The sequence below is a fragment of the Poecilia mexicana genome, unplaced genomic scaffold, assembly GCF_051168715.1.
Source record: "Poecilia mexicana isolate PSO_F unplaced genomic scaffold, ASM5116871v1 scaffold_15, whole genome shotgun sequence".
Taxonomy (NCBI): domain Eukaryota; kingdom Metazoa; phylum Chordata; class Actinopteri; order Cyprinodontiformes; family Poeciliidae; genus Poecilia; species Poecilia mexicana.
In genome coordinates, this window is record NW_028263384.1 from 24,917,857 (window position 1) to 25,058,319 (window position 140,463).

General features: G+C 38.0%; 4 protein-coding genes and 1 long non-coding RNA gene across 12 annotated transcripts; 1 reads left to right on the forward strand and 4 right to left on the reverse strand.

Moving 5' to 3' along the window:
• Nucleotides 1–382: 382 nt before the first annotated feature.
• lyst (lysosomal trafficking regulator) lies at nucleotides 383–73,015 on the reverse strand. 6 transcript variants are annotated; one of them, XM_088013027.1, is made up of 54 exons: nucleotides 72,528–73,015; nucleotides 62,299–62,390; nucleotides 57,510–57,708; nucleotides 53,634–53,724; nucleotides 49,609–51,697; nucleotides 44,822–45,770; nucleotides 43,930–44,091; nucleotides 39,934–40,090; nucleotides 35,744–35,958; nucleotides 35,593–35,659; nucleotides 34,678–34,787; nucleotides 32,840–33,203; nucleotides 32,615–32,771; nucleotides 30,913–31,086; nucleotides 30,121–30,281; nucleotides 29,309–29,499; nucleotides 28,692–28,937; nucleotides 27,685–27,858; nucleotides 26,309–26,458; nucleotides 25,046–25,183; nucleotides 24,766–24,964; nucleotides 23,868–23,996; nucleotides 22,250–22,865; nucleotides 22,003–22,183; nucleotides 21,203–21,372; nucleotides 20,282–20,512; nucleotides 19,988–20,154; nucleotides 18,892–19,044; nucleotides 18,646–18,807; nucleotides 17,493–17,684; nucleotides 17,188–17,399; nucleotides 16,134–16,343; nucleotides 15,873–16,049; nucleotides 15,690–15,766; nucleotides 14,933–15,121; nucleotides 14,040–14,185; nucleotides 13,859–13,955; nucleotides 13,728–13,789; nucleotides 12,838–12,893; nucleotides 12,613–12,765; nucleotides 11,993–12,237; nucleotides 11,787–11,853; nucleotides 11,544–11,700; nucleotides 10,369–10,509; nucleotides 10,061–10,278; nucleotides 8,987–9,217; nucleotides 7,430–7,619; nucleotides 7,217–7,353; nucleotides 6,237–6,335; nucleotides 4,881–5,020; nucleotides 4,703–4,800; nucleotides 4,442–4,598; nucleotides 3,549–3,620; nucleotides 383–3,460 (listed from the first exon to the last, which is right to left on the reverse strand). In XM_088013027.1, the coding sequence occupies exons 1-54, from the start codon at nucleotides 72,606–72,608 to the stop codon at nucleotides 3,322–3,324; spliced, it is 11,637 nt and encodes a 3,878-aa protein (XP_087869153.1). In that variant the 5' UTR covers nucleotides 72,609–73,015; the 3' UTR covers nucleotides 383–3,321. The 6 variants fall into 6 exon arrangements, with proteins under 6 accessions (XP_087869153.1, XP_087869149.1, XP_087869150.1 ...); XM_088013023.1 differs by lacking the exon at nucleotides 18,646–18,807 and having other exon boundaries at nucleotides 35,744–35,955; nucleotides 72,528–73,014; XM_088013024.1 differs by lacking the exon at nucleotides 18,646–18,807 and having other exon boundaries at nucleotides 24,766–24,961; nucleotides 72,528–73,014.
• Nucleotides 73,016–76,550: 3,535 nt separating this feature from the next.
• nid1a (nidogen 1a) lies at nucleotides 76,551–94,392 on the reverse strand. Its single transcript, XM_014997134.2, has 20 exons — nucleotides 94,124–94,392; nucleotides 90,582–90,884; nucleotides 89,796–90,022; nucleotides 89,448–89,716; nucleotides 88,554–88,694; nucleotides 88,226–88,477; nucleotides 87,384–87,584; nucleotides 87,080–87,313; nucleotides 86,841–86,978; nucleotides 85,884–86,012; nucleotides 85,031–85,174; nucleotides 84,343–84,462; nucleotides 83,538–83,762; nucleotides 82,710–82,879; nucleotides 82,203–82,329; nucleotides 81,959–82,130; nucleotides 79,302–79,459; nucleotides 79,098–79,221; nucleotides 78,581–78,693; nucleotides 76,551–77,066 (listed from the first exon to the last, which is right to left on the reverse strand). The coding sequence occupies exons 1-20, from the start codon at nucleotides 94,325–94,327 to the stop codon at nucleotides 76,942–76,944; spliced, it is 3,576 nt and encodes a 1,191-aa protein (XP_014852620.2). The 5' UTR covers nucleotides 94,328–94,392; the 3' UTR covers nucleotides 76,551–76,941.
• A 6,185-nt stretch (nucleotides 94,393–100,577) lies between these two features.
• gpr137ba (G protein-coupled receptor 137Ba) lies at nucleotides 100,578–109,599 on the forward strand. 2 transcript variants are annotated; one of them, XR_015765394.1, is made up of 7 exons: nucleotides 100,578–101,282; nucleotides 105,059–105,108; nucleotides 105,196–105,418; nucleotides 106,186–106,332; nucleotides 107,084–107,212; nucleotides 108,238–108,354; nucleotides 108,438–109,599. XR_015765394.1 is itself a non-coding variant. In XM_014997133.2 (7 exons), the coding sequence occupies exons 1-7, from the start codon at nucleotides 100,920–100,922 to the stop codon at nucleotides 108,550–108,552; spliced, it is 1,149 nt and encodes a 382-aa protein (XP_014852619.1). In that variant the 5' UTR covers nucleotides 100,584–100,919; the 3' UTR covers nucleotides 108,553–109,599. The 2 variants fall into 2 exon arrangements, 1 of the variants encoding a protein (XP_014852619.1); XM_014997133.2 differs by having other exon boundaries at nucleotides 100,584–101,282; nucleotides 108,233–108,354.
• LOC106923822 (uncharacterized) lies at nucleotides 103,081–106,276 on the reverse strand. The gene is made up of 2 exons (XR_001419513.2): nucleotides 106,146–106,276; nucleotides 103,081–103,539 (listed from the first exon to the last, which is right to left on the reverse strand). It is a non-coding gene; the product is annotated as an uncharacterized LOC106923822 (long non-coding RNA).
• Nucleotides 109,600–109,966: 367 nt separating the features above from the next.
• Nucleotides 109,967–139,733, reverse strand: egln1a (egl-9 family hypoxia-inducible factor 1a). Of its 2 annotated transcripts, XM_014997130.2 has the most exons (5): nucleotides 138,715–139,726; nucleotides 118,406–118,525; nucleotides 113,464–113,600; nucleotides 113,317–113,384; nucleotides 109,967–113,238 (listed from the first exon to the last, which is right to left on the reverse strand). In XM_014997130.2, the coding sequence occupies exons 1-5, from the start codon at nucleotides 139,399–139,401 to the stop codon at nucleotides 113,183–113,185; spliced, it is 1,068 nt and encodes a 355-aa protein (XP_014852616.1). In that variant the 5' UTR covers nucleotides 139,402–139,726; the 3' UTR covers nucleotides 109,967–113,182. The 2 variants fall into 2 exon arrangements, with proteins under 2 accessions (XP_014852616.1, XP_014852617.1); XM_014997131.2 differs by lacking the exon at nucleotides 118,406–118,525 and having other exon boundaries at nucleotides 138,715–139,733.
• Nucleotides 139,734–140,463: the final 730 nt, after the last annotated feature.

The following is a 140,463-nucleotide window of genomic DNA, read 5'->3' on the forward strand; positions in this document are numbered from 1 at the left end:
AATATTGCCCTGTATTTAATCATCATATTTTCACATTTATTGATGCTCTCATGAAACCAACAGTAGGCAGGAAATGGTATACATAATTTTAGATTGTTGCTATGATAAATCTGAATTCTTTGAAGAAAATCTTCACAATAACAGCACAATAAACGCCTAGAAACCCAAATGTAAATACAAAATCGTGCTAAATCTGAATTTTGCATAATACACCAAACACTACAAGTACTAAATTAAAGGTTGGATTTGTTCTACTTGTTTTTTTTTTTTTGTTCAAAGCAGAATTTATTTAGAGTTTTTAAAGGCAGTATCAATAAATCAGTTAATTTTCTCGTTCTTGTTCTTCATGCATAGAAATGGACACAATAAAAACAAGGTGTCGTCATACGTCTTCAGATATTTATATATATATATATATTTATATATTTATAATATTTATCACTTGGTTTGTCCATTCAGACACGCACATATGTACACCAAAAAAAGAAGAAAAACAACACAGCCATGATGCCAATCTGCACAAAAAAACACAATACAAACTAAGACATTGATCTTAAATTATGCATAGCTTAAGTTATTAACAGGAAAAATAAAACTTTCTTTTGTCACACGCAGCCTTATTTGACTTCCTCTCACGTAACAACACAAATTAGAAACTGAAAAACAAAACACTTTGATGCAAAGGAGAAGACAGAGGATTTGTAGATAAGCGTTCGAGACGGTAAACAAGCAAAACAACGTGACACTTTCCCCAAGAGTCACTCAGGTAAAGTAAGACGAAGGAATGATGATTAATGAAGAAGACTTCCCTTTCTCTAAGACAAATCAACCTGTGAGGCATTTTTCCTTCATGCTGCATTCAACACAGAGGCAGGAGTTGTTTTTCAGGAGCTCTAAAAATAATAAAATAAAATAAGACATTTCTTGTGAGTGAGATATTGCTTCCAGGTATTTATTTATGTGCAGCATTGAATCACAGCCCCTGCTCACATTGAGACCACAGATTATTCTTGCTACTCTGGCAAACAAACAAACAAAAAGTGCTTCTGACAAATATTCGGCTTAAAGACAGCCAACATGTAAGTGCAGCGAGTCTGGTGGGAATGTAGAGCGAAGACGTGTGGATCTTCTGGTGGGTTCAAAGGTCAAAAGGCCTGTCATTTTGACCTTTGATTGATCAGTGTAGTGTTTACAAAGTCTGAGAAAAACCTCAACATCATCTTCCATCTGAAACTCCCATTGTTAACGCTAAAAAGGGCCTAACAAGGACCAATTATTGTTACCAAGGTTACGGTTTAAAAACATTACTGCAATGACTTTAAGTCGTACTGTATTTTAAAGCCATCTGAAAAAGATGGCAGAGTAAAGCCACACAGAGCTGCCCCTCCCCTGCCTGTTGCTGCACACTGCCGGTCAGCTGACTGAAAGGATCAGAGAGAGAAACTGGAGATGTTACAGAAAACACAAAGAGTCGTGGAGTGAAAGCAGAGGATCCTCCTGCGCCTGTTATATCTACAGTAACTCATTTCAGGAGAATACACAGGAGCTGATAGCCTGACTAACTCCGAAACATCGAACTAAATTTGGCAGGTGGTTTATCCTGCATTTTTACCAAAACAGTAACCTTATACAGACTTTATTCTTAGTTATTTTTTTCTGGCTAAGATGCCAATTTCCTGCTTTAAGATCTCATCTGCTAATAAAAAATTCAATTAATTTGGATTTTAAGGAAGACGAAGTATAAAAGAAAAGAAGAAAAGAAGAAAAGGTTTTAGTTAGAGGTCACAGTTATAAAGCATGATTACTAGATTTATGTATTAATTCATTATATTTTTATTCAGCTACTGAATGTTTCTTTAGAGTTTGTAAACTGAAAATAGTGAGATCACTCAGATTGGATGCATTTAATAAATAAAGCAAAAAATGATTAAAGCTGATTCTAATCTCTGGTTGACTGATCGGTGTATCTCTAGTAATGTGCAATATTTTACTTTTAGCAGCAGCAGCTTCTCTGTTTTAAATAAAATTCAAATAAATCATGTTATTTTTGTTCTACTTTCTTGTAAAACCCTTAAAATCTCGATATTTCTCTTCCAGGTCATCATCATGCCGGCCCGGGTCTAGAATCAGATCAGATTCTGGTTCTCCTCCGTAAGCATTTAATGCTCTCTGAGTTTCAGAGCAAAGGACTGAAAGTACACTGCAAAAACACAAAATCCTACCAAGTGTTTTTCATCTGGTTTCTAGAGCAAATATATTATTTTTATCTCATTTCAAGCATAGTAATTTTTCAACGTTTCAGCAAATGCCTTCTAGTTCTACTGGCAGATTATTTTACCTATAACATGGAAAAAGATATTTGAGGTAGAAATCAAACAAAAATGCTGTTGTGTTTTTGCAGTGTGGCTTTTTTTAACAGTTAAATCCAGCAAAAAAAAACAAAAAACAAAAAAAAATATGGCATATGAGCTTCAGTTTTAAATAAATACATAAATATGAGGTTTACTAAACGCAAAAAGACATGTGCAGCCCAGGTAGGCGTTAAGACGGCGAGCTCATGACTGGAAATGTCATCTCTGCATTCAGAAAGTTAAGGTCAGCATCATCCTGGCATGCAGAAGTAGCACAGAACAACAGGCAGCACAAGGTGCAATTCATGGCATCCCGTCTCCCCTGCGGTTCCTCCTCTGAGCTGGGCCGCAGAACGAGGCGGGCCAGGCCGTGACACCGCTGTTCAGACCAGAGCGGGGCCGACAGCCGCCTCACGCAGAGCGGGACGCCTCCCGGTGTCAGGCACAAAGAGAGGAAACCGCGGCGTCAGCACGACACGCTCCAGCTCTGGCAGGAATCTGTCAGCAGCGAGGCGAGAGACACGGAGGGGTGGCTGGGGGGGGTCTTCACACGTTTTGGTTCCGGCTTTGCTCAGACAATAGCAGCGTACCCAGGAACAGATACAACAGAACAAAAAAAATACAATAAAATGGAAAACAGTTTAAAAAAAAAAAAAAAGGAAAAGAGGAGGAAAAAGTGTCTGTTGCAGCTGAAGATTCGTCCACTCCTCCAGTATTTCACTTTATAAATATAAATCTATTTACACATAACGCTCGCTTCATCTTGTTCTCTTAATGCTGGGTGTGGTAGCGTTTGCTCAGCTGGGGATGGAGTTATTTAAAAGTCAGGGCGGGTTCGGAGAGGCGGACGCCATGCTGACGCGTCCTTTCCTCCCCGTCAGTGCAGACAGGAGCAGAGGGAGGAGGATGAGGAGGAGCAGCAGGAAGGCGATCTCGCTGGGAAGTGGACAGCGGTAAACATCAGACTCGCTCAGCCAGCCGCGTAGCTGCTCAGGAAGGAGTAGAACATGGGCAGCTTCATGCGCTGCTGGTCCCGTCGGCACCACGCCATCACCGTCCCCTCGCTGTTGGCCGTGTAGAGGTGGTGGCCGTCGCACGAGTACGTCAGGCTGCGGTCGCCAGGAGAGACGAGACGCGCATCAGCAACGCATTTATGAAGGAAACAGGAGGTGGAAGATCGCCGTGGTGCTTAATTACCTGATGATGGGTTTGCTTGACTTGGGGAAGGTGATTTCTCTGACTGGTTTCAAATCCCAAGTGCTCCACAACCTGGACGGAAGAAAATTCAATTAAATTTATTTAAATAGCGCCAATTCACAACAGGTGTCACCTTGGGGCACTTTACATAAAAAATACTAAAAAATTATTTCAATTCAATTGTACATCCATCTGATTTTACTCACCTTTTTTCCTAATACAGAAATTATGAATGACTTGGGAAATATTTAAAAAATAGCATTTATTTCAATCCTCCCTTCTCTGAGTTGTCAGATGGAGGCTATGAGAATTTTTGTTTATTTACGAGAATATTAGCGGAAAAAAGATGGAATCCCTGCCAGCATGCGTAGGTGGGCCCCATATGGGGGAAAGGTGGGCAGACATATTTACCAGAAGAACGTCTTAAAATTACAAGAAAAAAGTTGATTTAATGAGAAAAAAGGAGTTCTTATATAGTTACTACTTCATTCTCCAAATATTATGACTTTATTCTGGTAATATTATGACTGCATTCTCATATTATTTTATCATATGACTTTATTCTGATATTAATCCAACTGCATTCTTGTAACATTAAGACTTAAAAAAAAAGATCTCAGCATGATCCTTATATATTGTCACAGAGTTGACCTGAATTCAAAGTCCAAATAAACAGAAGGTGCTAAAAACCCTCGTGAATCAAGATGGCTGCCTTTGATGTGCTGACATCACCCCGAAATAATCCAGATTTTCCAAAAAATTAAAACATCAAAAGACAAAAATTAACTTAATTAACAAATACTCCAAATTAAAAACTGAGTTGGTGGATTAATCCTCTGCATTTATAAATGTTATTTTTTACAGATTTTCGCCACATGGATCTGCTTCATTACCTGACGACGCCGTTCTCCAGACCGCCAGCAATGACGTTGACGGAAACGCCCTCCGGCTGGTTGGAGAACGCCACGGAGCAGATGGTCTCCCTGCAGTGGACGTGACCAATCAGGTCTCCGTTCACCGTCCACAAGCGGAGGTCGCTTCCTCCACCCTCTGCAAGCCAAATAAAATAAAATAAAATAAAAATGAAGAGAACCAGTGATTCCAGACTCATCTGTGAAGCAACACACCGACGTCGCTGAACAATCGGGTCTCACCAGAGTTACAGACTGTAGCGATGTCACCCGTGGTTTCGCTCGCAGAGACGGCCGTCACTGGACTTTTGTGACCTGTGAGGCTTTGAACGTAACAGAGTCTGGAATAAAAAAATAAAAAGAAAGAGTTCAGAGACTAAACAAACTTGAGGCTTGCTTTTACTTTTAAAACCACTCTGACCTGTTGAGGTCCCAGAGGATGCAGGTGCCGTCGTTGCTGACACTAATGAGGATGCTGTAGGGTTTGCACACAAACAGGCTGGTGACTTCTCCTGTGTGTCCGTACAGGTGAACCTGAGACTCCACCTCCATCTCTGACGGCTGTAAAATAAAAATAAAGTGCAACTTATCCGCTAATTAACTGTTTTTTTTGTTTGTTTGTTTTTTTGCAGATAAATATTTAATTCAGTTATTTAAAGTTTCATATTTATGTTTCTATGCAAATTTAAAATTTCTTGTGCAAGTTTGTTTAGTTCTGCGTCTCAGTGCTGCCCTCTTTGGGTCAAACAGTGCCACTACAGTTGAATTCTATAGCTATTTGTTTAAAACGGTACCATTGTCGCCAACTTGTAGATATATTTAGTGACATTTCAGACACTGATGTCAAAGAAAGCAACAATTCTATCGCTTTCTCTGGTTTATGAGAAACTTTGGTGACAAAAATGGAAAACACTGAAAGGAGTAATGCCATTACAGCAAGCAGTGAGTTCCTTAAAAGTTACGTTTAAGCTAGTTTTGTTGTTTCAAGGGTAACAAGATATTTGCTCTAGAAACTAAACCAGAAATACCTTTTAGCTTCCTCTGATTATATCATATTCCTGGAGTTGTTTTCTTTCCACCGGTATCTGTAGCTTTTATTTTGAGCAACCTGGTTTTAAGCCAATTTTCCATCATTATTTTCAACACAGTCCTTTTTTAAGCTAGCTGTAGCGTCGCACTTTGAGCTGACATCACGGCAAATAAACGGTCATTTACATGCAGTACCTCGCGGGCCATTAGGGGGCGCCCACGGACGAGATCCACAGTTTGAGAAAGACTGGGTTTTATTTTTTTCGACACTAGGTGATTGGCTCCGCCCAGTTTGCTGGTATTTTTAAAAACTTGTCAGGGGTGGAGTTAGCTACTCTTTAACACGATAACAGATCATGCAGCGTCTGTAACTCAGCTCAGTATCAGATTTTTTTATTTGTATTTTTTACTTCTTCCCTGAAAAATGACTCCATTAATCAAAATTCAACAAGGCTCTGCAAGCGATCTAGTGCTGAAAAGCCCTTCAGACACACAGAAACAGGAAACCTCCACATAGTATCGGGCGCTGATGCAAGTCTGAAGGCCTCTCTGATGAGTGAACTGCAGGACCCCTAATCCCACTTAGAAACTCGCTGAAATGTGTTTCAAGGGCAGCAGTGATGTGACTAATGAAGCCGAGCATTTGAGCACAGAGAGGCCGTCTAAAGAGAAAGGAGGGGATGGGGGACGCGATGGGCGTTCGTGCGGAGGAGGAAGGTTAGTGGGGGACATCGCCATGGAAACCTACTGTGGTGCTGGTGAAGCGGTTGCTGTAGGCGGTGATGACTCCGCACTTGCTGCCCGTAAATAGCTGGCAGCCATCGGGAACCCAGGCGCAGCTGGTCACCTGGAGGAGACAGGAAGTGAGAAACCTCCATGTTTGTCGGCTCGTCAGCGGTGTGAAAAAAAATAATAATAAACAATCAAACACAACTGATTTTGATGAGTAGGTTTAAAACCCAGTGATAAATGTTACATTTACCATTAATAATGATTATTATTAATGGTTATCATCTACTAGGAATTCACTTAATCTCACCAGTTTATATAAACCAAACCATTTAATTATTTTTAGTTTTTATTATAGTAACATAACTATTTAATTATTTTATCAAAGTAAGTTGAATCCATTGGAAAACCTAATATAACAATAAAAAAGGATAAAGTATCCATATATTATTTATATATATTTTTTAAATTAATAATAAATAAATAATCTTTGCATGCTATACTTAAAAAAAAACCCATTATATTTCATGTTACATATTTCTATTTGCCATTATTTTCTATATTTTAGTTTTCACTTAGACTTTTAAATGTTTTTGTAATTTTTGATGTCAAAAACCCAGATTTTGTTGATCAGAACGGATTTCTAAAAACAACAAGAGTGAAACATCCATATATTACGTATTATTTCTATATAGTTTTTAATGATAACTAAAGTCTTAGTCTTATCTTTTGGATGACATACTTGTAGTTTTTAAAGAAAATACTATATATTTCATGTTACATTCCTATTTGACATCATTTACTTTAAAGCGTTTTGTCAAAAAAAGTTTGATTTTGTTGAAAATAATTGATGTGTAAAACCAATAAAAACACTCTTCCTATGCATTATATTGGTTTACTATCTAATAAGAAACGGAAGATCTTTGTTATAAAATGTCATTTATAATATAATGTATGAAATGTAATCTGTAATCCTGATTATTCTGAGTTTTTGTGTACCTGGTGGAGCTGTGAACACTGAATGAAGTTGATGGGCGGCTCGCTCTGCTTGCTCTTCAGCCTCAGGATGTTGTCGGCGTAGCCCCAGCTCAAGATGGCCGACCACTGGATGTCTGTGCTGTGCATGCTGCGCACACCTGAGGAGCAGAGAGAGCGAGGCGTCAGGCGGATGCTGCGGTTCGAGTCCTGACGTGCGCCGCGACTCTTCCTCACCCTGCTCCTTGCTGTAGATCATCATGAGGCAGAAGCTGCGGGACAGACCGCAGATGGCGCGGGTCGGTAGGGCCAGCAGGGATCCGAACCGCTCTCCGTGCGGCTGACTGAAACACACCACCGGGTCCGGAGCAGACGGCGAGCCGACGTACTCGCCCCACTTCAGACCTTTGATCCAGGGCAGCGGGCTCTGAGGAAGATGAGGAGGAGGAATGCTTCACACCAACTGACTATGAGCGGGCGATAACGCTTAATTAATTTTTTTTCTTGTTTTCTCTTCTGAAAACAGAAAATACAAATCACAAAAGAATTAAGAAATAAAAATTGTACAAGGGTGCACTAGGGTCATTTTAGAAAGAAAAAAATAGTGCAAGAAGATATTGGCACTAGAAATTTCCCCCAAAAAATCTCAAAAATGTTGAGATCAATCTCAGAAATCTTTTTAGGAAAAACTTGGAAATTTCTGAAAGGTTGATAATTTGCTAGAAAAAAACTCAGAACTTTTTTAGTTTCACCTCAGAAAGTGCTTCAAAAGTCGACTTTAGTGTACAAAATTTTCGATTTTTGACGTTCAGAGAAGTTCCGAAATTTGAAAATTGTAGACATTTGAAATTCAAAAATTTTCATTTTTTCAAAAGAAATTTTCTGAAATTAAATCTAAAAATTTCTGAGTTTGTGTCTAATAAATTTAGGATTTTTCAAGATCAGAAATTTCCTTGCTTCTTCTAGAAATTATTCTCAATTTTTAAAATTTATTTGCTCAAATTTACTGCTTTTTTTTTTAATCTGCATTGGCCTTAATACGCCGTCGTACGATCGACCCTTCTGTGGACAACGGAGTATTAGAAACAGGCTGTGAATTTTTATTGGATTCTGAGAATATAGTCAATATTTTTATTTTTATACAAAATGTTCACTGTAAATCACACTACTTTTATCTCTATATTGAAATCTATCATAAATCATAGAATATGTATGTTGTTCTGCACATTAGATGCGACTCATTGTGATTTAATGTTATTTAACCTGTAAAAATTTGCTCTTTGGATAAATCTGGCATATTTATATGATGTATTCATTTTGATTAATACGCATTGTCCCCTTTATGGAATTAATAATTCATAATATCAGCAGAAAAAAGTCACAATTTTACTCAAACGTATTAAAATTAAGAGAAAAAATTAATTTGCTTTCAAACTCTGTAAGACCAATAAAAAGGTATTATTTCACAACATGGTTTCAAATATGTGTATCAATGCATATTAACGTATATTTGAACTATTAAAATGGGCGGTTTTAAGTGTTTTTAAAGAGGACTAAAGTATTCGCAGGCAGCTGTGGTCCCTTCCCTCCACAAACACGACTTAAACTGATCAATACTTAACAGATTACATTAAGATGGACTCACTTTACTATGTAAGTGACGACCGAAATCAATCGGTTCAACTGGATCAGTGGTATCTGAGTAAATCCAAATGTACGCCACACTTTTCAGATTCCATTTGCGATGAATGACTTTCCATCTGCTCTTCAGTTTTGCATTTATGGGAACTTTACCGGGCAGACGATCTCCTTCGCGTGTTCCCGCGTCTCCCTGAAGGCGAGCTGAACCAGGAGCCCCATGGCTGCTGGGAGCTCTCCCTCCATCATAAGCTTCGGGGCGGTTCTGCTGATGTGAGTGGCGCTGAAGAGCTGCCTGGGCGTCTGGCCGTACGTCTTGATCATCGTCTCCAATGCCCGTCGCTGAACCGGGTCTTCCACAGCCGACACGTCCATGCCAAAATAAGTCTGGAGGAACAACGCACATATTGGCAACATGATAAATCGATTCTCAAGCAGAACACACTGCAAAAACTCTAAATATTACCAAGTGTTTTTAGACACAACTAACTTACAAGTAACTTTTCAGCAAGATATAGGACAGGGGTGTCAAACTAATTTTCAATTTGAGCCGTATCAAAAATCTGAATGTTCTTAAAGGGCCGGTTGTGCCACAATGTATTGATAAAACCAATTAAACTGCTAAAGTATCAATAAATAGCTGTTCCTCCAGGATTTTATGATTGTCTTAGTGGTTTTTGCAATCAAAATGACAGATTTTGTGGCGCCAATTTAGAAATGTTGATATTTGCGTTAATGTATGACGTTAAATGTAACTTTTTATCACTCACCTTATCAATCACAGACTATAACTTGACATCAAGTAAGGCAAAATTGGTCCAAAACTCAATGTTTTGGACCAATTTCGAGAAAATTTGCAGTAAAATCAGAAAAAAAAGTGAAGACTTGTTAATTTTGTGTGAATTCTGCAGATTTGTGAAAATCTGGAAGGACTTTTTGATGCAGTTCGGAGTCTAGAGGGCCACATAAAAAGCTATGGTGGGCCAGATTTGGCCCCCGGGCCTTGAGTTTGACACCTGTGATATAGGAGCTTGAGTTAAGTAAACAATTCATTTATATTGAAAAATACTAGTCAAACTAGTATTTTTTAAATTACTGACTTAAATAAACTCCCATATCTTGCTGAAAAGTAACTTGTATGTTAGTTTTGTCTTATTTCAAGTGTCTAAAATCTCTGCTCCAGAAATCAGACTAACAATCGTAGGATTTTGTGGTGTGTTTGTTCCTTACAGCGGGGTGGAAGACGTTGATGGCGTGCACCGCCGCTTTGCCCTTCTGCTTGAGCCCGAACACCAGGTCGATCCACTGGCACAGCGTCTGGGAGACGTGCTCTGACTCCAGGGCCTGCCGGTGGATCAGGATGAACAGGCGCGGGTCGTTGCGAGCCCACGGAGGTAAATTCACGTGATTCACCCTCTCGCCATTCTGACGAACCCCAAAATCAAAACCTGCGCCGTCATAAGCAATGTGTCTAGTTAACGACATAAATGACAACTTTTGTGGTAATAAAGTGGCAAAAAAGTAAGGAAAATAATCACCTTCCCTGTTGACCAGGAACTCCGGGAGGTAGAAAAACTCTGGGATGAGCTCCTTCACGTCAGTCATGGACTCGTAGGAGGACAGACGCCACGTTGTGTTCATGGAGTGAAACGTCCGGTCCGGGATATCAAAGCTCTGATCTGATTGAGGTCAAAGAAAATGAAATTTAACATTCAAGCTGCTGCTTGAACACACCTCCTTTCATGACCTTAAACACCCGGCTTGCTGAATACATTTACAATCGCATGAAAGGAAGATCAGAAGAGAGAGAGGGAGAGAGAGATGATTTAAAAAACTAAAACTGAAAAAGTGTCCATCATCAGAGAGAAGCACAAAAATAAAATCTTCTTTTTCAGAGGAAGGAAAGTATTCTGCAATCATGCCTTCACGTTAATACTTGAACCGCCTCAGATTTTTATCGTCCAGTTTCCTTCTATTGATTTCTACGAGATCCACATTTTAACTTGGTGATTCTAATTATTTTTGCTAAAGTTCTCCAGATCTTTCTCTTATTTTGGTTCTGGACTTCAGCTAGGCCGTTTATAAATTTCAAATGCGATGTTTTCACAAATCATTTGTTCACTTATTTAAGTTATTCATTTTTCTTTGTCTGTAAATATGTATATATTGTTATAACACACATTCTTAGCTGACTTTGTTTATTTATTAGACAAGATACTGAAATCAACTCATAAATGGGATTTTTCTTTTTTTTCAAAGTACAGAGCTAGATTTTATTTTTCAGAGCTATAATGACTTATAGCAAATCTTAGATTTTTTATTTTATTAAAATATTGTGTTGATTTTGTTGTGCAGATAAAAAACCTTTTTTATAAAGAAAAAAAACTGAACTAAAGAACCCAAGTGAGCCAATCTGCTCACTTGGGTTACTTCAGTAAAGTCTTAATTAGCGTCATTTTTTTTATTTCTATATTTCTTGCTGCCACAAATTTGTATTTTTTTGATAAATTGCTCGGGATAAATGTCATATTTCAGGTGGAAAAATAAATTGGTTTCGATGGTTTCACATTTTTACATCACAACCAGCCTGACAGTTTTTAAAATCCACTGTAAACATATATATTTTTTTTATTAATCATGAACTATAAAACCAAAATGCTGAACTCTGTTTTGTGTCTCTTTAAAGTTCAGAAAAGTTTAGAGCCAAACTGACCCTGGTAGGCGAGGAACATCTTGGTGAACGGCGGCATTCGGACCAGGAAGTGCAGAACCGTGCCGCTGTTGGAGTAGTGTGAGCCGTAGTGGTAAGGCTGGACGGGAGGCATGGGGTCGTCCTCACGAATCCCCTTTTTGTACTCTTCCTCCAGGTACTGCGCAGGAAACACAAACACATAGACGCGCTTTCTCACAAAAACATCCAGCAAACCCTGAAGAAAAGAAAACGTCAAAGCCTTACCCTGTAGTTATCAACGTAGCGATCCTCTTTTTCTTTCGACTGAACTGCAATGGGTTTGTTTAAATTCCTGCAAATCAAAAATGTGAGCAGAGAACAAATGAGCTGAAAGTCTTTAAATCAACAAGAATTTAACTAAATGCACAACACCCACACAAACATACAAGATAATGGTTTTCCATTAGCCATTATGCAAGACGTAAGCCGACCTGTAGATGTTTGCGTCCTGCAGGTCGATGGTTTCGCTGACATAGTCGCTGAGGATGAAGGGGAACACCGGGTACTGCATGAGGTCGTTGAACGAGCGGCCCGCGTGTTTGTTGAGGTGCGTCAGGTACTCGAAGTTTGTGATCTGACCGGAGCTCCACAGCTGGGTGAGCGCCAAGATGTTCCCGTGCTCCAGCAGGTTGGGAAGGTCAGAGGTCAGGATGTTGTGGTAGACGTCATCCCGAAACTAAACCCAGGAAGTACAAACAGTTTTTAAGACAAAAAGAGAAACTTGCTCTTGTTTATAAAGCTTATTTAATTTAGGCAAATTTCTTACTACTTGTATTGTTGGTGTGTTTGTAATTTTTTTGTTTTGTTTTGTTTTATCAAAGCAGGTCTCTTTTGTAAATGAGATTCTGGATTTTAAAGATTAAACCTCTATAAACACAGGTGAAATTAGTATTCATTCATTTATATTTATTAATTAAGGCGAAAAGTGAACACAGCCTTGTTTGTTTTGAATTATGCAGGAAAAATTTAAAATTCTTCTGGTATTTGAAAAGTAAATGTTCTCGACTAAATCCCTTTGAGTTTTATTTCATTTGAAAAATTTCTGCATCACCTTGGTGTTGTCAAAGGCTAACAGCAACGTCCTGCCGTTGGTCAGAAATATCTCCACCGCGTTGTCTCTCAGCTGCCACCATCGCTTGTGCACCTCTTTGATTTCCTCGTACGTCCAAGAGAAAGACGGAGCCTCCGTCTCGCCCTGAAGGATCTGTTCAAACAAGAAACACGTTTAGATATGAGCGAGTCAGCTGAGCATCGATCCACTAACTCAGCCGTTTACCTGGCTGTCATGAGCATCAGCGGCGTTGTCCTCCACAAAGTACATCCCAGACTTCCCTGTGAGGAAGAGAAGAGTTGGATTCAAAGAAAGCTTACTCTTTGTGTCGGTGCCTGCACTGCAAAACCACCAAGTCTTAATGTCTACTTTCCATTGCAGACATCTTAGAACACTTGAGATAAGACAAAACCAACTTATAGATAACTTTTCACACATGATTTTAATTTAATTTCTTATTTAAACATTTAAGGCCTAAGTTTCAAATCTCTGCCTGGATATTTTTGCTTACTTTAATTGTACGCTGTTCTTTAAAAGTCCTGTGAATAAGTATATTTGCTCATTTATCCATAACAACTGGAACTGTCAATATCTAGAAAGTTATTTTCACAATTTACCATCTATGAAAAGAGCGCCACTCAGATTAATTTCACTGCCTGCTATGGCGGGGGTGAAATTACCGTAATAACCCGGTATCGCCTGGAAAGCGCAACGTCTCGCCTTTCAGAAACTGTTGTAATTTTTCAGATAGGACAAAGTGTCGAGGAATTACAGTGCTGCAAACTTGGCTGAATCATCACTGATCCGTTCAGTCTGGAAGGGTTAATGGAGACAGAAATCTCAAAATTGTGTTTTTTCGACAAAGATTTGTGCACATTTGTAATGGAAATGCAAATACTTAACATAAGACATCTTTGCCATTTAATAAGTGAATAATCTGCCAGTGGATCAATACTTTTTCATTAATATCAATGAATTATTGACTCTAAGCAAGCTCCTATTTGTTTTGTTTTATTTCACATGTACTAAGATATTTGCATTGGAAGCTGAACCAAAAATACTTGATAGGATTTTTTGCAGTGTGCAGCTGCTGTTAGCGACGGTCAGCGTTTTACCCAGCAGCAACTCTCCCGCCGTCTCTCTGGACGGGGCGACGCTGGTGCATCGTCTGGTGAACCTGAGAACAGAAATACATTTCTTTAACACCTGAGAGCAACGTAGCATTTAGGAAATCAGTGAGCTTTACCTGATGGACTCGCTAGTGGCTTTGTCCTTAACAGTGGAGGAGAAGAAGGAGTGAGTTTTGTCCTCAAACAGGAAGGACAGAGGAGGCTTCACTGTTTCTGAACACAGGACAGAGATCAAATGTTTAAAAAAAATGATGCAGCAAAAGCTTTGGAAGAGGAACTTAATCAGAGTTTATTCACCCTCAGGTTTCCGTCTGTCTTTGAGCAGGTATTTGTTTGGTATGGTGAGGTAGCACCGCTGCAGCCGCCGCCGTTCCCGGTTCGGCCCTTCAGTGGGGTCCAGCTGCCACGACGTCGGGTAAGACGTCTGGTCGTACCAAACGGCGCTGAAACGCAAAGTAAACCCAGATTTTACTTCTTAGAAAGTCTGGGATACCACTGCAGTTTCTGCACATCTTTCATTTTCAAACTGCAGATTTTTTCAGAGTTAAATGCTCAGCCGTTCAAATACAAATGTTTTAATTCATTTGGTCAAATTTTTTTGCAGTATTTATTGATGTGCCATAAGATTTGAAAGTAGGATTGAGTATGATTAATCGATAACTAATTTAGGAATCGATTAAGACTTAAGAAAAAGCTAATTGTTGAAAGAACAACACATTCAGAACTGCAGCTAAGCCAAAATTATTTGACATTTAAGATAAAAAAATCCTTTGTAAACCTGTTCTACCTAATACCTCTCAGGTGGCATAGTTTTTGTTTCAAATTATGTAAAATAAAACCTCCTATTAAGAACGTTTTGCTATACAGAAGAGTACCTGGAGAGAAAACACCATTGCAAAGAAAGAACCCAGAAAAACAGAAAACAGTTCAGTTTAATTATCTTAAAATAAAACAATATATCTTGAACTAGATTGCATGTTCAGTGTGAAAATTACTTAAGCAATCAATTTTTTCATAGTCACATTTTTATGTCATGAAAAATTTTTCTTCAATACATAATTTGTTTTTTTCTGTACTTCAGACTTTATAAGACAGCTAAAAATAATTTTAAAAAATGATACGACCATAAAATCAGCTCGGTTTTTGTAACCGATATTTCTGAAGCGAATGAAGCTGTTTAGTTCACCCACCGGTCGTGTGTGAGCTGCTGCACCAGCTCCTGCCAGTGGCGACTGGCGCTCAGTTCGGTCTTGTACAAACCCCTGATGTGCTGGATGACTTTCTTCCTCTCCATGCCTTGCCTCAGAGACACGTTTTGGGTAATATCAGCCGCAATCTTGGAAATATCCTTGGATTTCCCATCAAGCCTCTGAATTAGGCTGAGCAGGAATGAGAGAGAATTAAAAATAATCATCCACCAACATTTTTTTCTGTTTAAAGCTGCAAGGCGTGACATTTATAAAAATGTATTTTCCACTATGTAGTGACAGTATAGTAGGAGAGATGATCTGTGCTAATTAGAAATCAATCAGAGCTCAGAGGAGGGTCTTAGCGCTGTCAATCAAGTCCTTGTGTCTGCCGCTCCTTTACTCTCTGGTATGATACAACTATCAGCAGAGCTAAGGCTAGTTAGCATGGAAACTGATAATGGTGGATAAACGGTTGTCCTGTAATGTTGAGTTGTTTTTCCTCCACTAGCACATTTAGTAGCAAGTTCATGAGAATGATTGACAGCGCTAATACCTTCTTCCTTGTTCTGATTGGTTGTTTTTGACCAGGAGCAGTGTATTTCTTCAGACGGCAGTAGCAGGACAAGGAGGTGGTGAAGGAGATCGATCTTTTCACAGATTATTTGTGTCATATTATACAATCACAACATGGCGACAGTTTTAACAAATGTGTAAAAAAAAAATTGTGTGTATATATATAAAAAGATTCCCAACTTACTTTTTCTGCGTGTTTGCCATTTTCTTTTCCCATGCAGCTTTGCTCGTCTTCTCTTCTGCTTCAAACTTCATCTTGTCCTGCATCAATAAAGCAGAATCTCTTTAATATTTCTGATTTATAACGGTGAAATAGTGACAGTGATTTCCATCCTCCAGTCTTCTCCTTCACAATGACAGCTTTTACCTCCTTTATGGCCTTGAGCAGGTCATGTTTGTGCGGCGCGTTGAGTGGGATGCAGCGATAGCCACAAAGCTTCAGAGAGGTCATGAAGACACCCACAGCGCTTTGCTCCTCCTTCGTCAGCTCGTCTTTGTGATCGTGCAGCATCTCGAACAGGTACAGGCTCAGTTTCGGCCCGTGCTGAGGGAAACAGAGTTCCAGGGTAAAACCCAACGTGAACAGCTCAGAGGAATAATCCAGGAGAAGCGAGGGTTTCTTATTCACCTCTAGTCCTGGGCTCAGGCTCTCCTTCAGGATATCTATATGCTTGTGATCAAACACAAACTCAAGTGCCTCCTTTCTGTCCTGCAGTGGAAGCGAAGGGCTGAGCGTGTGCACCAGGAGGCGACCTATCTGCACCCTGAAAGTATCCTTGCAGGACCAGAGGATCCGCCGCCACTGATGATTTGGGGCTCCGCCACGGCCCGTGCTGCCCTGCATCCGCACGACAAAAACAATTAGTAGACAGAAAATACACAAGATCTCTGACACACAGAAAAAAAAAGGCTCAGTGGTGGAGAAAGTGCTGGAAAACCATACTTAAAGGTGACTTATTAGATTTATTTGAGCAGGCTAGGATAGGTCTGTAGGCTACACAAAACATTCATTACTTTTGCACACAAAATCGCACGTAGACAATCAGATTTTAGTCTGCTAAGTCGCAGGTAAAAATGGCTGCAAACATTATGCAACCGTACATCTTTGAAAAGCAGAAGTAGAGCCTCCTGCACAACCAACAAGAATCCAGCAAGTGTTTTCTGAATGGCAAGTCAAGTCAACAACTAAACACCTGTGCTTTCCAGCAGCCATTGTACAGCAAAAACAGTAGTAAATCTAGCTGACCAAAGGTGCTGGAGCTTCGCTTGGGTTGCTAATTGCGACTTAATAATCGGGATGTTTTTGAAATGGCCCATTTTCCACACACTGAAAAACATTAACATATTGGCAAAAAATGGACAGGTGTTTTTTTAGCACTTGGCTTGTTTTTAGAAGCAGCAGAAACCCAAGAAATAATAGTTCCTCTTTAAGTAAAAGTATAAATAGACTTATAACATGGAAAAAATGTCTTGTTACAACATTAAATAATTATTTTTACTTAAAACAAGCTCCTCTTTCTTTCTGAAAAGTTACTTGTAAGTTAATTTTGTCTAATTTCAAGTGTACTAATGTAATGCATTAGAAACTAGACAAAAAATACTAGGTAAGATTTTGTGTTTTTGCAGTCTAACTAAAGCACAGATGCTTTAGTGAAAAATGTAACGAAGTACAGTTTTTATACCAGGCTTATTTTGATCCCGTCCGTCATGAGCTTCAGGATGTCCTTCTGAAAACTCTTCTTGCTAGCATGTGGAAGGATAAAGGGAGTTGGAGAGTGCGGGACGGAGCACGACCCGCTTTCGTCGTGCGCTTGATCCCCCGGATCCGGCGTGAAGACATGGTGGTCCGGAGAGTCAGGGATGTTCAGCAGGTCGAATAAATCCTCACTCACGTCTGAAACGAGGGAAACATTCGAACAGAAGCCAGGATTAGCTGACAGACGGAGACAATTAGAGGGCAAAACTCCAAGGATCAGATGAAGTTTACCGTAGTAGATCAGTCTGTTGACAGCCAGAACCACAAGCCTTTGCAGCCGTTGGACAAACTCAGTCTCGCTGGCACGGATCGGGTTTTCCTGGCTCATCCTCCTCTGCATCATCTGGTGGAGCTCATCGCTGGCGACAGAGCGCATCCGCATCAGGAGAGAGTCCGTCTGGGCCAGAGAGAACCGGCGCCGGCCTGCAGGGGGCAACGCCAGCAATGAGCTCAGTTTGAATACAACAATCCCTAAAGAAAGAGTCTCACTGAAGTATTCAGACACATTGGGTTTGTTCACATTTGGTCTCATTACAACCTAAAACTTCAATTTATGTTTTATTTTGTTAAATGTGAAAAATAAAAAGTTAAATAAAGCAATGCAAAATAGTGAAGTGGAAGAAAAAGTACACATTAAATTTTTCTTACAAATAAAAAGGTGGTTAAATCAGGGAGGTTTATAACGGATATAAAAACGGATATAACACCTTTTGTTACAGATATAATAAGACGACATTGTGGAAAGTCCAAAGAGCCAAATATTGCAGACCAACGATTTGCGACATGAAATCCCAATTTAATAAAATTGATGTTTGTGGTTGCAACAGGAGAAAATGAAAAAAAGAAAACAACAACAAAAAAAAAAAACATGTTTGAGGGTGTGAATACTTTTGTGAAGCGCTGAATAAGTTTCCAGAGAAGGATCTTTCAAAGAGAGGATGATTATACTGCAAAGACACAAAATACTACCAATTATTTTTTATTTGGTTTCTAATGCAAATGTCTTAGTATACTTGAAATAAGATAAATAAAAAGAAATATGAGCTTTTTTAAGTCAATAATTCCTTGACATTGGTGAAAAAGTACTAATTATGAGTAAAATAATCTGACATTTCTCCATATTAGAAGTTACAATTTGCGGAAAGTTCCATGTAAGTTTTTTTGATATTTGCACAAGAAACTAAACCAAAAATTCAGTGTTTTTGCAGTGATATCTATTGAAATGCTTGACACTGACTCATGTAAGCATTCGACTTGAAAGCACCAGCAGCAGCTGAGGATGCTGGGCAACGTTAAACCCTAAAGCGAGGGAAAGGATCCGAGTTCACGGCAAACACGGGAGAGATGCTGGACTGTCTCCACTGTGGGTCAGAGTCCCAGCTACCTGCATCACAGTGGAGCATGTACGACGGCGTGCCAGTGGGGGAGGGGAGAAGGGAGTCCTGGGACAGGAAGCTGAAGGGGGAGGGCATTGGGATTTGGCCATAGGAGCAGTAGTGCTGTCTGGGGATGCGGGGGATAATGAAGTCTTTCATGGCAACGGAACCTTAAGAGCAGGACGACATGAGGATCAACAAAACGGCAGACGGAAAAAACCTTTAAAAACACGCATCAAGTCTGCAGCGTTCACCTGCTATGCTCTTACGCTTCTGATAGATGGCGTGATGCGGAGAGGTCGGCGTGTTAACAGCACTGCTCAGCTTCGAAGGCTCCTGGTTGGCCGTCGTCTTTATGAACTCGATGGCCGACTGGAGGACTCTGAACTGCAAGGCCACAGCCATTTCTGAAGACACAGATTGAACATGCTTATTTTAAAAGGGCTATCCCATGAGGTTTTAAAAAACACCTTCATTTTAGGACTTCAGAGTTCAAACGGTTATCAAAATATACAAAATCGACAAACATAACCCTGGAAAAACTGCATGAAAATGGAGATTACAGTTAAGTACAAGTAACTACATTCAGTTGTAACATGAGTCTGAAACAATCAGATTAGTCGATTATTGAAATAATAATCAAACAATTTACTACTCAAGTACAGAGACTAAAAATAAAGAAAGAACAACTCAGGCCAGTAACTAACCCAAAACTGTACAAAAATAAATACATTTAGCAGTTAAGAGACAAAAAAAATCTATTTGTAAATATGTTTTACCCAAAACTCAAGTGGCATAGTTTTAAATTCTGTACAAAAATAAATGACTAAATCTTCTACTAGTCATCTTTTTCGGCTCATTAATCTTCTTTTTCATATTGGTGTTAAGTTGAGTAGGAAAGGCTGAACTTTGCACATTTTGATGTTTTTGCTATAAATGATTAAGTGTACACTAAATAATTGCTGTTTAGCAGCAAAATGTTTGTTTTCAAAATTAAATAAAAGGAACTAATGTATTTCTAATATTTTCTACTAAAAAATCAGCAAAATGTCCCAATTTATTCATCTGATTAATGTATTAATTGTCAAAATAATAAAAAATTTCAATAGTTTCAAAAGTTCAAAATCTTATTTTAAAGGTAAAATCGACAGGGAACAGATATTCCCAGACAGTCAATTTATCAGCAGCAAAATTAGATCTCTTTTCTACTTTTTCACTCGGAGGTTATTTTAGTTTCTTTCTGCAGCAGAACCAGGCCGCTCGGCTCCGTCCTCCACATCAGATCGCAGCAGATGAGAAGCCCGGCTTGCTGTCTGGGTGTGAGCTGAATGCTAGAAACGCATCCCTCACCCTGGGTGCGTCTCATCTTGCTGGTTTGCATGAAACCCAGCAGGGTAATGAGGTCTTCGATGATGCGGAAGTACTGGGACCCCGAGGAGCTGCAGGAGTGGATAGTCACAGCGACTAGCATCTGCTGGATGTCACACACCAGGAGCTTGTAATCATTCAGGGGGATACTGCAGAATGGCGAGGTAGAAAGTGGAAACAAAAAAAGCACACAAAGTCATGCAACGCAGAGCAGCAGAAAGAGGATTAATGATTTAATGCCGTGTTACAACTTCTCGTCTGTTCTGGGTGCCTCACCCATTCTCCATGCCGTTCAGGGTAGAAAGAGTGTTGAAGAGCACGTAGAGCAGCCCGTGGTCAAGCAGGATGTCTGCCAGCTTGGGGCAGGCATTGACGAGCTGCAGCAGCATACAAAGGATGTTGTGCACCAAGGAGTTCTCATAAAGGGAGTTCTCTATAAGACCCAACACGGGGATGATGCAGCGCCTTCTGAAAGGTGAGATATTTTCCATTTCCTCCAGGTCAAGACTGTGGAGAAGGAAACAAGGGAGGAAAATAAGAGGCGGGATTCACAAACATACAGCTCCAGTGAGAGTGATCAAAGTGATGATTCCACAAAAAATACATTTTAAAAGCAAGAACTAGGTGAAAAAAGTTGTTATTGATGTTATAATAAGAGACACACTGAGCCGATATATCCATGTCGTTATTGAAAAATATTCTAGATCAGGTATTAGTGGCCGAAGCATAAGGGCAGATCTATGCTGCTTAGTTCTATATTTATTTTACATTGTATTTAGAATTCCTAATTGCAAGAAAATGCTTTATTTATACAGCACATTTTCAGCAACAATGCAGTTCAAAGTGCTTTACATGAATTAGTAGAAAATACAAACTGAACTGTATTGGTGCAGAGCTGTCAAATAAACTTGTAATTAAGTACATTTATGTTTTCAGTCATTTCAGGACTTTTTCTCTGTACTGGCCGATACCAAACCTCAGATAACAGTATCAGTATCGGAAGTGAAAAAAGTCGATCGGTGCATCCATGGTAATAATCAGCACAACCATCTTCTGTAGAAAACGGTCCTGATTGAGGTATTTGATAGTAAAAAGAAATGTGTTTGGAGGAGCAAAGGTGACACTTTTAAACTTGAACGAATGCTCCTATCAAGCAGGGTGGTGGTAGTGTCATGCTTAGGGGTTATGTTGACTCACTCTTCCTCTAGGCCCATGGGTCGCCCAAACAGCATCTCCAGGAAGCACTCCAGCAGCCCCTGGCTGCCCTGGTGGATGTACAGCTGGTTGGCCAGCAGCGAGAAGCCGTGGTTCTTCAGGAACTTCTCCTTCTGCTCTTTGAGAGCTCTGCTGAAATAGGCGTCTAGGAGCTGGAAGCAATAAAGAGGAAAAAAATTGTCTTTAAACTACAGCTATCAATGCCAACACCTTATCGCATGGGATTAATCTAAAAAGTTTAGATTAATCTCTCCAGCGGAGGCAGCGCGTTACACGGCCTTGTACTGCGGTCAACAATGTAGAGTCGCAAAGATGAGCGAGGAGAGTCACAAAAACAAGCCATGGACGTTTGGATAATGATGAATTATCCTTCCACTATGGCTGAAAAATAAATCAATAACTATATATTGTGATGCACACATGATCAATATGAATAAATAAAACATCTGATAGAAAAAGCATTATTCATTATATAGAATATTCATTGATTCAGATTGATACTTAGAATTTAAATGTGATGGATTATTATTGGATTATACTCCAGCTACCCCGCCACCCCCATTAAAGGAAATTCATTGAATTCTGATTTACAACCGCACTGCATTCTGGGGGATGTAGGCAGAGGAAAGACTTTAGCCGCTCAATCTCTCATACTAAGCTAAACAAAGTTGGTGGTGGTAGGAGTCTCGGACTCTTTGTAGCGGTAGTAGAAGAAAGATGACTGGTGCATCCCTACTTTAAACCACAATAATCCAAACAACATGACGCAGATTTGGACCCACCTTCATGACGCCTTGCTGGATGAGCGGTGAGGGATGATTGACCAATACAATGAGCGCCTCTGGCTGGATCAGCTTGTCCATGACCTCCTCCAGCATGAGGTCGGGCAGCAGCAGCAGGACCCCCCTCAGGAGATCATAGAGTCCGCAGCAGATCAGCACCAAGCAGTCCTCCGTACTGGACCTGAGAGATAAAACCTGTTATAGTACTGGCTTTATTAAACTGGAGGGTTATTTTTGCTGTATTGACCTGTCATTGGCCTCTGTCTTGCTGTGCGTTCTGTCGGAGCCGGGCGAGTACGTGTAGCTTTCCCAGTCTTCAGGCATCGAAGCCCGGTCGGCTGCACTGGGCCAGCGGGCGACCGCTAGCGAACCATTTGGGAACGGGAAGGCCAGACCAAGACTGGTCAGGTTGCTGTGGCTCCTCTGGAAGGACTGGATGCCCTTCAGACTGTCGGGGCGACGCGGTGCCTCCTCGCTGGCCCAGTCCTCGGACTCCACCCCCCCAACGCTGCCCTCCGCCAGACTGTCGACTTCTGCCGCCTCGTCCCGGTCCTCCTCCACGCTGATGGACGGCGTCTGTGGCGCGCCACCGTCCCCCGCGTCCTTGGAGTCGCAGATCGTCTTGGCGGACTCGCAGCTGCTCAGGAGCTGCTCGTCGCCTCCGACCTTCTTGAGAGTCTCCGTGCTGCCCAGAGCCTGCTGGGAGGCCAGGGAGACGTCGTCGCCTTCGGCCGTGTCGCCCGAGCTGCCGTGGCCGACGCAAGGCGTCACCAGAGGCGAGGAGTACGGAGACGGAGCCGCGCTGGGAGGCCGTAAGGACTGATCATCACCTCCGTGTTCAGGGAAAGGGGCTAGAAGATGGCCTGGGAATGATACCAGTTCACCTGTTCAGGTATGCTGTGTAAGACTTCAGTAAAAAGTTGTCAAATCTTTGCTCATGCTTATTTAAACCTATTATTTCTCATAATAAATTTACCGGACAGTTTACAGGATCTCTAAGACCGTTTGCTGGTCTATTGCACTGTGAATGTAGGTAAGGTTTCTGCTTTCTATGCAATCATACAAAAACGCACCACAAATGGTATCAAATATGGACTTGGTTTTTTCTTCAGTCTGCAGAATTTCCATGTAAATATGGGAGATTTCTGCACCTACACCATCAGTTTAGTCCATAATATATAAGAGAAAAACATCATCAGTGTTTTAATCAGTAAAATATGCTGCTGCAGAGGTTTTATTGTTTTTTTTTAAAGACGTTGCCTGGAGTACAATTTGGTGAACAGTTATTTGTTCTGTGTAAATGTGTCAGTCTGAAGCACTTATGCTAACAAAATCTACAATTTGTATTTTCTTTTTTTTTTTTTACTTTCACTGATGATTGAGCTGATCCCAAAGGCTACGAAGCATAACTTTTTTTTAACTTAAGCTTAAGAAAGCTACAACTCTCATTGGTCTCCCAGCAACTTGCCCATAGGTACAATTTGGAGGTGTGTGCTCTACTATCAAACTCAGATGCAATGTGGCTTTAATTTCCGTCATCCCTTCGGTGAGTTGTATGATGATGAAGTAGGATCAAGCTACAAGAATTTTTGTTTATTTACAAGAATAAACAATATATTGTGAATATATTGTTGTAGAGTTGACCAAGTGAACAGAAGCTGTAAAACACGACCATCAAACAAGATGGCCGCCCCGCTCAGAGTGCTGACATCACTCTGAATGACGGAAATCCAGATTTTCCAAAAATTATATTTTCAAAACTAAAAATTTGATTAATCGGTAGAATCAATGTATTGCCCAGCTGTAGGACAAACTGATCATTTGTACTAAATGCTATAGAGCAGTGAGGTGAGCTGCACATGTACCTTCATGGGGGCCGTCAGCAAAAACAGTCGGGGAGAGAGACACGACGGAGCTGCTGGCAGACCTTCCTCCGCTGTTGGAGCGTCTCAAGTACATAATGGACTGCACCTTTTCTTGGTACAGCTTCCCATCTGAGAAATATCAAAGAGAGCTCAGAGCTTTGAATCACTAAAGCTTTGATTTAAAGGGCCAGTATCACGTATTTTACAGGCATACAGTGCAATTTTACATAATTTCTTTCAATATTCTAGCAGTTATTTACAATTTACAGTCCATTAAAAGAGTGTTTCATAAGATTAAAATGAAGAAAAACATGCTCCCTGCAATGGCTGGAGTGAAATTACCGTAAAAACCCCATATTGGCTGGAAAGCGCAAAGTCTCCTCTTTCAGAAACTGAAAGAAGAGACAATTTCAGACAGCACAAAGTATTGTGGAGTCACAGCACTGCAAAGTTTGCTTGTAAAAATGTGTTGTGGGCGCTCCATTCAGCCAAACAGAGTTAACCAATTTAGCAACATTTCTACCATTATATGAGAAGTAGCTGGTATATGCTCATTGCTGGCAGAGTTGATAGCTGTTGCTAATTGCTGTTGGCTAGTCTGAAGGAGCAGAGTGAGGAAGTCATGTAGGAGTGGTGCTCTGTGAGGCAGAAGCTTGGAAACTGCAGCTCAGAAGAGGACCTGCGTCTAGAAGGTGGGGCTCGGTCCATTCAGGCGTTTTGCACAGCTGAATGGTTGCCATGGAGATTAAAGGATTTCTCAAACATGCATGAAAGAATCAAAGCACCACTCCAGGTATGTTTTTCAGGAGGGAGTAAGATTATAACATGATATAAAGCTCAACAAAGTTAATTTTACTTGAAATTGCCCCTTTAAAGGTGCTGCGTTCAGCTTCCTTACCGATGTGCAGCGAGAAGTAGAAGCTGGATGGAGTGTGACAGACGTAGGTGTTGGTGGGCGGGTGAACGGCCAGCAGGAAGTTGCAGATGAGCTTCAGCAGATCCATGTCTGGAGGAGAGCCTAGCACTTCCTGGATGATTTTGATGAAGGACAAAGACACTTCCTGAGGAATGGACGTTAGATGGTCGTCCCGGTGCTCCTTAACAGAAACACATTCTTAGTAACAGCAAAAGAGAGGAAGTGGAGGCGACATTAGAGCTGTGTTATTTGGCTGGATTACCTGTAACACCTGGCAGGTGAGCAGGAAACGATGTACGACTTCAGCGTTCAGGAACTGGCGGATGTTGTAGACCTGATGCGGATGGTGAACCCTGATGAGGATCTCTAAAGCGGCAAGCAGTGTTTCCCACACACCATACTAACAAATAAAACAAGAATATTAGGTTACTTATAAACACTTTGTGATTTTATAATTAGGCACAATTTATCTGCATTTAACCCCAAAAGTAGGGTTTATGATGAAGGCAAAAATTATTTGCCTTCATCAAATTAAAGCCTCCATCTTTATAAGTCTTGAGTAGAAATATTTGAAATAAATAGTCAAAAAAATATAGGAAATTCACCAGCTTTAAACACTGAATGTTGAATATGAAATATTCAAAATTGTTCTGTGTTGTGCACAAAAGAAAACATTATAAGCAGAGTTGGGTAGTAACAAGTTACATTTACTCACATTCACAAAAACTGATTGATGCAAAAGCAAAGACAGGAGGAAAAATCAATATATTTCCAATTAAATTATTGAAGACCTCATGACTGCGTCTGAGTGGATGACATTTACACACCGAGCAGCCTTGTCAGGATTGATAAAAGTCTGATCTGTGACCAGCCTCTCTGCAGTGGCCGTAAATCTTCAGTCCTTTAGGACTCTGGAAGCTTCAGGTAATAAATGCTACATGCATAAAGTCTTAAACGTTAGCAGAGTTGGGTAGTAAATTAGATTTACCTCAGTAACGTTTTGCAGTAATGTATTTTTAAGAGAGTACTTTTACTTTTACTTGAGTAATTTTCTTATGAAGTGTCACTACTCTTATTTGAATAAAGAAAAGTATTGAACTTTTCCCAAAGAAGATGGATGCATTTTATTCAATGAGATGTTAATATTTGCAGAAAAATGGGTATATAAAAAGTATTACTGGTATTTTAGTTTCAGTGTGGAAATTCAATGCAATTATTGCAACAAGTAGCTAAAACCTGAGTTTGTTATTCGATAAACACAACAGGATGGACTTTTTTTTTTTTTTTTACAAACAAGAAAACATATTACTTGTAGTTTTAGTGTAATATGGCAGGAAAAAATGAAAAATGGTTAAAAACCTGCATTTGTTGTTATATTTATATTCAAAAACACTAGTTGGTTCATTATCACTGTTAGTCATAGTTATTATGAGCCATTGTTGAAGGTCCAAAGAGCCACTCTGGAATATTAATTAATATCAGTTTTAGACTTTAGGACAAAACTCATGTCTATGTGTGTGTTCACCTCAGCCTGAGCCCAAATCTTCCAGTCCAGCAGGATGTCAGAGAGCAGCCTGATATCCTGAACCACAGCCACAGACTCCGGGTCCAATCGAAACTGGCCGTCGTCCCCCAGGATGAGGACCGGTCCACTGCAACAGCCGTCCAGCAGAGTCTACAACGACGGGACAAGTCAGTGTTCAAACTCATCAGGCACACACCGAAACAGATTGATGCAGAAGCAAAGACAGGAAGAAAAAAAATCAATATATTTCCAATTAAATTATTGAAGACCTCATGACTGCGTCTGAATGGATGACATTTACACACCGAGCAGCCTTGTCAGGATTGATAAAAGTCTGATCTGTGACCGGCCTCTCTGCAGTGGCCGTAAATCTTCAGTCCTTGAGGACTCTGGAAGCTTCAGGTAATAAGGGCTACAAGTGTAAGGTATTTTTACTACACCGTACTTTTAACTTTTACTTGAGTAATTTTATTATGAATTATTGCTACTCTTCCTTATAAAAAAGTAAAAGAAACTACAAGATTGTTTTAATAAAAAATTGACCAGATACACACACTTGCAGGTTTTATTAAAGTTTCATAAATTTCACACTGGAAGGAACTGATTTGTAAAAAATTTTTCTTTTCTTGATTTTGCTATTCTGTAATTATGTTTTTGATATATATATATATATATATATATATATATATATATATATATATATATATATATATATATATATATATATATGAGAATAATTTTGGTCTTTAAAATACCAAAATCTCCACATAACTTTATATTTAAGTACGTCTGATTATGTATTATTTACACAATAAATTATTGATTATCTGATCAGTTACTTGAGTAGCATTTTTATCAAATACTTGAGTATTTTTTTTTACTCGAGTTAAAATGTTTCAGTACTTTACTCTCCTCTGCCCACTACTAATTAAACTGTATGATGAGGCTAAAGGGTTGCATCAAAAGATATAAAAGAGATTTCATTTTCAGCTTGAAAACGGTGAGAATAAATCGTATCAGTAGCGCAGCATGTTTCCTTTCAAACTGGAATAATTACGAGAACGTAGCATCGCTAATCAACACACAATAAAGGATGTGAGGATGTATAAACCCTAAAGAGAGATGTGCAATCAGAGGAGCTGCGGATGTCAGTGTCTCATCAAACCAGTCGGAGTCGGTTTCAGCATGGCTCTGTTACACACATAGCCAGAGGGTCAAGTAACAGCAGGGTCACTGACACCGGCTCAGAGAGGAACCGTTCTGTTGCACCGGATCAGATTCACAACCCCCCCCCCCCCCCCAAAAAAAAAAAAAAAAAAAAAAAGAGATGCAGCACAGAGGAACAGGGACAGTAAGGGGTTCAAGGTGTGACTCACTTTCAGCATATGATATCCTACGATGCATTTGGACTTGATGAGGACCTGATGGATCATGGAGTAACCATGGTAACAGTCCATTTCATGGATGCGGTGTTGGTTGTGCTTGCAGAGAGTCAGTAGCACTCGCAGGGCCAGAGCCTGGGTCTTCTCGCAGTCACTCAGCTCCACCGTCTGGACGATGCAAAGCCCAGAGACAAGGGAGAGGAAAGAAAACAGGAAAAAAAAATCCAGGTCACATTAGACTTTGAACAAAAAGTATGCACAAAAATATAACAAGCTAAAACACAGACAATGTTTTCACACTATAACAGAAGCAAACCGGGATGATGGATTCAAATTGTCAGAATAAAATTAATATCCAGTTGCTCTGCAACATAAGTTTAATGCAGAAAACATATTTTAATACATTTCTCTGAAAAATTGCCATCCTAATTCAAATTATTTGCTTATTTTGTTCAATAACCATGCAAAAAGATAAATAGGCAGAACAAATACATAACTGCAGCGGTGTTCAAACTTTTTGAAGAAAAAAAAAATGTTAGGTTAAAATTAAAATACTAAATAATTTCATTGTGAATTATTTTATCTTTACCTTCTCAGCAAAAACTACACATCGAACATGTTTTTTCTTACTTTTTGGGTGAAATGTTTCCTATTTTGTAGGTCTGAAAAATAGTTTTAAGACTATTCTCCAAAGAAATAAATGAAAACTTTTAAAATATAACAAAAGTTACTTTGAAAATCATTTCTGTATTTAGACATATTTACCCTGGGGAGTCCGACAGAAGCAAATGCATTGTTTTTTTTGTTTTTGTTTTTTTACAATAATGTCAATAATCTGTACCATCTGTTGAAAAGCCAAATTTGCTCCATTCTTGAACTGCAAAAGTCCCCAAAAATCCCTTTGGACACCAGCAATGAATGGGTAATAATAAAATTCTTAATTTAAAACACATTAAGTTATTAATTCATGTATTTGCATGTATATAAATTAGATGCTCTACCTGTGCAAAAAGGAAAACAAAGTTCCCCGTCCCTCCGATCTTATGCAGGACGCTCTGTAGGCCGTGGGTTTCAGAGGGAAGCAGAGATCTAAAGGCGTTTCCATCCAGTGAGATGCTCTGCACCTCTTTGGAGCTGAAGGGCCGCTGGGTGACGACCGTCTTGGCCTGACCTTTCAGCCTGATCACAGGCTCGTATATGGTGTAGACTCTTGGACTGCTGGGGGCGTAAACTATCGCCAAGCTCTCCTGTAAAGAAACAGAAAATACCATCACGATTATCTCTTCTGTTTGTGGTAATTCCTGATATTTGATCTGTTTTGTATTAGTTAAGATCCCAACTACAAAGTCAGCTAAGGGAGCATTTACACTTGCCATTACAATCTGCACAGCTATTAACTAATCTATTAAGATTTAATGTTCAGTCTCACTTAAATAGCTGCAGCGTAACTGTAATCATTTTTTCCATGCGGGTGAAAATGACTTCCTGTCGTGTGTTATTACTGATCTCAGAAAATCAAAAGGAAACATTTCACCAGCACTTCTTGAAAAAGATGCTTTTATATCTGGCATGAATAAAAGCATTGAACACACTATGCGTCACCAAATGTTTTACTTACAACCAGTGCTGTTGTGTCAATGTCCTTGTTCTTCATCAGGATCTCTCTGACGTGTTCACACCTGAGGCCTTCCTGAGAGACAAACTTGGAGATTGAGCCACTCGACTTGCCGTATTTGCAGGGCATGATTGACGTGAGGTCCGGTCCACTGGAGTAGAGGAAGAAGGCCTCCTCAGATCCTATCCTCGCCCCTGACACAGGCAAGTACACGACAAAAAGAGTGAGTCTCTATCTCTGTTTTGGGAAATTAGGTGCACCTTATGTTTTTAAGATCTTGCTTATTATTTTTCCCACAAAGAAAGTGCTTCCCAAACTTAATTCAATCAATGCTGGAGAGGTAGAGTTTGCATAAAAACATCAGTTTTTAGGCGAATTCAGTCTCGTTCTTTAACGTAAATCCTGACTCTACCACTAGAGAGCAGCAGTGAGGTCCGACTTTAAAGTGATGAAGTTTAAAGAGTTTATGGATTAGGACATGTAATAATTTATGGGTATATAATTTCATTGAGATATGACGCCTCAATGAATGTCAAATTACAAAAACAAACTTTTATGTATTTTCTTGGGATTGTTTTTGATAGATCAACCCAAAATAGTGTATAATTGTGATGAGGAAAAGGTACATGTCAAAATAAAAACCTTGAATATCAACCTGTGTTTAATTTAATCTCAGTGTTAATCCATCTGTTCCTGAATCAGTGAGGAAAAAAAACACTTGAAGTTTCCAGTGAAGGGCTGAGAGTTGATAACACGGGGTTGATATTCTTAAAGAGCTCAATCCCTGTTAGAGGGAAGGTACTGTAAAGTCCTACCATTAAAGAGAAGCACAGTGCCCATGCTCCAGCGTCCCGCGTCCTTCCCCAGCTCCTCTGACGACACCGTGCAATGGCCCAACATGCAGAAGGTTTTGTTGCTGTCAGATGATAAACTGGACTTGCGAGGGAGAGTGTAGTCCAGAGAAACCTCACATTTCCTTAGTAAACAAATAAAAAAGCAACTTTAATATTTAGGAAGTGACAGAAGTATGGCTACAACTAACAATTAGTTTAGTAATCCATCATTTTAATGATTAATCGGATAAATCCAGCATCACTTAAGTCTATTTTATGTAATATTTCAAATACATAAAAACACACATAGGGAATTAATTAAAATAAACATTTTATTGCTTAAAATGCAACATCAAATAATTTTTTAAGTGTACACCTGTCATTTCTAGCAAAGGATGCATATGGAGTTTTTAAAAAAAAGCGAAAAGCTCCGCCCATTCTCCTTGAATTAACAATACATTGCTTTGGCTGAGCTGTTGATTATTTTTTTGCATTATTTGATTAATAATTTGACAATAAAAGATGCTTAATAGGACATTAAGTAGTTTTGGGTAGAACATATTTAGAGACAAATGTGTTTTTTTTCCCCTTTTAATTCAGAATGTGTATCTTTTTAATACAGTTTTGGTTTAATCAGAGGTCTAACTGTTATTTTTTCAGCTCCAGTTAATGAATCAATTCCTAAAACACTTGGCCAGTATTTCAATAATCACCAGGATTAATCTGATTGATTGTTTAGCCAAAACACTGCATATTTCCGACAGGTTTTCTTACCAGATGCCACAAACCCACACGACAACGTGGCCGTGGACGTTCTTTTTGCCCTCTGGCTGCTGGCTGTACGTGAGGCCGAGGTGCTGCCACTGCCCTCGTCTGAACAATCCCTCGCCTGACTCGGCCTGCGCCAGCAGCCCGGCTTTTATGTCGTCGTTCGGGTCTATGCAAATCCTGAGAGAGCAAAGAATTACAATGCATGGAAGTTTAGATCCTAGCAACAGGACACCTTAGAAATAGTAGCAGCCTGGATGGAGATACCAGTGGAGATATAATAAATCACTACAATAGCAAGAATTTGGATGGAAAAAAGCTCATAAGATTCTTTATAACACATCCTCGGAAATGGCACTAAGATACTTGTTGAGAAAATGCGGAAATGAAAATGTAAAACATTATATTTTTTGGGACGGTTCAATCATTAAAGATTAATGGAAAGAGATAAATAATACCGAACAAAATATTTTCAAGAAACCAACTTATGTTTCTTTGGTGATATACCCCAAAAAGTTTCAAAAACAAACAAACATCTAATATCTATTAAGAGCAAGAAACATAAAAATGGCTGTAGGATGAGAAACAAACCTTATATCACTGCATGAATATAACATTTGACATGTATAAAATGAAATAAATAAAAGCCTGTCTCAAACACAAGACTGAACCATTTAAATGATGGTGGCAACGTTGTGTAGACTATGTGAAATTCAGAAGATTTTATCTTAGTTTTAGAGACCAAATTTAATAAAAATAACCTGATAATGCACTCTGTTATAGAAGATAAAATTGATCATTATTTAATATTATGTTTACTTTTTTATTTCTTTCTTTGTATTTCATAGTACTTACTTTCTTTCCTCTTTCTTTTACATCATTCTACTTTCTATTCCAAACATTGGAATCTTTCTCTTATTGTAATAGTTTTATTTATCATGATGCAAATGTGTATTTTTCTCCCTAAAGGTGACATATTATGCTTCCTTGAACAGGTTGGAATACATTTATTTATATTTATATTTCCTTTATTTAACCAGGTAAACCCCGTTGGGATCCAGATCTCATATTCAAGAGGGTCCTGGGCATCAATGGCCTATACAAAACATATTCGTTAAATTTTTTTCACAAAATCATTCTTGGATAATTAGATTTTAGTCTGGTCAGTTCTGTTTATCTTGAACTCCTTTCATCTGCTTTAGGGCCTCTTGTCACTTTAAATCGAAATTAGCTGCTGCTGGCCACGCCCCTCAAACTCAACATTTACACTCACACATGACAATGGCTGGAAACAGATGTGTAAATGTGCAACTGTACAGCTTCGAAAAGCATTAGTAGAGCCTCCTGCACAAGCAACAAGAGTACAGCAGGTGGTTTCTGGATGATAAGTCAACAATAAAACACTTTGTTTTTCCAGCAGCCATTGTACATCGCATACAAGTAGTAAAACCAGCTGACCAAACGTTCTGGAACTCTGCTTTTGTTGCTAGGTGACCAGCAGAACTCTGCTGGGGTTGCTAGATAACCTACGGCCAAAAAACTGCTGGATGGTTTTCTTTAAGCACTTGGGCTGTTTTAGAGGCAGTAGAGGCCCAAATGCCAGCATTAAAATTGGCATTATGATAAATTGTCTTCTAAAATTTGGGAATCAATAATGATAAAAAGTAGAAATAGCAACTTATTCTGCACATAAAAACTTCATCCTCACCTGAAAGTGAGAGAGCCTTTGGAGAAGTCTGCCCACACTTGAAGCATCAGCGCCTTGGAGCCCATGGAGAGAACATGAACGAGGTTTTCTTCTGCTGACTTTGCTCCAGTCTGAGGTGAAGCATGATGGATCTCAGATGCAGGACGGACGCTTTCTTCTGGAAAATAAAGCAAATCTTAGAAACTGTCCATCTTTCAAGTAGATCAAGCAGTAAAGAATCCCAACCTTTGTCGTCGCTCTTCTCCTCCAGCTCCGTCACCCTCAGCCACATCGAGGCACTGAAACCGGGGGCCATGTGGGGCCAGCAGTTCTGTCCCACGAGAGGTAGGTGGAGAGGGGCCGTGTGCCAGGGGGAAGACCAGAGGTGGCTCGGTCGGTACTCTGGTTCCCCCTCCCTGCGACCAGGAGAAAGTTTCCCCTTCCAGAGCAGGCTGACGGCTTTGCCTCCGGCGGCGCTGCTCTGCCTGGAGCCAGGCGATGAGCCTCCGGGTGTTGAAACCCCGTGGAGTATTGGAAATGTCAGGAAGTGAAGAGGCTCCATGTCCATGTTGGCTTCGACAATTTGTAGAATACCCTTCAGTAATATAGCCTATAAACAAAGAAAATTAAAAAGGTTGGGATGAGAGCACACAAACATCTCAGATTTGACCTTTTATCTTTATTAGCTTCTTTGCTCCAGGCCACTTTAAAACGCAAATTCCAGACTCTTAGGTCTTGCTAAAATAAGCTATTTCACACAGGCGACACCCAGGCATCTCTGAATATTAATATTTTTGTAACTTTAAAGGCTGTTACACTCAAAAAGGATTTGATCTTTTGCTTGTTGTTATTTGTCACCTAGAACCTGTCATTTTATTCAGTAGAATAATATAATAATCAAAAAGCCACCACAGTAATTTTGGACAGAGTACTAAATTGTTGACACTGTTGTTCCCTAGTAAAAAAAAATTTCTTAAAAGGGGTGGTATTATGTATTTTTCAGGCACACAGTGCCTCTTTATAGCACAGTCAAGTAACTATGTTACCTTTAATTGTTATAAAAATGCTGCAGATATGAAAAATTACTTAAAAGATATTTTACACTTTGAAATTGGTCTCGGTCTCTTTAAGAAGCTCCAGCTCTTCTCACATGTCGCCTTCACAACAACGTTTCTCCTCATTGTCATTTGAAACCGTTCTGAGGAGCGCTGGACTGAGAAGTAGTTTGTAAGATGAGCTCAGCAGGCTCATGTGTTCGCTAATTCCTGCTGCTGCTAGTCTAGAGGAGCTCTGACAGTAAGAAACATGGGAGGGGTGCTAAAAAAATAGATTTTACATAATACTCTCCCTTTAATCCATGTTTAAATCATCTCCACACAGTGACATAGTTTTTATGCCTCCTCTGATTGGATGGTCTGTCCCTGAAGCTTAAACATAAAACTTTTTTTTTTTTGTAGCATATGCACCATTGCATCAGATCAATTTCCTAGTCTGTGACCTTGTTTACTAGCAATGGCAAAAAAGTGATTCTGATTTAATTGTTCATTAGCTGTTGTTTTATATTCCTTTTTAAAAAAAAAAAATTAATGATTAAAAGTGTGTTAGTATTAATCTTAAAACATTCTAATTCTTGAAATATGCGAGGGTTGCTTTAAAAATAGGGAAAAAGATTAATCATTCAGATTGATTTTCGGTTTATAAACCTCCATTTGACGTAACGTAATAATGAAAGAAGCACTGAGAATATTCTCTTGTTGGTACAAATAAACGTTTCACTCGAACTGAGGCTAAGAACAGCTCTCTCCTGCAGGCTACCAACCAAACATACTTGTGCTAATGAGCTGCAGCGTCACATCTCTTCTGCACACTTTGGTGTTAACTGTGTGTGATGTGAAGAGGGCTCCAGGGCCTAGTATGTGTTGATGAATTTCAAAGAACCATGAAGTGCGAAGGAAAAGTGACAGGAAGCGCGTCTTACGCAGAAACTCTAGTTTATATTAATAAACTCAAACTCGCAGACTGTGATCACAAGCTGGCCGCACGTAAGCAAACAGTAGAGTGCTGAGTGACGGAGAGGTATTTACTGTAGGTGGGGTTTTCTCCAGGAAGAGGCGGATCAGTAGGGCCAGCTCCTCTGCCGTAATGCGCTGGCTCACCATGGCAACCAGCAGCTCCACCAGTACCGTCTGGCAATCTAAACACCGGCGATAAAGAACAGGAATATATAAACAGTTTCAATTCAATCTGCCAAGACATGAGCACTTAAATCGTGTCGGTTTTATTGTCAAACTTGACTTGCAAAATTATTTACACCTCTAAGTTTTTCACATCACGTCCGGCTGCGACCACAAACTTCTGTATATTTTATTGCTGTTTCATGTTATAAACCAACACAGTGTAGAGCCTTACCATAAAGTGGAAGGACACAGACAGATGGTTCTCACTTTGTTTTAACAAATAAAGATCTGAAAAGTGAGGCAGGAAATACAGCTGTGGAAAAAATGAAGAGCCCCCTGCACTGAACCCCACTGAAAACTTTTAATCAAATATTAGATTGCACTTCATCACAAATATCAAGAACTTTCAAGTATTTTATACAGAAATGAAGTTCTTTCTAAATTGAAGCATTTTCAACAAAAGCACCCGTACAAACACTGAGATGGAGAGTCTGCTAATGTACATCTTTAACTCTTGCCACAGATTGTAAATTTGATTTACAGGAGGTCTAGACTTTGACTAGGTCATTCTGTGGTGATGTGACAAAGTATGAATACTTTTGCAATGGATGGTTATGAAGGAGAAATAACAGACACTGAAGTAAATCTTAAATAAACAATAGAAATTGCAAAATAAGTCCAACTCTGAGAACCTAACGGTACAGATTTAGCCAAGTATCTAAGCAAAATATTAGGCTTGAACTCTGGGGGTCAAGTTAAAACGTCATGTCTGTAAAAATATGAACTTTAAACATGTTTTTCTGGATACAATAAATGACAAACCTTTAAAGGAGAGGTCTGTTTGGCTGAGGATGTTGTGAAAACTACAAAGGATGGTTTTGACTCCTCCCTGTGAGAAACCAAAGTGAAGGGTTACGTCAAACCTGCGAGGCAGCGAACACCAGCACAAAGAGGAAGAGGTATTCAGTCTGACCTGGTCGTAGAGCAAGGCGGCGTTGCGGCGGTTGGCATGCACGGCGCCCAGCAGGCTGTGAAACACGTGACCGAGAACCTCCAGGTCTGGCGAGCCGGAGGCAAGAAGCCGTAACTCCATGGTGCATATCTCCGGGAACAGCAGCACGCCACGCTCCGGCCCATCCTCCGCCGCTGCCGCAAACTCACTCAATCCTGCAGGCTCCACCTTCCCTACTGAGAAAACGTTCAGTCAGCAGGTGAAGATTAAAATAAAAAAATGAAAAAAACACAATCCAACAGATTATTAATTGGCCCTACAGACTAGCTAACACCATGAACACGAATAGCCTCCAGACTCTATCCATTCTCAACCACTGATGTTGGAGGAATCTCATGGAAATGAACTAGCCGGAGGTCTGCATTCAGCCTTGGAGCAGTATGGGTTTCCCCTCATGATTTACAGGATTGCAGCCCTGCAGCCTCTGACACGGCGCCTGGAAGCTGCTCCTTTTATTAATGAAGCTGCTCGTTCCCCTGCGCACTTCTGCACTGTTAGCTCATAAACACATAAATACTGTCTTCTGTATATTTACAGTAAGGTCTGGCAGTTTTCCCTGAAGAATGCATAAAGTAGAGAGTAATGGTTGTGACGTATTGGAATGTAAACAACCCCAATATTTCTCTGTTCGGAGCAGAAAATTTAAGACAGTAAAGCTTTTTTCTAGATATTCCTGATGCATGCTTGCGTGCAAAGTGAAGGTTGGAGACAAACTAGGGCTGCGAAATATGGCTAAAAAATTATCATATCCGATTTTAATAAATGTGTTCTCACTTTCTTTTCTAAAATAAGAAATAAATGAAATAAAATATTTTCAAAATGTGGCTTTTACTTCAGTCATCCCTTCTGTGAGTTGGATGATGTCATGTTAGTGCCAGATTACGGGAATAGAGTCATAATATTAGCAGAATAAAGATGCAATTTTATAGAAAGAATGTTTGAAAATGAGAAAAATAGTCATTTTAATGAGAAAAAAGCTTCGATATAACAGATTTGATGTGACCAGTTCATTTTGTTCATTCTTCAAAGTAAACAGTTGTTTGCACAATTGTTTCAATCTCCTGCTACAGATAATAATTTGAAGTTGACATGTCAAGTATTTCTATAAAATATTAAACTTCTACTAAAGTATAACTTCACAAGACTCTCAACATTTATAATTTTATTTTTTTGCTTTTTTGTGTTGGAGTTCCCATAAAATGTATTATTTTAATATTACAAGATATATTTCTATGGTAATATCACAACTTTTTCTCATATTATTTTGACCCAATTGCTGTGTGAATATTATGACTTTTTTCTCTAAAAATGTAGCAGAGAAAAAAAACCTGAATTCAAAGTCCCAAAAAATAGAAAATGTAAAACGTCACTGCCAAACAAGATGGCCACCCTGGGCGTTCTGACATCACTGAACTATGAAACATAAATACATGACTACATTGGTGGGGGGAAAAAATCCCAATGTTCCAAAAATTTTATTTTCAAAAACGGAGAATTGTTCAATTTAAAACAGAATATTAAAAAAATCACCAAATTGACAGACGAAGTTGTGAAAAACATATTTCTGTCAGCATTCTCCGTCCATTTCCCTGAAGGTCTGACAATGTTTTTTTAAGAACTGTATCATTAAAATTAAATAACATTTACATTCTGATAAAATGCCCAGTAAAGACGACACCATTACTGCTGGAGTAACGGTGACAGACGAGTAAAAATCACATTCCAACACGTCTGTCACCTGCACGCTCTTTAATCAAAACGCCTCATTCTCCGTCCATTTCCATGTGTTTATTCTTTTTACTTTATCTGAGATGCTGGTTATACTGGGTAAGTTATTGGTCCTTTCAAGTGAGGTTGTTTAAAAAAAATGCTGCACAACTAATGCAAGACTTTGCAAAACAAAAGAAGCTAAGAAAAGAAAATATTAAATGGATTCATGTGGCAAACAGAGAATTTGTTGGAACTGCTGCTAAAAAAATGTCTAAAAAAATTAAACAGAAAATGTTTGGAAAATCGAACCCTTAATTTAAGTAAATCTTTTCAAAATGAAGTCGAATCAGCAGCGAAGCTTCTGAGAAAACGAAGTCAAAAACCAAAAATCTCCTAAGTTAGAAACTGTTGTTAAAATTTCAAACTAATTTAAAAAGCTGATAAGAAGTTGTTTTGAGTTGCAGTAAATTTGCTCTACGCTCAACATGTGAAGCAAAAGTACTTTAATAAGTATGAACGTCTCATTAAGAGAAAAAGGCTCCATACAAACTTTTAAGCTTTTGAAGAATCTCAGACGTCAGCCATGGTTTTTCTAGAGAGCGAGCCGCTTTGATCTCACATCCAAATACTCACATCTGTGCAAATAATTTAAGAGTTGTTTTGAAAGCCTGCAGTTGGAACTACAGCACACAAAATAAGCATAAATTAAATTGACCATAATTTTTCCGCTACACTGCTGAATGTGTTTTGTCTGTGCCTCAAGGTTTTTTTTTTCTTTCCGCTTTAAAAACAGTTGAATATTGAATAATCTTATGAAAACAAATTTAGGAAAATGGCTCCAGGTAGATGTATTGATTGATGAGTAGCACAATACAGTATACCAAATATATGTAAGGGAGAGACTTACAATGGCTTTAAGAAACAACAATAGGACAAGTTTGTGGATTTTAAGGTACAAGTGGGCAGTATTAGGGCATTAAAACCTGATTTTCTTTAAACATTGACTGCATGTGGGTTGTTAGAAGGAAGGAGAGGAAAATAAAGCAGTCTTTGAGTGAAGAAATTATGTTATTTTATTTTTTTTAACCAGCAATTTTTACCTTCTCTTCTACTGTTCTTTTATGGTTAAAAAATAAATCTGTTTTTTATTTTTAATGTTTTTGTTTTTTTTGACAGAAGCAGTCATATTTGATTTTGTTTTTTTAATTTTTAATGTTTTTGGCAGAAGCAGTCATGCTTGTTTTTGTTTTTATTTTTCAATTTTTACTGGTTTTGTTTTTTGGCAGAATTCATGTTTTTTTTTTTTTTGTTTCATAATTTGTATTTTTCTAGTTATTCTGATGTCTAAGCTGAAAAGTGAATTCAATACGTTGGAAAGCCCGTCTTTGTAGGTTTAAATGTATATAAACCTACAAAGACAATTGTATAATGTGGTTGCTGTACTGCCATTAAGGTATGTGCCTTATTTAAAAATAAATACAAAACAGAAAACAAATGTAAGAGAAAGACGCCAAGAAATAACATGAAGCAGAAACTCATAAATTTGACAAGAAATAGATTAGAGATGTTAAAACTAATGGACACAATCTTATATATAGTTATATATTAGATATATGTTTTTTTATTTAAAGGAGAAAAAGTTTAAAATTATACTTTGATTGAAAAACATTGTATCTGATTTTAGTTTAGTCTGACTAAAGGTTAAAAAGGGACCATTTTCAAAACCAGATGAAGATTTTACAGAAATAGTAATTTCATTGACAAAACCATTTAAAACCTGATAATTCATTAGTTGGAGCTGATGGGATTTTGTTTCTCATTGTTCAAATTTAAAACGCTCTCTGTTTTAGGTGATGCTATCGTTTTTCCAGGAAGCCAGCCCCTCCATCAGATTGGAACCTCAAGTCACAAGATGCAGCTTATGAGGTCTCGCTGCCAGCCAGTTGTAAAACTTACCACAATGAGTCCTTTCTGAGGGGATTAAAGTAAAAAAAAAAAAACAGTGTAATCAGGCCAATTCGTTAACCTGCATCGGGCTCAGGGCTGCTTTCTGCTTTGTCATCCATATGCAATAACAATATCAACTTCTTGCTAAATATCCTCCGCAGGAGGATGTTGCTTTATCTCCGTCACGCGACAGAACGGGTCGAAAGCAAAAAATAAAGTCCAGAACCATTCAGTTTTGAGTTGATCAGAATTAGAAACGAGATTTTCCCAAGGCAAGTTATCAACAGGGTCAGAGGTTGAGACCAGCACATGACCTCTCAGTCAAGCCAGATAAGTCTGCTGACATTTCTCAGCAACAGAAACCAGACGCAAAGAGCAGATGACGTTTATAGTGATCCGCCAGAAACGGCACAGCTGAAGCAAACGGTTTAGGTTTGCAGTAAGAGAAGAGAGTTGTGTACACAGTTTTAGTGAGCATTTGTGTGTGGACCTACCCTCTTCCTGCTGCTTCATGGTCTCCGGGTTGCTTTCGCTATCAGCGTCGTAGCCCTCCTCCTCCCCCGGGAGCCTGACACTGCAGCTCTGCACCTCATCCACCTCCTCAGACAGATCTCCTGCCGGAGCCGCCCCCTCAGCAAACACCTGGAGCTTCTGGTAAAAAAAAAAAAAAAAAAAAAAGCTTAAATGAAACTAAACCAAGATCCTCCTCCCCAATCCTGCTACCTTAAATGGTGGTAAGATTTAAAATTAATCACCAAATCCTTTGATGATTAAAAAAAACAAATCTCCTTGACCAAAAGTATTTCCAGCATGACAAGTAGTGATCTTTCCACTTATGTGGTGAAAAAAGGCAGGGAAAAAAGTACAAGATTTTAGTCATAAGACAAATATCAGCTGACTTGCACTGCATCTACACAGCCCAGTTCCTTGTTGTGCACAGTTGGTTATCGTATGCACACATCGGAAAACTCCCAACAACAATATGGACAAGGAGGAATTATTCCGACACCAGCAAGAGGTGAGAAACCGTACCTTTAACTGTGACGTGTAGGTAATCATCTCAAAAAATGTGACACTTTCTGTTGCGAAATACTAATTTCAGAGCTTTGCAGCTTGGGTAATCTTTAAGTAAACATCACACTCTGCTGGGTCAACAGAGAAAGTACGAAGCTCTTAGAAAAACAGTAAATCTGGGCAAAAAAAAAAAAAAGGAAGAAACAAAAAGATGGATGAGATATATTCTCATCCAATGCTTTTAATTTACAGAAACAATGCAGTTACAGTGATTTAGAGAAGTATTTATACACCTTATACTTTTGCGCATTTTGCACTTCAAAATCATGAATATTAAATAAATGGATTTTAAATCCAGTGCAAAAAATAACTAAACTTTTCAGAGAGCCACAGCTCAGGTGGAAGAGTCTGCGAACTGGACAACTACTATATTAACAGGTCAAAAACTGCACCAACGTGCTGTACAAAAACAATGTCATAATATAATAAATTGATGGAATTAAAACATAAAAATAAGTAAATAAGATAACAATAAAACATCACAACAGAAACGTTACGATATCAGGCCTCAATTAAATGCCAGCGAATAAAATAAAGTTTTAAGAAGCGATTTAAAATGACGCAGGGTGTGGGCAGATCTAATCCGGGAAGGTAATTTATTCCAGAGAATAGGAGCAGGAATAGAGAAAGCACGATCTCCTTCGAGCTTCGAGTCTGAGGGACTTTCAATGGCAACTGATTACTGGATCTTATGGTTCTGGACACAAAGTAAAGTTTAAAAAGGCTAACCCATTTAAAACGTTATAAGTTGTTAAAAGAAAAGAAAGTCGAATTTGAAGCTTGAAACAAAGAAAAGGTCACATATCTTAATATTTTGGACCTACATCCAAAACACTGTGTGGGAGAAGACTGACGAGACCCTGAACCCATTGTGAAGCATGGTAGTGGCCTCATCATGCTGTGTGGATGTGAGGTTTAGCTTTCAAGCAGCTAAACACCCCTAAATTAATATGAAATAGATCACAGCCCATTAATGTGTTTAAGTGGCCTAGTCAAAATCCAAAGTGAGAAATCTGGAAAACTGATGCTCTTAGTTACTCTGAGGTTTTTAAAGTGCAAAGCTGGTGGAGACACACATCAAAATACATCCAGCTGTAATTATTGTGAATAGTTTGATGTTTAAATTCATTTTCAGATTCGTTATAAATGATAAACTGATAAAAAATAAAATGCTTTTGCACCATTTATTAAAACACAGGAGGTGGGTGAAACTATTTAAATAGGTCATGCTTGCTCTTCATGGACTCTGTAATTACATTTGCCATCTTGTTGAACAGATAGCAGTTGCTTAGCAACATGATGTAAATGCTTTACTTTAGTGACCGACAACACTTTGCTGGAAGACTGCTTTCCTTTCATTTATGCTCAACTTCTTTACTTATAATATTGTTTTAATATTTTACCATAAAGGCGAAGTTATTGTTTGCCAACAAAGCTAAAGTGATCAGGTTTGTTGGTTTGATACCAATAAACCAGGTAATTCAGGAAGGAAACAGCAGAGGGGGAGTTGATAACGTTCATAACTGGGTGATAACATCTTAGTTATCACCTTCATGACATCTTGAAAAACAAGCAGCCATTTGCCAACTTGCTAAACTCAGTGTTATGTGACTGGTGGGAATTTATTTGAAAATAACAGAGAAGAGGAGGAATAACAGACAAGAAAGTAAAAATGAAGCTGAAACATTGCAATCTACACATCCTCTAATCAAAATTAGATATTTTCTTCAATTACTAAAACTCTGTTTCGGTTGTAGAAACATTTAACTTCACTGAAACACCACAAAAATAATGTATTTTGCTAAATCAGCTGACCAATCTTGAACAAGTAGAATGGCAAACTCTTCAACTGAGAGCATATTTAACGTCAAGTACACCCTAAAGACAAATACGTCCTGGATCCATGGCTCTGAATGGAAATATTGGACAAGCATGTTTGCAATCGGCTTCACTTTCCTATGTGTATGTCTGAAAAAGCTGCAGCAAACAATAAAAGTAAAGTAGAACATATTAATTAAAGTTACTACACTACAAAAACATAAAATATTACCAAGTAAGTTTGGTCGAATTTTTGGTGCAAATATCTTACTACACTTGAAATAAGACAAACAAACGTACAAGTAACTTTTCTTGTTTTAAGTCAATACTTACTTAACATTGATAAATAAAGTGCTAGTTTCATTGGCAGATTATTTCACTTACAACAAGAAATTTTCCCCATGTTAAGAGTTAATTTATCTGCCAGTACAACTAGAACTTTTTCATCAAAATTAAGGCGATATTTACTTAAAACAAGCTTCTATGTCTTGCTGAAAAGTTAGTTTTTGATTTGTATGTCTTATTTCAAGTGTACTGAGATATTTGCACTAAAAACTAGACCAAAATTACTCTTGTAAGATTTTCTGTCTTTACAGTGTAGCAGACAGTAAATCAAATTCTGGTTTGGGTTTGTTGCTATCTAGTAGCAAATCTTGTACATTTTGTGTTTTTAATCCATGTCTGGGTCTTAGGACCCAAAGTTTTTCCACACAAATGTTTACTAAACACTCCTTCTTGTGCCACAGGTTATTTTACCTCATCGCATCACAAATGCACACTGGGACACATTTGAAAGCAAAATATTTCAAAATAATAAAATAAAAACAAAAAGTTGTGTTGAAAATTATAGCTTCACTACACAAAAAAAATCTTGCCAAGTATTTTCGGTCTAGGTTCTAGACGCCCCACCTTCTTCAAATCAGACAAAATTAGTGTCAAACGTTTGTGCAGCAAATTTTTTATTTGTTCCGCTAAAGGTCACAAATAAAGGTCAAATAAATAAATAAAGGTGAAAGCTTAAAGGTCATTTTGATTTCATAGAAGTGGGGGGGAGGGTTGAGTGGGGCTGATTGACCTTAACTGAACTTTAAATTTTAAGTAATATCTTCAAAGCCAAAGCAGCACAAACAAAAATGTGTTTAAGTGGCCTAGTCAAAGTCCAAAGTCCAAATGTTTTTGTGCAGCACAGCGAACACAAAAGTGTTTGCTGCACAAACTAGCACAAACGTAGTCAAGATGATTGATGCCAATTTTGTCTTATTTGAAGACGGTGGGGGAACTGGTTGACAAAACTAATTTACAAGTAACTTTTAAGCAAGACAGAAGAGCTTGTTTTGAGACAATAATTCCTTAATATTGATAAAAAGATACTAGTTCAACTAGCAAATTATTGTCACGTGAGAAAATGTAACTTAGTTACCTGTAAGTTAACACACTTGAAGTAAAACAAAACTAAAATATTTGCACTAGAAACTACACCAAAAATTCTTGGAAGGATTTTGTGTTTTTGCTGTGTTGAAGTCAAAATCAAAATTGAGTGCCGATATAAACCCATTAATAAAATATGCATAGATTGCATCTTGCTGTGCAGAACTTACCCTCTCTGGTTTCTCCTCAGGTGTATCAGTACATGAAGTCACCTGAGCCAATGCCACTCGCAGCAGGGAGTCAAACAGCGGTACAGCAAGGTCAGAGTTCACCACTCCTGAGCGAGACAGTTGGTCTCTCACCTCCAACAGGGTCTCCTCCACAGACTGAGGCTGTTGAAGTTAAAATGCAATAGATTAGGGCTTCTCAAAGTGTGAGCAAAATGTTTACAAGTCAGATTTTCACTGAATGTTGTAGTTTTTATGTGGTTAGGGTACAGAGAAAATAATAGAGGTGCAACTGACTAACTATAAATCGATTATTCTGACAATCTTATTTAAAAATGGGCACATTCTGCAGATTTTCACTTAACCACTGGAGCCGTTTTATAAAACATTATAAATACATTGAAAGTTGCTAATAAACTAATAATTCAATACCGTTTTAAATGAAAAAAAATACACATTTTATTTCCTAAAATGCAATAGCAGCATTCTTTTAGTGTACGCTTGATTATTTGTGGCAAATGATGCATCTGGAGCTAAAAAAAAAAAAAAAAAAAAAACATTTTTCACATCAGCATGTGAAAAACAATCAACTCTTTGATTGTTTGTTTTGATTAAGTCATTAATAATTGGATATCAAAAGGTGCTTAATTTGATCCAGGTGAAGCTAAAACTATAATAAAGAAGATTATTGTTTTTTTATCTTAAATGCCAAATGTATACATATTTTTGTACAGTTTTGGCTTAATAATGTCTCTGAGTGTATTGTTCTTTGAATAAATGACCTTTATGGAGTCTGCATACACCACTTAGTGATTAATCAATTACTAAATTAGTTTATGATTATTTCAATAATCAATTAATTAAAGAAAATTAGCCGTAGAGATGATAAACCTACCTGAGAAGAAAGCTCCGGCTCTATCCTCTGCATGGCAGAGTTAGCGCTGTGCAGACAAATCGCCAGCAGGGCTTCAAGAAGACGAATACTTTGAAGCTGCCACTGTTCGTCAAACCTCTTTCCTGGATCTTTGGTCTTCCCCTCAGTCGGACCTAAACTGTGAAAATCTCCTGATTCGTAGGGAAGATCTTCAGATCCCAGTGAAGCAGCAGGAACTGCAGACTCAGGGCTGCCTTTCACTTTGCCCTCTCGCTTCTTCTTTGTTTTTCCATCCTTGCTCTTACATGAGAGTTTCTGGATGACCATGGCCATGAGGCGCAGGCACACATCCAGTCCTCCGAGCCTGAAGAACTGCCTTTGGAACAGAGGGCTGGCCATGTAGATGAAGCGGCACACGGACCAGACGTCTGCGGCTCGCCGTAGCTGTTCTTTAGAGGGCAACGCCACGCTGTCTGGGGACAGATACGGCAGGCGGCCCCCTAGAGGCTCGCTCGCTGTGCTGTCGTAACCTGAAGTGTCCTCAGAGTCGTTGGCAGAGTCCCGGTCAGAATCTGCCTCTTTGCTGACACAGAGGAAGGCCACACAGAGGAACAGGTTGATCACATGCAGGTGGGTCTCCGTTCTGCTCCTCCCTGGTCCATGGTTCTGTCCAGTTCGGCTTTTGTGACGCGGGTACACTTCCTTTAGGCCTTCGTAGAACTTGCTGAGGCTCTGTGGGCCTTCTCCGACCCCTCGTGACCCCAGCTCCTCAGCCAGGCCGAGGATGGCCTCCCTTTCTTTGGTGTCGGCACTCTCCAGCTCGTGAAGAAGCCCGTCACTCTGCTGATGTCCAACTCCTATGATCAGAGTTTCAAACACCTTCAAGGCCAAAGAGCGAGTCTGGTCGAGGTAGACGAGCTCCGTCACCTGGTTGAGCCCGTTACAGCTGATGAAAAGGTCTCGCACCACTCTGAAACACAAAATGTGGAACAACAATGAGTAGAGCTACAACAAAATACCTTGAATTTGAACATAACTTAAAATCTGATAGCCCATTTTATGCTTTCCAGTAGAAAAAGGCAACATCTGGTCAGATCAGACCAAAAGGTAACTTTTTGGCTTAAATGCAAAATATTATGGGGCAGCAACTAACATTTATTTTTATAATCAGTTATTCTGAAGATTAATTGGTTAATCGGACAAAAAGAAATGGGCACATTCTACAGATGTTTCTTATAATCTTATGCCTTTTCTAGAAATAAATTAAAAGTTACTAATAAACAAATAATTTAATTCCTTTTTATATAGGAAAACAAAACATTTTATTACCTAATAAAAGCATTCCTTTATTGAATGCTTGAACATTTATAGCAAAAGATGAGAAGCCGCTAAATAAATATTTCTAACATCAACATGTGAAAAGTCAGAACTTGAATCTGACAGAAAATTCGTGGAGGGAGAAATAGATTAGGGTCATGGTAAGGAGGCCTTGCAAGCTCAGAGCCTTGAAGCTCATCAGAAAAGATAAATTATCATGCAAAACGTTTTTCAGCAATTAAAATGTTTTATGGCTGTGACGCCTGTAAAAACATGATATTTTAATTAAAGTGTAAATAAAAACAAAAACCATTTTTCCTAAAAACTCATGCTCTTTTTACTACATTTTATTATCCATAAACAAACTTCTAGGTTGAATGAAAATGACCTTAAATCTAAATCTACCAAAGGTATGAATAATTTTGGGTCCAACTCTAATTCAGCGGCCATTAAATGTCACAAATAAATAACAGAGCTGGTGAGAAACAGATAAAAATAGATGAAAATTCAAACATGCGTTTTTAATCTTTTGGAAAACAACCAAATCAAAAGGTAGGGAGATAAAATGACCATCTGCATTAGAGACAGTTGCACCCCTGAAGGTCACACTCAGTCAATAAATTTAATTAATTCAGATCAAATCTTGCTATGACTTTTAGCACCAATATGTCCACTGTGATTTATAACGCATTTTCTCCTATAATGTGTTCCTGTCAATCCATATGTGGATTAAACACACAGTGAATAAATAAATATGTCCCTTATAGTCAGTGGTAAATTTATTCTTGCTTCAGCGATCATATCTGTGCTTTTAAATAAATACGTTTAATCGACTCACACTCAACATATGCTTGTACCAGGCACAACTGTCTGTCAGACAGAATATATATATATATTTATAGAAAGTATAAAGTATCACCTGGAGACACAATAAGAAAGGAAATCCAAAATAATCCTTAAAAAGTCACTTTTAGCCTCTTTTTGTGAGTGTGGTAGAAATCTAAATGAAGAATGGAGCGATTTCTCTTCTTATATTGGGAAAACCACATGCAGATTATCTAAAGCATGGCCAGCTGTACTAGACTTGCATAATTCACTAGAAGCACCTTTATATAAATAGACCACAATATACGCAACTCTGCAGCCAACAGCTTTAAATAAGTTCAAACTAAACCACAACTGCTACTGTATTTGATATCCATTATGCTTTTTACTGCTTGTGTTTTATGAGCCATCATAATTATGACTTGGATTTAAATTTATGTTCAACTTAAATACAAATGTGAGAGATGAATAAAACATTACATCTAATACGAAAAATAACCTTATTTGATTTCTAGGATAAGGTTAAATCAAAAAACAATACCTGATATTTCCTGAATTTACACATTAACTCCCTGCCAGTACAAATAATAATGTTTTTTAATTAAAGTAGCGGTGTCCAAAGTGGACCAATTGAATGAGCTGTGTTGGAGCAGAGACTCGTCTGAATCTGGCAGGACATTGACTTTTGAGGACTGGAACTGGACATCTATGAATTAAATAGATTCAATTTCTAAATTAAGCTGTTATTTTTCCCCCCTGAAATTGAAACCCTTTCCTCACCCTTCCTCCAATTTGTCTCATTCTTTATTAGTTTTGCTCTCTGGAACATTTCCTGGTTTCATGAGCAACATGCAATTCCATCAAGACGGCTCATTTTTAACTCCTCGTGTCGTGATATGTACGATTTTATGAAAGGGAGTTGTGTTAAGCCAACGGTCACAGATGTAGAGCACGTATTCAAACAGCATGAAATTCATCGTCTTAATTATCCTCAAACGCTTTAATGTTACCTAATATATGTATAAGGAACTTAATAATCTACCAATTCCGTTTTTATCAAAACAATGTTACCAGATTGGTCCAGCAGATGGAGCTCCTTAAATTACAGAACAAAGATAAAATTTAAAAGTTTTTTTTTTTCTCAAATTGTGGGCTTGTACAAAAGCAATTTCTCAGTAGCTAGATTTTATCTTTTTGTTTCCTAGAACAGGTTAAATACTTTAAATGTGGCATGTCAGTCCAAGCCAGACATCAGATTAATTGATCAACCTTTTATGTCCTAAATTTAAAATGTCGGCTGGATATTTTTGTTTATTTTAACTGTACGCAGTTCTTTAAATGTCCTGTGAATAAATATATTTGCCCATTTATCCATAACAACTGAAACTTTCAATATCTAGCAAGTTATTTTCACAATTTGCCATCTATTAAAAGAGTGCCCCTCAGATTAATTTCACTTCCTGTTTTCTTTGACATGTTTTGATATTTCTGCGGTTCAATAAGGCTGCAAGATTGCGAGAAAGCAAGACTTTCACATGAAAACACCAAATTAGAGCAGAGTTCGCCAAAGTCGCTCCAGTTCAGAACAAGTTGAACTCAATCTAAATGGGTCACAAAAGAAAACACATTATGATTCAATTCCATATGTTTATGTAGATCTTCTTAAATATATATTTTTAAGGTGCTGAAAAAGAAATGTAGTATGTGGATCAACAATACCTGCCTTATAAAAACAGGCAACAATGTTACATAACAGTCAATAGTCTTGCACCTCTTACTAGGAACACCAAAACATGATAAATTATTGATTAGTAACAATTACCATGGGCTTGGAAAGAGGGATCTCATGACCAAGTGGATACAGTCTTCTTCTGAGGTGGCTGGGTAAGTTTTATGTCTCGTGTTCATACAATCCCTGAACTGTTGAAAATTGCAATGCAGCACTAAATTGTAACAACTGAGAAGTAAATGGATTTATGGCATTTATGCAAAAAATCCCAATGTCTTTGGGATTGGTAGCTGCTAAGAGTTGAGTAAAACCAACAAAAACAGAGAAAACTTAAAGGGGACTTCTTATATAAAAATTATAATTTTCCATTTATGTGGAAATAAATACACAGTGACATTTTTTAACAATAAATTCATGTTTTTTGGTGTCTGGAAAATGAGCCATTTCAAAAATCTTCTGACTACTTAGCAACCTGAGCTAAGCTGAGCCCAGCTGCGTTACCTAGCAACCTAAGGGGAGCTCTAGCACGTTTGGCCAGCTGGTTTTACCATTGTATAATGACTGCTGCAAAAGACAAGTGTTTAATTATTGTCTTACTATTCAAAAACCACTTGCTGCATTCTTGTTGGTTGTACAGGAGGCTCCACTTCTGTTTTTCAAGATGTAGGGTTGTATAATTACTCATCTGTTTTTTCACATGTGCGTGGTGAGCAGCAGCAATTTGGATTTAAAGTGACAACAGGCCCCAACAAAACTCAGTCTGAAAGAAGTACTCACTAGACTAAAATGTCATTATCTAAGAATGATTTTGTGCAAAAACATGAACATGTTTTGTATTACCCACAAACCTATCCTAACCTGTTCAAGGAAGCATAATAGGCCATTTTTGGATAAGAAGATTCCAGATTGAATAAAAAAGAGTGGTTGAGGAGCTCACCTTGATTTGAGAAGTGCTGGTAATGTTTGCAGGTAGATGAGTAGGACCTCCACCGGCAGGCACTGTGTGTGGTAGCTGCAGACCTGAGTGCAGATGGTAGAAACCCCCAGTTGCTGAGCATGGTGGACCAACTCCACCCCTCTTTGCAGAACGGGGCTGAAGATGTGTGTGTAGAGTTGCCACTGCACTATCGCATTGCCCCGTAGTGTTAGATGGCACACATGGCCGGCTATCTGCTGGCTCAGCTGCCAGTCCTCACCAAACACTAGCTCCTGGTAAGCCTCCAGAGCATCCCACTTCCAGAGCATGTCCTCAGCCCCTCCTCCGCTAGGCAGGATACCTTGGGAGCGGTAACATAAACTGGTAGAAATATTTGCAGGTTCTCCTTGTTGCAATGTCTCCTCCAGACCTGGAAGTTGGCTGCTGTCCAGAGTACAGATGTTACAAGAGGCCAGTTTAGCTTTCTCTGACGGCTGACCCCCACCAAGCTGGTCTAAAATCAGCCGACTTAGCACACTGAGCACATGGGACTGGTAACTACGGAGACCTGGAGCTTGGAAAGCATGTAAAAGGGGTCCTACAACTGAGCGAGGGTCCATGCAACAGCAGATTCCAACAGCTTGAATCCCAGCTAATACCTGCAGCACAGACGGCCCACTGGGCGAGAGGCGCTGCAGGAGCCGGAGACACTGGTGGGCGCAGGCAGCAAGACAGCAGCATCTCTCAGGGTACCGCACGGTATCCCCCTCAGATTCCTCTGAGCCTTCCACATCCTCCTCAAAGGGGTTGCGTCTTGCTGCTTGCATGAAAGCAGAGACGGGCAAGCCTGACAGGTCTCTGTGGTGATGGAGGAAGTGGGAATACTCGCAGCGACGGTGCCGGCGTCGAGCACAAACCGATTGATGAAGCTGTTCTGACTTGGCTTTCTTAATAGCGCTGATTATTTTGAAGACTCCTGCAATGAGGCCGCGTAGCCGCTCCGACGCCTCTCTGCCTACGTCAGAACTGGCCCTACCGAGTCCCTCCAGCCGCAGAACTGTGGCCTCAAAGAGCTCGAGACCACGGTGCTGGACAAATTCATGGATGAGCTCCAGAGCCTGGCTAAAGAAGAAAGGGTTGGGTGTTGAAGCCTGGAGGCAACTCAGGAGGACTTGTAGTACTCCTTCTAAAAGCTCAGGAAGTAGTAGAGCTCTGTGGCGATAACGGGAAAAAGAAAAATCATCCTGGACTTCCTGTAGGGTCTTTTTTGACCGCGGGGCAAAAGGGTTATTCTGCCTTTCCAAACAGCTTCGGATTTTGAGAGTTGCTCGCAGCAGGTCTGTCAAACTTCGCCTCAGGCTGTCTGGAAGTCTGTCGCTCTGGCTTATATCCACAGACATCAAGTGCAAGATGGTGCGTAGCAGCATCCTCTGAACCAGTGCGATCGGTTCCTCCGTCCAGCCTCCAGCCAGTTCCTCCGCTCCCATCCCTCCTCCTCCCCCCGGACCACAGCAGTCTCCAAACTCAGTCAAGATCTCCGTGAGGGTCGGTACGACGCTGATGGCCAGACCGGGGTTGTGACTGATGCTCATGTCAAACTTACACACCTTCTCTAACAGGGAAAGCAACACATGACAAAGGTCGAAAGGAGAGTTCTCCATGCGGTTGAAGATGGATATTGCGGCCGGGTCGGTCAAGGTTTCGTGGTCTACCATCTGAGAACCGGGGGCTCTGGGGTGGGGATACGGTGCACTCATGGTTTCTGTAGTGTTGGTGGCCGTAGACGTCAACTGCGAGGCCTCAGAGCGATGATGCTGGCAGCTCACCTGGATGGTGGAACCGTGTGGTCTTCGGCTCCTTGAGCCCCCAACGGCTCTGTCTTCAGAGTTGGCTTCTGAATCTGAGGTGGAGACCTGGGACTTGCGAGCATCTTTCACAGAGTATCTCTGTGACGTTCTGCGTGATCTCCGTGACTTCCAGGTGCCACTGCCAATGCGGGACCTCTTCCCAGAGCTCTGCTCATCAGATGCAGCCTTCTGTCCCGTCCTGAGTGGGACGGCCTTCACCTCCCGGCTGAGGAATGCTTCAAGTAGGGATGGCAGGTTGAAATCTGTTCAAACACAAAGACATTCACCAGGTTTTGGCATTTTACATTGAAAGACACTTTCAGTCAAGCATATTTTTGTATTTAAATGTGAAAAAAGGTGAATGTTGAAGAAAGTTATGCTCCACTGCATGTCAAGAGCAGGTTTGGGTTAGTTAGGGTGTCTTCCATGCTCGGTTCGACTGGGGATCAAATTTGCAGCGGTTGTAACATTTTTATTTCATACGGTTTGCTTTCACACTGCACTGTGTCAAAGAAACCAAACCTTTTGATTAACCTGCACTAAGAACCACTGAAGGAAATGACATGAAAGCCTCTAAAAACATGAGACACGTCTTCCTTCTTCACAAAATGTAAACAAAAATGAAGTAGTAAACTAAAATGTAGTAATCCTACAGTTTAGTGGTTGTAGGATTTCTCTTTTGTCTTTCTCCCACTAGTATTAAAGGTATATCAAGGTAGGTCTTGAGTTGGCCGAGTATGGGGCAACTTTTCTGTCCCTCTCCCACCTGATGCTGTGCACTGCTAGTCAGCAGGTTCAAAGAAGGTTTCACAGTCTTATAATAAAGTAAAATTTTGTAGTTGAGAAGTATTTCCAGCTTTAGTAAACATATTTATCATGTACTTGCTAACAACATCATCATTTTCACAATTTAAATGTAATGAAACCAATGACTTGTCGATATTGTATTAAGTTATGACATTTTAGGTGTAGCATTAAAATGAAAAAACTTGAAAATGTAATAAATAATAGTACAATGGAACACATTTCTTGACAATAAAAGAATTTTGTAGATTTTGTGCATTTTGCTTATCCAATAGGTATAACAAGTGGCATGGTCCTCACATTTACTCATGATGTGAAACATTTTAATTTATATGTAGACATGATATCATGAAGTCATGGTAATTTTATTCAGCATCATCACTTCGTGGCAATCTCGCAACAGTTTAATGCCTAGTCAAGACCCAAAGCCTTGTGTGTTAAAAGTTTCAGAAAGCAAAAATTAATTAAACAAAAAAATGTCTAGACTCCATGTTACAGAAGATCAGCAGCCTTCTTCTAAATGCCGGAGTCAATCTCAGGTCATAGGGCTGTGCAAACACAAATGTTCTCCTGCTCTGAGACAGGTTGTGCTGCTCACAGCTGCAATAATTAAAAGTTAGTTAAAAACTAAAATTTTTATCTGGATTCCTACACATTTATTTTTAAGTTTTAGCCTTCTAAAGCTGGAATTTCCATATTTCTTGGTACATTCTTTGCTCATTTCTAGGCTTAAATATATAAAAAGAACTAATTGAATTCATGGCAGATAATCATACTTTATGCAACACACTTTCCATTGTTAATATACGTTTTCTTATTTAAATAGAGGAACATCTATCCACAAAACCTTAAGGTGTGTCAGTATGTATGCTTCTGCAGATCTTCAGTCAGGAATGAATATATCATTGATGATGCAAATCTTTTATACAAAGGAAAAGAATGAAAAACACTAATTGGAGCAACATTTTAAGATACTCTGGTATGAAGAAAAACACCTGAAAATATAAAAAAATTCCATAATTCACTTTCATTTTTTAAGCTACTCCAGACTTGTAAAATACTAAAAGCTTTATAGATTTCTAAACTTTCAAGACTGCCAAAAGGAAACCGAGTGCAGTGCAGTGCAGCATTGAGAAAATAAAAGTTTACTGCCGTCATGTGAAGATGATATCAAAAGTTATAGTTAAAGCCAACAAGGATCAAAACAAATGCTGTAAAGCTGCTGGATGATAAAGTGATGCAACCTCCAAATAAGTTAGGAGGATAAAATAATTGTAACTTGAACACAGGTTACAGATAAGCAACATAAACACATAAGTTGCATTAGGAGAGTGTCGGCATTAACAAAACAACAGAAATTAGTAAGTAAGGTGGTAACGATAGTTGACAACAGACCTGGAGCTTTTTCCTCTTGCACAGGAATCTTCCAGACCAGAGGCAGCAACGACAGCAGCAGAGTTAGCAGCTCTTCCCGACAAGTCAGCTCCTGAGAGTTCAACAGATGACAGTGACTTACTTAGATGGAGGAAGAAAGAAAAAAATCCCTTCAGTCGTCACTTTGGTCCCACTTCATCACCACGCCAAGACACTCCCTCTAAGTCAGACTCTTCTCCTCCCTAATTTTAAATAACTGTTCAGTCTTCATTGTTTTCACTTACATAACTGTAATTTACAAATATTTCTAGCTACAAATTATGCTTTTTATTTTTTTATTTGAGGTATTTCAGTAGAAATGTGACAGGGAGCAATGTAGCAGCTACATGATAGGCTTACTTCGAGGAATTTTGATTCAGACATCTAATCCTTGCAAACTTGCATTCCTCCGTCAAGTGTTAATTAAAAAGAGATCAAACCTGATCATTTGTCAAATGCAAAAGGTTAAATGGGGGGTTAAAACCCTTTGTTCTGAACATAATGTTTCAAATGTCAACAGTTTGTACTCGACTGTGTAATTATGGTACAAAATCTTAACCTAGAAATTAAAGCTCCTCTAATAATAAAAAACAACACAATGATGAAACAATCTTCAGATTTTAGACGTGGCATAAAATTCAAATTAATTTATTTGTATTATTATTTTTTGACCATGAGGAAAAAGATAGAGGAGCTTTATTTCAAAATCTAACTCTTTGGCCTGTCAAATAAGGAATAGAGTATTTTAGGCTGAATGTAGATTGCTTTGATTTGCGAAACATTTGTAAAACTTTCAGTTTTAGCGTTTTGTTTAGCAGTTTAAGATCTCTGGTACAATTTAACACAGATTGTAAGTTTTCTAGGAATCAAGCAAATTTTTAAAAAGTAATTTTTAGTTTAAGTAATTCTGAATGGATGTTTATCAGATACCAACAGTGTTATTATATTATTAAACAAATATGGAACAACTCTTTATATTTACCTCTGCAGGGTTTTGTTCACCATAATTAGCTGCAGTAGCAAGTAGTTTCTTCTCACGACCCAAAGCAAATGGGCAAGAATGTCTGACTGCAGAGGCCATCTGATAATATATCAGTATTTTAATCTCTACCAGGTACGTCATGCTTGTACAGCTTTAACAACACGTGAGAAAAACCAAGTGGTGTGACAGAGAGTGTCCTCAAAATGAAGCTCCAACAGCCGCATCCCTATAGCATAGAATAGTTGAATAAAATAATGGGAAATAGTAAATATTCATCTTTTTTGGCTCTAAAATAGAAAGAACCCTGTGTCTTAAAAAAGTGTTAGAGCATTATCAAAAATGGTGCTGAATGTTATTATGATAAACGACAATATTGCTGTTTTGATACAATTGTCAGGTTATATATTGATAATGGCATAACAATGCAAATCCACCCTGTCAAATTTCAATAAACTTTAATTCTCTAAACACTTAACACTGAAACTGGGACATAGTTTAAATATCTAAAACATCCGAAAGCATAAATAAAATGGATTATGTTGTTTCTGGAAACAAACTCACCCTTAAAAAAACTATTAATCATCAGAATACAAATTATCAAACTTATTTTAAATCATCATGCAGTTAATTTACTGATTATTGTGACAGGCTTACTGATACAGAGAATAAGAATGTATTTTAAAATCTGTTAAATATATATTGTGTATCTTGATACATAAAAAATATTGTGTGATGTTGCACTTTTGACCTTGTTGTCCAGCTCTACTAAAACATCTGGCTCATGACTCTGAATATGATCTCTACAGACAGCAGAGTTACGTTTCCCATTTATTAAAGATACAAAACATTTCATTGACAGAATCCACAGCAAAGCTACAGAGGAGGGTATTCCCAACCCAGTGGGACAAATACAATTCACGAGACATTTTCTACTGAATCACAAGCCTATCTCTTTGATTTGCAATCAGCATTAGCAACACACAAGCTGATTATAAAGTAGCTCTGATTGCCACGTTAGAGCTGATCCCTCGCGGGACGCTGTTGACGCACACAGCCAGAGCTTGTGATGACAATTTCCACATGCATGCCTTCAATTCGCAGACGAAATGCTAAAATAAAATGAGAATTATACACAGTGAAGGTCCAGACATGTGAGGTCATATTTATAATAACTTGCATACCATTCAAGCTTTATTTACATAGAAGTGCTGTTTTTTGTAAAACTGATGAAGAGGACCATATTTCTCTGTCACACTACAACAACAAAAAAAAGACTTACATCCTTGGTTTTGTTTAATCATCGCTTTGCTGTCCTCATGTCACCTCAGTCTGAGTTTCCTGAATGAGCCACAGAAGTCTAAACTCTGCTGGGGTTTAATCTGCATATTCCTTTAGGCCTATTCTACAGCTTTTATAAAATATGGACACTAAACGCTTTGCAAAACCCTCAAATTTTATAGGTGCCATCTGACTAAGCAGCAGGAAGACTTCTGACAAAGTGGGCACCATAACTCCCAGAAGTCACATTATTTCCAACTCCATCAAGGACTCACACAGAGCACGAAGAGACACGACGCTCTGAACGCAATTAAAAACCTAAAAGTTGTGAGTGCAATTGAAAATCTTTCCCAGAACACTCATGGTAGAAGCGTGCAGACAACAACGATCTGAACAGACAAAACAGCGGGCTGTCTGAGCCTGGTGCTGGTTGATGGAGAAACAATACCTCCTTCTGTGAGGCCATTCCTACCATTTCACACAAGCTGCAAAGAAAACATTCCCCCTCTTTCTGCTGCTGAAGATCCACATCATCAACACTAAATATATATATTTAGGCACTGAACCCTGAAGGGTAAACAAAAATATTTCCAACTGATAGGTGGATACTGGAGAAGCATGTGCAAAGAATTTAAAACTTCAGTGAAATTTAAGCACCCTCTGTAGATAAAAAACATTTCCATTAGAGAACTGAAAATGTAGTCAGTTCATAAAACTTTACAGCATCTAATTAGAGCACAACCTTTCTGTTTATCTAACCGTTTTACTGCCGTTTTACTGTTATCAGTACAAATATATATTATATCGATGTAAATGTTATTTATCTTCTGCATCCTTATTGCCAAGTTTGTCCGATTCCCTTGTTGATGAAAAACTATTAAATGAATGAAGAATGTTTAACGGTATTGCAGTAGTAATTTAGAGTTTACCATGCAAAACTAAATCTGCAACTAAAAGCAGCTACAATTGGGATAAATAATACTAAAATTAGGTATGCTATGCTAAATTAGACAAGCTGTGCAGGCTTCCAGTAATTTTTAAATATCAAACACTTTTCTGGTCTCAAATTTCTAGATTTTTTATTTTCTGCAATTTTCTGGGAAAAAAAAATCTACCTGAAATTTTATAAATCGTACAAAACCACAAAGCTGAAATTAGAATCAGATTCACTGATGTGGTAAATTGTTGTTTATTTGGTATTCCTGAATTATATTGAGATTGTTTTATTGCTTCTAAATCTATAAAATCTAAAATTATTATTGTTCTCTTTATTCATTTCCTTTTTGTGCAACCAAACAGGCAGTTTTAATGCTTTTTCTCACATGTTTCCTTTAAATCTCTGACCTCTGACCCTTTTACTTCATCAGACTAAAAACGTGATTTGGACCTACATTAAACTCAATATGCGAAGTGATTAAAACAAAAGACAAAAGCAGATCATTTAAATATAAAAACATTTTTAATACATTTTTGTCTATAGATCATAGAGTAATTAATAAAATTTGGAAATATTCTGTGCTGCACTTTCAAATTTTGTCTCAGCTTTTTTATTACTATGATTTGACTTTACGGGAAAACATATATTAGCTTTTTCCTACCTGATCAATGATGGCGTCCAGAGTGCTGAGCAGCAGGAAGCCCCGCCCCCTGACCAGGTACTCGCCCAGCGCCACCATGTGACTCTCCTCCTCATCTTCATCCCGCACCTCGGCTCTCTGGGCCACCGCGCTGCATAGCTGGTGCACATCCGTCAGAAACTCTCTGGCCAGGGTGTTACTGGCCCCACTCATGTCTGAGCTGCAAGGAAAGACACAAAATGTCAAAAGGCTGCGGCAAAAATCAAATTATTTACAAAATAGAGCTTCCTGAACACAGATCACGTATATGAGGTAATCTTTAGCGCAACAAAGATTTCGGGGTTTTTTTTTAATCTAAGGTTGCAAAAAACCCAGAAATCTGGATTGTGTGATTATCCCTCCTCATGCTTTTCAGAGCAGCCCCAAGCTGCTGCACATGTTTGCAACAAGCACGTGTCTCTTAAGAGGTTCTCTTTTCCACAAACTACTGAAAATCCTTTTAAAGTCAGCAGAACCTTTAACACATGGCACCAGGACGGCATAATAATTAGAAACCACAAAAACCATGAAGGTTGCACTAGCAATGCAGCCGTTTTAAGGCTGTTTTTTTTTTTTTTTTTTGTCTTAAAACAGTCAAATAAAACCCAGAGACCCATCAAAAAGCACAGATCCACACATACAGTCTGCATGGTCTTACCAAATGTTGCAGGAAAAAACGGTTTCCCTCCACACATCTTGTATGCGCTCCAAACTTGACTCAGTTCTGCTAGCTGGATGTGCACACTTCCTCACATGACTGCTGACTGATTTCTCTGTTCTGCTGCACAAATTCCATTAAATCGGAATTTCAAATGGAGGCTTTCCAGATTCGCAGCAGATCAGCGTATCACATGAAAGCATGTGATGTCACATGGCGAAGGGACTGGTCTTGGTAACACTGACAAGCACCCAGTGCCCTGCGGAAGACCTCAGTCGGCAACCGTCATTGATAGACACTGGCGTTTGTATTTTCCACTACAGCTACTGGGAGTGTCTTTAAAAGCCAAGAAAAGGGATAGCAGGCCATAGTATTATAATATAAACCCATTATCTGACTAAAAATGTATAAATTCATTAAAATAATACAATAAACACACAGTATTTTTGACTAGTTTCTAGTGTAAATGTCTTAGTAGTCATGAAATAAAACAAAATTAGCTCACATTAACTTTTCTCTAAGATATAAGAGCTTGTTTTAAGCCAATAATTCTAAGTCTATAGACTTTATTTTTCACTTATAACATCTTTTTTTCTACATTTTTCTTGTCTTTTTCGTGGAAAAAAAAGCATTGATAGAGAAATTACTGTCTTCAACTACTTATAGTCCTTCCTTCTTCCCCCTATAGAAATGTACTCATGTCTCAGTGCTTTTGTGCTTTCTGTCTCTTTCCTTCATGCTCAACCCCCATCTGGTTGCCCCAGAAAGCTGATTATACTAAGCCTGGTTTCCTTCTCCTCTTTTTCTTTTCCTCTTTCTGTGAAGACCCATTCCACTGCTGATCAACCATCATCAACCACTCTGCTCCATTATCCCATTTTTACTAAGTAGCACATATGACGAACTGAATTTGAAGGTATTGTGTTATAACTGGATTTAATTGAACCGTAATTGTATCTGAATATGTGCTTGGATGGAATGGATACAACATGCAGTGCAAATACAACATGAAGAGACTTTCTATCTCTAACTAGATGTTAACAATGTTTCTGCTTTAGGCTATCCAGCTTATGATATCTGAATTAATCGATTATTGTGACGACCAATCGATTAATCGGAGGAAAAAATTGGCACATTCTATAAATATTTTATGTAAACATTTTTATACAATATCAGAAATGCAGTAAAGATGCAAATAAACAAATAATTCAATTAATTATTTGTAATTATCCCAAAATGCAATATAATGTATTCCTTCCTTCTTTTGTAGTAAAGAATAAAATTTAATTTTCCTTTGGAATCAATAAAGTAGTTTTGATTATACAATTTGCACTGTATAATCTTCAGTAATTTATTAGTTTGAATATTTTAGTTTATGTTAAATAGGGCTTCAACTAACGATTATTTTAGTTATTGATTAATCAATTATTCTGACGACTGATTAATCGGTTGAAAAAAAATTGGCACATTCTACAAATATTTCATGTAAACATTCTCTTCACAATATTAGAAAAACCGTAAAGATGCAAATGAACAAATACTTCAATTAACTTTTTTAAACAAAAAAAATAAAATTTTATTTCCAAAAATGCAATATAATGTATTCCTTCCATCATTTGTAGCAAAAAATGCAATTTAATTTCCATTTGGGATTAATAAGGTAGTTTTGAATTTGAATTTTACTCTCCAGCTAAAAAAAAATATTACCAATGTTTGACAAGCTGAGTCATTTCAGCTTGACTATCAATCTAAATAATAATAATTAGGTAGAAAAAGGTGCTTCATTATGTGAAGCTAAAGCTGTCACTAAGGAGTTCTGGGTTGAACAAATGTACTGACAAAGGTTGTTTTTTTTATCTTAAACACAAAGTATATATATATATATATATATATATATATATATATATATATATATATATATATTTTTTTTTTTTTTTTTTTTTTTTTTTGTTTTTTTTTTTTGGTTTTACAAAATTTATGATCTGAGTTTATTGTTCTTTAAGCCTTTTTTTGAGTCCGTATACTTATCGATTAATCGTGATTAATCCAATTAATCGTTTCAGCCCTAGTATTAAATGTTTTTTTGTTTTTTTCACAGCAGAGAGCTTTGGTTGAACAACAATTACAGCCACTATTTCTCTGACTGCTTCTTAGTCCCGTCCTCCCTACCACAAGAAACTGATTAAAGCCAAGTAAACAGAGATAATTGCTTCCACACAGCTGCCGACTTTATGTTTGCAGTTTTTTTTCCCCCCTTCATCCAGTTGTTTTGAGCTTCTTATCTGCAGCCCAGTCATTTCCATCAGAGGCTTCATTCATCGGTTTTTCTTTTTTTGGGAGTCCAGCTTTAGATGTTAGACAAACAGAGGCCTGGTTGGCACAGGGAGGTTTCCTGAGTACAATGCACGGTCGATGGAGACTCCACAGCTACGGTGACGTCAGGGAGACAAACAGGGTTTATCTACAGCATCAGTATATCTGGCTGCAGTGCAAACAATACCAGAGTCTGCAAACACACAATCTACTTTCCATTTGATGCAATGTTGCTGGCAGTGGATGTAACACTTTCAGTGCAGTTTAGGATTGATTTTATAATTTATCTACAGATCAGATTTTTGATTGGAATTAAGCGTGGACTTTGACTAGACCATTTAAGGCATGAAAATTATGATTTTTAGGGTTGTTTTTCTGCTGGAAGGTGAACCTCCAGTTTCAAATCTTTTGCAGCTACTAACAGGTTTTATTCCACATTTGCAATACATTCAGGTTTGATCAGTTCCGCTTTTTGGCCGAATTATGCTGCCACACCTCAGAGTATTGTTTTATAATCCAACTCTGCTTTAAACTACTCCACTCCTGACCTGTCTGCTGTATTTCTTCATCTTTATGATGATGTTAGCTTAATGTTTTTTAACAAACCTCTGTGATGTCTGCACTGTACCAGGTTGTTAACTGGATTTCTTTTAGATTAAAACACACGGCACACTTTTTAGATAGTTGTGAGAAAACAAACACACAATTTTGTCTATTACTTAAAGTTCTAGTCAACAACATTAGAAGTCTTTGAGAAAACCAAATATGAACATTTTAAGCTGTATTGCCCAGCTGATTTATTGACCCTGATTTCCTTAATTTTGGAAGATCTGATGATACTTATCCACCAATATCTGCAAAGGTCTCAGCCATGAAAGAAGGCTGAAGAAGTTTATGATGTGAAAAAAAAAAGATTAGAGGAACTGATTTTTTTTTTGTTTGGCTTAGATGATATAGTAGCTTGGGCAGCAATCTAAACATTACATTCATATTTGATAGTAAAACTAAATAGTTTTATGGGTTTTGTCCAATGTTTTTCAATAAAATAAGATTGGAACATTGAAGGTGTATTGTAATCTTATATCTGTTGTGTAAGTTGTAAAAAAAATTAATTTAAAAATTTGTGTAGGTCAAAATCTGAAAGGGAAGGTCAGTCTTTTTAAAAAGACTGATTGGACTGATGCCTACTATGACTTTGTAAAGTCCTGAAATTCTTTGAAACCCTTGAGTTAAAAACCACAAAGCTGAAAATACAGAAATCAAAACATCCACAATATGAAAATATTTACTTCTAAAATATTTAAGCACCTGTGATTCAAAGTTTTAAAGTCAGTGTTGTTACCTTATATTAGTCTCACTTCAATACTTAAAATGTAAAGGGAAGCGACAGCTTTTAAAGATGAGAAAATATTTTAAAATAGTTTAGGAAAACGTAAAAAGGTAAAGCCGATACCATTTCTGAAAACTACAATGAGACTGATCATAGTTTTCTTCCCAATAAAAAGTGGGGAAGAAATACGAGGAGAAAAAATATTATTAAAGTTGGAACAACAATGCATAACATTTAAAATATTGTGTCCCACCAAATATTGTCCCCAAGCATTTCTTGCGATTGCAATGTTTCACAAACACATTCTGATTCATTATTTCTATCAAAAATTATGATTAAAAGTTTCATGTAACTGTAAAGAACTGCCACAGTTTTAATGGATTTCAAATACACCACCAAGGTCTTACACATGCCAAGTGAGATAAACACAATGATTAATGTAAAACGACGATACGGTGAGGAAATCTTACCAGAATTTCAGAGCATCTTTGGTGCTGTTATTGGGGTGGTGTTGCACGTAGTGGAAGAGACAGAGGAAATTCTCCAGACTCTGAAGGCTGATCTGAGAATCGACACACAAACGAGAAACAAGAGCGACAACGAGATTGGTACTTGCACAAAGACGAAGAGGAACTGAGATGTGTATCAAACAAACATTTCCTTTTCTCAGGAAGCTTAACAATGAGTTAGATAGTTTTAAAGTGACAGCTCAGGTTTGATTTTTCAAAAACCACTGGAAACTAGTGTGCAGTTTTTATTTCTCCTTTATTTCTCAAGCACAACAAATCAATAATACTGAAATAACCCCATATTAGATTAAATCTGAGTGAAGAAGTCAGAACAAGAGAAACTGTGACTTTCTAAATGGTGAGATAAGCCATCTGACCTCGCTTAACAGCATTACTGGTTCCAGGGTAGCATGCTAAACCTTCCTGGCTTACATGCCAGCCCCTAAGCCAGCGTGCCGCTGTCCGTCATCCCACACAGGAGGCTTCTTTACGCTTCTGCTAATCTGACACCACTGATAGGATTCATTCAGACAATGCTGATCCCTGCCTGTCTGGGTCAAGAAGCCTGAGAATCCACACCGCTCCACTATGACTTAAGATGGCAACGACACGACTAGAGATGAAACGATTAATCGGATTAATCGTGAAATGTCTAATTTAGGAATTGATTAATCGTAAACTGGAGCTGACAGACTCAAAAAAAAAAAGGCCAAATGCTGAAATAACAACATATTCAGAAAAATAATTAAGCCAAAATTGTGCAATTTTGCATTTAAAATAAAGAAAAACTTTATAAATATGTTCAAACCAAGTGGCATAGTTGTGGCTTCTATTAAGCCCCTTTTGCTTTCCAAAAATAGAAAAATAGTGAACAGATCTGCCCTTAACGATGTTGAATCAAACAGAAAGCTTTTCACATGTTGTTAAAAGTATTTTTTTGGTTGAAAATGCATCCTTTGATACAAATGACCAAGAGTTCACCATAAAATATTTACTTTCTTATTTTAAAAAGGAATGGAATTGTTTATTTGCATTTTTAAAATATATTTCTATATCTATTTTATAAAAGGAGTTTCAATTTATCCAAGTAATCTATTATCCAATAACTAAAACAATCATTAGTTGCAGGAATAGACACAATAAAGAGTGAAAACGGTTTAAAAAGAAAATTTTTGGTGCAAACCACTAAAAACATCTACTTCAACAGGAACAGGCTGATAAAATAAACCATGACTAATATTTAGATTACCTAAAATGCGATGCTCAAACACAGGTAAGTAAATATAAACATGTAAGCCACAGATCTGTCTCTAGTCAGGATAAAGGTAATTTAAATAAATTCAACACGCACATTTTTAAGTATTAAAGCATGGAGGTTGTAAAGACTCCTGACAATATTTTATCAGGCTGGTTATTATATAAATTATATTTCAAGATGCTACACTCTTAAAAACAGCTTTTACTTGACAGATCTACTCTAGAGATCAACTGATTTAACACGTCTGCATTTTGTGTAGCAGGTTTGCAAATTTTCAGAATATCTTCATCAGAGTGTAAACCTCATTTGTAAAACAGCTGAAGAAATGAACCAAAAACATTTGAATAAATCTACATATGAAGTGTGTAAACTGCATTCGTCCATCCAAAATATATGAAACCCTGTAAATAGGAGAGAAAATTGACTCAAATCTTGCAATATAAAAACAAAAAGAGCAATTCTTTTATCAATCTCTATCCAACTATCCATAAAACTGGATTAAAAAGGAGACAGATGGTGCAAAAATAGTAAATAAATGAGAATGTATCTAACTAGTTTGAGTGTTCCTGGCTTTCAAATTCTGCGTATTTTTCAGAAAGCGGATTAAAAACTCACTTTCACTTGTCATTGGTGCACAAATAGCAGAAGTTGACCCTCCTTCAGTAAGAGGTGCTGCTGCTATATTTGTTTACAGGGTGCAAAATTGTCTCTCGAGCTTAGAAATTAATTTTTAAATACATTTAGATCTGCATTTTAAATGCATTTTATAGCCTCAGCTGCATAATTTCAAAAATATTCACATATATGGGATATTTTGTATTTGTATTTTTATTTCAGTTAAGAGTTAAGAAATGTGCATTATTGTATCACGTTTTTTCAGAGAAAATGTAGATGTGCAGGTTATAAAGTTATTATGGATGGAGATGTTGTGAGCAAGAAGGATATCCAGTAACAGTCAATCTTGCATCAAATCTGAAGAAGCCTCTGACAGAAGTCAGTTTCATAGCTGTTATAACATGCTAACAGCTCAATATGCCTGCAACAGATACATCTCTTGCCGGCATATCGAGCTGTATCTAAAAAACAACATCTAAATAATCCAAATCTAATTTTACTCTGAACATACTAAAGAAAGTGCATTTTGTAGTTTTAAATCCTGCAGGATGAAGGTGCAGAATGGACCACACTCACCGGGGTCAGGGTCAACAGCTGGGACAAAAACCCAACCAAAGCACTGATGGGTTTGGTGAGCAGGTGGGTGGATGGGTGGGTTTGGGTCACAGCACTTCAGGGGGCTGAACAAAACCATACGCAGGAATCAAACAAAAAGGAGGAAAAAGAAAGGAATGGATGAGAGAGTGGAGAGGAAGACAGGGGGAAAACATGAAAGCTGACATGATCACAGTGGTGAAAAACAAATGCAGCAGATGAGAAGCAGATACAAAAGCAGGGGAGAAAAACTGGCAGTAAATCAAAGCTGCAAAGCTGCCACATCTGTCATTAGTTCATATAAACTACGCCCTGAAGCAGCTCTGGACCTGAACTTGTGCTGTTAAATAAATCTAAAAATTTCTGTCTAAATGGATCCGTTTGTCCCTGCGTTATCTGTGTTTTTGCATTCATCAAATGGGAAAGGAAAACCAAATGGTTGGAGATAATTTCCAAGCAACAGGATTGTTTTTTTTCCTCCAGGGCTCTAATCCAATATTGTAATGCATTCTGCACCACTTTGATTTGATAATGGCGACATGGCCGATACCAGTGAACACAGCTTAGGAGGGAAATTGGTTCACAGAGCTCAGTGTTTAACCTTCCCTGTGAACTGATTAACGTCTTTCATCATTTGCCACCAAACATTACGGTTTTCTGGATGGGTGGAGACCGACTGCTACAGATTATTGCCACCATTTGTTTGTTGATGGAAAAGCTAGAGTGGGCCATGTTTGGCCCCCAGGCCCTGAGTTTGACACAAGTGAGCTAAAGGGATTCATGTGTGGAACAAGTGTTGAAATTTAAATAAGAAATAACTAAAATGATTTGATTTACATTTGTAAGCTTGTCTAGATACTTAGCAAGAGCTCTTCTTTGGCGATATGTTTTAGAAAAATATACAGGAAAGAATCAGCTGTTTTGATTTCAACAACGCTTTGTGAATAAGAAAGTGAAAGTGTAAAATGCTTATGCATCCACCTACACTTTTATTCGGTCTACACTCTGTGCTTTTACAATTTGAAAATGGTTTAGTGATCCCAGGCCACCTAACCATGCTAATTCTTAAAATATGAGGCTAAAGACGGCTTATCATTTGATCTCTGATAATAGAAAGACAAAATGGAAATATAATTTGTCACAGTAAAGGTTATTGACAAAAAAAAAGCAAATAAACGCACACAAAATAAAATATAAAAGTGTGTACAAAAACAGAACAAAGAATAAAAATACTGTACAGTACGGGCACAGTTTCAAATTATGTCCTGTCTTCAAATATATGCAAAACTTTCACACAGACGGTATGACATTTATTCGGCTCAATGGCGACTTATTGTAGGAAGTCTACAAAGAAACATTTTGAATGCTGTTCTTTAAACAGCTTATATTCTGACAGAATCAGGAGGTCAAACGGTAGTAAAAAACAAAACCTGGAGATAAGAGATAAGATAAGATATTCCTTTATTAATCCCGCAGTGGGGAAATTTACATTGTTACAGCAGTATAGAGGACAGAGCAGAACCAATATAAAAATCTATATATACAAAAAAAATACAAGTGAATATAGAAATACTGAAACAGGATTGTATGAAATATAAATAAATAAATTTCAGGTTTATTGCTTCTAGTGGAGAGTAGTGAACTGCTGAGAGCAGCGGGTGTTGTGCAGTCTGACGGCGGCCAGAAGGAAAGACCTGCGGTATCTTTTTAGATCAGCAATCGATAAACTCATTCATCTCCATTACTTGCACTTTTTGAAAACAGAAACTCAAAACTGAATGGAAAACAACAAAACTCAATCCCTCCATTTGCATGAAAGAGATGCATGTTTGCAATATGAAACCCCTCGGATCCAGTGGCTGCGCCCAGTGTGGCGATCATGGGAGAACTGGTCATGGGAGTCTCATAGCTGAGTCACCCTCATCGGTACAAACTCTGCAGCTCTCTGGATAATTGGTTAGACTACAACTTGGCAGAGGGAAGAGCCGTGCTGCTGCTTATGTAACATTTTATTTATTTATTTCACTCTCTTCCCGTAAGAAATTCCTATTGATGCAATTTGACATTTGGGTGATGAGCGTCATGAGGAGCGCCTAACGTTCCACATTTCCGCTCAAACTGAGCAAAACGTCTCAAATCCACTCGGCTGAAAATAACACGCAGAGGAAGTGTAAACCAATGTTACTTAAATTATCATCTTGCTCTGGTCACTCCGTTCTGCTCTTAAAATGTTTTTTTTTCTTTTTAAAGCAGCAACGGACTTAATAACGTGTCTGTAGGTGGAAAAAAAGCTGAGGCAGAGGAGCAATGGTTCAGAGGTCTGACTCAGCCTGGAACAAGGGAGATGAATTATTCATCCTTTCAGCCAGTCGAGTGGAACAAGTCAGCGATCGGCGCGAGCTGGACTCAAACTACGGGCCAGAACGATAAAAGCAGATGTGAAAAAGTCCAGGCAGCTTAAGAACTTCAATTTAATCATCATAAATAACATGAGGAAAGTGTGGAAGCTATAAAAATAAATTACAATGATCGGATGCTGAGAGCGGTGTGATAATCACAAGACGTCACAGTCGTCTATTTCCCTAAATGAGCAAACAGGTGAGTCATTGTGAATTCATGTGAATTTAAAAAGGGAAAATCACTGAATTAAAGATTTTATTCACTCAAAGCAGAGATAGAAAGTAGGTTTAGCAAATGATATGCAGGCCTTTTTCTATAGAGCTCTAAAAAAAAACCACAAATATACTTCATTCGTGTGGATTTCCTCTTCTGTAATGATTCACCAGACTTTTACCGCAGTTGTGTTCAGTTGCTTGTTCATAGGTTTTACAGCCTTTAACCCACTCCCACTTAAGTGGTAATTTATAAACAAATAAGTCACCTTGCTGAAGCAGCATCAAAACACCTGGGACACTTCAGTAACTGTACCGCAAACGCCAAAATTGTGATCCTTTGCGTGTTTGTAGCTAAATATCTCAAACGCAGCTTCAGGTGAGGTGAATGACTATAAAACATACAAACATGTTCGTCTAGAATGAAAGAAAATCAGAACTTTAAGTTTCTAGGCCGGATCACAACAACAACAGGAAGCCGGTATCAGCCAGCATCTCCAAAAAACCCAAAACAGGTAACGGTATTCATATTTCTATAATATTTCAGAAAAAAGTCCTCAAAAAGCAAGAACACTTTAAAAAAGCAATTATAATTTTTCCTCCACACTGTGTCCAACTGATGCTGCTTCCCACACATTGTCACTTTTTGCTTTGCAAAGCTTAAGCTGCAATGCTCCTTTCTGCTGAGCTAAATGCTACAAAAATGCAATTCCTATGGTGACATATTGCGACAGCATTCAAAAATGTTTTGTATGCAAATGTGTAAAAACAAGCGTTAAAGAGAGATTAAATCACTCACCCTTCACCTTGTTCAGCAGCACATGTTGGGTTTTTTTTAGCAGTGTTTCCTAATAAACATCATTATACTTTACAAAGTACAGCTTTGAAGAGATACTAGGCAAAATAAAAATACAAAGCACATTGAAAGCTGCACAATGTAAAATAAAGGTGGATCAGTCTTGAAATCTCTACGAGCTACTTTGTATTCAGCCCATTTTGCCATATGCTTCGCTTGAGAAGTTTAATCTTCTTTAGTAAAGCAATCAGGACTTCACCGTAGAAAGACCAGAACATGCTGGCACAGGCGAGTGTGAAAACGTAACGACATGAAATGTGGCTGGGACGTGTAACCAGGGTTTCTCTCATTCAGGAAGTCAAAACATTTCAGCAACTTTACCGACGTGAGATTGCTGTGAAGATGTGCGAGATGCGCCATGCATGAAAGATAATTTGCATCACATCTTTTTATGACTGCCAACCATAAAACAAAACAGGAGCGAAGGCAGAGGAGATGCAGAGCTGTACTTACAAGACCGATCAGCCATGAGAAGCAGAGTTAGCATTGATCCAGGAGTGTGACTGACTTCACTTGACTGAACAGGATGAATCAGACACACACACCCATACGAGGTGCTTAAGCAGGAGTTCATAGTTGGTACACAAAGACAAAAAACAAAAAACAGGGCCTCAAACGCATCACGATGACATTTTGAAACATCCTGTTACCTCATAATGAAACTCAACATCGACCTGCAACAGAAAACCTGCCTCTTATGGTTGGCTCCTGCCCAGCAAGCCATTCTGCTAAATTGACTCAGCTCATCAGGACACGGCGAGAATGGAAACATGACTGACCACACAATGCAGATTTACCTCCCCTGAAGGAAGATTTTAAATAGAAGTAAATACTCTTAATTATTTGAATTTTTATCCGTGCAATGCAAAAAGGGATTTATTTAACTTTAATTTATAAACAAAAGAATGTTTTCACTCCAAAATAGAAGAAGTAAAATCAATCTGTCAAATCATTTCATTATCTTAGAAATTCATCTGCTGACAGTATTGTCATGAGAGTAAAGGTGACCTGGAGGTCAATTTTAACAATCCAACAGCAGCAAACCTGGTCACTGAGCTGTAAAAACACAACAGAAGAAGTTAAACGGACATCAGATCCAACACTTTTGCAAAAATATTTAACTGATTTGAAATTTTTTTTTTTACATTTTGGTACAAACTTTATTGCTTTTTATTGTGATTTGATGCGATTGACAGCACAGCAAAGCTGTGAAGTTTGCAGATATAACTAGGCAGCAGCTTCAGCTCTGGTGTTTTCACACTTCTTTTATATAAGCTTCCTCGTCAACTGCTGCAAAAGAATGAGCTTATTTACCCTCCATATTTCACTGCAAGGTGTGATCACAGATTAAGATGCAAAACAGAAGAGCAGAGTCCTCCTGCTGTCTGTGTTTAGACATTTCCCACAATCACCGTCTTATTTAGCCTGCATGAGTGGACATCTACATCTACATTCACCGGGAGAGCAAAACTGCTCAATTTTCAAGCAGTTTTGCTCAAAAACTTTTTTTTTTTTTGGTGTTGTTTTTGTGCCACCAACTTGAGTGTCCAGTGAAACCGATGTGAACATATGCATCTCTGTAGACAAAAAGCAAAGTGTATGTAAACAACAACTATTTATGACTGATAATTGTTTAAATCCATCAGCGTATTCCTTGGATGAGAAGGAACCAACAATAATCTACAACAAGTCAAAATGCTCCAGGAAGGGACAAAAATTACACAACAAACTGCAGGATTTGAGAAAACCACAAGAAAACATGATGCGCTTCAATTTTCTAGCCTAAACATGTGTAGTTCAGTGTATAAATATGCTTATTTTGCTAACAGCTAACATTTCTACATTTCTTGAGCTGCGATGTGATGGATCCCTTCGCATTTTGCTACCTGCATGCTGTCTGACAAAGAAAAGACACGGACCGCCAAACTTTACCGTGTGCTGTTGTGAAAAAACATAATTTGCTGGTAGCGCAATGGCAGCCATGTGAGCACCACAAACTGTCACCATGTCTTTCCCACATCAGGCTCAGTTGAGAGGGAAAGGTAGCACTCTAGAGAGGACAGCTGTGTTCAACAGACCCTCTCTGTGTGTCTCATACACTTAAATGATCACGCGTATCAAACTGACAGGTGTAGGAGCAACCGCAGTTGTACCAAGGGAGCCATCGTAACAAAAAGTGACAGATTAAGTTAAAAGATTATTAGAAACTTCAGAGCATCCTCGGTGCAAAGCGGGTAAATAAGGATAAAGCTCACCAGTTTCAAGGATAAGACCAAAAAGATCACCGAAACAAAGCAAAAAGTGAAATTTCAGGTCAGTGAACTGTAATGCATCTCATACAATTCAACTGTAAAACAAGCTTTTCTACTAGAGGGAAACAAAGACACAATAATCTATTTGTATAGGTGTGCACACTCTCAAATGAATCCTCTGTTTCTGCACCTTTTGATCCAATTTTAACGGTTAGTCCTCCTGGGCATGGCGGCTCTGATTAGAAATAAAGTGTAGCTGTTCCTCATTTGCATCCTTTGGCTGAAGTCACGGTGTGAGGAGAGCCAAGAGTGCAACAAAACCCACAGCATCTTATTTATCTCCAAGAATCGTGAATAAGAGCAGAAAACATTGGAGAACGGCGAATCAAATCCTGGACATTTCTCCAGAAGTGATGAAAAGGCAAATCGACAAACTGTCTGGTCTAACAGAAAAGCCTTTACCTCCAAAACAAACAGAAAACAAAAAGAAAAAAAACAAATAATATTCTGAAACCAAGTGGGAAAAACGTGTTGTGATCTCAGTATGCCCACTGGCGGTGGTGGCAGCATCATGCTGTGACGTTATTTTTCTTCTGATAAAATCAGGGTTTTAAGCCAAACTGGATCAAATTATCAGTAAATAACAGCCAGTTTGATGCAAAACTTCCAGGCGTGTTTATGACGGATTTTAATTTTTAGCATCACAGTGATTTTAAGCAATAGATTTGGAAAAGATTAAATTTGGAATAGATCAGTCAGCATAAAGAGTTGAAAATGGCAAAAATATCTGGGATCACCTAAAGAGAACCGTGGACGACAGATGTCCTTTTCCAAGCATTTTGCAAGGTAGAATGTTACTAAAACACTGGATGTTTTTTGTTTTTCTGATAAATTGTACCAGCATTTGCATTACATAAACATTTAAACCAGTTATTTCTGGCATAATTTTTATATTAAATAAGATCTGGCATTTTAATTGGGGTCTGGACTGTTGAGAGCCACTATATTTTCTGAATAAGTGCGTGTCTGATGTGTGTAAAGACACGCAGTCTGATCCTAATCTAGGTCTCGTGATCCGACTGCCGTTCTGCTCCAGCGGCACAGGGGAAGGCGAATGGAGCAGCGGTAGTCTGGGAGAGATTTCTGAACAAGCACATCGCAGCCCTTTCAGATAGTAATGCATTCATACTGTAACACAACAAACTGTGGTTTACACCTGCCTCCATCTCTGCTCTGATTCACCACACATCTTGTACGTGCTTCTACTTCAACACTTGTGAGATTATTTCTTTCTCCAAAAGCTGGAATCAGTGGAGGTTAATGGCTCTGAAGCAGGATTAGGACAGATCTGAGGAGTAGTAGTAGTTTGGGTGCAATGTCAGCAATATGAGGTGTAATTTAAAGATATTATGCTGGTGGCATACTGTATAAACATATTAATCAGTAACTTCATGATGAACTTCTTTGGGTTACAACAAGCAGTAAAAAGGCATAAAGTAAAGCAGTGGTTCTTGCAATTAAAACTAGAAAAAAAAAAGTTCTTGAATATTTGATCATCATCTCTTTTTAGAAGAAAAAACAGCATCTTATTAAGCCACCTTACACATTTACACACTGCTGAACACAATCCCTAAGGTTTAGTGACTCCAGGAAGCCAAAAAACAGGAAAGGTAATTGTTTTAGACAATAAGAATGTCTGAACAATGTTTCTTTGCTTTCCTGATTATTGCAACCTTGTTGAACAGCCCAGAAGGTTTGGAAAATGATACCAGTGCAGACAGAATGTGACTAATATAACCCAGTAGTCACATTCTGCATTTTAAGGGTAAGGGTTAGTTCAACATGAAGCTAACTATATTTTATATTTATTAAAATGAAAAAATATATACTTTTATTACATTGTTTTTCACCTCCAGAACCACTGGCTTGCAGTGTAGCACTGACAAGGATCACCACCAACAAAGCTGAGCATGCATCGTATACATACTGCTGCAGAACCTTACCTGCAGATCCGCTCCCTGCAGCCTACAGTCCATATACTTTTCCCACGCATATGACAGATCGGTCTGCTGTAGATGAGCCATGGCTTCCAGGTTCTCCAGGCGCTTCCCCGAGAAAGTCAGGGATTTATAGCAATCCTTTCTTAACCCCCGGGAGGCTGGAAGTGCCCCGGAAAGAGACCCAAAGGTTCTCCTGAGTCTTTCATTGCAGATTCATGATTCACTGCGCCGCTTCGCCGCTTTTAAAGTGGAGCTCCTGGATGCAAATGCATGATGTTGAAGGGTATTAAAGCCAAAGAAATAACAAAATATAAGTCGTCTAAGTCACTTGTTCTTAGAAAACGGCTTGCAGATGAACTAACACTTTATTACAGTGCGCTTTGCCCTGACTTGAACCCGAAAAACGTCGGTCTGACGATCCAGTCGCAGCGTAACATAACCAAAACAAAACGGGCTCAAGCTAGCTAACGAGGTACTTCACAGAACTAGCATCAAGCTAGTGGCAATTCCATACTAAGCAATTTCCGCTGGGGAGTTTCCTTCAAAATAAAAGCTTTTACGGCTCACTGAACTACAAATCAATTGAGAAAAAAAATTATACAACTTTAGTTTTGCTTTGTATTGATTCTTTGGGTAATTCGTAAAACGCATCATATGAATGTGAAACTGTGCCACGAAGTAAGCAATTTCACTTTTAAATTTTTTATCTTTACGGTTTTGTTTTTTATTTAGTTGTTTTTAGAATCATTTTATTTGTTCTAGAGTTGTAAAATTGGGAATGTATCAGCAGCAAAGTGGTACACATAATAAAAAAGTGAAGAAAGAAAACTAAACAGAATAATTAATACAGTATTGCATTTATAGATAGCTCCACTGTTTTATGTGTAATTTTGCTATAAAACAAAATAAGTATTCAATGAAAATATTTTGAATAGGATACTAAAAAGGTTTCTTTAGAGAGTTTTTATAAATATGTTGCATATGGATTTCATTCAAATTTCATACTGTAATAATTTTAGCAATTTTATAACAGTGTTGCAAAACTTAGAGGATCCAGTCTGATTAAAGTTTATGGATTTGTTTAATAAAGCCAACACTAGGAAAATTTTATATACACAATCTAAAGTCTTATTAGACGATATAATAATATTTTTCTCCAATCTAAAAGTGTTTATTTTCTCAGATAAGAAGTGAGCTATTACTAGAAAACGTCTTGCTTGATATTTTATTTTGAAATTCCTTTCCTTCCGTGAGCTTAATATTGTGGCTACCTTAGCCGTAATGGACACACACACACACACGGTACTGAAAACTATAACGAAAATACCAACCGATTTTTATACATCAACCGCAGAAGCAATACATTTATTACTTATAAAACAATTTCCTAAATAAGTCCATACATTTCAGATTTGGAACTCTGTCGCAAACAGTCACATTAGCTATTTTATTGGTTATTGCACCGCTCCGATCTGTGTGTTTTGTCAACTGTCAGAACTGTGTCAAAGAGAAATAAACGCATCCTAAATTGGGTCAAAAAAATAATTATATTATACGGTCTAGCTAAGGCGACACACCCCTTACATTTGCAGAACAAATATGAAGAATGCATCTTTGAACGTACCTTGGTTTGCAGTGACTAAAAAGCAGTTAGACTTCGTCCAGCACTGATCAGGCTCTGGGCGATTTCGCCCTCAACATTGACTGGAAGGCACCTCCGACCTCTGTCTTCGATTGCTAACAACAGAGGCGTCGAGAATCAATATTTAAAGGAAGTCATTCACGAAAGCACATCTACACGTTCATTTAGTAGTCAATTTTTTTTATCAGCATATGAAATGTTAAACAAACAAAGAAAAATACACAAAACGTAATTAAAACAAAACGTAAGATTATTGTTATAAAAACCAAGTGGTGAGAAAAAAGAAATGACTAGAGTAATTTGATACGCATAAACTAAGCTGTTTCGAACAGAAAATCCAGAATAATCCAAAACTATAATTTGTTTAGATTACGTTGCTTAAACAAATGAAGCTAGTTTCCTTGCAGGTAAGTCTGAGGGAGAAACTAATACAATTATAATCCTTTCTCGTGATATGGGTCCGTTCTTGCTTCCGATTGGACGTCACACAAACCGTTTCCCAATCAATGAAAGGCCCAGAGAGCTGTGGTGCGTTCAAAGAACTTCTGTACATTATCCAATCAATCGCGTTGAGATGGCGTTTTCGATGTTTAAAAGAGAGAAGCTGTTCTAAATTTTCTTAGGCAAATCTAAATAATATTTATTAAGGGAAAAGAAAATTTGATACTCTCTGCGATATTTAACATACTATCACACAAAAGATGAAAAAATTACTCATGATTCATGTCTTTTGCCGTTTAAACTGAGCTGTTTGGCAATAACTTGGCAACCCTGACCTATTGTTAAAATTTTAGCTACCAAACATGTTGTGTTGCATTCCAGGTATTTAAAGTATACCGTAGCCAACACAAATGATAAAGTTACTGTTTTTAGTACAGCCTCATTAGATGTGGAAAACCACAGCCTTCCCTTTTGTGGTCAATGAGAGTAATTTCCTGTGTGCTTAAACAGCAGTATATCTGCATACTGGTTACTTGTTTAATATGTGGGCACAGTCATGACAGAAAATTAAGATGCTCCATTAAAAATCCTATTTTATTCATAGAAATAAAGATAAGAGCAGAGAGTTAATCCGTGAAGTGAGGGCAAAACATTCACAGACCATGACACTTCCAACCCCATGGTTCACAGTTAGTCTAATGCTGAGTTTTGTTCTGGTTGTTGTCTACCATCTTTCTGGTGAACTTTAGTCTTGGCCTTCATGTTTCTCTTAGATAGCAAATGTTTTCTCCCTGTGCATCCCCTAGTCAGTTAAACTTGTGGAGAATTTTTCTAATAGTGAATTGTTCTTCTATAACCCTTGCCAGAGTTGATGCACACTTCCTCTTCTTTCTAGAGTTTAGCAAACTTAGCATGTTTTGCATTGGTGGTGGTAAGACAAAATTAGTTACTTCCTTGCATGCCTTTCAAACTAGTTTACATCTAGACTAATGGTTGTGATGCAAAGATCCTTTCTGCAGTTCCAGTGATATTTGGAAATGTTTTTGCCTCCTCCTCACTCATCTTGGGGTCCAGCTAAATATCTGTCATTATCCTGTCTGGTGGCTACGGGTGGCTAGTAGAAAAATGGCTCCCTGTGCCACATCATATTTCTATTCCTGGGAAACAGAAAGTAGACAGATTAAATGTTCCTAGAAACTCTAATAAAATCAGAAATATTTTACGAATCAAAAGGAAAAACTTGCTGGAAGTACCAACAACTGTGCCTTTATTATTGTTGAAAACATTTTATACTTAATGCTATTTTTGTTTCTTCTCTGAAAACAAAAGCAAAGGTTTAATTTTTCTTAAATTTTCAGGGGGAGATATTGCTGTTGCAATACACACATTATACACATTAATAACGGTGAAGCAATATTGGGTTGAATAAACTAATGTTTTGTTGTGTATTTTTTAATATGTCTGTAATCATCTTCTGAGCTGCATAGCTAATTTTATTTTACGTGAATAAAGATGTAAGTTTAGACTTCTTTCTGCTCCTTTTTATTCGTGATTTCTTTTAGTTGTTACATGACCTATTCATATTTGTTATTGAGTGAATGACGTGAAAAATAAAATGAAATAATAGAAGTAAAGTTAAATTACTCTGTTGTGTCATTTGATGATATGGTGAAGTCATTTTCAAAAATAAAGGGCAGCAGATGGTCCCCAATTCACACAAAATAACAGATTAAACATGTGTAGTGATTACAGCCAGGTTGGAAATTGAATACTTATCGGGCCATCCTGCAATTTTATTTACAAAGATTTTTTTTTTTAATTTATCACATATAGTTCTCCAAATCCCCGTAGAACTGCAAAGATGCTTTAGCATTTCAATTCAACCATCTGCCACATGATGGCATCGTTGCTTTGCTTATGGTAAAAACGCAAGAGCCTCAGAGTGGTAGAAAAACATTTATTTATTTATTAGCTGGCCGGTATGTAACGTGATTCTACCAGCTTCACAGAGATGTTTATCCAATCAAGTCAACAATGAGACCATAAAAGCTAATAAGCTTTTAGTCGGACATGACACAGTGTAACACCACTGACACCAGATGCTGCTGCAATAAACTTCACATTAAATTATGGATCCCTTGAGCTTTATTCTCAGTTTATGTGCACTCAGGAAATAATTAAACATGACAGTGTATTTTTATGTACAGGACCTATTATGGATGAGAGTTTAGTGAATAGAAATGTTAAAAAGTTGACTTTTACTCCAATTCTTTCAAAAGATTTCGCAACACCGAGTGGCCCGAACATCTGAAAACGGTCGACTCGCTGAGGATTTCAGTACTCTCTCTCCACGCAGCCCACGCTCGCTCCGCTGTCGGGACACTTGCAGGAGCGGCCCCTCGGCGTCGCTAAACAGAGGTGAGTGCAGCCGCCGTTGTTCACAGAACAGTAGTTTTGACCTGTTGAAGGAGAGCAAACATTTGAGGACACTTATTTAAAGTAAGAAGCCTGAACAGCACAGAGCAGCAGGAAACAGCCTCTTTACATATATGAAACACATCCAAGGGAAACACATAGCAAACTCCAGATGTTGGAGGCCCACTCCCTTCGCTGCACATTCCCTCGGTTTGGTCCAGCCTTTATCTAGAGGGGAGGATGAAATCTGGTGCTTTGCTTTACCATGACTCATTCCTCCAAATAAAAAACATCGAGCTGCAAATTCCTGCTGTTACTTTAAGCTCGTTATGCATGCTAGCAATATTTCCTACCAGTTGCAACGTCTTACAGTTTGTTTTCTAATTGCAACCTCACCTTCGACATTAGCAAAAGTTTTGTGCACATTTGTAATGGAAACACAGATACTGATTAACTCAATTTACTAATTAGGTCACTGATTTTACAAAGAGGCATCAAAGTAATGGGGGTGTAACAGAAATGCAAGTCCAGATCTGATTTTTATTGTCAAATAAATGGAAAAAAATCAAATATTTGTCTTCCACTTCACAATTAGGTTTTACTTTAGCTTTGTTTCCATTGACAATATAGCTGCATAATGTGACATTACGAAAATAAATTTGCTTCATAAAAACTATTGTTTTTCGCTAAATATTTTTTACCACTAGGATGTTTTTTTTGGACTGTATAGAAATTTGTTTACTTCGCAAAACTGCAGTGGAAACATTCATTTCACATCACACAAGTCACATGATCCACCACCAGATGTTGCCACTGATGCAAACCACGAAGAAGATGATAATGACAGGAAGTAGTTGGGAGATGATGGTGCTGCATGTATTTTTATTGTTTTTAATGATTTATCAAATGAACAAACTTATGTGATTTTAATTCCTTTCCTTATTTAATGGAAACACTGCAATTGTGATATTGTGTATTTTTTCAATATAAGTGGAATATTGACAAAATTTTGCACACTTTTGTAATGAAAACACAGCGTCCGTCGTGGTCTATCACATAAGATTAGGAGTGCATCGATTGCAGTTTTCTGGCCATTCACCGATTACCAATATTTTAAAAAGCCTAACCCGCCGATTCTGATTTTGTCCAATACCATTTTTTTTTGTCTGAAAAGTTGCTCATTATAGCAAGAAAATTGCTGAGTTGGTAATAGTGCTAATTATTGTTAACAGTAAACATGCAGACATGATCTGGTGGGCCAGTCTGTCAGTCAAACGTTTCTCATGGGAGACCAGAAGAGGAAAATAGTTGGGTTTTTTTATCTTTGCCGAGGTATATAAGTTCGATTTCACATGTAAAAATCAGCCGATCACCAAGGAAATCAGCACCGATAAATTGGCTGGCTGATAAATCGGTGCACCTACCCATACATAAGAACATGAGTCGCAATGTGACAAAGTGTTAAAAAGATGCAGTTTGCAACATTTTGAATAATATAAAGGCATTCATTTGTCACATCCATTGGAGAAACGTTGCACTTTTTAAACCGGTTTACTACCTGGAAGACACTGGGCATAGGCCGTGGTGATCCCGTAGATGTTGGCCCGTTTCTGTGGCTGGAACTCATCCGACTCCTTTCCAGCGTATTGGTCCACTTCAACAACGGCATCCCTGTTGTAAACACAATCAGCACGAGAGATGTCAGCAATGTGGGAAGGTCTCGGCCTGTGGGATCTTCCCAGCGTCTCCTGTTTAGTGTATAAAGTCTGTCAAGGATGAGTAAGAGTTTGGTTTGACTTCAGAGCCATAGTTTGTTGCAGACTGTCTGAAGTGCCCGCCTCCCCCCACAAACACCTCTCAACCTTCTTGTGTAAGGTCCTGCAGAGATCACAGAGAGGCCCCTGGTAGGTCAGATGCCTGAGCTGAGAAATTGCAAGCAGCTGTCACATTTTAGGATTCCTCCTTACTCCTCACTCGAAGCAACTTACCCTCCAACCCCCGCTCTCTTAGTTGCAACATAAATTCAGCTAAACAGAATCTGAGCTTGGGAAAGCATGAAGAAACAAACTCCAAACCTTTGCCAATCAGTGTAGTAGAGGTTCTTCCCAAAGGCTGTAATTCCAAATGGGTACTGGAGTCCTTCCAGGACCGTGCTGCGCTGAGCCTGGCCAGGATTCATGCACTCCATTTTATGTGTGCCTGCAGGCGAGAGGATGGTGCACAGGACTCATCCCAGAGCAGACATCAAAGTGAAGGTTAGTCATCCGTCTGAAGCCTACCTGCGTCTGCCCAGCACAGCAGGGAGCTCTGAGAGTCGTACGTCAAGGCATTCGGCAGGCCCAGCTCGCTCTGGACCAGCAGTCTCCTGTTGGATCCGTCCATGTAGGACGTTTCAATCTTCGGAGCTTCACGATTCCAGTCAGCCCAGTACAAATTCCTGTTGTCAGGAGATAAACAGTACACAACATTTCCAATTAAATCAAATAAAACACATAGATTGTGTGTTTACTAAGCAATAAACAGAGAGGTGATTAATTTATACCAGAGTTGTGTAGTAATTGGTTACATTTACTTGAGTAAAACCTTGGAAAACATTTACTTTTAAGAGTAATATTTTACTATATACTGTAGTTTTTACTTTTACTTGAGCGATTTTATTACTTTTCAGAGAAACTTCACTGAATGAAGAACAAGCTTGTTTTAACTAAAAATTCACCAGACACAGATCTGCAGTTTTTGTTAAAGTTTCATAAACTGATTAGGAAAAATCAGTTTATGATTTTGGTTTAACATGATTCTGTTATTTTAAAATTATGTTATTTACAGTGATGTTTTTAGTTTTGTTCCTTAAAATACCAACATTTCCACACAACTTTCTTTATATCTTTTCCATCTGATGATGTAATTTAAAAATATTACATGATTTATGTTCTGATTAGTTACTCAGTACTTGAGTAGCATTTTTACCAAATACTTTTTTACCCTTGAGTAATTTCTTAGTGTTACTCTTGCTTGAGTACAATTTTTGAGTAACCTACCCATTTCTGGTTCATATAAATCCAAGCTTTTAGTTCAGAAAAAGGCACAAAATCAGTAATATTCATATTATGAGACATTTGTTTTAAAAGAATCTGCAAAGTGTCAACTATTTGTAGTCAGATTGATTTACTTTTTCCTGTGATAAAATTTGCTCCTGATGTTTTGCTGGCTTGTTTGTGGCAAGCCAGTAAAACATCAATTTTCAACTTTTTTTGTTTGTTTAAAAAAAAAAAAAAAAAAGGTGAAAATTGGTGAAACTGAGTCTTCTGTTTACCCCTGAAGTCAAAACTTGGATCTCAGACCAACTTACTCACAACTCAACAATGTTCCAGCAGCAAATCGTAAAACTTGTGAGATTTGCTAATTGAATAAAGTCGAGGCTTTTTATAAGGCGATATAAAAACAATGGAAGCAGGACAAAGTGCTGAACAAGTCAACAATAGTTAATAAATTCATAAAACATAAAACAAAAAGAGACAAAAAGTGTGACACACAGAATCTATCCATAAATTAAAAGATACCTTAGTGCACTGTTCATTAAGACGTGCCAATGTTGCGTTCAGTGATCCTGCTAACAACTATTGATTTCATTTTTCCAATGATTATTGAGAAGGGTAATAATATTTCACCTCTGCTTTCAGCAACACTGATTATTGATTCACACATGATTCAAGCTATTGCATAGATACAGATTTGTTGCATTCCTCACATGGTATTATGAAGAGCGTGTTTATTGCGTGTATTTAGTTTAGCACTCAAATATAGAGATTTTAGGTGTAATTAATGACAAAGGTGGAAAATTATTTCTTTCAAAGGTATCTAGTGTTATTTGGTCATTACAGATTTACAGTGATGTGTCCCTTCTGGACTTGGAAGTCTGAATTTCCAGCATGGAAAGTTAATGATTGAAAACTTGAACAATCCATGATCAATCTGACATGAAAATCCAAACTCTGCATGTATATAAAATCTCTTGACAGCTGTTAATTTGTCCTTATGACAGTTTATAGTTCATAAAATCTGTGTCCGCAACAGAAGAGACGCTAACAAGTCATTTTTTCAAGTCCAGGGTTTCCCCCAGTGTAATATAAGTCTGGTGGGCCACCAGGCTTTACTTGTGCCCCCACCAGGCTTAGCATTGTTTATTTATTTTAGTTTTTTTTATCATTGCTTTTTTTAAGACTTTATAGTTGGTGTTTAGGTATTAATCTTCCAGTCTTCCAATAACGCATAACTATCAAGTGATATGCTCAAATTTTCTGTCAACTTTAAAAATTCTTTTAACTCAAAAACATGGCTGGATGAATGACAGCCCTAGCGCCCCAAGCTCCAGGCTTAACAAGTTTTCTAGGGGAAACCCTGAAGTCTCAGGTCTTTAAAGCACAAGCCCAAGTCGATTTTGAAGTTTTTTATTTTTGCAACTTAAGTGAAATTTTAGTCGGAGTCTCAAACTCTGAGTCAAAGTCCTTTGTAGTTTTTGGAGATTATCATGTTTCCACAGTGTTTGGAGTAGTCAGGCCTATTTTGAGCAAATTAACTAGATTTTAAACATGTTTCTGAAACATCACTAACTCTTATTTCGCTATTTAGTGGAACTTTATAAGAGCCTCTTATTTTTAGACCTTAAGCTCTGCCTTAAATTGGTCTTCCCCAAAAATAAGAAACTGTTATGGTATCTTAGTTTTTATGTTGGGTTTTGTTTTGTGCACCGTTTGAAATAAGTGTTTTTTTTTTTTACTTCTTTATATGGTTAAAAATTTCACAGTCCTAAATTATGTGAAAACGGTGGTGTGAAATCATTGTTATATTAGTTAAACATTTTATAAATACATTTTTAGCACATTCAAGAGGCTGGTGTTTAGCTTGTAATTTCTAGAAAAATATCTGGAAGACACACCCGTTGATGGGGTCAGTGACGATAGCTCGGGGGTTTACGAGATCTGTGTCAATGAGGACTCGACGCTGAGTCCCGTCCAGAGACGCCACCTCAATGCGATCGGCCATGGAGTCGGTCCAGAACATCGTTCGACCCATGTGGTCAACAGCAATCCCTTCAGGGCTGCTCAAATCTGCAAGAATACATGAGTTTACTTTATTTCAAAGCAGTCTCAATGTGTTAAAGCATAAGGAAGTAGAAATACCTGATGTGATGATAGCAGTGGGTTCTCCTCCATCGATGCTAGCCTTGCTAATCGAAGGAGATGAAATTTCTGTCCAGTAAATCATCTTCTCCATGCAGTCGTAGGCCACTCCGATGACTACCTTCCCCTGCAGAAGGGTCAACAAACAACATTTTTAAGAGTGTTTGTTCTGAGAGTCGTGGAGCAGATGTGTGTCTAGACACAAACAATTTGAGTCAAAAATCCAGTGTGGGCCTCTGAGCCAAACTTCAGGCCAGCTGGTTGAAAACATCTCAAACTGATGTTAGTCATTAGAGCGGGGGCCGCCATGTGACTCCAATAAAAACGTAAGCCCTAAATACAAGGAGCAGATGGGAGTCTGACAGAAAGAAAGCAAAGTCCCAAGAATCAGTGGCTGTAGCAAGAAATAATTCCTGTTCTGTTGGGTAACCTAAACGTTTTAAACGTCTTGACTGTTTAGAACTGGATCTTAGACTTATGAGGGAACATTCTACGGAAGAAACTTACAGGAAGATGGAGGACAGCCTTGGCATCTTGCTTTTGCATATTGTAAGCTTCCAATGGGATGTGATCTATTCTGCCACTCTGGGCAAACAGGAGGTGTGTCCCTGGGGGCAAAACCACATCAGGTCGAGGCCGGGGTCCGACAGGTGGAGCCACAGTGCCATGAGGGAGACCTGAGGAAGTAAAAAAAAAATTAGGAGCTAATTCAATGGACCTTAATCAAACGCTAAGGCTGATGGTCTAGTAGATTCAGTTTGATTGGGGACCAAAGTTGCAACATTTGTTACATTTTCAGCTGCTGTGGTTCACTTTCACAATGGACTGAGTCAAATGAACCACACCAATTGAAAAACCTGTTCCCCCAATCGCCTGTGGTGGCGCTGCACCAAGAACTACTGAAGGAAACAACATAAAAACCTCAGAAGAAGACCAACACAACTTCTTTCTTCACAAAATCTAAACAGAAATGGAGTAGTGTCAGATTTTAGGACTTCTCTCTTGTCTTTGGTTAAAAACCCCCAAAAAAAACAATGAGCCATTGAGACTCACATGTTTGTTTTGGTTGTATTTACCCAGAATGCCTTGCACTATCATCCACTTTCTGTTTTTGGCGCGGTCTCCAGTCCGCTTGGCACTCACATATGCATTAGAACCGCACCAGAATTCACCTAGGTTAAGCTAAGACCTAGGTTTTTAGGCAGACCAAAGTTAGCTTTTTTGGTCTGAACCAAACTTTCTAGGCAAACGGACCAGAGTTCGATTAAAGCGCAGTAAACAGAGTTGGTGTGAATGCACCCTTCACAGCTGTTTGGGGAGCAGCCATTTACTTACAGTAAGGTTGGCTGCCATCGTCTGTACGAGTCCCAGGGATCTCTTGTCCATTTCGATCCACACACCAGCACTGCCCAGTGCTAGTGAAGCACTGAACGGGCCGATAATCGCCATTTTCGTCGCACTCAGGGATGAACTGTCCGACAGGGCGAGGTCCACGTGGATTGAAGCTGGTCTGACCTAGAAGGCGGTCTCTGATGTCCTCGCATTGGGTTTTGGTCCGCTCTGAATAAAGAATTTAAAACAATCAGACCTCCAAGTAGCAACAGAGCACTTCTGAAAAACTCCCCTCTCTGCCAGAAGTATAAAATAACTTCAATAAAACTGCTACTATAGAATAGATATAAATTAGGGGTGACCACAGTGCTGTTCTTAAATAATATATTTTACGTATAAAACAAGTGTTTTTCTTTTTTTAGGCATGTCTTCTTTTTTGTTTTCATTTAATTGCCATTGTAAGGCTGCAAACCTCCAGTGACTTTTCAAAATCAAAACCAGTAACTAAAATGGGCTAAACACAGATAAGGGTTTTCAAGGACACTTCTTATTTTTGTTGCTGGGAATAAACTAAAATTAATTTCTTGACCAACAAGTTAGGAAAATGTACAACTTTGAGACATTTTTTCAGACCTTTTAAATTGTAATTTTAATTTGTTGCTGAGCAGGAAAAAAAGAAAAGAATTCACAATAACATTATTTAGCATTTTTTGCTTAAAAATGGTAATAATCTGTGGCTCTTGAGTGCTCGCAACTTGGTGAATTTAGTAAAAAGTTTGGACACCTCTGGTGTAAATCATAGACTCACCTGAGGAGCAGTAGAAGCCGTCTCCGCTGTAACCAGGCCTGCACTGGCAGATAAATGAGCCCTGTGTGTTTGTGCACAGCGCGTTCTGATGGCACCTGCTCTGCTGGCACTCGTCTATGTCTTCAGGAAAAAGACGAGAGGGTGAGTGAGGAAAAAGGAGCAGCATAACTCATAGAGCAAACTTCAAAAAGATGGTTTTTAACAGTTTAACTCAGTTCAACCCAACTCTGTGGGCTTTCAAGCGGTTCTGAACTGCATGCAGCACAATATGAGGGTCCTATTGTTTTGCTACATTGACATAATATTGTACTGATTCACATGCAGCATGTGAAATAGAGAAGACCTTCACTGGAAAATGTGTTGTCTGGGTGTAACAAGGTTTACAGGCTTATCTATACACAAACGTCACAGCGAGGTCACGATTCTGCAAAGAAAGTCAAGGGTTTCTCTCCCATATTTATAGTTTCCAAAGCCTCTTAGAAATAAATTAGGTTTTTTAACTGAGGACATCTCAAATTCAACTGAATCTATTATAACATTTTCAATTAAATTACAATTCTGTCTTATGCCGCTTTATAATCTCAATTTCCTGCAAATCAAAGGTGTTTAGAAATTTGGATCGTAGACGCACAACGTTCCCAGTAATTTAACTACTTCCAAAAAGCTAACACTCTCTCCTCTCTCCTACCCCGGCACGACCTCCCGTCTCCTGCGAACCCTGGGAGGCAGGTGCAGATGTAAGAGGAACCTCCATTGTAGCTGCACTGCGCTCGCTCAGGGATGTCACAGTTATGTGTTCCTTCCTCACAGTGGTTCACTGGTCGATCAACCTCTGTGGAAGGAAAGAAATAAAAAAAGGAGCTTGTGAATGATATTAACTTCAGAACCCTGTTGAAGAGATTCAGCTCAACATACTGCATGTAATTTCATTTGGATCTTTCTGCCCATCATTACCTAGCAACCCCAGCAGAATTCTGCCGTAGCAACTGGAGCTGAACTCCAGAACGTTTGGTCAGTTTTTTTTTTTCCTTCTACATTTCTTACATTAGCTGACTTTTTTTTTTTTTTTACATTTCCTGTCACTTCTATGCTGATGACATTCAGCCTGGAGCTAAATAGTTCATCCTAGTCTATGCCTTAGTCACAACTGATGGGTATCTTTTCAGTAATTATTTCTCATTAAGACTGAGACAATGACAATAGCTCCACCCAAAGTCCCTGCTTTCCTTTACTGAACAAGAAAATCCAGAATTAGAAATAGCGTTAGCCCTCCTTTGGCTTTCATTTTGATTCATTTAATTTAGGGAACATTTATAAATTGTGTCATGTCCTCTCCTATACCAAGTCAGAGAAAATTATTGTAGCATCCTTGCTATCGTATTTAGATAATTACAAGATCCTATTGAATTTACCACATAATAATCTTTCAAGCAATTGAAAATGCTGCTGCCAGACTACTTTACTTAATGTTTATATCTGAAACAAACACTAAGTGATGTTTATGGTATTTTCTTTGAAAGTAAAGAGATTAGGTCACTCACCGATGCATGTCCGTCCATCAATACCGAACTGATACCCTTCATCACACTCGCAGCGAAAAGTCCCAGGCTGATTGTTGCAGATTGAGTTAGGTCCACAGATCTGAGGACTTTCTCTGCACTCATCGATGTCTGGCAAAGACAACAGGCTCTTATCACTTCCTAATTATTCCCAAGAAAACTTGACTTCTGAAATCTGCATTTATGAAATCTGTCTGTTTTCCTGTCAGATGTTGCATGATCAAAGAGAAAAGCTTGATGAGATTTGGTCATTTTCTCAAGATAGCATCTGTCTGAAAAACTTCCTTCCTCTCTCTACTGTGTGTTCTTCCTGTTTGCTCTTTCATGTAAAAGACTTTTGGTTGTATGGAGGAAATCATGACCACACTGGACATGTCAAAGGGGATTCAAGACACTGGACAGCCCTGTTAAGTGGCACAATTGTCCCGTCCCACCAGAGGGAAGTTTGAGTTACATTAGTAGTGGATCTGGAAAAGATACCAGAAGTGAGTGATTCACAGCGGCTTGCAAAACCATCATATGAACTTTTTCTATATTTGGTCACGTTACGATTATGAAATTTAAGAGAGTTATTAGGTTCTGTTTACATTTTATGATGTATTTTATTCTGAAGTTTCTGTTTTAATCTGAAAAAGTGGCCTGAGATTTATTTTCCTTCCTTTAAAATATGGTAAAATAGCTAGTTGATTACTGTAAATAACAGATTGTTAACAATGAAAATATTAACACAGCGGTAGACAAGAAAATTAAAGGCAAAAGTAAGACATTTTAGTAACTGGACCTGATTTGAGGGGAACAAAAGTAAAAGAGGAAAACCATTTATCATTTTCCTTCCCTTTTAGATGTATATCCTACTTTGTGTAGATATAATGCATAAAAAACACATAACAAAAGAATTGCAGCGATTATGCTGGTATATTTCATTAAGACCAGTCTTACCATAACATGTACGCCCATCACCATTAAATCCTGAGGCACACTGGCACGAGAACTCATTTCCTTGACTGGGTCGGCAAATGGCATTGGTGTCACAGCCATGTCTCCCAGTAAAACATGGGTTCTCTTCTGGTTCCCCCCCTGAAAATTACAAATTGTAAGACAATTTAATTGGAAAAGAACAACAACAAAGCTAAATCTTTTGTGGAAAACTCTTTTATGCAGACTCTTTATGCCGTTACCATTGACATCTCCAATCTTGTTGCTCATGGCCAAACGGAGGAGCTGGTTTGGAGCGTCATACAGAGCGAACACCTGATCCACGCTCAGCAGCTGCGTTGGCTTCATGTCCCTCGAAACCTCGCCGTGCTGGCAGCCCTGGAAGGAAATGGTCTGACGCCACTGAAACCTCCTGTTTTCACTGGTTCCTTCGGGGAAAATCAGCTTATAGTTCTGAGTGGAGGATGAGGTGATCACTGAAACGTAAAATACCCTGATAAGTAAATGCAAGAAAGACGTCCTGAAGGTTCAGACTGTGTGTCTTACGGTTGCTGCTGTACTGGTAGATTTCTGTGTAAGGCTCAGACTGAATGGAAGTGCCTGGAGGAACCTCAGGGACCTGGCCGTTCAGGGTGGTGGTCACCACCAGGTGGTCCTGTTCGTCCGTCCCTTTAAACTCCTGCCTGATGGTTAGCTTCTCGTTCCCAGGTAGAAAGGTCACTTCAGCCTGTCGGGCGAACTCTCCCCCTACAGAAAACAGTGAAATTTAAGACCCTGATCATGGAAACATTGTAATTCAGCTGGTAAGTGAGTAAAGCTATAACGCAATCGCAAATGTTCATCCTTATCCTAGTTTCATGGCATTAAATTCTCATTTATAGTTACTTTGAAAAAGTAACTTGATTACTGTTTACTCCTTGAAAATGTAACAGATTAGGTGTGAAAAGATCAATCTCCTCCACCTCCTCCATGCGCTACTGAAGAAATGCATCACTTCCCACCAAAATCAACCAATCAGAGCCAGGAGGAGGGTCTTAGCGCTGTCAATCAATCTCATGTACTTCTTGCTAAATGTGCTAATGGCAGAGAAACGACTTATTGTTACAGAAAACTATTTATGAACTGAACAGGCTATGCTAGCCATTAGGTATGATTGACAGCACTAAGACCTGCCTCCTGGCTCTGATTGGTCCTAGTAAGCACTGATAGTACTGGGAGAAGGCAGAGGAGCTTCACAGATTATCTGACTCATCTTGTGCTCTTATGACATAGTGACAGTTTCAACATACATACTGCAGCTTTAATCTGATTACCAGATTGAACATAGCAACACGTTGTAAAAAGGAGTCTTAGAGTAACGCAATGTCAGAACTGACTTCACTGCTCACCAATAAGGCTGAAGCCGTTCTTAAATCCAGGCTGCTCAAGAGCAAACGCCCAGCCGATCACACCACTGATGGCCGACAACGGCATCAACGATGGCCCCAGAGCATCAGGAATGTCGCTGATGGCAACATAGGATCGGCCGTCGTTCACCACCACGTACGAGTGGAGGTCCTTGCTGCTGAACTCCACTGGAGACTGAGAGTTTCCAACAAACACCCTCCCATTGACTTTACCGTTCATCCTTTGTGGCTTTCCTGTAAAAATAAATAGTTTATTGCTGGAATGTTCTCACTGTTATTATGTTTTATAATTTCAGAAGTAAAAGCGTACCCTCAGCCACACACTGCAGTCCATTTCCATAGTAGCCGGGTCTGCAGTGACAGCAGAATCCACTGGCATAATCTCTGCAGTCTGCAAACTGGGAGCATTTATTTCTGTTGTTGGCACATGTCCCAAGGTTGTATGAAAACACTGAGAATGAAGAATACAAAATTAAGATTTCTCAGATAAATGCTAATAGTTTAATCAAATTATTTTTTCATTAGAAAAGGTGTATATTTGATATACACAGGGTTGTATATTTGAAATTCTGCTGTTTTAATAGACAAACAATGAACACTATTTTATTGGAATTTTATTTGATAAATTAAACATCATTGTAAAGTGGAAGGAAAATTACATCTGTGTTTCAATTAAAGAAATATAAATCTGATTAAAGTTGGTGTGCAAATGTATTCAAACGGTTATTACTTGAGTATCCTAAATAATAAACAGCAAAAAAATAAATGAGTGAGTCAGTAATTTAATCTCAGGCTTGTTATGGCACATCGCTCTGACACCATCATACAGAATTTGAATAAGGTAAAGGTGAAACGATGCCACTTTAGAAGTTCTGAGTATCACATATTTACACAAAAAGAAGGGTTTTTAATATCTTAAATGCAAAATGTAAGTATTTTTAGTATAGCTGTGCTTAATTACTGCTCAATGGCCTGTTACAGAGTCTGTACTCCAGTTTATTCAAACGCTAAATTAGTTGACAATTATCTCAACAATGGATTAATCACAATTAATCATTTCAACTTTTCTCCTCGATTTATTTTCGAGCTCTGGCAATTTACTACTTCCATAGATAAAGCACATAAATATGAAGTTCTGTAGTTGTAATGTTACAAAATTAAAATAAAATGAACTGTTTTTTTCTGTTTTTCTGCTCAGACTCACCATCTACGTTTATCTCTGGGTCATCGACCACAACTACTTCGGGGTTCTGTGGCTGATGTGGTTGGTATGGCAGAGGAAGGATTTCAAGGACCTCAATCTGTTCAGCGTCTGGATCAATGGGAGCGTATTTCTGCTGTCCGCCGTGCTCTAAAACTGGCAGCGGGGCCTCCGGCGGCAGATCGGTGACTTCCCCAGGAGCAATGTTGGAAAAATGGGGAGACGTTCCGATCTCGTAAACCCATACACCCCGCATGCCAGAGTTTGTCTCCCTGTGAGAGAGGACGATATAAGTGAGTCTGCAAGATGGACATGGCAGTGAAACAGTGATTTGTTGGGACAGACTCTTACTCCGCCAATGCCCTGACAGAAGTCTCGTCATCTGTGCTGGTGCGGTAATATTGTCCCTGTGAGGAAAACAGGAATCCTTGGACCAAACCTTGGCTGAAGCCAGAATGCATGATCACATCGCTGCCTCCTATTGGTGTGGATAAAAACTGAACTCCATCTCTGGCATAGAGGAGAATCGCATATGAGGCAGTCTCCAGGGAGGCAAGAACCAGCTGGAAGGTGTTTCTCTAAGCAAAAGAAAATGCCAGAAACAGTGTTAATGTTTCGCTCCACCAAAGCCTGGTGAAAAATAGGCCCTTGACGATTGAGAAAGGATTGCTAACTGGAAACGTGGACTCTTTTGAGTTTTTATTTTACCCAATCGCTAACTTTTGGCAATGAGCCAATATAATGCTATGAAGCTTACCAGAAATTTGAGGCCCTTTAAACAACCAACCTGCACTGCTAAAAGAGTATCCGAACAAGATGGCTGCTAATGTTAATTCAATATTTGGAGGCATAGCCAACATGGACTGAACGGCTCCGTTCACTTCCTCTGCTGCCATTACTAAAACTACAGGCAGACTGCAATTCTAAAACAACGCAGAAAATCACAACTTGTCCTCCTTCTGTTTGCTGATTGGCCCAGTAAAAATCTACTGGAGACAATCAAAGTCAAGGGGAGAAAACCCAGACTGCCCTAGAAGTGAGTTTTTTTTTTTTAGCATAGTTGCACAGGAAGGTAATGTCCAGGCTTGGAGGTGTGGACTCCACTGAGCTTTTAAATTTTAAATATTTGACGCTCACCTTCTTCTCGATGCCATCTCCTCTGGTTTGGGGTTCATGAGCGGCGACGTCCACCCAGGTGATCACCACAGCAGCTGTGGGATTGACCTCATCGTCTTTCGGGAAGGCCCTGTTGATGTGCTCAGCCGCCCGACGCAGAACATCCGGACTGGAGTCCTGACGGAAGAAAACTCTCCCCAAGCCATCGCTTGTGTCCAGATCCCCCTGCAGAGCTGCGATCATGCCAAACTTGGGAGGCATTTTACCGAGGTATGTCGACTCGCGTGTTGGTTCTGCCGTGGCGACAAAACCGTTGGTGTTGATCTGAAATTAAAAGAACAAAATGGCGGCTTGGATATGAAGAAAAATATGAGTGACAAGTTCCTATTGACACAACAGAAATAGACTAATTTTATCTTTGAGCTCTTTTTTTATATATATATATTTGAACTCTTGTCATTTTTAATCTACTTAAAAAAATTAAAAACGGTTTTTAACACATTAGTTCTGTCAGAATTTTGAATAATAAGAATCCTGTCCTAATCCCACCATGTAGCCAAGGAATCCCACTTCCTTGCCATCTAGGTGAAGGATTAATTTGGCTTTAATTTGTTATATCAATCAATAAATCAAGTTTATTTGTATAGCACATGTATTCAACAAGGCAGTTTAAAGTGCTTTATATAATAAAAAACACAACAATGAAAAGTCATTAAAACTTCATACTGTTGCTAATTTAAGAAACCAGTAACAAACATTACATTTTGTGGAGTACCATCATCAAAATGATCTATAAATACCATATATGTTGGTCAATGTTATGGTTTTTGTGATAATATTTGTGTTGTAGTTTCCTTGTTTTGTATTTGTTTGTTTTGATTGTATTTGTGTAGTCAAACCTTTTTAACCTTGTTTGCATAAACTTTAATTTGTCTTGCTAAAAACAAACACTCATTATCCAGGGACAACAGATGTAAAATAGCCTTTTGGCTAAATCTGGTGCATTTACAAAAATGTTAATTTATGTGCTTTGTCCCAGTCAAATAAATTAGAGTTTTCCACACTCTTTAGACCTTTTCCATCCAAAGAGTCATATTTGGCCCCGCTACTACAAAATAAAACTCACCTAGAGCCCCCAAAAAACCTCTGTTTTTAAATATGTACAACATAAAATGTTTTATTCTGAAAGCTAACACAATTAAATTAAATGTAATTATATTGTCAGATTATAAAAGAAAAAAGCAATTTTATAGAATGAGATGAGCCGTTTTTAAAAATATGAGAAATGAAGAAAGATGGATAGCATAGTTTGATGGTAGTGAGTTTTAAAACCCTGTTGTAGACATTAAAAGCAGATTTTGCTTAAGAACTTATGGAAAAACCTACAAAATTACAATTTAATGTTGCATTTTGGCTTTGCAAGAGCCACAGTGCATTACTCTAATGATTCAAAAGAGCTATCCTTCTGAATCATTAGAAGGATGAACAAACAACCTATTTAACATAGTGTTTACACACTTACTGGTTTAATGGGAGCACATGTGAAGGCTTAAAAACAGTAAGATTATGTCAAAAAATCCTTCCTGACAAAAAGAGAACAAGAAAACTCTTCAATGGACAGGCTGTGCTGTTTCCTGTCCCCTGAAAAACAGCCCCAGAGAGCATAAAGATTGCACACTAATCGTCATTACAGAAACTTCCTGCCAAACTGGGAAAACAATCAGCGATTGTCATCTCACAGATGTGGAGCAGAGAGAGCGAGAGGAAAGGAGAGATCTTTATAGATAGCTGTCAACATATGTTAAACCTTGATAAAATGCAAATTACTCTAATAAGGAGATGATAAAACCCCTCGACCCGATTACAACAGACAATTTTGTTTAACCATGTCTGCACTGAAACCGCTGGGAAACAGTTAACTCCCACAGGGCGCAGACAGTTCAGAGCAGACTGTGTCATAAATGAAAAACAGAGCTCTTTAAAGGCTAGCTGCTGCTGGGAGCCAAGGCTGCGGTGACCAATGCAGCCGGGAGTCATCCTAAAATAAAAATAAATAAATCAGCTTCAAGATAATGCGTAAACCACAGCTTTTTGACTGTGCATGTTTAATTAAGGTTAGCTACACCGCTAAATATGAAAATTACAGTGAAAACTTCTAAATGGTAAGAAAATTAAAGCAGCAAAAAAAATTATATAACAGATATAGCTGCTCAGGGTTTCCCCCAGTGTATTATAAGCCTGGCGGGCCACCAGGCTTTCCTTGTGCCCCATCAGGCTAAGCACTGCTTGTTTGAGTTTTTTTTTTTTAATGTTTGCATTTTTAAAGCTTTGTAGTTGGTGTTCAGGTGTTAATCTTCCAATCTTTCAATAACACATAATTATCAAGTGATATTTTCAAATTTGCTGTCAACTTTAAACATTTTTTAATTCAAAAACACGGTGGGCCGCTGGGCGTCCCAACCACCAGGCTCAGCAAGTTTTCTGGGGGAAACCTTGTAGCTGATCACTAATTCACACAAATTCCTCAAACTATTATGGTCAGCAGGGGAAAGTCATATTATAAGTAATTAATAGTATGATAATGGTTAATCTACTGTTTTTGGAGCTTTAATTTGCTTGAATTGGTTACCCAAAACATACCTTAATTTACACAGAGACAGGATGTTAAGATGTTACACACCAAACATACCCACAAATATTGAGAGTTTTTGCAACTTCTTGAACAATAATGAGATGGTCAACAATGAGATGGTCACCACCAAACCCGAACATCTGTCTCTGGAAGAAGGATCTCTAACCATTAGACTCAGGTCAAGCAGATTAAAAGATAATTATACCAAGTAGTTAGAAAATGTCTATAAATTTCTGACTTTGAAAGATGTCTGAGAGAAATTTTAAAAATATACTTTATTTTTTGGTAATTTAGCAAAATATTAAATATCAGAATAAAAAAGTTGATATGTACATCTGTATATAAGCTGTATGTTAACATCTGGTTTCAGCTGTAATTCTATGGGTATTACATTTTACATGCTTTTGTCCGTTTTGGCGCCTCGCTGCGCAGCACAATTAAAACAGATGTTTTACACATCAGATTCAGAGAGGCTGCTTGTTCGACTCATTTCCTTTTACAAGTAACTGGAGAAAAGAAAGTTAAAGGAAAGTTTTGAATAGAATCAGTTCAAGAACACATTTTTGACATACCAATGTTTTATGCAACGTGAACTGATCACTGGATCTTTTTGGGGGGTTGGATAACAAACTGTGATTCTTGCCCCTTATGTAAACAGTAACATGATAAGCTCCAGAGAAGCGGATTCCACCAGTCAGAGAAGGCGCAATGAAAAGTAAATTGATGTGTCTAAATGTTTACGGTCGACAGAAAAAGCACAAATGACCGGAAAAAGAATGTTAAACTTCCAGGAATTGCTAAAGGATGTGACTTCTGTCCGCGTTGGATTATGCGCAATTACGCAAAAAAGAGAGAAAGACTGTTGGTCTGTGTTGACTTCTAATCTCATGTCTGAATAAGTTGTAGCGTGAGGAATTGCTGGTTTACTTACAAAAATGCTGTCGAAAGTGCCATCATAAAAAAACACGGAGTTGCTGAGTGAGAGGCGGTGGGTCTGGTCATTCCCTGAGTCTAGTGACTGATCTCCTGCGCTGGGACCGAAGGCGAAAAACTCTAATCGTCTTACGCTCTGGACCGATGCCATTAATCCGACAAAACTCGCCCAAAGGAGCCATCCTGGCTTTACCCAACTCATCGTTCCAGTTTCTGAAGCAGCAGAGCGGCCAGTCCTGAAGTTTTAAGTAGGACTAATGAACTGTTCAGTCCTAAGGAGTGGGCGGAGAGCTGAGCAGCGCGTCAAACTCAGAGAACAGCTTTGGTTTAGTTTTCTGTTCAGGATGCTCCTAATAACAAGCTGCTTTTGGAGCTAAGTTGAGATTCAGGCGCATCTTACTGAATTAGGACATCGCAGGAAAATTTATTTTTATATATGTAAGTGTAAGTCATGTTTTTCACCGATTCATCCCACGCAGTGTGATATTCAGAAGAAACAGATGTTCTAGATTAGGTTTTATCTTAAATATTCTCAAGAGCCGGTTGTGTCAGAATCTATTCATAAAACACATTAAACTTTAAAATGTAGTTGTCTTTGCATTATTGATAATCTTTTCACATTGATCAGTTCCTCTAGGATTTTGCGATTGTTTTTGTATTTATTTATTTATTGCAATCAAAATCACAGATTTATTACGCCAATTTAGAAATATTTGCAAGAAATTTACCAATATTTGCGCGTATGCATGACAGTAAATTTGATTAAGTATGGTTGAGGCAGCTGTATCGTAAAAGTACGAAATAGTGCCAACTACAGGTGGGAGTTAGTATAACTGAAGCCAGGCATTAGCGGGACAAATGTAGGGATCTGTTGATCTGTTTGCGTGAATATTTGCGATCTCTGGATCGCGGAAAACCGGCGGGTCAGATCTATGTAATTTGGACCACATAAAAAGCTGTGCCAGGCCAGAATTTATCCAAATTCTGACTCATGTTTTAAGAAAAATAATTCAAAGGAAAAACCACAAAAGCACCTAAAGGTCAGACATTTGATGATATAGTAGATCAAACTCAAAAAGTATCAATATTGATATTGGTTTCTGCAATACTGGCCCTCTCTTTACTTGGTATTGAATTTATACCAAAATATGCAGTACTGCACATCTCTACTAAAAACAAAATAACAGCTGGACTTCTTCATGGTGTTTATATTTCTTTATTTAATTGTTGAACATCGTATTCTTAGTATTTGGAAATGATACAAAGCAATAAACAAGTTTTAACTTCTTACCTGACTTTCTTTTAATTTTTTCAATGATGTCAAACAAAGAGGTAACATATTACATTTTCAATCACCACCTCTTTCTTCCCAAAAGATGTTTCAGGCAAAAAGAAAATAAATCCTATCTGCCAAAAAATGACTTAGTTTATTATTTTAGGAACCTTACAAATCCGTTACCCTGCTCACAGATGTATGATTTCCTCTTTTTTTTATTGCTTTGGCATACAGTTAAGCTATTTAAAATTCTTTGTTGATGACAAAATCAAAACCTGAGAGGAGAAGAGTTCATGTTCTCATCCTTTTATTTAAAGGAAATCTTAACCTTCCATGCAGTGTTGCCATTACTCTGAGAGTTGGTTTATTTGGACGATGATACTGTTATTATACAGCCAGGGGCCGCAGAGTGGGCCGTCTCCACAGGGACAACGCTGGACTCAGGCCAGCAGATCATCAGAACATGGACCAGTAACCACAAAAAGAGCTCCAAGTTTAGTTGGAGCTGAAATGTTATGTAAACAGCAGCAACGTAAAGCAAGTAATGACTCGGTTTGTGCTGCAGCGGCTGTCACAGTCAGCCCCAGCTGGGATAATGAGGACAGGTTTTGGCCTGGAAGAGTCTCTGACCCGCTAACAGATGATCAGTCATCCATCCAGCTCTTTGGCCCGCCTAATTGAGAATCAGTTGGGCCTATTGTTATGGCATTTGGTATCCGTGGTAACCGTTATGCCCACTATCTTTCAGTGAAGTTTCTTTTTTTTTTCTTTTTTCAATGCAAAAAAGTGGTTCAAAAACTTAGAAAAGCTATTTAAATGTCTCATTTAATTTGATATTAAGAAATTAATGGAAGCTTTTGTAGTCAAATTAAGATTTTTGTTTAGTTTTTTTTTTTACTTGAAAAATACCAACTTCTGCTTGACTGGAACAAGCCAGCATTTAGTAATAATTTAGCTTTAATTAAGCTGGAATTGTGTCATATGATTAGTCCAGTTATCTGAGGTAAATTATTTAAAAATGACATACCAGAGACTGGATAGCAGCTTTATACTTGTTTTAAAAAATGCTTGATATTTTAAAGATAAAACTATACGAATTGTAAGAAGTCATAGATTTGGAGCTTCATAATGAGAAAAGCCAAATCAAATATTTGTTATTTAGCCACAAAAAAGGAATTTTATTATTTATTTTTGTACTTTTTTTTCTTTAAGTTTGGAAAAAGCAGCTTAAAGAGTTTTTATTTTCTGCTAAGTTCGATAACTGTAAATTACAGTGAACTAAATTGTAAAATCAAATGTCACAAAGCCAAATTTTAAAGCAGTTAAGCAACGTTAATACTCGTTACTGTTTTAGCACAGTCCGATGGCGCCACCTTCTGGTTGCACTGGGAATCAACTCTGGTAGTTTCTGACAAGTCAGTGCAAAAAGAAAACATTTCCTACAGCAGAAGAGATAAATCAGAGATTCATAAGCAGTCATTAAGGTCATGAATGTAAGATTAATTATATATTTTTGTTGACTGCTAAAAAAAGTATTTATTTTAAAGTTTAAGTCTTATTCAACCAACAATTTTAATGATTTTAAAGAGAAGAATTGGGTGCAAAAGTTTCCTTATATCGAGAATTTTCTCTAAACCATATATTTTTATTCACTTCCAAAAATGTTTAGTTAAATGAAAATTACCTCCAAATTCTTCAACTTCTCCTCAGCTTAACATGTAAATACTGAAGGATAGACTAGAATAGAATAGAAAAGAAACATGGAAATCCATAACAACAGCAACAGATATAAAGGTTCACACAAAAAGTTCCTCATGTTAAAAGATATGTCAAAAATAAAATTGACAATAATATACTGTACAAGACCATAACATAAAATACTGTGCAGTTATTAGAAATACAAATATCAGATCTCTTTCCCAAAAATGTACATAATGATCATGACTATTGAACATAAAAACATACACACTACTTATTTAGGTAGAGAACAATGATAAAGAAGTCTAGCATTAATATTTTTGGAATAATGTCACTTATATTTAAAATAATTGGACCATAATTTCGAACCTGTTCTGTCCTTGTAAATCAACCAACTTAAATAAAATAAATAGAATAATTTCAGACCTTTTGCAAGAAACAAAACAACTGAATGAAAAGACAAAAAAAATAAAAATAAGAATAAACAAAAAATAAATCAATCTTCAAGCTTTTTCCTTTGCTTGATTTCCACTAATTCTGCCAAGAAGAGAAATTAAATCTACAAGAGTAAAACAGAGTGTAGTTTCTCTCCAACAGCAATTTATCCAAATTTTCTGTGTATTTTTGTAAATTTCAGCCTGTGTGCATAATTTTGAGCCTTTGTGGAGCAGAAATGATATTTTCAAACTTATGCACCTCATTCTTGTTTTTAAATGATGAAAGCTGAGTGGTATCTACCGGTGTAGCCAAAAATAAACAGCAACAACACACCAGTTTGAAACTGGTGGCATTCATAACGTTTATATGTTAAAATACATATGGTGATGTCATCAGTGGTCGTCACTGTGTTGCCTGGGAACCAGCAGGCTGTTGTCTGATGTGCCCTTAAATGGAAACTGGATTATTTTTTGCAGAAGCAATGATGTGGGTGATTTAAAGGGCCAGAGCCCAACTGTGGAAAACACAATAAAAACCAAAGAGTGTGTGCATTCATTTCTAAATACTGCAGGCACTGTTTTAAATCTAAAACCTAGCCAAGAGGTTTGCACTGCAGCTGACAGCATCCTGTTTGGTGGGGCATCTGTGGCAAATTAATCCACTAGGAAAGTTAAAGGTGAGCTGGAGTGAACTCCATCTTTAGATTTCCTCGTGTTCACATGCCCGGTCACGTAGCACAAAAACCCTGCTGCTAAAAAACAAAACAAAAAGCTGGGGAGTTGTGCACACATGAGATAAGCTGCTTCTTCTTTGGGTCAAAAACCAAAGTCTCTCCCTGTGACGTTTGGTTGCCGGAATGAAAGGGGAAACCCATCAAAGTTGCACATCGAAATCAGTCAATGTGACCCAAAATGTTCTTTCAGTTCTCTGTGGGACTGAAAAGAAAAACAATTCTGATAATATCACACTTACTATTTTCACTGGAAAACAAAAATGACACAATCTTGGACAGAGTTGAAGAAAAACTGTGACCTTAAACATTTTAACTTTGACACAAATTCTATAAGTTGAATTTTCTTTGAGGTCCCACTTCTAGTAAAACCCGTCATAATAATAACTTTTATTATTTTCCTTTCTTATGGAATAAAAAATTGTGAAGTTACACAGCAAAAATTAACTTGAACAATTTGGTTTATTTAGCTAAAATGTGGGTCACATTTTCACCATATTAGTCATAAATTTATAAATGTCAGAGTTGCATAAATATTTAATTCACCAGCTAAATATTTAGTTTATAGACTAAATAGTTTTTAAGCAAACTATTTAGATAAATAAATACTCATTTGAGAACCAAATATTTAGATTGAAATTAACTGAATATTTAGCTTCCAATCTAAATATTTACTGTAAAAACTAAATATTTTAATTGGGGAAATAAATATTTCCTTTGTAACTCTTGACATGGTGTAAATGTGTTAGATACACATTTCTTGTGTATTACAGGCTAAATAAGTGTAATTATTGCTGTTCATGTTTTACTGTGTAATTTTACAAATGGCACCGCATATTTGCTGGATTGTTTGCACATTTAGTGATATTATTGTTTTAGAAAACTTCCCTTCACACTTTTATTGAGCAAACAGCACCTGATGATGACAAACATACACATCTTAGCTGTTCGTAGAACTGCGACCTTCTGGAGAAAGGTCACAGCGCTCGTTCTTGGAATCTGCTGTTGCCACTTCCCCCATACTGTGGATTTCTGAATCTTCTCGTGTTTCTTCTTCATGTCGCTTCAGATTACTAGATAGGTGGGACAATCGATTATCAAGTCTGAGGACTCCGAAGCAGTCTACACTACAATCAATAATTCACTCACTGGTAGTTCAAAAACTGATAAATCTATCACTGCTGCCTTCTCTTCTGCCTTGTTCATTGTTGGGTTTTGATCATTTGTTTATTGATCTGGTTCTAAACGTTCCCCACGATTTTAATAATCCTAGATACTTTTAGTGGCCAAAACGCTAACAAGTCACAAAGAGTGATGTAGACATTGTGATGAATGAAAATAAAATAAATAAATCTTAGATTAAACTTTATGGGAAGGTTCCTCCAGCATATTCAGTTTCCAGCAGCAGTACACCGACAGAAAAAAGACTAAATAAAATTAAAAAATAAGAAAATGTGAAAAATAAAAGTATAAATATATAGTAGCATCAATATTTACACCACATTTTAATGATTTTACTTGCATAAGATAAGTATACATATATGTAAATAATAGCTTAACCTTTTCCTGCTGTTAGCATGAAATAAAAGGAATCAAACTTGTTTACTGTAAATTTAGTGTTTGTCAACTGATGTTACTTTCGAATAATTAAAGTAATATGGAACATTTAAATACTATTCTGCATCTCAAAATCATGGAAAATTGCCTGCGTTGTAAACAACCATCCTCTACTGCCAAAAGAGACATACCGAGCCAAACAAGATGGCTGCTAATGTTAATCCAATATTTGGAAGCTGTTCAACACGGATTGAACGGCTACCATCACTGCCTCCGCTGCCATTGCTAAAACAACAGAAAACGACGTCATCATCCACAACTTCTCCTTCTGTTCACTGATTAGAAATCAGAAAATCTATCGGATTGAATCAAAGTGAATGGGAGAAAGTCCAGACTGTCTGCAAAGTGAGCGTAATGGGCTACGCTAACTAAAAACAGTTAGAAGGTAACTGTTTTGTTTAGGAAATGCATTATTAGCTGTTAAACTTACAAAATTTCCATTTAGAACTATACCTACCCACATAAATTGCATAAAAATGGATACACGGATTTGATTTTATTGTTTAAAATTTAATAGTTTTTTTTTTGTTTAGTGTAAAGCCTTACTGTTGTCCATATATTTGTTTTATTTAACACATATACTGAATGAATCAGTCTGGTTTTCATGCAGGGTTGTAAAACGAGAGTAAATACATAAAGGAGCCCTGATCTGCCCTCCCGGGATCAGAGCTGCGGTGGGAAGAGCCATCACAGGGTTAAAGGTACAGTAGCGTGCGTCAGCTGATGCGTAACGTCACGTAATGCGCTCCCTGGCTGAGGAGGGGGTGGGGACTGGTCCTGGAAACCCGCCGCAGTCCTGCTCATCATCTCGGGTCATGTGCCTCCGTTTCGCTGGCTGCATCTGGATCCTCTGCAGGAAGTTGGACCGGTTTCCTTCCCCGCTGAGTTTCTGACAGCCGCCTTGCCGTCTTCCTGGTTCTCCGTGCTTTGACTGCGCTTCCTCGCCGCGCCTCGCCTCGGGCCTGGGAGCCTGAGAGGCAGGGCTCTGCTGCGAACAGCTCCATCTCCCCTCCAGAGAGCCAGAGAGAGCTGATCATGGAGGCCCCGGCGGAGGAAAAGGAGCCCCTGCCTCTGCCCACCCTGAGCCCGGCCGTGCCCCCCTTTGTGACTCTGGGTCTGACGGTGGTATACACCGTCTTCTACTCGCTCCTCTTCATCTTCATCTACGTGCAGCTCTGGCTGGTTCTGCGGTACCGACACAAGCGCTTCAGCTACCAGACTGTGTTCCTGTTCCTGTGCCTGCTGTGGTCGGCCCTGCGCACCGTGCTCTTTTCCTTCTACTTCAGGAACTTTGTCACGGCCAACACTCTGGGTCCCTTTCCCTTCTGGCTGCTCTACTGCTTCCCCGTCTGCCTGCAGTTCTTCACACTCAGCCTCATGAATCTTTACTTTGCACAGGTGAGTAAGCAGGGTCAGACCCGATTAATGCCTCTGCAGGACATGTAGGTAGGATCCGTGGTTGAGCCGTGATGTACGGTCTTGATAAGTATCCACACCCCGTGAAAATTTCCCCTAAAACTTGAAACGTTTGGTCTTTTAAAGTCCATTTTCTTCCATCTCCAGCCATCTTCTCATTAGGGGATGGGCATTTGACGTTTATCATTCATCACGATAAATTTTGTATCGTAAGAATTTAGATTTATCGCGGTTGTGACAAATTGCATTCCATAACTATCTGTATTATCAGGATTCTCGTTTTTACTAGTTTCTCCAATGTTTGTTTAATGAGAGTATCAATAAATACCAGTAAATTTGAAAATATAACATTTAGTATTAATTGTGAATTAATTTATTATATTTTAATATAATATACATTTCAATTTAACCTATTTATTATCTTTTAATATGTTAAATGTTACATTTAATATATTATTAGTTTAGAGATATAGCTCAAGCTTCTTTATGTGACTGGTGCCTAAAGAAGCTCATTATAGATGTGTTTTTCTAGAGCAGTATTTGTGTTTATGAGGTCATGATTGCTGCGTCATGTGGTCACAGCTGCACAGTTACCTAAAAAAAGTAGTAGGTTTTATTGTCACTTTTATTGCTATCAAAAAAGCACCATAAAGTTTTGTGATAAAACTTTTAGTCCATATCGCCCAACCTTACTTCAGTCATCTCTGACCAGCGTGTCTTCACAGCATTATACTGCCACCACCATGTTCTACAGTGGTTTGTTCAGATTTTACTCTCATCTGACCAGAGTACCTTCAGGTTTTCTGTTTCTCCTTCACTGCTCAGATCACAATCTGAACTTTTTACGTAATTTTCGGCTATTAATATGGATCTCTACAGCTCCTCCAGAGCTACGTCCAGACCTATCAAAATAATAAATGTTACTGGATGATAATTGTCCCAGAAATTATTGCGATAAATGATAATGTGAGTTTCCCCCATCAAAGACTAATAATAAACACTCCACACTGGAACTGGAAGGCATTTTAAATAGCCAAACAACCAGAAACAATAAATAAAACGGATTTTGAAGTCTCTGTTAAAAAAAAAAAATGCTAATCATCAGCATGGAAATTATCGAGCTCGTTTTAATTTATCATGCGATTAATTGCTTAGTGACGCCTCTGCTGCTGGTTTTCAGTTGAATGCTCTCCTTTCCTCACCTTGGCAGGTGGATTTTGATTAGGAGTGTCAAAGTAAAGAGGGCTGGAGACGAAAACATGCCACATTTTCATATTTGACTTGTCAAACATTGTGAAAGCCATGTGTTCTTTGCTTTCACTTCACCGCCATGTGCTACTTTGTTTTGATCCATCATGTCAGTAACAATCATTGAAGTTTGTAGTTCAAGGGGTGGAAAAACTTGTAAAAATTTGAAGTAGACTTTGTAACAAAAGGTCAAGTCCAGAACCTCTGCAGATGTGAAATAAGGGGAACCTGATCCCTGGTTCTGTCTAACAAAACCAAAGGAATATAGTCTGCAGGTGTTGATAGGAACTCCTTTTGTTTAGATGGGACAACTTGACATTTAAAGACATTCAATACAAGTCTTTTCATGTCGTAGCTTAAGGGAATATTTGTCTTCATGTGAACTAGCAGCTGAAATGACATTTTGCATCTTGAGCAATAAATAACTGATTTAGCTGTGTAGCATATGTCATTTAAGTCTCCTGACAACCTTTGAATTATTCATATATTAAAGACACAAGCCAGACATTCCAATAAAATCAATTAAACTCAGTTCAGATGTAGAACAAGATGCCATGGTTGGTTTTAATACTTGTTCTTTTTTTGTTGTTGTTGTTGTAATTCGTTATTTAATTAGGATAAAATGTTTTCAAAAAACAAAAATCTTTCCACTCACACACATTTAATTATTTCATGTTTCTTCAGTGGTTTTCTGTCTCTTTGCATCCTTTTAATTTGTGGGTGTTTATTAGCATTATGTTCTTCTGCAGAAAAATGTTTGAGTTGCATGTGACAATACTGCATAGAAATGGAGCTACACTGGAATGCCTAAATGTAATCATTAAAGGTCTTCAGTGATGATTTTGGTCCAGGTTGGTCAGGTTGAGTTGTTTCATTAAGATGGCGATCCCAGCAACGTTTCCTGCAGAACTGCTGCATCACCCGGCAGACGAAGTTAACACCATGCATGCATCTGCAGACCAGCATGCAACATCGCTATCACTGCTTCCAACTACAGAGGGGAAAAGTTAAAACAAGCTGTCATAAAGAGAGAAGCTGCATCGTGTTGAGACTGTGAGGAGAAAACAGCTTTTATATGCAAACCACTTTGAAAAAACATCAATACAAACATGCTGGGCCCAATTATAACTTTCATCTTTATTGGGTAGAAAAATGATTAAGAGCTGGCCCACAGCATGAGCGAACCAAGCAGCTGCTTAGGTCCCCAGATCTACAGGGGCCCTCATATAAATGCTTGAATTTCTAGATCTAGAATGTAAAAATGTGCTTATTGAGAATTAGAATGCTTTCAAATTTGATTTAAATGTTAAAATAAAGATTTTTTTTTAAATATATTAACATTCAAGATTTAAAGGAATCTGCAAGTTTACTTTTGTAAAAGTCCAAACATAATCTTCGTAGTTTCATAGCTAAACTGAAGAGAGAAAATGCAACTACAACTTAAATAAATTGTGTTAATTGGTCATAATTAATTAAATGAAGTTGGTCAGACTTACTTTATTTATGTTTGTTCATCTTAACAAACTTAGTTTGACTTCTTGTGATCAATTTAACTTAAATATATAATTAATAGTGGCTTGTTTTAAGTAAATAATTCATTTGATATTGTTAAAAATTAACTATGTCCTCTTGCAGATTATTTCAGTGCAATAATCTGCTAAAGGAACTAGTTCATTTTCATCAATATTAAGGAAATATATACTTAAAATAAGATCATATATCTTGTTAAAATGTTTCAAATATTCTAATATATTTGCACCAGAAACTGAACTTAAATCCTTGGTAAGATTTTGTGTTTTTGCAGTGATAAAACTCAGTTAACCAAAAATATGTAGTCAAAGTAAACTCATGATTCAGCTGGGATAGCTATGACTTTCTCACATGATTTAACAAATAAATGTGTTTTCTCAGATTAAAATTAGTCAGTGAAAAAAAAACAAATCAGAAGACTAAAAAAATCTGCAAAGAGGAAATAAATACATTTTACACCTGCATCTAGAAAGACGCCTGTGAAAGTAACGCTGCAGTTTCACGGTTTCACTTAGCTCAGGATGTGGACGCGCATAAAGCATCAACACTGAGCGCAGGTAACACTCGCATAAACAAACGCTGCAAAACCTGCTTGTCCTCGATTTGGCACCCTCCATCATTCATGTGACTCGAGAGGAAGGAGTCCAGTTATTACTGCCTTCAGTGTGGGAGGCTCGCATTCAGAATCTGCACCGAAATGAAATGAATCATGTCTTCAACTGCTTACGCAATCCACATATGAACCGCTGCCTTCTCCAGCCTCTGCCTCAGGCTTATTTTTAGCGTAATCCTCTTGTGTTGATGATACGAGCCACATTTGAGTTTCCAGCGAGCCCTGGGCTAAGTAACTGTTTTGCACCATGAACTTAAAACACAACCATTTTCAACCACGAGGTTCCTGGTTTACCGGAATGGAGAAGTGAAACGGCCTGACATATTTGAATGATTAAATGTTTTTTTTTTTTTTTTTTTTTTTAAAGGTTGTTTTTAAGGCAAAGTCCAAATACGCCCCAGAGCTCCAGAGGTACAGGTGAGAGCAGGCCTTTTCCGCTCATTTCCCCTGCTGCAGTTTGTAGCGGCTGAATAATAAAAATGTCTGTGGTCTTTTTCCTGCCAGGCTGCCCCTCTACCTCCTTTTCCTGTTCATCAGCCTGGTGTTTTTAGTCGTGAATTTAGCGTGTGCCCTGCTGGTGAGGATGTCCTCTGCAGAAGCTCACACCGTTGTGCTCGTGAGAGTTGCCATCAACGACACGCTCTTCGTCCTGTGCGCCGTCTCGCTCTCTTTGTGTCTTTACAAGATCGCCAAGATGTCCCTGGCCAACATCTACCTGGAGTCCAAGGTGAGACTGAACTGTGAATCTGAAGGAAATGATTTTCTCTTGTTCTTGTGTGGCTTTGAGACCTTACAGCATTCAACCTGTGAACTTTTTCACGCTTTGTTAGTTACAGATGTGAATTTTGATGGCTTTCATGCAATAGATAGAATAATGTAGAAGGTAAATTGGGATGAAAATAACAAATGCAACGAAATATTAACGAAGTCAACTTGCATGTTATTTAATCTCTGTATAAATTCAGCTGTTTGGGGGTTTTAAAGGCTTTTTTCACACCTAATGATCCCGTAGCTTAGTCTGCCTCAAACAGACTAAGCTCTTTGCAAAACATTTTTTACCTCCTCGCCTGTGGGGGCGCTGCACCAAGAAACACTGAAGGAAATGAGAAGAAAACCTCTGAAGAAGACATGAGCAAATGTAAATAAAGATAGAGTGACGTCATATTTTTCTATTTTTTTTAAAATGAAACACTGCGAGCCATTTCTCTCTCAAGCGCCAGATTTGCACATTTGTTTTGGTGGTTTTTACCCAGAATCGGCAGAATATTGATTACTATTTTTTAATTAACCATAATTCTACTTCCATTTCAGAAATATGCACCATCTTGTGTTCATCTGTCACATAAAATCCAATAAAAAATAGGCTAAAATTAGTGGTTGTGATGTGACAAAATATGCAGAAATATTTATGTTTTTGCAGCTCGCTGTTCATGGTTGAGTCGTTTTGTTTTTACCTCGTCTTAAACTCCGGGCTGCTGCTCTGACGTTGTGCAGGGGACGTCGGTGTGCCAGGTGACGGTTATAGGAGCCATCGTCATCCTCCTGTACGCGTCCAGGGCCTGTTACAACCTGGTCGTCCTGGCGCTGTCAAACAAAAGCATCAACTCGTTTGACTACGACTGGTACAACGTGTCGGACCAGGTAAATTACCTCGCCGGGAGGGTTTCAAATTAAAAGTTCAGGATGTTGGCACAAACAGTGATTCTCTTTGTTTACTTTGAATAACTAGATTTTTTGGGGGTCTCATGAAGATTTTAAACAATAAAGATTGAAGATTAAACAACTAAAACTGGAGAAGATTGTGTTTTTATTGGGAATTACAAGCGTTGCTAAATGCTTGTAATTTAGCAACGCTAGATAAAGATTATTCAGATATGGCAGGAAGTAATTAGTTATTTTCAGACAGGCGTTGAAAATTGCCTTCCTCTTCTTTTTATTTCCCTGTTTAAAAAGAAACCCCTGCTTGATATTGAAAGTTAAAAAGAAAACAAATATAAACCAAAAGAATCCCCTAAAATCCCCACATTCCATAAAAGTTAAAAAAATCACCCACAAGTCATTGAGGAAAAAGCAGGTTCGGTTTGTTGGCGATAGAAAAAGAACAGAGGAGTAAATTTCAGCCAAAAATCTCAGATATTTTTGCTTCTTTTCTACAAAATTTGTGATTTTAAACTCAGAATTTTCCATCTTTTTTTCCTCAAATTTATGTGATTTGTCTAAAAATTAAGATTTTTTCCCCCAAGTAAATTTGACTTTTCAATGTCAGAAATTTCCATATTTCTAGAAAAATTTATCTAAATGGGCCTAATACGTCGTCGTAGATAAGTTTTCATATTCGATGGATGGATCTGTTTTGCTGTTTGTAACGTCTTTTTGTTTGTTTTTTATTCAGGCAGATCTACAGTCGACTCTAGGCGACACCGGCTACGTCGTCTTCGGAGTGATTTTGTTTATTTGGGAGCTGCTACCGACTTCCCTTGTTGTGTATTTCTTCAGGGTTCGGAAACCCAACTTGGACAGGGTGAGGCCTCCACAACACGTTGAAACTATTAATTAAATTAATCGATTATTGAAATAGTCGTCAACTAATTTAATTATTGTGTAATTGTTAATTGGATACAGACTGAAAAAGCAGCATTTGTTAGAGCAGCAAATAGACCAAAACTGTACAAAAACTATATACATCTTGCATTTAAGATTAAAAACTGTGCTATTTAAGATTATTTTATAGATTTTATTTATGGGCATAGTTTTAGCATCACCTATTTCAAATTCTGAAGATAAAAAGATCTCCTTTGATGCACCTTTTGTTATTTAATTATTAATCTGTTAATCCCAAAAAATATCAGCCCTAAACTGTACTGATGCTAAACATGCTTGTTTGCAGTATTTCTTTAACTGCAGATTCATTTTTGTTGCTATGAATTAATCAAGCGTACACAAAATGAATCTTTAACGTATTTTAATGTTGTAAAAAAAGGTTTAAATGATAAATCTGCAGAATATCCCTATTTTTATTTATCTGATTTACCGATTAATCTTCAGTTTAACAGATTACTCAATAACTAAAATAATCGTTAGTTTCAGCTCCATACTTTCTAACGTGCTATGAGCCACCATAAGGGGTAGAAAAAAAGGTTAAATATGTGAAAGTTTGTTCTGATTTTTCTTAATGCCGTGGTTTTAGTGTTTTTCTTTGCTCCTGGAGCAAAAAATGTAAACATTTCTGACAGGAAATGCATTTCCTGTCAGAAATGTTTATATTTTTTGCAAAAAACCCATAAGAACCCATAAGAACCATGGGAATAAAATAAAATCTAATGTGATGTTACACATATAAGAACATATTACACATTTCTTATAATCAAAAGAGGGAACTGTGATGAAAAATTGTTACAGAACTCATGGACATCTAAACTCCAAAGCGATGAAGCAGCATTATTGCTAAATAAATATAAATATAATTAGTTGATGTTTCTTTACACATTAGTAAACTGTGGTTAGTTACCGCCATCTTGTCATCTGTCTTCGTCTCCTGCAGAGCAGCTCCGGCCTCCCTGGCCACGTCTTCTCGTCCAGAGCTTACTTCTTCGACAACCCGAGACGCTATGACAGCGATGACGACCTTGCGTGGAGTGTCATGCCTCAGAACATCCAGGCCAGGTACAATCCTCTCATTTCCTGCCGTTCAGGAAGTTCTGCAGGGATGATCGATGTTAATGGATGTCGTCTTTCATACTGTCCAGCCTGGCTGCGGACAGCTACGAGTGGGGAAGCCAGAACAGTGGCATCAGCGCCTACATCGGCAGCGAGGACAGCTACAACTTCTCCCGCCCGCCGGAGGAGCTCAGCCATTATTGAGAGGCGTTCAAGGACTCGTCTGTATATTTTTGCACAGTCTATTACTGACCGAGGCACAAGGTTCTTCAGGAGCTGGAGGAAACGACAGACTCTTCTCATTGCCAGTATATAAAAGCCCAGAAGTGGGAAAGTACTTTTGCACACTCCTTGTACAGATTATAATCTGTTCTTAAAACTCTTTCATTATTTAGGTAATGTTGATTACATCTTAATATATTTCCTAACCTTTGTAAGCTGTACTGTAATATTTTAATGTACTATGTGAATGTTTTTGTTTTCATACGGATGTTTATAATTAAGATTCCTTTAATTCATATTAAAAACAAGTTTAAATACTGTAGAAATGTTTTAATTTTAATATTTAACGGCTGTGGTTTTCCAAGGTGGGACCAACAACTTGCACAGCAGCGCCCCCTATTGGTGTGGCAACTCATTGTTCTTTAAAATCTTTGTTTTAAAACTAAAAGTGAATTTAAAATGAAGTATGATTATGTTTTTCTTAGAATCCAGGGTTCCTACATATTTCTACTTAAATATTTTCAGACATCTGTGCAAAAGCAAAAAGGACCAATTTGGACTGGATTTTTTAATTCATGGGCAAGTTAAACCAGCTCTGCTTTAAGATTTGTGCCAGATTTGTTGTTTTTTAGACCCAAATTATTCTACAATAGACATAAGTTCAACAGTTTATTTTAATTCTGTTTCCTTTAATTTTTACCATTTTCCATACCCAATTTTAAAACACATGGGTCTAGAAAATGGGTCATTTTTAATTTATTTTTTCATTAAATAAAGGAACATTTCATTTATGGTCTTTTCACTCTTTAAGCTATTGATTAAAAAAAAAAATCAGATGGTTGCATATTATGCATACATTTCATAAATAAAAAAAACTTAAAACCCCTCTAAATCCAAACTGATCAATAACTTTGGCACAAAACAAAGTGGGAGGGATATAGCAATTTAAAAATAGAAAGGTATAAATTATGGAAATCAATAAAAGAATCACTTTGTTTTTAAAAAGGAATAAAAATCTGAAAATGTAAACTTCTCTGCAGTCAGTTTTTTTCTCTATAGTTGGAGAGTAATAAAAAGCCAGTTAATGTTCCAGAATACAATTTATAAATAATATAATTTGAGTCCCATAACGTGTTGGCTGGAAATCTAATGAAATTAATTATTCTAATTAACAGCTGGATGTTTTGAATGATTATTCATAAAGATAAAAGCTGAATTTAATTTCCTGCACAAATTATTCAAGAGGAAAAAACCCTAGAAATGATAAACTTTTATTTCCATGCAGCCAATGAACCTTTAAAAAGATATTCAAGTTAAAAACTGAAAACAAAACTCACAAGATTTAGATAAAGTTTTTGTTGAGTGGCAGAAGAGAAAGACCGGCAGGCCAGACATGTTTTGGATTCCTCTCCTTTTATTGAGGAGCTTTTCAAAGATGGCAGCTCTCTAAAAAGCACAACATACATAATAATGTTCCCTGATTGTTAAGACTTCAGCTTAACGATCAAATATTAACTCTCAAAATGTAAAGATTGTCTTGAAATGCTCTGGAAATGATCAAGAACAAACTGGAACCAGACAACTAAACAGGTACATTTAAAAAAAAAAAAGCATTTTATGAAGCAATGCACCGACTGAGGTAGTAATAAAGATGTTTATTACACTGTTTGTTTTTCTATTGTTTTAATAATTACTGAGAGCAATGCAGAATCCATAGAGATCCTGGAAATTTGATCCAGTTAATTTTGACACATTATAAACAGTTAATACTGCAGGAAAGATGTTTGTTTTTTCAATGATTTTTTTTTTTTTTGGAAAAGTAAGACTGAAGACATGTAGGTCAGCTGCAGTTTGAGTGTCTGCCTGATGTCGGATGAAACACGGCAGAGGAAATAAAGCTGCAACTAATGCATCCCAGCTGAAACCCAAAACTGCTGAGAAAGTTAAACACAAAGATGTTAGTTCTTCACTACATCCAGGCTCTAAATATCCTTATTGATAAGGTGCAAACTCTCAAGTGTCTTCAGTATTTTATTTTTTGTTTTGTTTTAATGAGGCAGATTTAGCTTTTTTTTAGACTACCTTCCAGCCTTCATGTCATATCCAACAAAAACACATTTTGTCATCCAGCCGGTCGGTCTAAGACGAGGCATGGGAATCGTGCACAAACCTTAAAGGGGCAGCATTATGTATTTTCCAGGCACATGGTGCCATTTTATAGCACAATTATGTAACTACGTGACCTCCAGTTCTTATAAAAATGCTACAGCTACAGCCCTGGTAAAAATGAAGAGCCCACTGCACTGAACCCCATTGAAAACCTCCTGGTTATTCCAATAATAATGATTTCTGAACTCTTCCTAAGTTAAAACATTAGTATTGTTGTTTCTAAATTAACATGAACTTGTTTTCTTTGCGTTATTTGATGTCTGGAATCACTTCATGTTTTTCATAATTTCTGCAAGTAAATACAAAATTTTTGCTTGGAATTTCACACACATGTCAGAAGTTCATAGAATAAAAGAACAATGTTCATTTTACTCAAACATATACCTATAAAAAGTAAAAGCAGAGAAACTGATCATTTTGAAGCGGTCTATCAATTTTTTTTCCAGAGCTGTATGTCAAACAGGACTTGGATGAAATGTAGGGCCTTTAAATTGGGCCTCTGTCTCTTTAAAAACTCCTGCTCTTTCTGACGCACCACCTTCAGAACGTCATCACAACATGGCTCCTCCATTAAGCCTTTAATAACGTTTTTTTTAAACTGAAGAAGCTCATATAATGAGCTCAGAAGATGAAGTTACACTGGATGTTTGCTAATTGCTGCTGGATAGTCTGAAGGAACTGAGTGGGGGAGGACCTGCGCCTCGAAGGCAGGGCTAGGTCCGCCCAGATGTTTTGTACAACTGAATGGTTGCCATGGAGATTAAAGGATTTCTCAAACATGCATGAAAAAATCAAGGCAACACTCCAGGCATGTTTTTTATTGGAGAAACACATTATAACATGGCGTAAAGCTCAAAAAGTCTTTAACATAATACTGCCCCTTTAAAAATAGCTAATTAAAACTCAAAACATCCTTGATGTCAGAGAGAAATGTAATGCATCACTGCCCCTCCCTCACCTGTTGCTGTATGCAGAAACATTTGGGAGTGACTAGTGCTTTCTCCATCTGAAGCACATAACAGTGTACTACCACTTGCTTCTGAGCACTGCAGATCAGCTGGCTGAAAAGGTAAATACTCTCTCTTGTTTACAATAATAAAAACAAACAAATGCAGCTTTCTGCACCTCCCATTAATGTAGCGTTTTTAAAAAATATTTTTTAGAGAAAAAGCCAATTAAGAGTAAATACCACACCTAATTAACCAGATATCTTTTGTTCAAAAAATAAAAATAAAATAAAATATAGATTCTGACCAGTCTTATTTCTAATACTTTCATTTTTACTTTCACTTTTTGGTGTCTAATTTTTAGGGATTACTTTTGTAGTAATCACATTATCTTATCACATATTATTCGGCTTATATTATACTGTCCAAACATGGTGAAAGTTTTGACATTTTTTATAAAAGTTACATACTGCAGCTTTGAATTTAAACAAAGCATGTGATGTAGTCCAATCATCTTGTCCACAGGTGTCGGGTTGATTAACTCATAGCTAAATATTAGCTCAGCAGCTCATTGCAAAGCTAAATCTTCAAGCATTTTCTGTTCTTAAGAGTAGCTGTTTAAAGAAATCTGCAGATTAATTTCCATGTCTGAAAACAAGCACTTCTTTAGACACATTGCTATTATTTTTAAAACAACTGTATTTTTGTTTTGTTACAGAGAAGCGGTGCTATTTTCAGCCGCCTCTATCACATCGTGTGAATCTCATGCCGGCCCATGCCTAGTTGAGACCTGAAGAGATCCGGACACCGCAGCAGCGACTTATTTTCATCCACAGGTCCAAAATAAAAAAACAAAATTGGCACAAACATAAATGTGGTGTACACAAGTGTCCTGCAGAGGGCGCACTCTACTTTGTACTGAGCAGATCAAAGCAGGTCTCACTGCATCCCACTCTGTGATGATGTTTAAGTCTCTCCGTAACACGCTGCAGCTCCAAACAGTTCATGCTACTGAGCGAGACAGAAAAACAAGGCCATTAAAACCTGAAGCTGCAGATTTAAAACCAAAGCAGTTCTGGCAGAGATTAGTTTTTTTTTTTAATGTCCACAAGATCTCTGTAGGCCACTAGAAACTTACATGCATGATGAAGCTTTTCTATGAAACCCCTTGATGCGAGGAAAATAACATGAAAAGCAAAACACTGTACCTTTAAGAAATCAACAAATTATGAGGATCTAAAGCTTTTTTTTGTTTTTAGTCAGCTCAGCTGCACTGTAGATGCATACTCTGTTAATAAGAGGAGAAAAAAAAGCATACAATCCCTTTCAGTACAATGTTATGACATTCACTGTCCAGATTAAGTGTAATGTATATTTGATTTCTGTACTCCTATTTTGTTTTTTTAATGTAAATTAAGATTTTTCAGTCGCACACATGATCTCTGTAGGCCACTTTCTTAGGATAGAGCACTTAATGGAAGTTTGCAGTCGTCCTACTAGCTGGGATCTGATGATTTGTTGAGTTCGACTTTTACTCCCTTTTCTCCTGCACCTGCACACAAGAGGAGCCATCAGAGGTAAGTCCAGGAAAACAATGAAGCAACAGGAGCCAAAAAGTAGTGAATCCTACCTGTTAAGTACTTTTCTTTAGCTCTGGCTCGCTCGTCTGCATCGAAATACCAGACGGTGATGGCATACCTGCAGAGAGACGGGGAGGAAACGAGGTGAGCCACAACATTAAAGCCACCGAGAGCAGAGTGCAGAGTCTCAGGCCGACCTTGTAGAGAAAGCGGGCTGGACCTCGTGGGGGTTTCGCCTGTCTGACCAGAAGAGGAGCAGCCGGTCAAATTTTGGCTCTATATCAGCGAACTGGGCCTTTCCTTCAGGGAAGATTCGCAGCAGGCCGCCGTGTTCCTGAGAGCAGAGGAGCATCGACATTAGACACAGCTTGGAATAAAACACCAACATGGCTCCCTAAATCACAAGTTACTGTAGAACATCCACATTGGACAAAAAGCAATTCGAATTGTGACACGTTTCCCTTCCACTCAACTTGATAATGATAATGATTGTTACTATATTATCAATAATAATAAATAGTAAAATAAAAATAAATTTATGAAATAAAAAGAAATAATGGATTACTAATACAATCGTAAGTCATCTCTGTCAACAGTTTTCTGCCAGTTTTTCCTTCCACTCAACTTTTCCCGAGCTGCTTCTTGCAATGACCATTTTGTCGCTCAGGTTTCAATGACGATGCTGAAAATCTCTCCAGTCAGCATTTTTTCCCATGAAGAAAAACTGGATTTTCTTTTCTGTTTTTGGAAACATAACCGTTTTCATTTTCTCTAAGACACAATTATTAACAAATAAATCATGAATGTATCAGTCTCTGGATGTAATGAGTTCACTTTTGGAAGTAAATAACAGAAACTAACTTTGACAATTTTTTTAACCTACTTGTACCTGTAGGAGGTTATTAATGGACAGTCAGCCATCTAAACCAGATCAAAGAGGAGCGAGAACGTTAAAGGCAGAGCAATGCAAGGCTCGGAGAAAAGCCCAGGATAGGAAGCCGCAGCAGGGGACAGCTTTCCTGTGGAGGGATAGCAAGAATAACCCACAGGAAAACTGCTCTGGCTGGATAAAGGACCTGGAGAGTGAAAGAGCAGATTGCTGCAAGCCTGCTGCTTAAATTTTCAACTTTGCTGATATGATAGGACCTTCTCTTCACACGCAAACCTTACGTGCTGAAAGCGCTCACACCCTTCAGTGCGCATGTAATGTTATTCCCATTTGAAGCGTGTTGAATAGGGGGAATACCGGTGGTGTGACTACAGCGAATTAATCAGCGACACTGGAATCTCAAAAAAGAAAACCAAAGTTTAACACCTGTTTGACCTGCACATAACGTGTGGGTTAAAGGTCATGCAGTATAATTGCCATCATGTGCACAGATATTTTTCTTGTTCCGTTTCAAAATAATACATCTATCTTCTCAAAGCTAATACTTACAATCAGATAAAAGCTGAGATGTTTGGTGATAGCAACACAGTAAAATCTGCCAAAGTAAAATCCTGACACCCTCATGACATCTGAGAGAAGTTTTCACAAGAGGAAGTCACGTGCCACCGCTGTAGAAACCAGTAGAGCTGTTTATCTTTTGCATCAAGGTTTACAGTAAATCAGGGCTCATTCTGAAAAACAGGGCCTTTATTCACCACTTTACCGGCGGTTAATCATGTGAACGTAAACATGCAGAACCAGAACCAAGCTAACATCTCCATATGACAACAAACAAAAGAAAAACACTACATTTTCTACTGGGAAAGTTTGGGATAGTCCGGAAAAATCATACAGTTAATAACATCTGAAACTGAGGACAGCATTTTGATTTAGAAGCTTTTACTCTGATACTCCTTAAGAAAATCCAGTGAAACCAAAAACCTTCAGACATCTCCAATAAAGACCTGAGACTGGGGGAGAAGTTCATTCTTCCAGCAGGACAATGACCCGAAATATTCACTCAGAGCTTCATTAGGTTAATTTAAATTAAAGCATATCCATGTGTTAGAGTGGCCTAGTCAAAGCCCACAGCTAAATATAACTGGAAATCTTTGGTAAGAGATTCCCAGACTCTCTCAATCCAGTTTGACTGACCTTTAACAATGTTTCAAAAACAAATGGACAAATATAGTATAAATTATTTTATATTAAAAATTATGAGGAATTAGCACTCTGTATTAATTAAAAAAAATACTTTCCCACTCAAATATTTTGATTTGGCTAAAAATGGGTTTGGTAGTGGCACAGAAAAGTCCAAGTTAAATCTCAGCTTGTTGTTCTCCAATGTTTCTTTTAAAAACATTTTTTTTAATGCCGTTTGGTCCAGTGTGAGTTAAATTCTTGTTACTATCTTGAGACCGTTTTTAACTTTTTATGTCCATTCCTTGATTGGTCTTGTTTTTGTGCAGCACTTTTGGCAAACTTCTGTTTTTAAATGCGCTTTATAAATGATAATTTATAATATTGGACAAAAAATAAGTTTGCTGCACAGAATCAGGCTGTTTAACAAACGTGGTCTTGGCTAATAAGCAGCTGATGAGAAACCAGATTGCAGTTATTCACGTAACCATCTGTGATCTAGAGCAAAGTTCATCTAAAAGTCAGAGGATGCAAGCATCTGTTAGCTACTTTTACATTTAGTGATTTGACCCCAAAATAGGCCACATCACTTGTTTGCTGTTGAAGGTGCATAGGTCAAAACAGAATGCTGACGCATCCAGAAGGAAAGCTATGTGAAACTCACAATCACAAAGTCAAAACAAAGAGGTAAAAGTTGGGTTAAAACAAGTCAGCCTGGACAAAAAACACAAAAACACAACAACTTGTAGGCTAATCATAAAAGTAGTGTTGAATAAGCAGCTTATATAAAGAAAATTGATGAATATATGACCAGCGATGGTAAAAACTATCGTCCAAAGTCAAAAAGCTGTTTTGGGTTAAAGGTCGGGCTTATAAAGAGATCAGGAAACTGATTTGTGCGCATAAGTCATGCAGATTTGAAACTACTGTTGATAATTTAACAAAGATATGTGAACTATTACACCCAAGAATAAATATTCTGGGTTTCCCCCAGGGTATCATAAGCCTGGCGGGCCACCAGGTTTTACTTGCACCCCCACCAGGCTAAGCATTGCTTATTTAAGTTTTTCTTAATGTTTGCATTTTTAAGACTTTATCGTTGGTGTTGAGGTGTTAGTCTTCCAATAACCCATAATCATGAAGTGATATTTTCAAATTTCCTGTCAATTTTAAACATTTTTAACTCAAAAACACCACTGGCTGCTGAATGGATGACTGCTGAGCGCCCCAACCACCGGGCTCAGCAAGTTTACTGGGGAAAACCTTGGATATTTGATACATTTTTAAAATTCCTAAACCGGCCATGTTGAAACTAATCTGGATTACGGTCAAACAGTACTGGTAGAGACCTTTATCTTTGAAAATATGCTAAAATATTATCTGTCTGTTAAACATTTATGGATAAAAAGGACGGATGTTTCATGGCTGCAACATTTTTACGTCTTTTGACACGTTGCATGGTATAATGAAGAACAATTGCAAAGATATCCAAGGCTCTTTAAGCCAAAAAGCTTACAATCTATTACATCAGTAAATATTTATTTATTATTTTTCCACTAATCTGGCTAAATCCTGACCAACGGTGACATATTCCTGCGTCATCTGTGTTTGGAGTCGATCCCAATTCTTGCAACAACCGATCAGTGTCTTCTCCCATTGTATTGGAAAACACTCAGAATATCAATAAACATATCAATAAACCGAGCCTTCATCTTGAGGATGTTTTGATATCACTCTTTATTTGTGGACAGAGCAGAGCTGGCCTGAAGCAACCCCTCACTGATTGTATCACTGTTTTCTGTTTCTGTTTTTTCCCGTATACATGGCAACGCTCGTCAGCCTGGACGCACTAGCAGGCTGGTGGCTGAAGTCTCTTCATCAGACGGGTGGGTTTACGCCAAATCCCTTTCACCTGGTACCGTTCTGAATGTTAGTGGAAGTGGTGAAGATCAGCCTCATCCATCAACAGCTGGTTACCACGGCGACTGAATGATTTGCAATGATTCGTAGGCACAACTTCCTCCTGCTAAGGCGTCAATAAATTTGCTCTGACCTCCTAAGTCCGAAGAACATTCCCATGGACAAATTCACTTTTAGGCATCCTGAAGACCTTCTTTCATCATTATCACATCTTTTAGTGGCAATATTAAGAAATAAAAGAATAGTATGTTTCTTTATAGGGCTGGAAATAACCGTTATTTCAGTATATGATTAATCAGATAAAAAAAATCCTGGAATTTTCTACAGATTTTTCACTTAACCACTTAATGTTTTATGAAATATTAGAAATACATTAAAAGATGCAAATAATTTTTTTTAATTATAAAATAGACATTTTATTTCCTAGAATGAAGTAACATAGCCGACCTTTATTTAGTTTTTCTATTTGTAGAGAAAGGTGTTTTTGTCTCGAGTACAAAATGTACAGTTTTAACTTAATTCTGTCCGAACGGGGTTTTTTCAGCAATCTGTATTTTTTAAATCCATATATTCTAATCAGCAATTAAATGATAACTAAATTACATAATTATTTTTAATAACTGATTAATTATTATTAATTGTTTCAGCCCTATTTTTTGGTCTTGACTTGACTGAGGCATTTTAAGACGATTTTAGATGGCTGGTGTGGTTATACAGCATGAATTAAAGTGTAGCCAAACTAATTTCATGTAGAAGAGTGTGATTTTATAAAGTAAAAACATATTTAACTCAATCTGCACCAAAAATTCCAGAAAACAATACAAATCTACTCTTAAACACATTTATGTGAATATTTAAGGAAAACAAACAAATATTAGTCTCTAGAAGATTTCAAACTAAACCCTGCTTTTTATCCAAGCACACATCAAACCCACCAGAATCTCTTGTTTGCAAACAACACAGTAAATCCGCCATCTTGGATTAAAGGTGCCATTTTATTTTTTTTAGGGATTTTGCATTCTTCAAAAATAAACATCTTCCGTCTTATTTTAATTATAGAATATTAAAATTCTGACATTATTCTACAAGTATATAAACCAAACACTTTGCAAACTCTCTAGAAAAAACCCTGATGGAGCGTTTTCTCATACCTTGGCATTCCAATCTCTATTAAGGTAATATATGCATGTAACACAGCGTCCATCACCGTTGGGGTTATCCACATGACGCACATAACCTGTTCCGTTCCCAGGGTAACAGGCCACCATTGCCTGAAGAGAGAGTGATAGAAAAATGTGATTAGTACAAACAGAGCACCAGGGAAACCAGCAGTCACCTGCCTTCAAAATTAATGAACATAAAGGTGGAAAGTCAAGGCAAAAAGTATTCAAGTGAGAGTAAAACTCAAGTCAGCATGTTCAAACTCTGAAAGAAGAAAATCTACTTTTTCTTTTTTTTTTGTTAATTTTTCCTCACCTGAAGATGAAGACAAGCACAGGCCACATTTACCCAGCTGCCCCATAATAATCTTTTGAAACATTTGAGAAAATAAACCAAGGATATCGTCCTGCATGACTTCCCTTTGCCCTTTCCTGCTGTAGTAAGACTTCTATGATCTGCTTGGGAGTTGGCAGTGAAAGCCATGAGTTCTTGTATATTTCTTAGAATAAACAGCATGCTGAATCCTGGCTCTGGTAAAGTACAAAAATACCCCGCAGGAAAACGAAAAAGCACAAGTAATAACTTGAACAGTCCCGGACTAACAGGAAAATAAAATACATTTATTTAAATATTTTTAAACTGTGAAAAACAAAAAGCTTCCATAAGGAAATGAAGTAGAAAATAAAAGTGAATAAAGTTGCATTAAAAGGATGTGAGCAGTGATTCTTAAACATTTTATCACCAGAGAATATAAGATTTCCAAATAACGACATAATGGCAGACATTTTTAAAACAGTAACTCTAAAGGATTTGGGCATTTTAAGCTTTTCATGCTTTGTTAAAAATACAGATGTGGTGTTCTTTACTGGGTTGGAAGATGAAAGGTTATTTATATTCCATTTTAACTTAAAAATGTAAATGTTTAAGTTTGATATGGGCAAATTAACCCATAATAAGCTGGACCTCATAATCCAAAATGGCTGCCTTTAATCGAAACAATAGTTTTATGTGAAATTTTGACAATTTTGAGCGCATTAAATCTTTCATTCAAGGCACTAAGCAACCTCTTCAAAGAATACGTTTCCTACAGTGTTGATAAAAGATGCAGAAAAATATATTTTTACTAGTTTATAAAGTATATTTAACTAAAATGAAATTCCGTTTTTCAAAGTTGGAGCTCGATATTATTCTTAGAAGTCTCAATTTCTGAGAAAATGCTAAAAGAAAATTAATGTTCATTGGTTTTTGAAAGGGTGAATTTGCATTATCATCATATTACTTGAAAACGACAATATTATTTGTTTATCGCAATAATTTCCAGTACAATTTATCATCCAGGAAAATTTGGTATCGTGACAGGACTTCAGCCAGATATATAACCACATAAACAAACAACTTTAAAAAGTGCAACAAGTAGGCAAATGCTAAAAGCAATTATAGTTTGTAAAACTAACATGAAGAGAAATTGTGTTAAGCAAGGGAATACTTTCATTATATTAACAAAAAATGGTCTCAAAATGCCAATTTTATTGATTATTCCAATTATTTCTGGGACAATTTATCGCCCAGCAAAATGTGGTATTGTGACAGGCATACGGACAGACAAAGTCACATAAGAACAACTTTTAAAAAGTGAAATGACCAGCAAAATGCTAAAAGTAATTAAGAGTTTTTAAAACTGACATGAAGACAATGGTTTTAAGCGAGGAAAAACTTTCTTTCTGCCGGCAACTGGAAAGACCCAACAGTCACTCTGCAACTTTTTCTGGCATCTCATTAACAAAAAACTAAAGGAGCAAAAATGTGAATGGTTTGGAGATTCTAAAACTGCTGTTTACCCTGACAGCAGTAGGAAGTGCATGGCTAAAGACAGCAACAGTGTCCAAGTTGAAAGTGGATCTGAGGTGACTGGTAAACGTGCACCAACACAAGCAGATTAGCCTTCATGCACTGCAGCATCAACAGTGATACGGCGGGCAAAAGACAAGTCGGGCCACATTCTTCCAGGAGCTTGCATCAACATAAACCATAGCAACATTATTATAAACAGAGTAAATCTCTTCACCGTTTCTTCTTTAGTAAAAAAAAAAAAAAAAAAAAAAAGACATTATCGGTGTATTGAGCATTTGAAAGCAAAAGCAAAATGTGTGCAGAAAATGAAAGGACGAGTTGGTTTTAAAGAAGCCCTTCAGTGAGAACAAGCCAAGTCATTCACATCACACACGTGCACACGTCTTCCTCTTATTTCGCTGCGCATCTGATCGGAGATGCTTGCGTCAGTCGGCATTGTGCTCACATCTTCGGAGATGCAGGTTACCGCTGGAATGCACGATATCAGGGCCTTCAAAGCTGGAAAACAACAGATCTGCAGCATAAAGAGGAGGAGGAAGGTGGCTGCTCCAACATTTTAAAAAAAAAGAGGAGAAGAGAGGAGAGGAGGGGTGGTTCTTGGAAGAAACTACTACTGAGTGAGGCGCACGCACAGCCAACAAAAGGGCTTCCTGTGTGTAAAAGGCGATACAGTAGGCTTTCTTTTTTTGTTGTTTTTGTGAGTAAAAGAAAGGGGCAGAGAAAGAGAAAGAAGGGCACAGACAGTGAAAGCAGAGGGGTGGGTCTGCAGCTCATTGGGAGGACTGAACTGCTATAAACTTTGACTCCTGGCCTCCCTCCAGAGGGAGCAGTATTTTAATGGTTGTGCTACGTGCAGAACGTGAGGAAGGTTGGCTTATCCTCCGCTATGTCACCCCTCCCACTCCCAACTGCTGGGCTCACGCTGCAAGGCTAGAGATGGGTCAAGTGTGGATTCAGATGTGTGTGAGGGCTGTGTGTGGGCCGACTTAAGGTGAGAGACAGAGAGAGAGAGTGAGAGGGAAGAAGAGAGAGGAAGAGGGAGAGAGAAGGAGAGGGAGGGTGCGCTTCGGCGGACACAGCCTTTCACTGCATGTAAAGGGAAAGCTCATCTTTAAAACACACTTATCTGCACCAACTGGGGGTTTTGCCAGAATCTTAATTATTAATAAAAGCTCTTTTTCTTACCATATTTATTTTCTCGCTTTCTTTTCTTAAAATTAAATTTTCAAAAAGCAACTTTCATTTCAATTATCTCTTCCCCGAGTTGTACGATGGAGTATTTGGACCAGGCTATCCAAAGTTTTGTTTAATTACAACAATATTAACAGAGTAAAGTTTTGACATGCTGACATCACTGAATTACAGAAACCCAGTGAGTGCATTTCCAAAAATAACATTTTCAAAAACCAAAAATTTGATTAATCGATAACCCCGATTACTATACAACATGTATTACTATTTATTATGAACTTGCTGGGATTTTTTTATGATCAACTTTCACATCTTCACAGGAAAAAAAACAAATAGAAATGCACACAAAATATGCGTGTTCTTAATTTATTCACAGAAAATACATGACATGCTGCTATTGTGTGGATATGCCAACCTGGTATGAAGTGCTGTTAAATTCCAGTTTGCCTTTCATTTGATCTGGTCATGAGAACCTAACAAGCTGAAGCACACAGAAGAGACACATCTTAAGATCAAGTCCTTATTCAGGTAGGAGCAAAAACTTCGATAAAGGTACAAAATATAGAGGAAGGTACATTTAAAACATTAGTGTCACTATAGATGTTAAGTTCCTTAGACGGTTCAGACCAATCCTCCGTCTCAACTTGAAACCTTTGCTCTCTGCTGGATATTATTCCCTCTCCATCTCCGCCCCTGACCTTTATATCCACTTGTGCTCCCATTCTTTCAGACACTTACTCTTCCGCGTTCCACTGCGGCCCTCATTAAGCGGCTGACCTTGCTCCTCATGTTGTTTGTTTACATTCCACAACCACAGTTTCAGAGGCCAACTGGTGTTTACGTGCAGGGAATGGGAGGAACAGAGGTCACGGAACCAAGCTCCGAGGGGCCTTCAATGAGGCCAGAGCAGAGGCAAAGACCGCCATGGAGCCTCGGTGCAAACATGATCAACAATCATCAAAAAGAAATAGTGAAAGTAATAATGCAGTTTACATGATACAGATCAGAAAGTAAACAGTTCCATTTCTCCTTTTTAACTACCCGACTTTTTAGGGTTGTTTTCACACCCAATAGTCCAGTCGACTTGCTTTGATTGGGAACCGAAGTTGTAACATTTGTTACATATCCAGCTGCTATGGTTCGCTGTTCACCTCCAAGCCTGTGGTGGCGCTGCACCAAGAATCCGTGAAGGAAACGGGACGGAAACCTCTGAAGAAGACACCGAGTACAACTTCCTTTTTCGTGGAATGTAAACAAAAATGGAGTAGCGTCAGATTTCTCTGTTGTCGTTTGTAAAAATCCACAACTCATTTCTCCCTCTAGTGCTAGACTTGCGTTTACCCAAAATACCTTGCAATTTGGACCACTTTCTTCTTTTGGAGCAACCTCTGGTCCAGTTAGCATTTGAACCGCACCAGAGTTCACGTCTACCAAACCGAGAGCCACATTTTTAGGAGGACCAGAGTTCGATTCCATGGCCTCCATTAGAGTATGATTGCAAAAACAAACTATAGAGTTAAATTAAAACAAACTAAAGAGGACCGGTGAGAACGCACCTTTACTGGTCCAGAACCAAAATCTGGTTCAGGACCAGATTTTAAATTAAAAACTATAGAAAAAACACTACAGAAAAACAAGGGCAAATAAACCGATAAAGGGTTAAGCACTTCAAGGGGTGACATGTTTAAGTAGGCCGAGAACAAATATTAAATCATACAGTGCACGTAGTTGGTGAAATAGCCCTGGAGTCGTATAAAACTATAAGAGTCAAAGTGTTTAACAAAAAACAAAATTTTCCAAACTTGATTGTGCAAATCAACTTCAACCTAGAGTTTGTTCCAAAGTTAGTGACTCAATGTCAAATATAAAAACTACCAAATGAACTTAATTACCATTTTTTACTGGGACCAAACTGAAATGTGCGTTATTGAATTTAAGTCATTGTATATTACCGGATTAAACCAATTATATATTTCAGTACATAAACTCACCTCAGGAGGTAAAGTGAATACCTCCAACCTGATTACTTGTGATAAATTTAAATGTTTATTTTATAGAGAAGGCTCTTTTATAATGATTATGGTGCATCAACACAGCCATTTAAATTAATGCCTCTCTAAAATTACTTTCTCCAAATGCTAATCTGTCTATTAAACTTAAAATAAAACTGGACAGCAAATGTTTCCTGTTAATGTAACCAACGTTTTTTAATTTTAGCCGAGCAGAATCGATTGGGGAATAACTTTACTGACTCACATTTGTTATGTCTCATTAACAAACCAACATCCAAACACGACTGACCCAATCACTCCTGAGGACAACCCTTTCACCAGAGCGGTATCAGTTCATTGCCCTGCATCCACTGATGTGAGTCATGGACCGGGGTGTGGTGAAACGGAAAAGCTAAAAGGGATCTGCTCACTTCACAGCAGAGATGCTTATCCAAACACGGAGCACAAACAGTTGGGATTGAGACCATGCAGCAGGGAGGAGTGTGGGAATGAAGACGGTTCAGGTCACACGCTGGAAGACCTTGCTGTTTCATGTGACGGTGTCGCCTTAAAGGAAATTCCCATTTAAAGAAATGACCCACTTTACCCCTGTAGTGTTTACAGTTGGGTTTGAACAATAGGAGGACATATATTGGCATTACTTTTGAAATACTGCAGCAGAAATATGCTCTAAAAGCAAGTCATTGATTTACCAAACTCACAAAAGATAAGCCGATTAAGAATAAATAAAAATTAATTATGTGGTATAAACTCAATCTAACAAACAGTGTTTCCACTCTGCTTCTTGTTTAATCTAGAAAGTGTTTTAGGTGTAGTGAGAATAAATAAGACCAGCTTCTCTCCATTTTCTGAAGAAAAGCATTCCTCCACAGCACGATGCTGCCACAATCATGTTTCACAGTTTTGGTTTCATCTGAACAAATCAATTTACTCCACATCTGCTGTGTCCCTTTGAGTATGAGTTTTGTTTTCCCAACAGTGTTTTTTTTCTTGTCACTTTTTCCTAAAAGCCAGATTTGCACGGTACACAGAACTAACAGCCAAACTCTCTTGACAAAACCAAAGATTTGAAACTCTGCACCTCCTCCAGAGATACCAACAGCTTCCTGGTTCATTCTCTGATTATGACTCTCCTTGAAAACTAAAACATCAGTCATCATCCTTACTAAGGCTACACCAGTTGCGTTTCCATTGACCATACAACTGCACAATTTGACACATATATATACATTGCTCAAAAAAATAAAGGGAACACTCAAATAACACATCCTAGATCTGAATGAATGAAATATTCTCATTGAATACTTTGTTCTGTACAAAGTTGAATGTGCTGACAACAAAATCACACAAAAATCACCAATGGAAATCAAATTTATTAACCAATGGAGGCCTGGATTTGGAGCCACACACAAAATTAAAGTGAAATGTTCCCTTTATATATATATATATATATATATATATATATATATATATATATATATATATATATATATATATATATATATATTAGGGCTGAAACGATTCCTCGAATGATTCGAGTACCTCGATTACTAAAATTCCTCGAGGAAAATTTACCTGCCTCGAAGCTTCGTTAATTTATGTTTTATTAGTTAGCGCACCGTGTTCCGGCCGGGACTTCATTTGCGTTGCGCGGAGCTCTCACTTCCGCCTCTGAGTTGTTGACAAAAGCTAAGTCTCAGCGGCATAAAGTCCAATTTTCAAGATTGGCCCGTGGGGATTTTATTGATTGATGATAATGCCCGACTTTTTATCGTTTTTGGGGAACCAATAAGCATCCTTAAAATGACTGGGGGAATGCCTGGAGTACGGCAGCATTTCTCCTCCGGGGCTGCTGGTTGAAAGCGAACGGCGGGAAGAGCGCTGAGGTGAGCGGATAGCCTGAACAGGGCGGGCGGGTGAGTAGCTGATGCTTACCGTGTAAATGTAGCTTTACCGACGAACCGCACAATAAATTTCATATCCCGGTCTGCAGAAACGGGTGGCGGAGCGCATCGTACATGGCTGGTAGATGAGTTTCTGAGTGTGACCAGTGAAGGTGTCGTAAATATCCCGTATTGCTTCCCCCCGTGTTCGTCCCCCGGTCTAACGGTTCGTCAGTCCGCTGGTCTATTTCCTCCCCTCCACCCCATCTTACGTTCCTTCATTCGCCCTCTCCTCCCACTCCAGGCGGCATTTCCCGTGTTTTCAAACCCAAAGCGTGACAGGTTAGGTGGCAAGGTGAGTTTAATTAATCTATTAAACTCACTGAAGATGAATACATAAACTAAAAGCTGGATTGTAGACATTTTTTATAAGCACATTTGTGAGCCTGCCTCTTTGTTATTAAATTCAATATAATTTCAGATTTTTCTATAACTTTTCTTCTGGTTAACTTAGAAAGTGAGCTATTATTGTTACAGGTTAGTTTTCTAAACTACAAAAAAGCAACTGTTAGGGATGCTCAAATATGAAAAATTGGACTGATATTGATATCTGATAGTAACACCGGTATTATGCCAGATTTACCAATATTTCATTTTATAATTTTTTTATCCGATTACTCGATTAATCGTAAGAATAATCGATAGATTACTCGATTACTAAAATATTCGTTTACAACAGCCCTAATATATATATATATATATATATATATATATATATATATATATATATATATATATATATATATATATATATATATATATATATATATATATATATATATATCTGCTCGTTATCCACAAACGCTCCGGCCAACCAGAACCACAGACAAACTTTACAGGGAAGACAAACAGAGCCACACGCTGGGCAGCGTGTTAAGATGTAAACGCCGCATATAATTGTGCGTTCACAAAGATAAATTATTCTCACCGCTCCACAACGTGCACCTCTGAATTCGTTACAAGTTATTTCTGCGGTTCACATAGAGCTGCGCAACCAGAGCTAACGCGGCGGGTTTTAAACTCTTATCTAGAGTTCTCCAAAGGATCATAATTCCTCACTACGTTGATGTAAATATCTATACAGGTCAGCCTGTGTCCAGTTTGAGTGAAAGGAGGCGCGTGCGATCCCGCTAGGGCTGTTGTAAACGAATATTTTAGTAATCGAGTAATCTATCGATTATTCTTACGATTAATCGAGTAATCTGATAAAAAAATTCTAAAATGAAATATTGGTAAATCTGGCATAATACCGGTGTTACTATCAGATATCAATATCAGTCCAATTTTTCATATTTGAGCATCCCTAACAGTTGCTTTTTTGTAGTTTAGAAAACTAACCTGTAACAATAATAGCTCACTTTCTAAGTTAACCAGAAGAAAAGTTATAGAAAAATCTGAAATTATATTGAATTTAATAACAAAGAGGCAGGCTCACAAATATGCTTATAAAAATGTCTACAATCCAGCTTTTAGTTTATGTATTCATCTTCAGTGAGTTTAATAGATTAATTAAACTCACCTTGCCACCTAACCTGTCACGCTTTGGGTTTGAAAATACAGGAAATGCCGCCTGGAGTGGGAGGAGAGGGCGAATGAACGAACATGGGGTGGAGGGGAGGAAATAGACCAGTGGACTGACGAACTGTTAGACCGGGGGACGAACACGGGGGAAGCAATACGGAATATTTACGACACCTTCACTGGTCACACTCAGAAACTCATCTACCAGCCATGTACGATGCGCTCCGCCACCCGTTTCTTCAGACCGGGATATGAAATTTATTGTGCGGTTCGTCGGTAAAGCTACATTTACACGGTAAGCATCAGCTACTCAGCCGCCCGCCCTGTTCAGTCTATCCGCTCACCTCAGCGCTCTTCCCGCCGTTCGCTTTCAACCAGCAGCCCCGGAGGAGAAATGCTGCCGTACTCCAGGCATCCCCCAGTCATTTTAAGGATGCTTATTGGTTCCCCAAAAACGATAAAAAGTCGGGCATTATCATCAATCAATAAAATCCCCACGGGCCAATCTTGAAGATTGGACTTTATGCCGCTGAGACTTAGCTTTTGTCAACAACTCGGAGGCGGAAGTGAGAGCTCCGCGCAACGCAAATGAAGTCCCGGCCGGAACACGGTGCGCTAACTAATAAAACATAAATTAACGAAGCTTCGAGGCAGGTAAATTTTCCTCGAGAAATTTTAGTAATCGAGGTACTCGAATCATTCGAGGAATCGTTTCAGCCCTAGATCCCGCTGAGGTAAAGCAGCGGCAGCGCGCGAGGCAAAGCGCAGAGGCAAAGCGCAGAGGCACCAGCAGTGTGACTGGTCTGCGCGCTGTCGGCTTTAAATGCATAAACTATAAACCTATCCTTAAGGATAAATCTGCTCTGCTACTAAAATGCTAAGAGCAAAAGAGACGCTTGCAGCCTGGCTTTAAAAAAAAAAAAAAAACAATGATTTTTTTAAAAATTATTTTTATTTTCCTAGAAACGTAAACAAGCAACGCTTAGCCTGGCAGCGGGGTTAATAAAGCATGGCGGGCCGCCAGGCTTATGATACACTGGGAGAAACCCTGCACTTAGTAATAAAGGAAATTCCCAAGGCGGATGTTGGTGTTGCATGTTATTTATGGATATCGCAACAGAGGTGACTGAATACAAAATGCACACCAATACCTGAGCAAAAACTATAACCTCTTAAAAAATGCAAACATTTTAAAAAGGCTTAAAAAAAGGTAATGCTTAGCCTGGTGGGGGCACAAGTAAAGCCTGGTGGCCCGCGAGGCTTGTAATACACTGGTGGAAACAATGCTACTTTGTGTTAAGTCTATCACATAAAATCCCCCTCCGCCCCCCCAAAAAATAAAAATCAATCTTGTGTTTGTAACGTAAGAAAAATGTGAAAAAGTTTAAGGGGTATGAATACTTTACATCTTAAAGTGCTGCAGTAAAATCTTATGAGTTTCATCATGCTTCTTTTGCTCTGTCCTCAGCAACAAGGGGCCAATAACAAAAAACAAACACCTCTGAAGGTGCAACAACCAATAAATTAATTCCAACAATTAATTAATCCTGAATGCATAAACCTGCTCTGCTTTAATTCACCACAAACTAATATTTAACTCTGAATGTAATTAAGGATGCTCAGACTGATCCCCTCTGATTTATGGGTAAAACAATAAGCAGGAAAAAAAGTGGCACGCAAGGTGCTCCAAGCGGAAGGAAAGCCTTTAGCATAACGTACGGCTGGCTCCGGTGCAAGTCGAGCGCCATTACAAGACTTCCTTCCCTCTCCATACCCTCCATGGCTTCAGGATTTAGGTCAACGGTCAACTTCCGTATGAAAACGCACATCCACGCCTCATCTGTCACATTTAAAATGACAAAAATAAACACGCAGTCACCTTCGACCCACAACTCAGACATGAGGGCAAGGATTGTGTCTAGAAGTGTCTCACTTTCCTAGTATTATCTTCAAGACTTCACGGAAAATAAGGTCTGTTGTGCAACACGCCAACATACCAGAAGACAGTTTCTAAATTTCTTTTTAGTCATTGGGTTAAACGGCACATTTTCTTGTCATTTTATTACAATTAGGGAAGAGTAAATAAAAAAATAAAAAATAAAAAAAAAACACCTTGGAGGATTTGATTCCTTTTGTCAGATTACCAGGGTACTTGGTGCACTTTATTTACTTTACAATTATGATTGTTTAATAATTGTCGGTGATTTCAACATTCATGTTGACAACCCCCGAGATCGAGGGGCAAAAAAGCTCTGTAATATATTAGAGAGTTTTGGTTTAACACAACATGTCAAACAAGCAACACACACTCAGACACACACTGGACCTGGTTATCAGTAAGGGTGTGAATATTTCCAATGTTTCTGTAACTGATGTCGCCCTATCAGATCACTTTGCTGTTATCTTTGACAGTTCTTTATCCGTTAACCCACTTGGACAAAAAGCTACTATCACAAAACGTACTTTCACAGAAACATTTAATCAAATCTACTCTTCTTCCCCACCCTTTAGCTATAATAACGTAGATAAGTTGGTAGATGATTTTCAGTGCAAACTTTCAGATATCATTGATTACATTGCCCCCATTAAGTGAAAGTTGTGACTGGTAGGAAGAAATCTCCATGGAGAAATGCACAAACAGTTCAATCTGCAAGACAACTCTCTGCCGTAGAGCCGAACGGAAATGGCGTAAAACTCAACTGCACGTTTATTATGACATCTACAAAGAAAGACAACGTAACTATCACACAACACTAAAACATGCAAGAGAGGCTTTCTTTGCAGATGTCATAAACAAAAACATTAACAATGCTTGAGCTCTATTTGCTACTGTGGACAGGCTCACAAATCCTCCGATGACATTGCCACATGAACTTCAATCTAATGCTGCCTGCAACAAGTTCTCCAGTTTCTTTTCAGAGAAAATTCAAAAGATCAGAGGATTAATCTGCACATCCACTCCAAAGCCAGTACCAATGCTGTGCCCAAACAAAGCATCTGAAAGTTGCAGGATGGTAGCTCTCAAGGACTGGACTGGTCTTGGGCACCCCTGATCTAGACAAATCACTACTGCATAATTACAGGCCGATCTCCAACCTCCCATTCATCAGCAAAATTATTAAAAAAGCAGTTACAATTAAATAACTTCCTAACAATAATGAATTGCTTTGATTCCTTCCAGTCTGGTTTTCGTGCTAACCACAGCACAGAGACTGGCCTAGTCAAAGTGTTCAATGATATCCATATAAACACAGACTGTGGGAGAACCACAGTGCTGGTTCTGTTGGACCTCAGTGCAGCTTTCGACACTGTTGACCACGACATTTTACTGAATCGACTGGAGAGATGGGTCGGACTCTCCGGTCCAGTGCTCAACTGGTTTGAATCTTACATAAAGAACAGGGATTTCTTTGTTTCAATCGGAAACTTCTCATCAGAGAGGTCAAAGGTCACATGTGGGGTACCCCAGGTTTCAATCCTAGGACCACTTCTTTTCAATATTTATATGCTCCCACTGGCTCAGGTTATAACAGGGAATAAGATTAGCTACCATAACTATGCGGATGATTCACAGTTCTACATCACGATGTCACCAGGTGACCTTTGACCCCATCCAATCACTGAACAGATGCTTAGAACAGATAAATGTGTGGATGTGCCAAAACTTTCTCCAGCTGAACAGAAACAAAACTGAAGTTATTATCGTTGGACCTAAAGAGGAGTGAACTAGAATCAATGCACAGCTTCAGTTATTACAACTGAAAACCAGCGATCAGGCCTGGGAGTAGTGATGGACTCTGACCTGAACCTTCAGAGCCACATTAAGAGTCACACAACACTAAAACATGCAAGAGAGGCTTGCATGTTTTAGAGGCTTTCAGGTGATAGAAGTCAGCCTTCTATCACCAGAAGAACATCTCCAGGATTAGAGGACTAATGTCTCAGCGAGATCTAGAGAAACTCATCCATGTGTTTATCCTTAGCTGCATTGATTACTGCAGCAGCGTCTTCGCAGGCCTGACTAATAAATCAATCAAACAGCTGCAGCTGATCCAGAACGCTGCTGCTCGCGTTCTCACTAAAACCAGGAAGATAGAGCACATAACACCAGTTTTAAAGTCCCTACACTGGCATCAAAGAATAGACTTTAAAATACTGTTGTTAGTTTATAAATCACTGAACGGTTTAGCACCACAATACATTAAAGATCTGTTATTGCTGTACCAACCGTCTAGACCAGTGTTTCTCAACCCTGGTCCTCACCGCCCCCCTGTCCTGCATGTTTTAGATGCTTCCCTTCTGCCACACACCTGAATTGTATCTCTGGGTGATTAACAGGCTTGTGCAGTACTTGATGGTCATGCAATAATTTGAATCAGCTGTTCTGGAATAGAGGTACATCTAAAACATGCAGAGCAGGGGGGCGGTGAGGACCAGGGTTGAGAAACACTGGTCTAGACCCCTCAGATCCTCTGGTTCTGGTCTGCTCTGCATCCCCAGAAGCAGAACCAAACGAGGAGAAGCAGCATTCAGCTTCTATGCACCACACATTTGGAACAAACTTCCAGAAAACTGTAAAACAGCTGAAACACTGGGTGCCTTTAAATCTCAACTTAAAACCCACCTGTTTAGAGTTGCTTATGGCTAAATTAGTATTAGAGTGTGGGTTTTGATGTCTTCGATGTTTTTTATATTTAGTTTTTATCTATTTATTAATTTCTTTTTATTTCTCTTTCTCACTGTTTAGGTTTTAATGATATAAAGCCCCCCGGAAAACGTCCCAGTTAAGCAACGTTTAACTAAAGTCCTACAGGGGTTAGAGCCCCCAGTTAAATGACGTTTAACTGAAGTCCTGAAAGGGGTGCGGGTTTTAATGTTTTTATCTTTTTCAAAATCTCTCTCTTTCTCACTGTTTATTCAATGTCACATGCTGTTTTTATTTTAATTATATAAAGCACTTTGAAATGCCTTGCTGCTGAAATGTTCTATACAAATAAAATTTGATTGATTTATTGATTGATACAATGCACGTAAGCTACAGTGTGTACTGTTTCAATTAAAAGAAACATGTTTTCTCACCACTTCTTTGATTCATTTTGTCCAGCTGTTGAATTTAAGTCTGTGTCCATGTCCAACCAGAGCCAGGTATTGTGTAGTTGGTGCTTTTAATCAGTTTTCAGTTAAATTAATTAAATCCAATACTATAACAGTCACAAAATGTCACCAAAATCACTGTCCCTCTAAAATCTTTCAGAATATCGCAAAAGTGTATTGAATTGTATCGTTTGCTGAATATCGCAATATATATCGTATTGTGAGCAGAATATTGTGCATCGTATCATATCATGAGATTATTGTATCACTACGGCCCTAATAACTACCGGTAATTAAGCTTTCAAAAATTCTTGATTTTCATGCCAACTGTATTTTTAGCAGCAGATATCTGTGCTGAAACAACCCAGATGCTAACGCTACTCCACATGCTTTTATGATGCAGACATGATAATGGAAGCATTACTTCAGGATGCGTCTTTCAGTAAGGCTGTTAGGGGAGTCAGAGGTCACCTTCTGCTTCAGTCTGGATTAAATAGGTTTCTGCCAAGTAAAACACGATCACTGTAGTGCCTTTGTAAACTACTGAGTAAGCAAAGTCCAGGAAAATTCCTGCAAAAACGCACGCTAGGCAGATTTGTACTTGTTAACGAGTCAATTGGAGATTCTTAAAGTAAAATTAAAGAATCTCCAGCTTTGCAAAGGACATTTGCAAAGCTGTCCAGAAGTCGCTCCGCTTCACGTTGAGTCACTATGTTGCTGATAAATTACACCTCGATTTATGCCTTAAAGGATATTTAAGGCATAAATAAAGATGCACTGGAGGTAGGGCAGTCATCCAGCCACGTTTTGAATTAAAAAATGTCTAAAGTTGACAAATAATTTGAAAATATCACTTGATAGCTATGCATTGTTGGAAGACTGGAAGATTAATGCCTAAACATCAACTATAAAGCCTTTAAAAATATAGGCAATAATAAAAAAAAAATTAAGATAAATTAACAATTAACGAGCCTGGTGGGTGTACAAGTGAAGCCTGGTGGCCCGCCTGGCTTATAATACACTGGGGGAAACCCTGATTGCTGCAATCATCTTCCCGTCTATCCTGAGCAGTTTTCCAGTTCCTTTCACTGACAAATATCGTCGCAGAATGATGCTGCCACCACCAATTTCCACTGTATGCAAAGTATTAGCCATGCGATCTCCTTTCACACCGTAGAGTTTTACAAGTTAGCTTCTGCGGTAGTGCTAAGACTTTTTCCATAGTGCGTATCAAAACATATTAGGGTATTTTTGGTGTTTGAACAATTAAAATAAACATTTATAAATGTTTTTATAGCCATCTATCAACTATTTGTGGATTCTGGTTATGTACAGGTTCCTAATCTCTGTGAATACCTGAGGTCCACTGCACTGTTATTCGCTGATTTTAAATCTGAAAGGAGCAGACGCAGATGTGTCCGATTATTGTTCCCACACGTCATATCTTGAAGGTCCTAATTATTAAAAATCAGTTTCTATTCCCAATTTTCATTTTATTTCAGTTTCATATTTTAGCTGCTTTAAAACCAAGTTACTAGATCATGAGATTTGTTTTCCAATCTGGTACGCTACATTTAAAATCCACTCCACCAATACATTTGCTTCACAGATGCAGCCTAAATGGTAACCGACCGTCATGAAACCAGGGGTTCTCCCAGTATATTATAAGCATGGCAGGCCACCAGGCATTACTTATGCCCCCACCAGGCTTAGCATTGCTTATTTATTTAAGTTTTTTTTAAATGTTTGCATTTTTTTAACACTTTATAGTTGATGTTCAGATATTAATCTTGCACATACATAATTATCAAGTTATATTTTCAAATGTTATGTCAACTTTAAACATTCTTAACTCAAAAACATGAAGGGCCGCTAGATGAATGACTGCTGAGCGCCCCAATCACGGGGTTTAAAAAGTTTTCAGGAGGAAACCTTGTGAAACAATATGAGATAAATGCTGTGTTGGTTTGATTTCACTGTTTTCAATCACATTCTGAGCTAATTTTATGCTATGGATGAAGATGTCTCCTGAGATTCGATCTCCTGTAGAAGAATGTAATCTACATAAACTGCCCAGGTTTCAGCAATCCAGTTGAAACGCACATAATAATCCAGGTTGATAAAACGGTTCCGGGAGTATAATTGCTGGAGGAAAAAAAAAAAAAAACATTCAGGAACTCATAGTGGAAACGTGCCTTAAGTCTGAAGTCTTTGTTTTTGTGGCTTAAGTGCCGCTCCAGTCAGTCTGAAACTTGAGTCACCATTTCTGCCAGGAATTGGCCCATGCTTGCACATTTCAGAGAAGTCGTTCTCACTTCAACATGGAGGAAGACCAACATTCTACATGCACAACAAACATGCTGTTTATAAAATCTTTAAACTTCCTAATAATATCATAATGGGCACAGAAAGCGGCCAACATGCAGGGAAACGTCTGTGGAATGTTATCAAGTGAGAAACGGAAACAAACACAATGGTATTAAATATATATTTGGGCAAAATCTTTTCCTCCCGTCTCTTCCAATCTGAAATATGCCGACATTGTTTCGTGTCCCTTTGAGTCACTGATAGTCATGATTCACAATTTGTGCAAGTCATGCCATTTTCTGCGGGTCATAATCCAGCCGAATGTTTGCCAAAACAGCAAAGGCAGCGGGTGAGGAAGTAAAGCACAACCTGGAATGATGATTCCAGCTAGAGGGGATCAAACTAAATAATATTTAAAAACAAATATCACAATTCCTAGTCCCAGGAATTCTGAAATTATTAAAAATGCAAAAAACAAATTCAATTGAAAATGAGTTTTAAATTGTACAGCATATCGCATTGCATGCCCACTCTCCCACCACATAGCAAAGCAGTTAGCTAGCTCCTTCTGTCTTATGATTGTTCATATTTTAATGTAAATGCACTTTGTGTAAGAACAAAGTCTGTAGATTTGTTTTAAGGTAAAGTTTTAGAAATTTACAAAAAATAAATGCATTATAACTGTAAAGTCTGTATTTTATTTTCAGTAAAAACTCAGTGCAATATGTTAGACTTAAGTCTGCTTAATTTTTGTAAAATTATATTTTGAATATTTTTTTTTTTATTTATTTAATGTCAGGCAGCTAAGCTAACTCAATACCAGTAACTTAAGTTGCACAATTTTGTCCACAAACCTATTTTTTTTAAACACTAACTTATGATGAATTTGATACATTATGGAAAATGATTGATTGTTTTAAAATAAATATGTTGTTTTTCCTCGTCAGCCAGATAGAGTTGAAACCAAATATTTACATACATTAATAAAAAAATAAAATCCCTTCACTGACTGAAGTTAAATCAGATCAAAATTCTCTTTTTTAAGTTACCTAGAATTACCAAAATTATTTATATTTGTTAAATGCCACAAAATGTTTCTGTAACTTTCCTTGAATTCGAACGTTTATATATATTTGGTCAGCATCAGAAATAAACTGTTTCTAAAACTTTGAAAATCATTTCTAAGTTTTATCATGAGATAAATATAAAAATTGGAATCAAATCTCTTGTGTTTCTTGAATATGTTGTGGTTTTCAATTTGTAGTTGTGTTTAGTGATTTGTTGCACTTCAGGATCTCCTTACTAGACACTGAAAGATTCACATTTCTGTCTGAAAGTTTTACGTTTTATTTCTTAAATTTAGAAATCTTTTTAAAAAATTAATAAATCAGAAAAAACTCAAGCTCAGAAACAAAGATGGCTTCTGTCTGAGTGTCCTTCAGTTTTTCTTTCTTTTACAGACAAAAATAAAGTAGAAAATACCTGGGAAAGGTACATTTAACAATAATTTAATGTATTAGGCTGTCGTCAGCTTTTTCTCACTTCTGCACATGCAGGGTTTGCCTGTGAGAGGTGGAAGAGGAAAAGGCCGGGAGCTGCTCTGTTCCTCCCGGGTTTAGTCTCAAGTGAAGAGGTCAAAGTGACCAGATCTGGTTAAAAAAAAAAGCGCTGCAGGTCATATGCAACCCGACGACCAAGAAGACGTCAAACCAGCTTTGCTGCAGCCTGATCAGAACCACAGGAAATCTTACGTTGTTTTCTTAGAAACAGCCTCAGAGAAAGAAACACAACCTGGTCAGTGCACTTTGAAATTTGATAACCGAAACCTTCTTCTCTCTGTGGGACGGCTCCGTCTGACCACTTATCTGGTTGTTGTTCATTTGAACAGTGGGACACCTTGCCTGTGTTGGACCGGGTCAGTCAATTATAGAGCAACATTCCTGTAATTTATTCACTGCTTTAACCAAAACCAGGATACAGTTTTCTAAATAGTAACACCTTTAATTAGAGCACTATTTCAGATTTTTCCAGACTTAAATTTTCACATTTTATATCTATTTTCTACATTTAGGCTTTGCCATATATTATAATACCAGTAAGCGTACATTCATTACTCTTTTTGCATTTATTTTTAGCTTTGGCGTTTCATCCAATAAAAACATACACCCTTAAAATACTTATTTTTAGTTACATGTTTTTTTTTAGTTTTTGAGGAAATGTTGCAAATCTCTCCCACTGACATCAAATCAGGAATAAATTACTCTAAACTGCATAAAGATTCTTTAAAGTCCATCTTCAGATCTTTAACCTGTCCAAACTAAGAAAGTAAAGTTGCATTACGAACGACTTATTATCTAAATTAGAGCATCAATCAACCGGATGTGTCTGGATGCAATTTTGTTTAGTTTAGTAAAAAAAAAAAAAAAAGAATAAAGAAAAAAGAAAAGCATTTAAACATTTAAAACATATGTTATGATGTATAAATAAATAAAAAAAATTTACAAGTTGTTACAATGATCCACTTGGTATTAAAAAAAACTTTTTTGAGTTTATTTCAAATGCAATGGGCAAGGAGTCAGAAAAAATGGAGAAAGAGATAAAACATTTAAGAGGAATAATGGGAGATAAGAATATTGGATGGAAAAAAGAGAATGCAAGAAAACATCCTAAAAGTCTCCTCCTACACCTACAGACGAGCAACATATGCAAACACCTTTAAATGAGGACAACCCTGTAATTTCTTGATTTTTTTTTTTGTTTAGACTCAAAACTATTCGATCCAAAAATAAATCTATCGCATTTCTTTCTTTTAAGTGTTGGACAGCACCTTCAGAATGAAAATAAAAAACAAGCTTGCAGGTTAAAATTCAAAGAAATGCATCAATCAATTTGCAACAGATTGAAATCAACCAACATAACCAATTGGCAGGTTGAATATTGCAAAATCAGATTCCCTCCAACGCATCAAAATCCTTTTAAAATGAACAACTCCCCTCTTTTTTTGATTATAAGCACATAAATCAAGAGCAAATACTTTGATGCACTTAAAACAAGACTATTTATATTTATTTTTTCTGTATTCAGCAAAATTGCTGTGAAAATTGCTACATAAAGTCAACTGCCTGCTATTTCATAATTGACGAATAAAACCAAAAGCCACAGTCAACCAAGAAAAGCTTGATGGGTGTAACTGAATGTTCACTTTTGATGATTGATCTTGGCTAAATCCAGGGTTCCAGCATCAACCATTCACCTGTTGAAGACTCATTCATCAGCGAACAAAATGACATGAAGATGTACCAGTAAATCAATTTGTCCCTCATCGTTAAATAATAAAAATCTGAATGTCTTTCCTATTAAACATGGAGCACATATGTTGTCTTTTATATAGTGGTGCACCAATAAATTGCCTCCAATTGAAATAATTTTGGGACATCAGATCGGCCGATATTTACATGTGGAGTCGATATTATCCACATATCTTATCCATTTCTGCAAATGTATAAAAAACATAAAAAGAGAAATCAACCACTGCTATGTTGAACAAAATTTCAAACAACAAAACTCAGTATCAGCAGGTCGGGCTTATTAAAGATCGGTAATAAGCGATCAGTCAGAAAACTACAATCAGTGCACCCTTACATATGATATGTTCCTTCAGAGAAATAAAAATGGACAAAAATAGAAGAGAATAGAAAATCAGTAATGACCAAAAGAAAACCTGATTGGTGCAACACAATGTTGATTCAGTTTCATTCAACTCTTTATAACAAGGGCGTCAAACTAATTTTCGTTTTGGGCCAAATCAAGATCATAAATGCTCTTAAAGGCCCGGTTGTGCCAGAATGTATTGATAAAACATGTTAAACTGTTAAAAATATAACTGAATTATTAAAATTAAAACATATTGAACATATTTTCAGTCCCTCTGGAATTTTCACGATTGTTTTTGTGATTTTTTGCAATTAAAATCAAAGTATTTATGGTACTAATTTGGAAATACTTGCGATATTTGCACTTCTTTATGACGGTAAATGTGACTTTTTATTACTTGCTGTTTAGAGCATGGACTACAATCTGACATCAATTAAGGCTGACGCAGCTGCAAGAAAATGCAGGGACTGATTGATATAATTTGGCAGTAAACAGATAAGAACTGTATTGATTTGACTGATAACATAATATTTAATCGGGCTTAATGTTTAGTCTAGAATCTAGAGGGCCAGTTTTGAGTTATAAGTACATTATGAATAAACCAGAATGATTAGTGGATGATGCATTAAGTGAAACACAACAGACCCTAATGACTGCATGAATGTTTCTGATCCAACTAATGATAACGATGTGGGTGTGTGTGTGTGTACCTGCTGTCATACTTACTTTTGTCCTTCCATTTATAGTGTAGTTCCCCAGTTTGCCATTACAGTGTCTGATTAAATCGTCCATCCGACTCATTAGGAAGCTGATCTTCTCACAGTTAGACTCTGTCCCGTCTATCCACGTGATTTTGTCCCCTCGGATGTCTTTAGTGGAGTCGCTCTTCTGGCTCACCAACTGGCCGTCTGTGAACCTGCCCGTCTTGTACAGAGACTTGACGTTCTCCAAAATGCCCTGTCCGGTCTCTGTTCCTAGGAAGTTGTCCACCACGCAGATGCCGTGCTTGTTCATGCAGGGGACGATGCACTCCGTTGCGAGTTTCTGAGGGGAGAGGCTGGTCTGGCCGTTAGGCGTGGTGGGGGTGTTGGACCCCAGTTCTCCCGGTCCATCCCCGTCAGCAGGTGCTTCTGTGTTTGGAGTTGGGGGTACGGTTGCAGAATCCCCCTGCTCCGTGCTTATCTTTTCTGGTTGTTTCCTGCTGTCCCCCGCCGACGGACCGTCTCCAGGCTTCTGTTTCGGCTTGTCCGCCTCCTTACAAATCAGCTTGTGTTTCTTCCAGTCCTGCTTCTGGTGTTCTTTGCTGCAGTAGAAGGAACTCCGGCACCGACCGCACTTTAAAAGGTTCTCCATTCTTCCACAAAGTTCACAGACCTGTCTGTCGCGGTCCAGATCGCTCTGCTGCTTCTCCATGTTGGGAGGCTGCAGCGGGGTGTACTGCTCCTTTAAGTCCGATCCTTCACACGCGCCCTGCTGCTAACCGTCAACTTTGGAAAAAGACCCGCTGCTTCTGCCTCGCTGCGCCGAGCGAAACGGGGGAATAAAACTCAAAAAGTCGGCATTTTACCGGACTCATTCCGTCTCCACGCGGTCCTACCAGTGATGTAAAACAACAATGTGCTCCCACGGACGAGTATTGAGGGGTGGGTCGAGGTCTCCGGGAGGCATTTCATCGGGCTAGCTGTAGATACCGCTGTGCTGCGTGTCGCAGCTACGTGTGTACTGTTAGTCACTGGCCAAGCCCACCGTCACGTAGGAAAACAAGCTCCGCCCCCAGCGCTGCCTCCCAGGGTTGTCGGACAAATGCACTTTAGAGACACGTGTCTCCAAGATTAAACTGAAATGAATCAGTAATACTCGTTTATTCTATAAATCTATTCAAAGCAGCTTTATTCTCCAATACTTAAAAAGTAACGGAGATATACAATTTGTATTCTATTTCAGCTTCAACAAAGCTCAATGTAAGTCCTGGAAGTCCGACTGGAATGCATCAATATGCAAAGCATTCAATTTATGGGTAACACTATATCTATATCTGAATCACGGCAAATTTTGACAAATGCAATGCAACCAATATTTTACTAAATAAATTAGATTTATTTAGATTACTCATTTTGTTAGAACAGAATAATCATATTTTAAAAATGTGCTAATTAATGAAATGCCAACAAATCTTCACATTGATTACTGAGAACAGCATGGGTGTTGTTGACGTCCTATTTTAATTAAAAAAAAGTGAAATGAAAAAAAAACAACAACACAATGTTAGATAAAGTTAAACATCCCGGATGGCATTTAACAGGCAGGATAACACTCTGGGCATAGCGACTCATAAAAATTTATCTTAAAATGTAGGGAGTAAAAGTAAAAAAAGACGTCAGTAAGATAAATCAAGTGAAAAATCTATGTAAGTATACAAGTACTTTTACTTTCTTACTTTACAACTCTTCATTCAAGTCGTATACGTTTCTGCAT

Bases quoted from the DNA above. Each gene is read 5' to 3' on its own strand.
- nid1a (XM_014997134.2), bottom strand. From the start codon at position 94,327: ATGAGTTGGGTAAAGCCAGGATGGCTCCTTTGGGCGAGTTTTGTCGGA. The intron at 88,695-89,447 runs GTGAGTCTGAGC...CTTCATTCTCAG, and splicing joins CCCAGAGATAAACGTAGATG to TGTTTTCATACAACCTTGGG. The intron at 78,694-79,097 runs GTTTGGAGTTTG...TGTTTACAACAG, and splicing joins TACTACACTGATTGGCAAAG to GGATGCCGTTGTTGAAGTGG.
- egln1a (XM_014997130.2), bottom strand. From the start codon at position 139,401: ATGGAGAAGCAGCAGAGCGATCTGGACCGCGACAGACAGGTCTGTGAA. The intron at 118,526-138,714 runs GTAAGTATGACA...CTCTCTCTTCAG, and splicing joins CTATAAATGGAAGGACAAAA to GCAATGGTGGCCTGTTACCC. The intron at 113,239-113,316 runs GTAGGATTCACT...TCTTGTGTGCAG, and splicing joins TAAAGAAAAGTACTTAACAG to GTGCAGGAGAAAAGGGAGTA.
- lyst (XM_088013027.1), bottom strand. From the start codon at position 72,608: ATGGCTCATCTACAGCAGACCGATCTGTCATATGCGTGGGAAAAGTAT. The intron at 53,725-57,509 runs GTAGGAAAAAGC...TTGAACTCTCAG, and splicing joins TGGACGCCATCATTGATCAG to GAGCTGACTTGTCGGGAAGA. The intron at 4,801-4,880 runs GTCAGAGTGGTT...TTTTTATTCCAG, and splicing joins ATCCTCTGGGACCTCAACAG to ACTCTGTTACGTTCAAAGCC.
- gpr137ba (XM_014997133.2), top strand. From the start codon at position 100,920: ATGGAGGCCCCGGCGGAGGAAAAGGAGCCCCTGCCTCTGCCCACCCTG. The intron at 106,333-107,083 runs GTAAATTACCTC...TTTTTTATTCAG, and splicing joins GGTACAACGTGTCGGACCAG to GCAGATCTACAGTCGACTCT. The intron at 108,355-108,437 runs GTACAATCCTCT...CATACTGTCCAG, and splicing joins CCTCAGAACATCCAGGCCAG to CCTGGCTGCGGACAGCTACG.